Source organism: Hevea brasiliensis, chromosome 16 (assembly GCF_030052815.1).
Source record: "Hevea brasiliensis isolate MT/VB/25A 57/8 chromosome 16, ASM3005281v1, whole genome shotgun sequence".
Classification (NCBI taxonomy): Eukaryota; Viridiplantae; Streptophyta; class Magnoliopsida; order Malpighiales; family Euphorbiaceae; genus Hevea; species Hevea brasiliensis.
In genome coordinates this window covers 47,656,720-47,762,189 of record NC_079508.1, presented here as the reverse complement: position 1 = coordinate 47,762,189, position 105,470 = coordinate 47,656,720, and the positions used below count along the sequence as shown (strand labels likewise).

General features: G+C 32.2%; 8 protein-coding genes and 2 pseudogenes across 9 annotated transcripts; 2 read left to right on the top strand and 8 right to left on the bottom strand.

Annotated features, from left to right (window-relative positions):
* Positions 1-1,863: 1,863 nt before the first annotated feature.
* Positions 1,864-3,365, bottom strand: LOC110641924 (peroxidase 12-like; annotated as a pseudogene).
* A 4,953-nt stretch (positions 3,366-8,318) lies between these two features.
* LOC110641936 (peroxidase 12-like) lies at positions 8,319-9,558 on the bottom strand (annotated as a pseudogene).
* Positions 9,559-19,605: 10,047 nt separating this feature from the next.
* On the bottom strand, positions 19,606-20,874 carry LOC110641938 (peroxidase 12-like). Its single transcript, XM_021793835.2, has 3 exons — positions 20,605-20,874; positions 20,322-20,504; positions 19,606-20,236 (listed from the first exon to the last, which is right to left on the bottom strand). The coding sequence occupies exons 1-3, from the start codon at positions 20,872-20,874 to the stop codon at positions 19,610-19,612; spliced, it is 1,080 nt and encodes a 359-aa protein (XP_021649527.2). The 3' UTR covers positions 19,606-19,609.
* A 3,699-nt stretch (positions 20,875-24,573) lies between these two features.
* LOC110641935 (peroxidase 12-like) lies at positions 24,574-25,853 on the bottom strand. Its single transcript, XM_021793834.2, has 3 exons — positions 25,590-25,853; positions 25,308-25,490; positions 24,574-25,197 (listed from the first exon to the last, which is right to left on the bottom strand). Exons 1-3 carry the CDS (start codon positions 25,845-25,847, stop codon positions 24,574-24,576), a joined length of 1,065 nt encoding a protein of 354 aa, XP_021649526.2. The 5' UTR covers positions 25,848-25,853.
* Positions 25,854-34,576: 8,723 nt separating this feature from the next.
* LOC110641929 (uncharacterized) lies at positions 34,577-42,629 on the top strand. 2 transcript variants are annotated; one of them, XM_058138675.1, is made up of 4 exons: positions 34,577-34,694; positions 34,786-35,095; positions 35,293-35,451; positions 42,268-42,629. In XM_058138675.1, the coding sequence occupies exons 1-4, from the start codon at positions 34,638-34,640 to the stop codon at positions 42,540-42,542; spliced, it is 801 nt and encodes a 266-aa protein (XP_057994658.1). In that variant the 5' UTR covers positions 34,577-34,637; the 3' UTR covers positions 42,543-42,629. The 2 variants fall into 2 exon arrangements, with proteins under 2 accessions (XP_057994658.1, XP_057994657.1); XM_058138674.1 differs by having other exon boundaries at positions 35,290-35,451.
* Positions 42,630-43,630: 1,001 nt separating this feature from the next.
* On the bottom strand, positions 43,631-48,326 carry LOC110641917 (polyadenylate-binding protein 3). Its single transcript, XM_021793816.2, has 7 exons — positions 47,899-48,326; positions 46,284-47,062; positions 46,098-46,175; positions 45,914-46,003; positions 44,935-45,234; positions 44,285-44,494; positions 43,631-44,179 (listed from the first exon to the last, which is right to left on the bottom strand). Exons 1-7 carry the CDS (start codon positions 48,179-48,181, stop codon positions 43,958-43,960), a joined length of 1,962 nt encoding a protein of 653 aa, XP_021649508.2. The 5' UTR covers positions 48,182-48,326; the 3' UTR covers positions 43,631-43,957.
* An 8,113-nt stretch (positions 48,327-56,439) lies between these two features.
* On the bottom strand, positions 56,440-58,131 carry LOC110641939 (ubiquitin-NEDD8-like protein RUB2). The gene is made up of 3 exons (XM_021793836.2): positions 57,847-58,131; positions 57,194-57,453; positions 56,440-56,735 (listed from the first exon to the last, which is right to left on the bottom strand). The coding sequence occupies exons 1-3, from the start codon at positions 57,937-57,939 to the stop codon at positions 56,624-56,626; spliced, it is 465 nt and encodes a 154-aa protein (XP_021649528.1). The 5' UTR covers positions 57,940-58,131; the 3' UTR covers positions 56,440-56,623.
* Positions 58,132-69,166: 11,035 nt separating this feature from the next.
* Positions 69,167-71,060, top strand: LOC110641934 (GDSL esterase/lipase 1-like). Its single transcript, XM_021793833.2, has 5 exons — positions 69,167-69,723; positions 69,813-69,928; positions 70,020-70,244; positions 70,337-70,592; positions 70,702-71,060. The coding sequence occupies exons 1-5, from the start codon at positions 69,429-69,431 to the stop codon at positions 70,923-70,925; spliced, it is 1,116 nt and encodes a 371-aa protein (XP_021649525.2). The 5' UTR covers positions 69,167-69,428; the 3' UTR covers positions 70,926-71,060.
* Positions 71,061-71,937: 877 nt separating this feature from the next.
* LOC110641920 (uncharacterized) lies at positions 71,938-76,660 on the bottom strand. Its single transcript, XM_058138390.1, has 7 exons — positions 76,608-76,660; positions 75,717-75,776; positions 73,951-74,795; positions 73,451-73,576; positions 73,333-73,380; positions 72,832-73,250; positions 71,938-72,672 (listed from the first exon to the last, which is right to left on the bottom strand). Exons 1-7 carry the CDS (start codon positions 76,658-76,660, stop codon positions 72,034-72,036), a joined length of 2,190 nt encoding a protein of 729 aa, XP_057994373.1. The 3' UTR covers positions 71,938-72,033.
* A 2,406-nt stretch (positions 76,661-79,066) lies between these two features.
* On the bottom strand, positions 79,067-94,536 carry LOC110642904 (ras-related protein Rab7). Its single transcript, XM_021795097.2, has 7 exons — positions 94,250-94,536; positions 94,113-94,139; positions 93,609-93,708; positions 93,359-93,505; positions 81,561-81,641; positions 81,342-81,487; positions 79,067-79,475 (listed from the first exon to the last, which is right to left on the bottom strand). Exons 1-7 carry the CDS (start codon positions 94,300-94,302, stop codon positions 79,412-79,414), a joined length of 618 nt encoding a protein of 205 aa, XP_021650789.1. The 5' UTR covers positions 94,303-94,536; the 3' UTR covers positions 79,067-79,411.
* Between the last annotated feature and the right edge of the window lie 10,934 nt (positions 94,537-105,470).

Here is a 105,470-nt window from a genome sequence, read left to right as displayed (position 1 = left end):
CACCAGACATATTTCGTTATGTAGATGACATTCAAGCGGAAGAAAGTAGTTAAGAAAGTGGAGCACTTCAAATGAATGCATTACGTGATCAAATCGCTTGTAGTTTAATGTTGGCAAACAATGATTATTAATTTTTTTAAATAAATATTATTTACTATAGTTTCAAATATATTTTACTTTAAAATATTTAATTTTTATTTATATATTTCAATAATAATTAAATTTGTTGAAATAATAAATTAATAATATATATTTATTTTAATAATAAAATAATTAGCAATATATAAGAAATTAATAATTATATAATTATTTTAATAATAAAATAAATTACATGATACATACTCTTATGGGTCATTTTACATATGAACAGCAGCAGCCAACATAATTTTACCAAACACTTAACATCAATCAGTTACTATCAGCTATCAGCTATCAACTAACAGTAACAGCTATCAGCTACCAGTTATCAGCTGCATCCAACAGTTAAACCAAACAGGCCCTTAATATTAATTGTTGTTGGTGTTAATATATGCATAAGAGAGTGTAGAGAGGGAGAGGGCAAGAGTTGCAAAGAGGGGCAAAAGGAAGGAGTGTTTGCCATAGAGATAACAAAGACCGATAGACAATGGAGAGGAGGAATATGAAGAGAAAGAGGATAAAGAGAGAGAGAGGAAGAGAGAAATTTTTTTTACTATAATGTCTGTAAAGTCAGCAAGTTAATCTTCGATAATGTCAATTTACAAAAATTTTGGTATTACTCAAATCGACGATTATAAAGTTTTATGTTATAACTTAAAATTTATATATAACATTATGTGGGTTATAATTAAAAAGATAATAAGTAAAATTTACCTAATTATTATTTGGTGAATATTTATGTGTCTGAAAATTTTAAAAGAAAGTTTTCATATTATCAGAGATATTTAATTATTAAATTATTAATTCAATGAGAATAATTCATAATTAATTTATTTATAAAATTATTAACTAAATAACATGGCTGAACCAATATGGATAATTAGTGTTTTAATCTGGCAGCAAGGTGAAATAGAACTCCTTCTAGCGATCGGAATCTAAATTTTACTAGATTAAAATATTTCTTCCTATATATATATATTGGGGCAGCAAGTGGGCAGATCCTCTGCATGATCAATAGTCTAAGATAGTGCTATAAACAAACCAAGCTATCTTCGAGTTGCTTGAAGTTTAGTTTGATTCGACTCGTTTCAAAAATAATGAGTTCAGTTCGAGTTTGATTTTTAAGCTCATTTAATAAACAAGTTGAACTTGATTTAATAGTATTCAACTCGTAAAAATTCACGAGTCAAGTCATTTACGATCTAAAAATAATATATTGTTTAAAATTATAATAAATATAATTATTTATAATTTAAATTTAATTTTTTATAAAAAATAAGTTTTTTTTTTTATATAAGAGCTAATTAAAATAATGTAGTTTAAACTTCATAACCATAAACCTAAAACTCACTATGCAAATAAGTCGAGCTATTCGAGATTTAGTTCAACAAAAAACTTAGTTTAGTTAGGCTCATTTAGAAACAAGCTAAATTTGAACTTATAAATATTCAACTTAAGTTCAACACGGCTTGAGCTCGAATTTAGCTTGAATTCAAAACAAATTTTGACGAAGCAAACCTAAACTCTTTAAAGTTCGGTTCGACTCAATTCGTTTATGCTCCTAATTTAAGATATGATTTTTCTTATCTAAATTTGATCTATCATAAACATAAGATATATAATATATGATAAGATTTACATATTAAATACCTATAACTCATATATATGTTTGTATTTTAAGAACCAACACTAAAACTAAAACTCATTGGTAAATAAGCACTTATTTAATCAGCAGATCCAGCCACTTTATTAACAACAACCAACTCGGATGTAAGATCAACTAAAACCCACAAAAACCAAGTCACATACAACACCAACCCCACAAGCTAAAATGATTGTAACTAGTCGCTAGTAGCTAGTATTAGAATACTCTTCTTTTATCTCATTGTAGAGGATGAGATAAAAGATTCTCTTTCACCACAGACGACACATGTTGATTATCAGAATTCCTCCTTAAGCAATTGGCACGAATTTCCCCTTGTGTGCCTGTCAACACGTCCAGTTGCCCCATTTTGACCATGGAATCCACGAACATACGAAAGAAGAAAGTTTGATTAATAAAAAACCTAGTAACATAGCCCAGTGTTCTGGCATCGTGCCTTAAGTTTTGGTCTGAGTTAAATAGGCCCTGACGGCTGTAGAGATCAGCATAGTACAGATTGTCAAAAGTATTAGGAGATCGAACGTCTAACACAGTAGCACCAGTGGAGTCTAATGCAGGACAAATTTGCATGAGAAAAGCAGCAAAAGTTGGGTCCATTCTAGGATCTCGGGTTGGGTAAAGGCGATTAGTGAAAGAGCTGCAACTGCTGATGCCAATGGTGTGGGCACCGGACAGGGCGACCACATCAGTGACATTCAGGTTTTTTCTTGCAAACTGGGAAAGAATTGTGCTAACGTTAGCAGTGGGTGGCACCAGATCTACGAGTGTTTGATTTACTGGTGCGAATGTTACTCCGTCTCGCCTTCCCAGGGGAACCTCATAGTCAGGGCCGCCAGTCTGCAATCCATGAAAAAATTAAGGACAAATGATGTTAAAAATTCAGACCCACGATTGGAGCTTAATCAACAACAATGAAAAAGAAATTAGTTTATATATACAATCTGAATATTATTCAATGGCAGTATGTAGAAGAAGAAGAGGAGGAGGAGGAGGAGGAGGAGCGGTAGAATTTGTATGGTTACAAGGAAAACAGCGTCGCGGGCAGCGATGGTGAGAATATCAGAGCAAGAGACGACACGGTCACACTTCCCGTGAACAATCTGCCGGAGGTTCTCGAGGATCTGAAATGATTCTGGTCTCAAGGTCCGGTTGGGAATTTCGGTCCTCTCGCTTGCTCTTTCGAGCAGTATCGATCCATCGCATCCTGATTTATTCATGCGCGTAGATCCAAATTCCGAACAATATTATAAGCTAATCCCTCATTTTCAGAAATAACAACGTACAGAAGTATATATAAATTATAAATAGGGAGATAAGTCACCTTGGACAAAGCAGTCATGGAATTGGAGGCGAAGCAACCCAGCAGCTTGGCCAACGTCCCTAGTGAAAACTTTATGGAGCTCTCTTCTGATAATGGATTCAAGTTGAGGACAAGTATTTTGGTAGAATGTCCAGGAAAGGCGATTCACTATGGGAGGTCTGTTTTGTGCCTGGATGCCACTAAAGCAAAAGCCCAGCAAGACGAGATTAAAAGAAGACAAGTGAAACAAGTAGCAGTAGCCATTGTTGGTCGGCTTGTGCGTCCTTCACACATAGGGGAAGCATTATTTGTAACCATGTAATTGTTATTATTATTATTATATAGAAAATAAAAAAATAAAAGATTTTCGGATTACAAGTGATGCATGTGATAGTGATGATGAGAGTTTCATCTAGTGATAAAATTAATTAAAAAATTAAGGGGTTTCCAGTTTAAATTTTATAATATTAAATTAGTAACAATTTTTTATATTATTTTATGTATTTTGATAATTGTTTTACATTACAAATAGGCTTTAATTTTTGTTAATTTGATAATAACTATGATGTATATACATTTAGTATTTCTATTCGTAATAAAAAAATAATTAAGGACAAAATACAAAAAGGAAGTAGTTGAGCTACAATATTTAATCAGTAATTCTCTTCTGGCCTTTCTGATATATATATATATATAGAGAGAGAGAGTATAAATAAATTTAAATTATTTTTTAGTTATTTATATTCAATTCAAAAAAATGGTTGTTTTGTCTGATATAGCAAGTTGAATCAATTAAATGAGCCACTGATAATTTTCTCTAATATATATATCTCACTCATATAAATTAAAAAATATAAAATTTAATGTGGTATGGTATAAGTATATTCGACCAATAAATTTACTAACAAAAGAAAAATAATTATAATAATTAATTATTTTCTCATTCTCACAAATTACTCAAGCAAAAACTCATAGAATTCAATACATTTCTCTACTTCGTGGGCTTTCTATAATACAGTGGCCAACCAACTATATATATATATATAAAATTTAGTCTTTTTAGAACTCTAATTATTGAATTTTTTAATTTAAATTATACTAAGTTTCCTAAACTAATTATACTTCCTAATTCTAATTAAACTTGGACTCTAAAAATCTCTACCTTTAAGCTAAATGGAATTAGTTTTCACAATTTTTACAAAAATCAATTTTCTCATAGGTATTTCATTACATTCTTGATTGTTGATGTTGCCTCTTGCCTTAGCTTGCAATCTTCCAATCATTATGCTTCCTTCTAATTTATAGAGATTATTTACACCAATCTTCTCACCCTTCATAATTACAATGGTATTGAATGTGGCCATTCTCATGACAGTAGTAACATTCTCTATCTTCAAGGTCTACTTGTAGTTTCCAGTTTAATTTATTATTCCTTTTCTAATTGTTTCCATGTAAATTGCTTCTACCATGACTAGAGCCATCAACAAAAGCTCCATTGTCGTTGCTCCTACCTGTTTTTTTAAACTTTTCATCATTCAAGATAACTACGGTAACTTTTTCCATCTTCAAAGTCTCATTCCCAACTGTTAAGGCTGTTACCAAATTTTTATAAGATTGTATGAGAAATGTTAGAAGCAAGAGGGCTTTATTTTCACCATTTACTTTCTCACCATACTAGTCAATTGGGTAATTAATTTATTAAAGATATTAAGATGATTTTTCACATCATTACTTTTATCCATTCTGAGTTGGTATAACTTTTTATTCAAGTATAAGTAATTTGAAAGTGATTTTAACATGTACAATCTTTCCAATTTCTTCCACAGAATAACTAGCGAAATATCCTCTAGAACATTGTACTTCACATCTAAGGCTAACATCAATCTAATTGTACTCACAACCTTTTATTGAAGTTCTTCTCAATTATCATCTTTTATAGTCGTTGACTGTTTCTTGTTCAATACTTTAATTAATCCTTGTTGTATAAGGATATCTTTCACAATGCTTTACCACAGATTAAAATTATTTTTCTCATCGAATGGCTCCACCTCAAATTTTGCACTCACCACTTTGACATCTTAAATCATAGCTCTACTATCACTTGTTGTGAATATCTCACACTCATAAATTAAAAAATATAAAATTTAATGTGGTTCAGCGTAAACCTATTTCATCAATAAATTTACTAACATAAGAAAAATAATTATAACCACTAATTATTTTTCTCATCCTCACAAATATCTCAAATAAAAACTCATAGAATTCAATACACTTATCTAATTCATGAGCTCTTTACAATACAATGACCAACCAACTAATTATATATATAGACAACTAAAATCTAATCTTTTGAAACTTTAATTATTAAACTTCTTAATTTAAATTTTACTAAACCTTTTAATGATAATTAAATATATAAACATGATTTAAAATGGTAAACAAAAATGCTATAGCGCAAACTAAAAAAAAAAAAGCAGGAGCTTCTACGGATGGATTTTTCAACAGACTTAATTCCGTCAAAAAAATTTTTAAACATCGACGTGTTTTCTGATGAATTAGCGACGACCTATAATTTAAGTATAAAACAAGCCTTTTTAGATGAACTTTCGACGGATTTATGACGAATGGGTAAATGAGTTAGCGATAGATCACGTGTCGTCACTAATCTGTCAGAAGCTTGAAATTTAAAATGTAAATCCCTAAATTTCTCAGGCATGTGTTTACCCAAAATTTCCCCCCAAATTTCTGCTCTTCCCCTCTCAACGTTCTCTCCCATCGTTCGTGAACCGTCTACTGTTCAACTCATACATTATTGAATGTAAGAGAATTGCCTATCTTAAGTTTGTACACACATATTTGTCATAGTATAAGCATGTCGATCATTAACCCTATTCCAAGCAAGGAGGGGCGAGAAAAGATGAATCTACTGATACGGTGTGTCCGCAAGTGCACGGGTCACAGTAGTATAGTTTTAGAAAAAAATGATATCGATCCCACAGGGAATTGTGCTTAAATTGGAAATAAAAGTATAAGCTAATTAGAATGACAAAAATTAAAGATGTAAAATGAAATTTGGAATTAAAATTGGTATTTGAGGAATTAAAACTAAATCAATCAATTAACTAAAATTAATTAAACTAGATTACCAAAAATTAATTTGAAATTTTTATTTATGAAATTTGAGAGGAATTAAATCTAAATTCAATAAAAATAAAAACAAAGTGATTCTAGAGATTGGATTTAAATTGGATTTAAATTTAAATTGCTATTTAAATGATTTGGAGGATTTAAATCTAAATTCAATGAAAATTAAATTGATTCTAGAGATTGAATTTTCAATATTGTTTGCATGTGGTTTATCCCTAATTTAGCCAAACACATGAGAATTGCAATTTTGAGGGAAATCAATTCTTAAATTTTTGAAACCTTTTTCAAGCATCTCAAAATTGGTTTTCATTAAATCAAACCCTGTTTTCACGGTATTTCAAACCTAACAAAAACCCAATTAATGCTCCAATTGATTTTTGAAAAGTTCTCCTTAATCTTCTTAGCTTATTTCTAACACCAAGAAAATAAAGTTTATTGCAAGATTATCCATCCCCAATATTCACTTTTCAGTCCATCTATTAAGGATTAAAACTTAACTTAATGAGGGCCCATTCATCAAGCAAGGCAATAAGCACACAAGCAATAAAACAAAATATAACAATTTTCATTTAAATGGCCAAATCAGTTCAAAACCACAAAACAAATCAATATTTACAAACTCATCTCTAGAATCTCAATAAACTACTAAAAAATCATTGTTTAAAGACAAACCCAAATGAAGAAATAAAGAAATAATGGAAATGTAAGCTAAAGGGGTAGAAAAACCCAGCAAATTGCAGAAGGATCTGCTGCAGAAAAGTGCAGAAACGTGATCCTTGCTGCTGCTGGAAGAAAATGCAGAAGGTGCTCCTCCTTCTCTCTTTCTAACTTTTCCGAAATTGCCTCCCTTGCTCTCTATGGAAAGAAAATGATAAAATGAGGCTTTATATAGGCTAAGGGTCTGCCCTAGAATGGGTAAAAGGGGGAAGGTTCTAGAGAAAGTGAGGTAAAAAGCTGGAGTAACGGAAATGCCACGTCAATTATTTCCAGTAAAAATGACATAAGCCGAGTCAGTTGTGTCGTGGGTTGTGTTGCGGGTTGTGTCGCTCTCGGCGTGAATATCTGACGATCGACACAACCTGCGACATAAGCTAATTCGGTTGTGCTGCAGGTTGTGTCGCTCTCGACCATTTTTACTCAACTTCAAAATTTTTGCAATTCGACTTTAATCTCCTCCAAATGGCTACTCTGATCAAAATACATCAAATTTCTCCAAATTTAGCCTACAAAACAAATAAATTCCAAAAATTAAACTAAGAAGTGTGAAAATTGTAAAGTTGACTAAATATATGCTAATATTTATAATAATAGTTATGAACAAGGGTAGATTATGTGCAAAAATTACTCCTAAATGATGATCTAAAATGCATGCATCATCTACTAATACTAACCATCCACCAGTGACCAAACCTGTAGTCAAACCGAAAAAATAAAAAAGGAAAAAAGAAAATAAGGGGTGTAGGAGAGGCAATGAATCCTTTCAAATTAACTAGAACTAGAGGGTACATTAGATGTGGCAAATGCAAGCAACAAGGATATAATACAAGAGGATGCAACGCTAGCATCACTAGAGAGTCAGCCTACCAAAGGGGGATGAGAAAGAGCACATGCATGGCTGAACCAATATGGGTAATTAGTATTTTAATCTAACAGTAAAGTGAAATGAAAACTGTTAAGCGATCGGAATCCAAATTTCATTAGATTATATATATATATATATATATTTTCATAAACTGCATTAAAATATTTCTTCCTGAGTAAAAAAAGATAAAACAATATGGGGCAGCAAGTGGGCAGACCCTCAGCAGGATCAACAAGTTAAGGCAAACATAAACACTTTTTTCTTTTTAATAATTGACCTAGGACTCTAACTTAGAACTCGCAGTTCTGAAGATGGCTCTATAACACATAAGCTCATATGTGATATAAACACTTGTTTAATCAGCTGAGCCAGCCACTTTATTAACGATAACCAACTCTTTATCAGAAAACCAAGTCACAAACTACCAGAAAAACCAAGCCACAAACTACACCAACCCCACAAGCTAGTAATATTAGAATACTCTTCTTTTATCTCATTGTAGAGGATGACCCAAAATTCTCTTTCACCACAAACAACAAATGTTGGTTATCAGAATTCCTCCTGGAGCAATTGGCACGAATTGCCCCTTGTGTGCCTGTCAACACGTCCAATTGCCCCATTTTGACCATGGAATCCATGAACATACGAAAGAAGAAAGTTTGATTAGTAAAAAACCTAGTAACATAGCCCATGTTCTGGCATCTCGCCTTTAGTTTTGGTCTGAATTAAATAGACCTTGACGGTTGAAGAGATCAGCATAGTATAGGTTGTCAAAAGTATTAGGAGATCGAACATCTAATACAGTAACACCAGTGGAGTTTAGTTCAGGACAAATTTGTATGAGAGAAGCAGTGAAAGCAGGGTCCATTGTAGGATCTTGGGTTGGATAAAGGCAATTAGTGAAAGAGCTGCAAGTGCTGATGCCAATGGTGTCGGCACCTGACAAGGCTACCGCATCAGTAACATTGAGGTTTTTTCTTGCAAACCGGGAAAGAATTGTGCTAACGTTAGCAGTGGGTGACACCAGATCTACTAGTGTTTGATTTACTGGTGCAAATGTTACTCCGTCTGCAATCCAGGAAAAAATAGAAGACAAATCAGGTTAAAAATTTACACCAACGAGTGAAGCTTAATCAACAACAAAGAAAAAAGAAAAGAAGACGGAAGGATCGGTGGAAGTGGTATGGCTACAAGGAAGACGGAATCACGGGCAGCGATTGTGAGAATGTCAGAGCAAGAGACGACACGGCCACAGTGCCCGTGAACAATCTGCCGGAGGTTCTTGAGGATCTGAAATGACTCTGATCTCAAGGTCAGGTTGGGAATTTCGGTCCTGTCGCTTGCTCTTTCAAGCAGTATCGATCCATCGCATCCTGTTTTATTCATGTACGTAGATCCAAATTCCAAGCAATTATACGCTAATTCCCCATTTTCAGAAATATAAATACACAGAAGGATGTGTACAATATATATGGAGAGTCACCTTGGACAGCAGTCATGGAATTGGAGACGAAGCAACCCAGCGGCTTGTCCAATGTCCCAGGTGAAAACTTGATTGAGCTTTCTTCTGATAATGGTTTCAAGTTGAGGACAGGTATTTTGGTAGAATGTCCAGGAGAGACCATTCATTATGGGAGGTCTGCTTTGTTCCTGGATGACACTACGGCAAAATGCCAAAAAGGCAGAAGAGATCAAAAGGAGACAAGTGAAACAAGTAGCAGTAGCCATTGTTGGTTGGCTTGTGCGTCCTGCATACTAGATGAGGCATTATTTATAACCGAAAACTAAAATATTTTCATATTACAAGTAATGAATGTGATAGGGATCATGAGAGTTTCATCTAGAGGTAAAATTAATTAAAAAAATTAAGAGTTTTACGTGTTATTTGGATAGGTGGAAAAGGGAGAGGAAGAAAAATAATAAGAGAAAAATAAAGTTGAAAATACATTTTTTCTTGTTTGGATAGAAGAAGGAAAATAAGGAGAGAGAGAAAAATTTATTCTATTTTTCTCTAGTTATTTTCTCTCTAATTTGGAGAGAAAGTAAGAAATCAAAGAATCAAAAGAGCTAATTCTTTATCTTTTTTTATTTTACATTCTTTATTTTTTACTTATACCAATACAAGGAGAGAAAATAAGTGATGGAAAATAAGAAAAATTTTCTTTCTTTTATTTTCTTTTCTCTTCAATAATTTATACAAATAGAGTGTTAATTTCCAGTTTAAATATTATAATATTAAATTAATAATATTTTTATTATTTTTGTTATTTAATTTTTTTATAATTATTTTACATTACAAATATAATTTAATCTATATTAATTTAATTTATAACTATGATGTATGTAGTGTTTCTATTTTGTAATAAAAAATAATTAAAGACAAAAATACAATCAAGAAGTAGTTGATCTACTATGTATAATAAATAATTTATTTTCTCGGTATAAATAAGTTGATTTTTTTTTAGTTATTTATATTCAATTTAAAAAATGGTTATTTTGTCTATTTTTTTGTGGGAAGATTAATTGGGGCTGCCAAACAAGTAATATGTCTTTAACTTAGGGATGGTAACGGGTAATGTACTCTCAAAAATTACCCAACTCAAATTCAAACTCGATTAATATTTTTAAAACTCGAATTCATCTCAAATCATATTAAAATTTATTATCAACCAAACTCATTCAAATTCGATTATTATTATCCAAATAATACCTAAACCATTTAATTTTATATATTTTAGTTAATAATTTATATAGAAATTTATTTTTTATTAATAATTTATATTTTAAAAATCAATAATTTCATAAAATATTTAAATTCTATTTTATTTAAAATAAAAATATAAAATTTATAAATATTATTATAAAAAACATATATTTTATATTTAATTAAATATTTATATAAATGAGTTCGAGTAATAAATATCTAATATGTAAAACCTTTATTCGAACTCGTTATAAATAATATTTTTTAAACTCAAACCCAATTATATACTATTAAAATTCGTCGTATTAGAGTTTAATCATTTGGATACCCAAAAAAACTTTATCTATTGCCATTCTTACTTTAGCCATCCAATCAATTGTTTAATATAGTAAGTTGAATCATAAAAAGGAATAACATTAATATAACTATAAAATTATTTTATTTATGACTTAGAAGTCATAAATTTAGTCAAGAAATAATCTTTTTATAAAACAATATAAGATTGCAAATGAAGATCTAGATGGATAAAGCCAAACAATATTTGAAAAATTCTGTCCGATAATTAATGGACAAAAGAACAAAATATTATATATATATAAAAACAACGAGAAAACAGAAATCATTTTGTGAGATTCCATTTGCATTTTGCTCGACTTTTGGAATCAAACGATTTTTATAATTTTAAGTTTTATGACCAATAAATTTATAACTTTACGTTCAAGTGTAAACATGCCAAATTTTTACTAAAAAAACAAATTATTATTTTTTAGAAATAAAAATTTTAAGTTTCTTTTTAAAAAAATTATTTTTTTTTCCGGAAATCGAACTTACCTACTAATTAACCGAATCGTTTTAAAATGAAATCAAAACCATTCATGAACCGGATTGAACCCAGAATTAGACCACCTAGAACCCAAATCGGTTGGAACTGCCTTCACCCAATCTAGTGCTAATTTGATTCCCTTTCCAACCATGAATCACCGATTCCAACCTAGACTGATCCGATGGCTAAGATTAGGTGCATGTTTGGCATTGTGTTTAGAAAGTTGAAACTGCATTTCTGAATAAAAGCATTATTTTATATGCTTTTGAAAAAAATAGTTCGAGAAAATTTGTTTTATTATTTTAATGTTTTTATTACTGAAACTTATCAAATATTTTAAATTATTTTTTAATATTATCTAACTGGTATGTTTAAAAAAGTAATTTTCTTAACAACGTTTCAACAGCAATACTAAATGTATTAATTGAAATCATTAAAAATTATTTTTAAGTTAAAAATAACATATTTTAATTATAAAAAATAAAAAAAAAAGATTAAATAGTTTCCAAATTTTTTTTTTACAGTATTTGAAAGAATTATTTAAAAAAAAAAAAAATTAAAGCGCAATTCAAAACAGGCTTTATGTGAGAATGGATCAAAATAAGAGAAGGGAAAGATGTAGCAATAACCATTGTTGGTTGGCTTTGTGCTTCCAAGATGAAGGAGCTTATTTATAGTCATATAATTTAGATATGGCAACTGATAGATTACTAGCAAAACTTATCATATTTGAAAGTAATTAATAATTTTAATATCTGAATACATACTAAATCTGATTAAAATTTATTTTAGAATACACATACTCATCTTAAACTTGATTAACATTATTCGGATACAACTCGTATCCTTTTAGTTTTATATATGTTTTAATTATAATAATATATAAAAATAAATTTTTATTAATAATTTATATTTTAAAATGTTAAAAATCTTATAAAATATTTAAATTATTTTTATTTAAATAATATTTTAAAATTTTACAAACATTATTATAATATATTTTTATATTTAATTAATTATTTATATAAATAAATTTAGATAATTGATGTTGCCCCTAGATATTGGATTTGACTAAGTTGAGGGTCTCTTGAAAATCAAAGAACGGGTGAGGGCAGGTAGTGGTTGGCAATCACTCTGACGCTCAAGTCAGTAACCAGATTATGGATTGGTTATTTTGTATATTATGAGTGAAAAGTATTGCTTGCATACCTATTTCTGAAGCTTTACTTTGTTTTTATAGTGATTGGAATGAAATCTTGACTAGATCTTCGCCGATTCTCTATTTAAGTTGTAATGGTATTCATCCTTAGATTATGCTGGGAATTAGGTATGATTAGCAGTGTGGTCGGTGGTGCAGTTTTTGTTTGGTCTAAGCTTGAGGAGAATACCAATCTTTTCGATCCTTTCCGATCTCTTCGAATGGTTTGGAACACCCTTTGGGCTCTTCTCAGAGCTTGGTTTCTTTGGCTATCGGTCTTTGAGGTTGGTCAGGGGAACTCTATCAAGTTCCAAGCTTCGAAAGGGCAGGCTGTCCGGTTCTGAGCTCAAATGGGTGAGCTCTAGCTGAGTTGGTTCACTAGCCTTTTATATCAATAATAGATAATCAATATATATAATCTGAATATTTCATAAATGTGAATCTATTTCATATCTAATTATATATTATATATATTTATTTCAATAAATTTAATAAAATGGAATAAATAAAAATATCCATCCATGGTCATCTAATAAAGTTTGAATTTAAAACTTGCTTTTGAAGTCCTGTGCTCGGATTTTTTATTGTGCAATTGCTCTAACAGTGCTCTGATTATTCTAGTATATATGGCAGACTTGAAAACAGGAATATGTTATTATATATTAAAGTCAATATCTAGATGGATCAATTGAGTGCAAATACACTTCTTTTAAGATTATTCATTTTGGTGGGACAGAGGGAAAAGGTTACATTTCGTTATGGCTGTGTACGGTTCTTGAATGAATTAAATCGAATCGATAGATATAGTATCGAATTAAAATTATTTTGATATTTTAATTTTTTTTATTCGGTTTTGATTTTTCACTAAAAATCAAACCAGAATCATATAGAAATCAAACTGAAAGCTGAATTTATACATTTTTTTAGATGTATTATATACTTTTAATATAATTATATATATAAGATAATAATATATTTATAATTAATAATTATAAAAATAATTTAATGTATTTATGACTAAAATTATTAAGAAAGTATAAAAAAATTATAAAATATAAAATAATTAATATATTTAATTCATAATTTTATATATTTAATTCATAATTATATATATATATTCTTAATTATATTTGTATGTTATAGTAAAATATTATATGATTAATAAATAGTTAAAATATATATTATTTGATATATTTATACTATTATATTATATAATATATTTAATTCTAAATTATATATGCACCTTATAGTTAAAGATTATATAATTTAAAAATAGCTAAAAGATATATTATATAATACATTATGTATTAATAACCCAATTTAAAATTTAAATGCTAATTCAAGTATGACTTTTTAAATAAATAATTACATAAAATTATTTTAAAAACTGATAATCGAACCGGAATAATACCGAACCAAACCGAAACTGAAGAATCGAGAATCGTACCGAACTGAAACCAAAACAATGAAGAATTGAACTAGAATCGTATCGAAATTTAGGCTCAGTTTCTGTTCCTAGACAAATTCTGAACTGAACCGGAATAGAACACCTCTACCTCTCGTTATAGCTTACCGAATATAATCGATATATTATATCTCCATTAAATCCAAAAGTTAAATCATAAAATATTTTGATAAAAAAATTAAGATTTTGTTTGCTTCACGGAATTTTTTTTTTTTTTAAATTTTCTCATTTTCTGGCGTTTAAAGTAGTCAGAAAAATTGATTAACAGAAAATATTTTTCTAGTCCAAGGAAAACTAAGACATTTAAAAAAAATGACTTAATTTTTAAAAGAAAAAGTCATTTTCGTTTTTTAAACTTTAATAATCTTATTAAAATGTGACCACACTTATATATGTATAAAATAAATATATATTATTAATTTAACATTGCAACCAAATAACAAAAAATATTTTCATGAAAATTATTTTTAAAAAAAAATATTTTTTATTTTTCATATATAAGTCATTTTCCGTGAAATAAATGGAGTCTAAGTCATAAAATGGGGTAACATTTTTTCTATCAATATCCTCTATTTAAAAATTGTCACGACTCGAACCTATGGGCCGGATCAGCACTAGGACCTGGGTCGGCATAAAACCCCCGAGACCCATGGTAAGCCTTACTAATCCCAAATCCATAATCAGGGCCAAAAACTGAAGCCCATCATGCAAATAAAATAAAATAAAATAAAATAAAATATTATATTATATTTTTATTCGGGTCAACTCAACCCGATGACTATTAAAATCTAAAGTCATGAGAGCCCAGCTCAATCTTGAATCAATCAAATATAAACTATATAATTATCACAGAAATTTTTATTTATTGATATCAAAAACTTAAATTAACATAGTCTCCAACAAAACCCATGCTACTGCTAATACATGTGAAATTCTAGATTTCGAGTTTAGAAATAATAAAACAAATAAATAACTGTTAATAAACCTGCGAGGAAGAGAGCAGGCTACTCTGAAAAGGAACTCCTCTTGTATCCTAGAAAAAATATGGTGAACAGGAGTGATTCTTCGACTCATAGAGTAAGATATTGATTTTACATACAATTTCCATAACTATTTAATTCTAATGCATCTTTAAAAATGAAATGCAATCTTTATACAAGCCATACAGATCAGGTTAAATCATATCAAAAATAATCTAGAGCACCCACACACCCGTATCAAATCCATACTCTCATATACATATATAGGAAGCTAATCCCCTACATAACTCTCTTAATTCCAACCTCTACCAGCGAGACCAACTCAAAGCCAGTCTTTCTCTTATTATCAAAATGTGAGGACCAACGAGATCAACTCAAAGCCGTGCCTATCCCGACTTATCCATAATAAGGATCGGGTCCAAGCGAGTTAAGCTCCAGCCGCGTCTACCCGTCCTACCCATATCCTTATACACCACATACATACCAACACACCCACACACAGCTCAAGATTGTCATAACACAACAACCAAGGCAATATCATCAAGTATAAATGCAAAATAGGGCATGCCTAATATTTAACTACATACATATATGTATAAGTGATTCATGAGCATGTCTGAAATATAATAATATTGAAATTATAAATAAAATCAATATTCACTCACTTATTGACTAGAAATTGCTGCGCTGGCTAAGGAAAGAAGGATGGATGACCCTGATCACCTAGATAATTATGTTATAAATTTATTAGTGCTAACCCAAATAAAAAATTTTAAAGAAATAAGGACACCCTAATTTATGCCAGAAATTCGGCAGAATCTCCTCTGTACCTAAGACTACCCAACCTGCAAAGTGTTCAAATCACATTTCTAAAATCAACCCATATCTCATCAATAACACATGGCCCCTCTTGAGCCCTCCAGTCAAATCAAAACCCACAAAATCAGATAATTCAGCTATAAGTCTTAAAACTAACATTCTGCAAAAATATCTAAATTAGCTCTAAAAATTCTAAAATTATGCCCTGAGCCCTTTATCAATATTACCAAGCTAATACAGAAGGAATTATAATTTGTTAACTATCCACAAATATTTTATAGATTTTTAATCTAAACCCAACACTAAAAAAATGAAGAAACTTAAGGTTCAAGTTTACCTACGTCAATTCTGACGCTTGGAACGCTTACGGGACGTCTGAAAATGGTGGGATAGCCTATAACTTTGACTCGGTTCCAAAGCAGTTCCGGTAGCTTATCTGCTCGGCTCAAAATTGCAAATCCGGGCGACGGTCAAATTTCTTTGAAACGAAGATACCTACGTAAAGCTCACAATACCAAGAGTTAGAATAAAATTATTATAAAATGAAATAAACTTATTTGAAGCTCAAAAAAATACTAAGAAACCCATGGGACCCACTGAAATTTTAATGTCCAAAAAATTTCAAATTAATGTCGATGCGAAGCCCTCGACGAGTAGAGCATGCTGGTGGTCTCAGATTTTTGGTAAGATTTATGGTTTGAAAGAGATTTAGTCCAAAAATTAAAATGGGCTAAAACTTTTGAAACTTGATTTGTACAAACCAGGAAACGATATCACTTAAACGTGGCATCTATACGATGCCCATGAAGAGAGGAACATTTTGATACTAAGAACACTAAAAACGGTGATCGAAGGAGAAAGTTATGGCTAGAAAAGAAAAAGAAAAAAAATGAAGAGAGAGCGACAGAGAGAGAAAGTGTGTTGGGGGGGGGGGCACGCAAACAGCTTTTTAAAGCTTTTTTTTCACTTAAAAAGTAAAATTGCAAATAGATCCTTCAACTATAATGGATTTTTCAACTAAATCTTTTTTTTTTTGCATAATAATAATAATAATAATAATAATAATAATAATAATAATAATAATAATAATAATAATAATAATAATAATTTAATATACAATAAATAATTTTTAAAAAATATTTAAATACCAAGGAAAAATTATAAAAGTTATATTTTAAAAGTTTAGGTTATTACAAAAATCAAAATTAATAAATTTAAATTAATTTATTTTTATTAATCTTTATACTTGAAGTAAAAGAATTTAATTTTTTAATTTAAAAAATTTATTTTAAAAAAATTAAATATAATTATATAAAAATTTAATTAAATTTTTTTATTTTAAATAATTTATTCCAAAGAAAATTATAAAATTTAATTTTAAAATTTGCTTTTAAATTTCACTCGGACCTTTTTTTTTCAATTGCTCCAAACAATGTCCCATTTTTTTAGTATATATGGGACACTAGAAACAGGAATATGATATTAAATTACAAAGTCAAGTCTTGATGGATCAATTAAGTCATAAAATGGCGACAATTGATAATGGTAAACACACAAAAAACTTATTCATTATAAAGTCAAAGACACGTTATGTATAATAAAATACATATATTAAATAGATGGAATCTATATATATGTACTTTGAGTTCATAATAGACTAAATTTATGTAAGTTTTTCTCAATAAACGCAGGAGCGGACGAATATATAGGTCCCCATTTTATTTTCTTAAAAAATAGATATATATGTACTAGTTATTTTTAGGGATGACAACGGATCGAATATTTACGGATACCTAATTTGACCGAACCTTAATATGATAAGTTTATGTAGTACATAATTGGTTTTAGAATATATTTGACTTTTAGATATAATACTCATGACGAGTTCAGGTTTTATGTGCTGCTATTCGATATCAGGATCCGTTTATATAAATAATTAATTAAATATAAAATATATATTTTTTATAATAATATTTATAAATTTTTATATATTATATTTTAAATAAATAGAATTTAAATATTTTATAGAATATTAAGTTTTTAAAATATAAATTATTAATAAAAATATTTTTATTTAGATTATTAATTAAAATATATAAAATTAAAAAGGTTCGAATAATGACAATCGGATTTATGATAGGTTCAGATAATTAAGAATAAATTTTAATCATATTTAACATAAATTCGGGTAGCGATATTATTAATTGGATTTGTATTTAAATAGAGTGATTTTTACGGGTTCTGATCTTGCTTCCTTGCAGCTAGAAGGTCCTTATAGCCCACTCATGCAAGAGGGTTTTTTTTTTTTTTTAATCGAAGAACATGACCTTTTGCCTCCATGAAATAGTTTTAGTGCAGAGTAGATTAAATTCTTGCTTAAATCGGATATAACCACGTTGACTCAAAATATAAATATAAAGAATTTACATATTTAATAAGTGAGTTTCACAATATATCTTATATTTTAAATTCATGATAAATAGAATTTAGACAATAAAAATTCACCACAAAATAATCCCAATATACATAATTCCTTAATTAGGGCAAAGCAAACCATCAAAATTCAAAAGTCAAAAACTTTTCCAGAGGAGCCTCTAAATTTTTTATATTCTATCTTGTATTCTTATATATTTATACTAGATTTTCTACTAAATATTTTAAATTTTAGATAGAGGATATGAGATATCTACTGATTTGGGTGTAGTGTGAATTTTTTTTTATTAAAATTTTCTAATTATTTAAAATTAGTAAATATATAATTTATTAAAAATAATAAATATTAATTACTGTTTGAAAAAACTGTAATTTATAACTTTTATTAATTGTATAACCACTGAAATTTTAGCCCCTTCAAATATATTATCTTACGTCGGTCCATGGGTAAACATCAAGGATGAGGGATTTTTTTAAATCGGTTTTCTATAAAATCAAAACATTAGTATATAAGATTTATATATTTAATAAATTATATATATATTAATGTATTAATTAAATTTTTAAGTCTTTTCACTTTTGTGTGGTATGAAATGTAAATAAATCAAATTCTACATAAGTTATATCAATTTAATTTATAAAATTTTTAAATTTTATTTAATATATCTTTAGTCCAGTCGAGTTTTTAACATTACTACTGAAACTTTTATTAAGAAATTTATTTTTTTAAATATTATTTAAAGAGTATTAAAAAATAATTTAAATTAAATTTAATAAATTTTAATTATAATAACATTAACGTAACAAAACAGTTTTTTTTTCAAATAATTTTTTTTCAACAGTATTTAAAATAATACTTTTATTTCAAAAAATAGTTTTAGTTTCTGAAACTCAATACAAAAAAACCCTTATTTTATACAAACTTTTTATTGTAAACACTCAAATAGATTTAGTCAAGTCGAGTTAAAATTTCAAATTTATTTATTTTATAAAGGCCGCCCCAATTCGAGGTAAGGACATATGCATATCATCAAGTGATTACAATAGAGTTTATAAATCGTTTACTTAGTAAGGCTGGAATTCTCAACCTAATGGAGCATTGATTAAGCCTTATAGAGCAAGTAGGATATTTAACAATTTTTTTTTTTACAGAGACTCACACTGCTAAACAACAAAGGGTATGTATCTCCAGACTTCCAATATTAGTTATTCAACACTTCATTAGTAGATGCAACCATTTTATTAACTAGAAACAAAGCAACTGTTACAATTGATAAATCGAGTAAGAGCCACGGAAGTTGCAAAACAAGTTGAAACGATTTCAGCATCCCTAGCTAGCAATTAAAAAGCACTTGTTTTATCTCATTGCAAAGGATGAACCCATAAGATCCTTTTCCACTACGGACACCAAATCGTTAATGTTATCAGAATTCCTCATGTTGCACCTGGAGCGAATTTCCCCTTGTGCGCCTGTCAACACCTCCACACTCCCCATTTTGGTCATGGCAACAGCGAAGCTCTGGAAGAACAATAGTTGGTTAGCAGCAAAACTAATAACAACACCCCTTGTCCTAAGATCTTCAAACAAATCTTGGTCTGAGGTAAACACGCCCTGGCGGTTCATGAGATCAACGAAGTACAAATTGTCAAATCTGAAAGGGGATCGAATATCCAACGAAGTTGCAGCGTTGAAGGTTGGAGCAGGACAAACTTGCCTAAGAATGTTGAAGAATGAAATTTCCATAGTAGGATCTCTATTAGGAAAAAGACGTTCACTGAAAGAGCTGCAATGGGCGATGCCAATGGTGTGGGCACCTGAGAGGGCTACAGCGTCAATTGCATTCATGCCTTTTCGAGCAAACTTGGTAATTATTTCAGTTGTTCTAGCAAAAGGAGCCACCAGGTCTTCAAATGTTTGATTTGGTCTTGGGAACGTTACTCCATCTCGCCTTCCCAAAGGGACTGCATAATCAGGCCCACCTGTCTGTAATAAGAATATTAGTGAGCAATAGTAAAAATATATATAGCGGTGAGCAATAAAAGAAAGAAGAAAAGGAGTCGTGAGTTACATAGAAGACGGAATCACGAGCAGCGAGTGTGAGAATATCAGAACAAGAGACGACTGGGCCACACTGCGAGTGGACAATCTGGCGGAGAGTTTCCATGATCTGAAATGACTCTGGTCTCAAGCTCAAGTTGGGAAGTTCAGTTCTCTCGATTGATTTATCTAGCAATACCGATCCATCGCATCCCTGTTTAAATTTAATTTAATTTATTCAAAAACATCCAATATTAATATCCCATTTCAGAAACAGCAAGAATCACAGAGAATCAAGACTGAGAGAGAGTCACCTGAACAAAGCAGTCGTGAGCGTGGAGACGAAGCAAACCAGCTGCTTGCCCCACGTCCCTGCTGAAAACTTGCAGCAGATAACTTCTCACAAGAACTTCAACTTGAGGACATATATATCTGTAGAATCTATAAGCGAGACCATTCGCTATAGTAACATTAGCTTTGATTTTTGCCCCACTGGCACTAGTGAGGCAAGAAGCCAGTAAGAGAAATGAAATGAAAAGGAGGGGAGTGAAAGATTTAGCAGTAGCCATGGCTGGTTTTTGCATGCATTAGCAGAACCTAGGGTGGCTTATTTATAGCCATTAATGGATTAATTGTTTGGGAGATTATATAACATTTCAAGTCAAGATCTAGAAAGTATCTAGATGGATAATGCCTAAATTGTAAAATGTTTGCTAATGGACAACGTATTTATTCACAAGAAAACAGGAAGAAATTGGCAATTAATACCGAAGGATATATTTATATAATCTAAGCCTACGATTTTTTTTTTTCATCAAATTTATGGAGATCTACGAATCCATCTCCTCCAAGTGGATTTATAATAATTATTAATTTTATAATATTTATTTGAGAAAAGAAATGAGAGATGTGAGGATCTTATTAAAAGTAAACTAATCTCAATTTGGATCGGATCCCACTAATCACCAATCCCGTTATATTTATCCATTAGTCCATAATTAAGAATGATTTTCTGCTTTGATTTTCTGCTTTCACCACCTGGAGTAAAATTCCCTTAAAAAATATACGTACCAAATTATAAAATTGCAATATTTAACTATATTAAGTGATTTTTTTTTCTAAAAATTTTTCTCTTTATAAAATTTCTCTCTACTCACAGTCAAATCTGAGGGAGGGATTGCTTCTTGTTGGTGATAGCCCTTCCCTCCCTCCTTCCCTCCTCTGTGTCTTTTTTCTTTCTTTCTTTATCTTATTTTTGTATTTTAGTTTTTCTGTGTTTTTTTAATAATTCTTAGATATATATCCTTTTAAAAAAATTCTAAAAATGTATTCTCAAGATCTATTCTTATTAATAGATTTTGAGTTTATTAAATTTATCTCATCTTTAGTGGGAGTGTAGAAAAGAGGAAAAAGCTATTGTCTAGGTTTTCTTTTCAACTCTCTAGGAGGTTGCTTAAGGTCCTCAGTGGCTCTCTCCTGCCCTTTAGAGTCTCTTTTCCCTGCCAGTAATGGTGGGTCTTTACGCTCACCACTGTTGGATGTAGTGTACATATTGTTTGGTTGTTATTTGTTTGATGCAAGTCTTGAGGAAAACGAGGAGGGTTCTATTGCTGGAAGACCTCTGTTTAGGTTTGCTGTTGTTGTTTATGTTGGTTTATGTTTGAGGCTATATGCCCATATCCTATGTATGTCCCAAACCAGTATAATTGATCGAAATTAAGACAGCAAGAAACTGGATATTCAACTACTTAAAGCCACTGAAGCTATATATTGATTAAGTTAGTAGCAACCATAACCCATATCGATTAATCAAACAAGATTTACACTAAGGATATGTGGTTCTTTTTTTTTTTTTTTTTTAAGAATAAGAATCAAATTTTTCTTTTTTTTTTTTTTAACTAAAATCAGAATTAAATTTTGATTTTGTTCTAGGTGCCTTTGGTTCGAGTTCGATTCTAATTTTAGTTATAATTTTTATTATGATTTGGTTCGATTCGTGATTAAGACTTAAAATTATAGCATTATTCTGTTTCTTTTAAAATAATAAAAATAATTATATATTTCTAACATCAAAATATCAATAAAAATAGGAGTAACAATATTAAATAACAATGCTAATATTAAAATAAAAATATCAATAAAGTAATATAAATATAATGACTTATTCAATAGAAATACTAAAATTATACCATTAATTATCACATAAAAATATAAGACAATGCCAAATATCCATAATAAATTATATAATATTTCCAATCAAATTATAAAATAATAGTAAATCAACAAGCATAATATAAAATAAAGCTTTACTCACATAATTTAATCCTGTGAAATAACATATTCATAAATTAAATAACTTCATAATATATATCTTAATAAGCATATTTTACTATTTTATGCATATATTTCAATTATATAATTTTTAAGTAGAAGGAATATACTATATGACTAAAAGCTGATGATTTAATTATATAATTAACGACTATAAAGTGATTTAATATATTTGTGATTAAAAATAATAAAAGTTAATATTACTTATAATTAAAGACAAATTAGGTAATATATATATATATATATATATATATATATATATATATATATATATATATATATATATATATATATAAGACAAAAGACTTATTTAGGCCTTTGAAGTTATGCTAAGTAGTCACATAAATTTTTAAACTGTTTCGAGATTCAATTAAACCCTTTAACTTTTAAAAAAGATCAAATAAATTTTTAAAATTTTAAAAAATGTATCAAATAAGTCCTTTAGAACAAATAAACACTTCAACTTTTAAAGTAGATAAAAAAAAAAAAAACTAAACTATCATTTGCCTTTAACATAAATTTATCTAAGGCCGTATACAAAAATCTTCTAGTGCACAGAATCCTTACCAGTAATATTGCATTTCTAATTTATAACATCCTAATAAGTATATGCTGCATCTTAGAGCATATTGATAAGTTGTTTTGTATGAAACGATTGAAAAAGGTTTTCTACATAAACTTTGACGAAAATAATAAATTCATTTTGCTTCTTAAATCATTCGACAACAAACAACTTGTTAATCTACTCTAGGATACAACAGATATATACTAGGATGTTGCAAATCAAATATGTAAATTACTGATGAAAACTCTATACACTAAAAAATTTTCAAGTGGGACTTTGGCTGGATTTATATTAGAGGCAAGTTCAATCTTCTTTTTTTTTATCTAATTTTAAAAGATAAAAGACTTATTTGTTCTCAAAATAGTAAAAGTGCTTAAAACTTGAAGGACTTATTTGACATTTTCAAAAATTTGAAGGGCTTGTTCGGATCTTAAAACACTTTAAAAATTTATATAACTATTTAGCATAACTTTAAGTACCAAAATAGGCCTTTTACCTATATATAATCTTATTAAAACTATATAATATATCTAAAAAATATATAAAACAAACATATGTGTAAAATCAATTCTTTGGTTCAATTTAGTTTTGGTTTGATTTTCGTTCTTTATCAAGAACCAAACCAAAACCATAAAACAAGTTCTGTTTGATCCGGTTCAGTTCAAGACGCCTAGGATCCGTGCACATTCCTAATTTACATAACCAAGATCAATGATATACTCATTTTACGTAAATATTTTAGAGTAGTTTTGCATCTATTTTGCTTTTTAAAAAATTAATTTTATTAAAATACAGAAATTAAATAATAATTTTTCCTTTTTTTCTTAAGCTCTATTGCTTAAAAATGAATTTTTAAATTTGTTTCAAAATTTTAGAGCTTTTACAAGCTTCACACTTTAAAAATAGATTCTAAAATCATTAGAAACAAATTGAATCCATTTATATTTTATCTTTTTAAATTTTAAAGTAAATTTTTTGACACCAAAACGAAAAAAGGAATGGTTTCTGCTTATAAATTGTGAAGCAAATTTTTTGGCACTGAAAATAAAAAGGGATTGTTTTTTGTTTCCATTCGTTTTTAGACTTTGTACGAATTTTTAATATTGAAATTAGCAACTCGTTTTTAAAATCCATTGTTAAATTGAATATACAAATTTAGTTTTTGTTACGTTGCAACCACTTTGCAAATTAAAAATTGAGTTTGTTGCTGTTTGGGCAAAGCGTGATCACCACTTGATTAGTAGATCCAACCACTTTATTAATTAACAAGAAGCAAAGCTATTGTTACAATTGAGAAATCAAGCAAGAACCAAAAGAGTAAGTTGCAAAACAAAAAGTTGAAACGATTTCAGCATCCCTAGCTAGCTAGCAGTTAAATGGAGTTGTTTTATATCATTGCAGAGGATGAACCCATATCCTTTTCCACTACAGACTCCAAATCGTTAATGTTATCAGAATTCCTCACGTTGCACCTGGCACGAATTTCCCCTTGTGCGTCTGTCAACACATCCACTATCCCCATTTTGGTCATGGCAACAGCGAAGTTCTTGAAGAACAAACGCTGTCTAGATGCAAAACTAACAACAATGCCCCTCGTTCTAGGATCTTCAAACAAATCTTGGTCTGAGGTAAACACGCCCTGGCGGTTCATGAGATCAACGAAGTACAAGTTGTCGAATCTGTTAGGGGATCGAATATCCAACCAAGTTGCAGCGTCCGTTTCTGGTGCAGGACAAACTTGCCTGAGTCTATTGAAGAAAGAAATTTCCATGGTAGGATCTCTATTAGGAAAAATTCGTTCTTTGAAAGAATCGCAATGGCCGATGCCAATAGTGTGGGCACCTGAGAGGGCTACAGAGTCAACAGCATTCAAGTTTTTCCTAGCAAACTTGGTAAGTATTTCAGTTGTTTTAGCAAAAGGAGCCACCAGGTCTTCAAATGTTTGATTTGGTCTTGGGAACGTTACTCCGTCTCGCCTTCCTAAAGGGACTGCATAGTCAGGCCCACCTGTCTGTAATAATTGTATCAGTGAAGATTGGTGTTAGTCTCTGGATCGTGAATTCTCGAGTTTGAGTGTAACAGTGACCAACTATATAAGGAAAAAAAGGAATAGTGAGTTACAAAGAAGACAGAATCACGAGCAGCGAGTGTGAGAATATCAGAACAAGAGACGACACGGCCGCACCGTGAGTGGATAATCTGGCGGAGAGCTTCAATGATCTGAAATGATTGTGGTCTCAAGCTCAAGTTGGGTAGTTCAGTCCTCTCGATTGATCTATCAAGCAATACTGATCCATCGCATCCCTGTTTAATTTAATTAAATTAATGTGAGCTTATATATCCCATTTCAGAAACAGCAATGTACAGCCAGAGATCACAGAGAATTAAGAGAGTGTCGATCACCTGAACAAAGCAGTCATGGGCATGGAGACGAAGCAAGCCAGCTGCTTGCCCCACGTCCCTGCTGAAAACTTGCCTCAGATAACTTCTCACAAGAACTTCAACCTGAGGACATATATATCTGTAGAATCCATACGCCAGACCGTTTGCTATAGTAACATTAGCTTTGATTTTTGTCTCACTAGCACTGCTAAGGCAAGAAGCCAGCAAGAGAAAAGAGATGAAAAGGATAGGAGTACTGAAAGATTTAGCAGTAGCCATGGTTGGTCTTTTGCATGTATTGGCAGAACCTGAGGTAGCTTATTTATAGCCATGCAATGGATTAATTGTTTGCAATGTGAAAAACTTAGAAGAATATTATATCATATTATATAATATTTCAAATCAAGATCTAGCTAGAATCTAGATGTTTAATGCCTAAATCGTAAAACGTTCGCTAATGGACAGCATATTTATTCACAAGAAAACAGGAATGGCAAGCCCAATTAATGGTGCTCCTATCGTTATACATATTGTTTTTTTTTTTTAACAGTTAAATTGGCAATTAAATACCCAAAAATATATATAATAATAATTATTAATCCATCTCCTCCCAAGTGGGTTTATAATAATTATTAACTTTATAATATTCATATGAGAAAAGAAATGTGAGCTGTGAGAATCATGAGCTTTAACAAATAAAAAATAAAAATTAGTGCTGCTTGTGCTGTGATTAGTCTTTTCTTTCAACTCTTTGTACCATAGAGTATGAATCATGTATCATTCACATGCCCCTTTGCATTACAATATTCATGATGTTTTTTTTATTTGAAAATTTATTATTTAATCTCCCAGAAATTAGAATAATATATTTATAGTAGACCCTATCATATGAATTCATTATAATTTTAAATAATGTGTCAATTTTAAATTAATTAAATATATACACCCGAATTTATATAAGAATTTTCATTTATTTTTCTTTATATTTCCTTTATTTAGAATATAGAATTTTATAAGAATTTAATTTAATTAAATTTTTTATTAATTCTCATGAAAAAATTTAATTTTTTTATTTTAAAAAAAATCAATTACAATTTTTTAAAAATTTATTTAATTTTTTTTTATAAATTAATTTATTTCAAATGAAGTCATTGAACTTCCTTTTAATCATAACTACTAACTAGAGTTCCATTTGAAACCATAACCAGTTGCCTCCCTGAGGTTTGGCCATCATCATTACCAGAAGATTTAAAAAATTAAAAAAAAAATAGAATTTTGGCCTACTATTCTCATTAAATAATGATTTATGTTAGTTTAATGTTTCATTTATTTCATAAAAAATATATTTTTATATTTTTTAATATTTAAATATTAATAAAATAAATTAATAGAAAATATTTTTTTACCAAAAAGAAAATGAGTCCACCCCCCAAATTGGATTTATAATATTTATATGAGAAATGAAACGTGAGCTTTGAGCATCTTAAATAATGGACTTACCAATCCTATAATATTTATCCATTAGAATATAATTAAGAATTAAATAATTGTTTTTTATTCACAACGTGAGTAGAATTCCCTTAAAAGAATATACTTACCAAATTAGAAAATTGCATTATTTAATTATGTTAAGTCTTTTTTTTATTTTATTATTTATAAATTTTTTTATTTTATAATTAATTTTTAATATTTTAAAAATAGTTTACCATAGACCACCCTTGGCAGGCGCATTGAGGCACTGGGAGGAAGCTTCGTTAGTAGCTATATAATAAGGTTGTGACTAGAGAAATTTTAAGTTGACATGAGATGAATTTAAATTTATATATTTTAATTAATTTTATAAATCTTGATATAAATATTTGATTTAATTATTATTAAACTTGTTATTGAATTTATATTAAATATATTTATATAATAATATTTTATTAAGTGTTTTTTTTTTTATTAAATGTTAGTGCTCTGTTTTTTTCTATTATATGTGGGAGACTTGAAAACTGGAATATATTATATTACAAGTCAAGATCTAGATGGATCAAGTCTTAAATTGGAAGGGTTAAGCATAATTAAGTTGTTGAGCCATTAATTAATGTGCAATTTTTAAAAAAAATTTTTTATAATTTAAATAAATTTTTAAATGTAATGTGAATTTAAATTCTTTTATAATTTAATAAACACTCATAAAAAATAATAATTGAAAAATTACATAAAATAGTGGATAGGATTCACTTTTAAAATACAACCATCAATTTTTAGGAAGATTTGCAGATGTTAAGAGTAAAAATAACGGAATAATAAGTCATCATGTATAAGAGCATATTTATAATTTCAATATGTGAACACACTTTCATTAACTTAAAAAAAAAAAAATCTTTCTAATTTGAACAAAGGAAAAAAAAAAAAAGGAATAGAAAGTATTTTTTGGATAATTTTTATAGCTTTTACATGAATTTTATTTTATATTTCATTTTTATTCTTTAACTTTAATTTGTTACTAAAAAAATTTCTGAATTTTAATTTTATTATATAAAAATCTCTCTAACCTACTATAATGGATTTTTGAAATTTCTTTTTACCACATTTTCTTATACATTTAAAAAGCATTAGCCATTTCAATCACTATCTTGACCTATCATAAAATATCAATATTATGATCTACTTACTAGAAAGGAGGATGATTTATATTTTACGGAAAAGTATAAAGATTTATTTTTTTTTGTAATAACTTGAATTTTAAAAATATAAATTTTATATTTTTATACATTATTCAAATATCATTTTAATATTATCTAACTAAATTATAATTTTGGTAATACGTTAATTTATATATATTTCTAATGTCATTCTTAAACATATTTTGTAAAAATTATTTTAAAAGTTTCAATCTTAAATTTAAATGATTTGTTTTAAAGTTTAATACTGTACTAAGTATTAAAGTATTAATATTATCATGCTTTTATTTATACCTAGATTTTTTTATTATTTATACTTAGTTAAATGAAATATTTAAATATTTAGTAGTAGTATTTAAATTATTAATTGGTTAGATTTTAAGGAAATTTAATTAAAAATTTACTTAATTGTTTTATTGGAATTAGTAATAATAATAATAATAATTATAATAATTATTATTATTAAAAAAAAGAAAAATCACAATTTGGGACGTGAACAGACCACCCCCCCCCCCCTGCTTTTTCTTTCTTTTCTCTTCTTGTTCCCCCATTTTTCTCTTCCCTTTTTTACTTCGGCGAACCACCATCACCATCGGCGAGGTACCGGTCGTCTTCCCTCATGTCAAGGCAACCACCAGGCAGCAACACCACCCAGCAGTAGGCGGTAGAGAGAGAGAGAGAGAGAGAGAGAGAGAGAAAAGAGAGGAGAGGGAGAGAAATCGCATAACAGGGATCCAACTACCCAACACCATTCCGACTGTTTCCAGCAGCCATTTATGGTGATTCCAAGTGCCATGGACTCCTGGGATGACAGACTTTCAGATGGAATCAGTGGCACTCCGTTTGGTGGCCGGAGGAAGGAGAATCGGCAAGGGAAAGTTCAAAAAAACACATATGGATTTTAAGCTTTCCGGCCACTTTTCCATCGATCCAACCGTTGGACTCAGGGCGACGAAATCTTCGAAATGGGACTGGCCCCCTCCGATCAGATACCGTTTGAAAAAGGCGATCATTGGACGGTCCTGATCGCTTGGTGAGATTTTTTGGCATTTTCAATTCTCAAAAATTAAAAATAATTTCATGATAATTATTAACAATTTTTTTGTTTAATTTAAGTGCGATCGGATAAATAATAGCTCACCAATGTCGGGATTGCATTTTCGGTCAGATCCGGCAGTCCATCCTAGAACGTGGCCAATATTATAGTTGATTCTAGCATTTTTAGATGCCTCAGACTCATTTAAAGTATCGGAATCGGCATAGGTAAACTCGAACCCTAAGTATCGAATTTAGAATAAAAATTTATAAAATATTCATGGGTGATTATAAAATTATAATTCTTTTTGTAATAGTCTTATAACCTTATTAAAGACAGCGGGACAAAATTTTAGAATTTTTAGAACTTGTTTGAATGATTTTTGCAGAATATCAATTTTAGGGGCAAAAATATAATTTTTTGATTTTGTGAGATTTGCTTGGATTGGAGGGCCTAGGAGGGGCTATGTGATGTTGATGAGATTTTGACGTGAGATTTGTAATTTTAGAAGTGTTATTTGAACTACCTAGGTACAGGAGAAACTCTATCGGATTTCCGACATGAATTAAGGCGCCTTTTGCCTCTTAAAATTTTTTTTTTTGAACAAGCACTGATAAATTTATAATATAATTATTTAGGTGATCAGGGTCAGCCATCATTCTCATCCAGCCACCGTAGTAGTCGTCGATTAACTAGTGAGCAGATATTCATTTTATTTATAATTTTAATATTATTATATGTTCAAGGTATGCTCATACATTACATATAAATATATGTATGTAGCTAAATACTAGGCATGTTTTATGCTGTATTTTCTTATTTGTAAAAATGGATATGGATGTCACCTTAGAGTAATTTGGAGCTGTGTCCATGTGCCGGCGTGCGTGTGGCATGGTGTAATGGATATGAGTAGGATGGGGCAAATCAGCTTGAGCTAGTCTCGCTTGGGACCCGATCTTTTTTGTGGAAGTCGAGATGAGTATGGCTTTGAGTTGATCTCGCTGACCCCCACATTTAGATTTTTAAGAGAAAGTTCGGCTCGAGTTGATCTCTCTGGCAGATGTTGAAATTAAGAGAGCTGTGTAGGGGATCAACTCCCATATATATATATATGATTGATGTAACACACAGATGTGTGAATGCTCCAAATTATTCTTTGTACAAATATTGATTGAACTTGATTGAATGTGATAATATATGCTGCATTTCATCCTTAGGGATGTATTAACTTTAGATAGTTATAGAAATTATATTTAAAATTAATATCTTACTCTATGAGTTGAACGTTCACTTCTGTTCACCCTATTTTTTCAAGCTATAGAATGAATTCTTTTTCAGAATAACCTGTTTCCTTTTTTACACGTTTATTAGCAGTTATTTATTTAAATTATTATTTTCTGAAATTGTAATCTAGAACTCTGCATGTATGTATTGACAATTGCATTACATTTGTCAGGTACTATGTTAATTTAAGTTTTGGATATTAATAAATGAAAAATTTTATAATAGTTAAATAGTTTGTAAATAATGGCATCAGGGTTGAGATAGGCCCCCTAGTTTTAATTTCTTATAGTTATTGGGTTGGGTTGGCCTGATTAAAGATATAATATTTTATTTTATTTTATTTTATTTGCATGTTGGGCCTCAAATTTTGACCCTGGTAATAGATTTGGGAACAGTAAGTCTTACTACAGGTTTCAGGGGCTTTATGCTAATACAGTTCCTAATACCGATCCGGCTCGTGAGATTTGGTCGTGACATTTTTACTAAAAAGTGTTAAAACTATATTTGTAAACTTCATACTATAACTTAGAGGGATTTCTCAGTCTAAAAATCTCCTATTACAAGTTAAAAAGATTTTTTTTGAAATGAAATTAAAGTTTTAAAATTTTTTAATAACAAATTAAAGTTAAAAAATATAACTGAAACATGACACAAAATTTAGGAACAAATTATAAAAATTACCCCTTATTTTTCTTTCTCTTTTTTCTTGTTTGGATATCTAAAATTTTATAAAAATTTAAATTAATAAATTCTCACAATTAAAATAAAATAATTTTATTAGTTTTAATTTAAAAATGTTCATTTTTAAAATAATAAAAATTAAGTATGATTATGAAAAAAATTTAATTAAATAATTTATTTTAAACAAAGCTATTATGTTTTTAAACAGGGGAATGTGGCTAGCAATTTACTCCGTGGTTGCCAAATCTGTACTGGATTGATGGATGAGACTGATTTAATAAAAAAAAAATTTATACAATTCATCATGGATTGAATTGAATTAGTTGAATAATTAACGAATTTATAAATTTTATTTTATTTTTTTTATTGATTACAGTGGATCAAACACGTGAATTACTAATGCTATCCTCTAAAACAACGCAAAAGTGCAAAGCGCACAATTATTATAAGCTGGACTTCCTACGAGAATAATTTATTAATTATTAAATTAAATATTTATATATAAATTTATATCTTTTTATAAATATTTCTATATAAATATTTAATGTTATAATTATTAAATTAATTTTTATATAAACTCAAATATATATTAAATATTATTTATGTTTTCATAAATTATAGACTAAAAATTTTATTTGTACTTGAACTTGAGCAAAGTAACACATATTCCAAGCATATTTTATAATTTGAATGCTGTATTTTAGTGTAATTTGCTTGATTATATTGTAAACGAGTAAAGGGTGTTATAATTAATATCCAAATTGATTAAAATTTTGATTAAAATTTATTTTTAATTATCTAAACTTGTTCTACGTCCAATTATTATTACCTAGTAAATATTCGAACTCATTTTAATTTTATATATTTTAATTAATAATTTATATAAAAAAATTTTTATTAATAATTTATATTTTAAAAAATTAATAATTTTTACTAATATTTATAAATGAATTTTGTTAAAATCTATAAATTTTAAATATATTTATTGTGAAATCAATTGAATTTGTGGATTCCATTGTTTGATTGGAAATAAAGTATATATATGAATTGATGTTTCAATTTTTCGAGCATATGTTTGGTTGTGTAACTCCATAATTCAAAATGATTATTAAGCTGGTATCATATATTAGTAGACTCATTAATCTAATATAATTTGGAAATTATATATGTAGGAAAAAATTTATAAAAGAGGAAGTTTTATGTAAATTAGAAAATTAAATTGCTCTAGAAAACTAATTTGTAAAATTCATAAATTTTTTTTATATTTTTTTTTCTAATCAAACGATGCATTTAGCTTAAATCCAAACATAGCCTAAAGCCATTAACAAAATCTGTTAATTTTATAGCAATCGTTAAGTAAAATGTTCTCTTTTTCTTTTTTAATAAATATGATTTTTCTAATTCATAAATAACAACAAAAAAACCATTAATTATAAGATGAAATAAAGATATATAAATTTAAATCTATATTTTTTATTTATATGTATAAATATTTATTTATATTTTTATTAATTATTCATGAATGAACAAGACAAATCATGTTTATTGATTATAAAAAAAAAATTATAATAGTTCAAAAATATAAATACAAGTATATAATAGTCATACTTAACTAAGGAAATTTACTTAAGTGGCACTGAAATCATCTCTAACAGTGTTAGATTTTGAAGTCAGCTCCCCAATCAAAGCCATAAAAATGTCCAACTCAACCTGGAAATTGCATGCGCATTGTTAATAATAGATAAATATCACACCAATCATTTAATTTTATGAGTAATTTTTTTTTATAAAAAATTTTAAAATTTTAATTTTTTTAATAAAATTTATAAAATTTTAATTTAATTTTATAAAAATTACTATAATGAAAAATTAAAATTTTCCAAGTTAACTTATGATTTGTCAATTATTTTACAAATAAAATTATTTTATTTTATTAGTTCATTAAAAAAATAGATAGATACATAAAATACATTCAACTATCTCTTTCACTGTGAAAACTAGTGAAACAATATAGTACTTTTTCATTATTCTCATTTTTTTTATTCAACTCTCTTCCATGTTACGTCAGTATCTTTTAACGGAGAGAGGATAAAAAGTTATCATTTACTAACGGTATAAACTTTAAGCTATTATTTTATCACAAAGTAAATTATAGATCTTAACATAAAAAATAGTGAAACAACGTGGTATTTTTTTTATAATTCCTTCTTAAAATAACATGGTACTCGGTGAATGATTATTGTAATGTTGTTTCACGGGAGAAAATAAAAGAGAGTATATATAATATTAAAAAAAATATTGCGGTTGATTAACAGTTCTAATTAAAGAGTTGATAGACAAGCTATCAGCTATCTTTCTAATGGGGTGTTTGGTTTACCTGTTAGGTGCAGTTGATAGCTGATAGACACCCAAACAGGTAAATTGTGGTGTTTGACAAGCTTTAAATAATAGAGCTAATAGCTGATGGGCAACTGATATGATACCCATCAGCTGCAGTTTGTATCAGCTCTATTTTTAGAGCTGTTTCTCATCAGCTGATAGCTGATCTGATTTTATTTTTTATTTTGACCATATTATCCTTTTTTATTTAACTTAAAAATTAATATTATTAATATTTTTATTTTTTTATTTGTAATTTTAACATTTTAATTAATGTATTTCAACTTTGTTAAAATATTTTTTATTAATAACATAAAATATAAAATATTTATTTATATCCAAAAACTTAAAATTAATTATAAATTTTTCTATTAACAATAATAATTATTTTATTATTTTATCTATATTTTTAAAATTATTTAATTATCTTAAAAAATAATTATTTTCTTATTTCAATAATAAAATAAATGATATAATATAAAAGATTAATAATTATATATTTATTTAATAATAAAATAAATAATATAATATAATAAATTTATAATTTTATATTTATTTAAATAATAAAATAAATTATATGATATATACCCTTATTAGTCATTTCACATATTAACAGCAACAGCTAAATATAATTTTACCAAACACTTAATATAAAACAGCTATCATCAGCTATCAGTTATCAGCTAACAGTAACAGCTATCAGCTAACAGCTATCAGTTGTATTCAACAGTTAATCCAAACAGGCCCTAAAGATTTTATCAAACAGCTAGATTTATTGTGAGAGTGAACAAGCCTCACAACTGTCAGTGGAAGGCCCGAGAACAAGCCCAGGACGATTGGGCTGTAGCCTGTGAGAGCTCACTTGGGATCTGGGCTCTCTACCCAAGTATCCATTGCCCAAAACATTCCAAATTTATGGCGCCAAAACACCCAAAATTAATTAATTAAATCGCCAGAAAACAAAATTGCATACCAGAACAGCCATTTAAATCCCTCTCCAATCCATCCGTAAAGTGCAAAATGTCTTCTTCCACCATCTTCATCGCTGTTCAATGCTGCCAGTGCTCCACCATGCAGGTATTCTCTCTCTCTCTCTCTCTCTCTCTCTCATTTTTTGATTCCATTAGATTAATTGAAAGGGATTTTAACGTTGTGTGGATATGTGCAGGTGAAGCAGCAGAAGAAGAGCAGCAACAAGTGGACATGTGCGGTGTGCAACCAGAAGCAATCTGTACGGAAACTTTTTGCCCATGGTTACATGGCTAAAGACCTCCGCAAGTTCGTCCAATCCTTTAACATGTCCCGCAAGTTCGCCGACGACGGTCAACAACACGAATCCCTAACTTCAGTTACTTCACCTTGTGATGCCGGCCTTTTAGAGGATCAACAGAGGAAGAGACGCTCCAATTGGAGTGAGTACCTTGATCCCGAGGAGAATGGAAGCAAGGAGAAAATAAAACCAGAAGAAGAAGAAGAAGGTAATAATTGGATGAATCCTCTTAAATATGATCAATTCAGTAAATGGGTGATTCTAATTTGGGATTTAGATTCAATTCTTAGCAAAAAATTTTCAACTTTGAAGTAGACGTTTATTTAATTGATTATTTGTTTGTTTTTCTGCAATTATGGTTTCCTACGCATGTAAAAGGGGGAAATGGAAATTTTGGTTTAGGAGACGATTTTGGGTCAAAGATTGTAACAGAGTGGCCAAGAGATATGTTTAAGAAACCCAAATTGAGGGACCAAGCTTCTGGATCTGACAATGGAGATGGTGATAGGAACTCCTACAAACCGGTTTTCTCAACGAAAACGAACCAAGAAATTGTCTCTCAAGGTATTTGGCCTTCTGTACTGTATTCTAATAGCTGAAACAGACTATTTCATTTCCTCCCTTTAAGATGGTTAAGAGACATAATGAAAGGGAACACAGAGAATGCAAGTTTGATTTTTTATATTAATATATTACAATTTTAATTTTTAATTTTTGAAAATACAAGTATAATGAATTAAAATAAAAGATCAGAGGTTTTTTTTTTTCAAATAATTCAAGGCTAATGTACTAGAATTTTATTTTGGTCCCTTATACTTAGGAGTGATTTTGACATGTGCTTTAAATCATCACAATTTCAACTTGAATTTTACAAATTTTACCAATTGAAGACCTCACTGATCTTTTCCTTTAAGCATTTGTTTAATCCTTTTTTTTTTCTTGACAAACTGATTGAAAGTTTCCTTTAAGTCTTCTTTTTATCGATTTGGAGAAGTCTTATGATAGTGTTCTAAAAGATGTCATATGGAGAGTATTCGAACAAAAGATGGTATCTATTAGGTACATACAAGTGTTGAAAGATATGTATGAAGGAGTAACTATTATTGTGCGGATAATGGGAGGGGATATAAGAAATTTTCCTATCTCAGTTGAATTACACCAAGGTTTAGCTGTAAACTCTTATATTTTTATATTAATTTGTTACCAAACCCCTGCAAGTATATTCCCGTTATACCCATGGTCCTAAATCCAAGTCATCAGTAATTGAGTGGCTGAATTAGTCAGCAGTAGTTGTTCTCTTTCTGTTTTGATTCTGTTTCAACATTCTTGCATTGTAGGAGGGTATTCCTCCATTTTCCTATTTTTTTGTTGTTAGTGGGAAGTTATTCCTCCATATAGAAGTAGTGCTCCTTGTATGTAGAGAGTAGTTATTTCTGCACTTGTATATATTCAGCAAATCTGATGGAATAAAACAGATTATTAAAACCCAATTTAAGTCTTCTTGATTGAGGTTTCAGGCTCCCTTTAACGAGTCTAGCTTTTTCTTGTCTTCCACCATAGGTCGCTCAAGGAAACACCCTAACCCAAACACCCAAACACCAACCCCTCCTACTACCCATCGACCCATAACTAGATCCGTTAGCCGGGACCATAACAGTTTGGTATCGAGCTGCAGCTATGGGAGATTGCATTCAAGACCGGTGGCTAAGCTCTTTAACTTGTTATTAGCCGAGCAACAATCCAACAAGGAATTGCACGCCAAATTCGATGCTCTAACTCAGGAATGGGAATCCACTAAAAGGATTTCCAAACCAAGAAGATCGAAGTCCAAAGAAGCTTACGGAGAGATAAAGGAATTTTGGGTACTGCGAATTCTGAAAAATCTGGAGGAAGCTCGTTTGTACCGAAATTCACAAAACTGGATTTTCCTCGCTATGATGGGAAAGATGACCCTTTGGGATGGCTAAACCATTGCAAACACTTCTTTCAGCACCAACAAACTCCGGAAGAAGAGATGGTCAGTTTAGCTTCATACCATCTCGAAGGAATTGCCCAACATTGGTACATGCGATTCTTTGGATGACATTAGAATCCCTCTTGGTGAGTTTTCTCACCAATGTAACCTCTTTTGGGCCTCCAATCCGCAGCAACAAACTTGGTGAATTAGCTAAACCAAGCAAATGGGGTCATCGCGGATTATCGTAATCGCTTTGAGGCTCTTGTATCTCGGGCTGGAACTCTCACTCAACACCAGAAGGTCCAATTATACCTCAGTGGTTTACAAGACTCCATTGCGGTTGAAGTGGAGCTTCACCATCCCACCGACTTGGTTAATGCTATGAGCATTTCTCGGCTGTATGAACGCAAACTGTTTCCACGTTCTTCAGCTGCGAGGGATACTCGTCGCGCTGCAATTCCACCTGACAACCGCGCCAATCGGATAGTGAGGCGGCTGTCCCCTGATGAAATGGAGGAGAGGCGGAAGAAAGGACTCTGTTTTAATTGTGATGAGCAGTTTGTTCGAGGCCATCAATGTAAGAAATTGTTCTGGATTGATTTGGAAGAGACGGAAGATGTAGAGGATTTCACAGCTGATCCAGAAATTTCTTTGAATGCCATTACTGGGATTCGAAATCCCCAGTCCATGAGGTTGATAGGCAGTTGGATGCTTGGGCAAGTCTTGATTCTCATCGACTCCGGCAGCACTCACAGTTTTGTTTCTGCCGTAAAAGTTGAGGAACTGAATGCTGTGGTAAACAAACAGAATGGTTTAAAGGTACACGTTGCCAATGGCGAGCAACTTACTAGCCCAGGTATTTGTAAGGGAATTCCGGTCCTTCTGAAGTCTAATTCTTTCATGGTTGATTTGTTTGTTTTACCCTTAACCAATTTCGATATGGTTTTGGGGGTTGGCTTCGAACCTTGGGACACATTCTGTGGGATTTCACCGTTATGAGCATGAGCTTTTATCAACAGGGCCACTTAGTGACATTGCAGGGTATTACTTCTTCAAGCTCTTCCCACGGTTCAGATCTGAACAACATGCAGATTTCATTTGACCCAGACATCTAACTCCAGAAATTATTGGCGGAATTTACTTCTTTATTCAATGCTCCTACTGGGCTGCCCCCTAGCAGATTTTGTGATCATCGTATTCCCCTAATCCCCGGAGCTGGTCCTGTGGTAGTTCGACCATACCGTTACCCTCATGGTCAGAAGGACGAAATTGAAAAGCAATGTGCTGCAATGTTACAGCAGGGTATAATCCGTCCCAGCCGTTCCCCATTCTCGTCGCCGGTGATTCTGGTTCCCAAAGCTGATGGTTCCTAGCGCCTTTGTGTTGATTACAGAGAATTAAATGCCAAAACCATCAAAGACAAATTCCCTATTCCGGTTATTGACGAATTATTGGAGGAATTGGGTAGAGCTAAGTTCTTCTCAAAGTTAGATCTGCTTTCGGGTTACTTTCAGGTGGCGATGCATCCTGCTGATATAGAGAAAACTGCCTTCCGCACTCACCACGAACACTTTGAATTCCTGGTGATGCCGTTTGGATTATCCAACGCTCCCTCAACTTTTCAGGCCCTAATGAACGAGGTATTCCAACTTTACTTACGAAAATTTGTACTCGTCTTTTTTGACGATATTTTGGTTTTCAGTCAATCCTGGGCAGAACACATCCACCATTTGCGGCTGGTTTTCCAATTCTTTATTCTGAGAACCAGTTGGTCCTCAAACGGTCGAAGTGTGTCTTCGGTCAATCTTAGATTTCCTATTTGGGTCATATTATTTCTTCCCAAGGAGTGCAGGTGGATCAGTCCAAAGTTGCTGTTGTATTAGAATGGCCAAAGCCCAACACCATTCGTGGGTTACGTGGATTCCTAGGGCTCACAGGTTATTATCGCAAGTTTGTGCAGAATTACGGCATCATTGTCGCCCCCTCGCTATGTGCTATCTTTGCGTAAAAACAACTTCCAATGGGTGATCACGCTATCGATGCATTCCGAAGTTAAAGCGACCTTGACATCTACTCCAATCCTGCTTCTACGAATTTTGATCTAACTTTTGTTATAGAATGTGACGCTCGTATAGGGATTGGAGCAGTCTTGTTACAACACAACCGGCCAGTCGCATATTTCAGCCGTTCCTTGGCAGCTCGTCATCAAAATCTTCCGGCTTACGAGCGAGAATTGATTGGCTTAGTGAAGGCACTAAAGCATTGGCATTCCTATCTGTGGGGACGTGAATTTATTGTTCGGACAGATCATTATACATTGAAATATCTGCTTGAGCAGCGCCATCTCTCAGCAACTCAACAACATTGGATTAGCAAGCTCCTGAGTTTTTCTTTTCTTGAATACTGTATCGGCAAATCTAATGTGGTGGCGGACGCTCTTTCTCGACGGAATGCCGATGATTCAATCCTTATGGCTGTTTCCATGCCTCAACTCAGTTTGTTTGATGAAATTTGGAAGGAACATAGTGATTCACCAAAGAATTCAAAGAACAAATCTGCAATTACCAATGGAACAGTCGCTTCAAAATGGGTTTTTCGGGATGGGTTACTCTTCTACAATAACAGAGTTTACCTGCCTCCCAATTCCCCATCAATTCAGCTGGTTGTTAGTGCTCTTCACAACCAAAGTCATGAAGGTTACCAGAAGACATTATACAGAATCATTAGAGATTTCTATTGGCAAGGGATGAAAAATTTCGTAAGGGATTTTGTGCGTTCTTGTGATGTATGTCAGCGACATAAAACTGACACACTACAACCGGCGGGACTCCTTCAACCTTTGCCCGTTCCCACTCAAATTTGGGCTGATATCTCCATTGACTTCATAGAAGGCATTCCCACTTCACGCGGAAAGAATGTTTTAATGGTTGTCGTTGATCGGTTCTCAAAGTACGGACATTTTTTGGCTCTCACTCACCCGTACACCGCTGTAAGTGTTGCTCACACCTTCTTTGACAACATTTTTAAATTACATGGGTTGCCAGAAACTATGGTCAGTGACAGGGATGTGACTTTCACAAGTTCTTTTTGGAAAGAACTATTCCGTTTATGTGGGACCAAGTCGTGTTTGATTCCTCTTACCATCCACAACTGACGGATGCAGAGGTTGTGAACCGTACTGTTGAAATGTATCTCCGCTATTTCACTAGTTCATCGCCATCAAAGTGGATTGATTGGTTGTCTTGGGCTGAATACTGCTACAACACCAGCTACCATACCTCACTTAAATCCACACCTTTTGAGATCGCTTATGGTCGACCACCTCCTCGACTATTATCTTACTTGCATGGCGCTTCTTCAATTGAAGCGGTTGATACTGCTCGCGCTAACGGATGACATGCTACACCTACTTCGCCAAAATCATACAAGCCCAAAATAAGATGAAAGCCACTTATGATCACCCCACCGCCATTGGAATTTAAAGTTGGTGACATGGTCTGCTGCGTTTAAAGGCGTATAGACAACGATTAGTTGCAAAAGAACTAATCACAAGTCTGTCCGCTGAGTTTTACGGACCTTTCGGTTCGGAATGCATTGGCACCATGGCCTATAAACTAGACCTTCCAGCAGAGTCCAAGATCCACCACGCTTTCCATGTTTCCTATCTCAAGCCCTATCATGCCTGGCCACTGTCACTCCAACATTACCATCTACCATTCTTTTGGAGGATCTGTCCATCCTTTAGCTGCTCGGATCATCGTATCAAAGGAGGAATTCCAGAGGTGTTAAATCATTGGAGTCATTCTTAACCATCGATGCTTCGTGGGAAAGGGTCCGATATATGCACAAGTTTCGGACTTCAAGCTTGCGGACAAGCTTCCATTGGGGGCGGGAAGTAATGTTACCAAACCCCTGCAAGTATATTCCCGTTATACCCATGGTCCTAAATCCAAGTCACCAGTAATTGAGTGGCTGAATTAGTCAGCAGTAGTTGTTCTCTTTCTGTTTTGATTCTATTTCAACATTCCTGCATTGTAGGAGGGTATTCCTCCATTTTCCTATTTTCTTGTTGTTAGTGGGAGGTTATTCCTCCATATAGAAGTAGTGCTCCTTGTATGTAAGGAGTAGTTATTTCTGCACTTATATATATTCAGCAAATCTGATGGAATAAAACAGACTGTTAAAACCCAATTTAAGTCTTCTTGACTGAGGTTTCAGGCTCCCTTTAACGAGTCTGGCTTTTTCTTGTCTTCCACCATAGGTCGCTCAAGGAAACACCCTAACCCAAACACCCAAACACCAACCCCTCCTACTATCCATCGACCCATAACTAGATCCGTTAGCTGGGACCATAACATAATTCTAGATGAATTGACGAAACATATACAAGAGAGTATCCCTTGGTGTATGATGTTTGCGGATGATATAGTTTTGATAGATGAGACGCGAGAAGAAGTGAATAGAAAGCTAGAGTTTTGGAAAAGTGTTCTGGAGTCAAAGAGCTTTAAGTTAAGTAGAACGAAGACACAATACATACATTGCAAGTTCAGTGAAGGCCGAACTGGTTATAGGGAAGGAGTTAGTTTGGATGGAGTGTTGTTGCTCCAAAGTAATCATTTTAAATATCTCGGCTCAATCCTTCAAGTAGATGGGGGATGTGAGGAGGATCTTAGTCATAGAATTAAAGCCAGATGGTTAAAGTGGAGATTTGCCACGGGAGTTTTATGTGATCACAAGATTCTCAATAAGTTGAAAGGAAAACTTTACTGTACAGCTATACGACCAGCCATGTTAAAGGCTATTGAGTGTTGGGCAATGAATGAGTTTTATGTGTCTAAGATAAAAATTGTGGAGATGAAAATGTTAAGGTAGATGAGTGGCCATTTTAAACTAGATAAAGTCCGTAATGAAAGTATTAAAGAAAAGGTAGGAGTGGTGTCAATTGAGGATAAGTTGAGAGCAGGGAGATTGAGGTAGTTGATCACATGAAGCGTAGACATACGAATGCTTTAATTAGACAAATAGAGCACATTGGGTTAGATAATAGAAAGAAAAGAAAGAGTAGACTTAAACTATATATGTCTTTTATAAAATGCTTAATTTTTTGGGATAAGGCTTAGTTGAATTGTATGTCTTTTATAAAATGCTTAAGTATCATATAATAAATTTAAGAAGAAACTATAATTTAAAGCCAAATCTTTTTACCTATAATTCACAAAAGAATTGCTGTTAGTTAATTATGAAAATTGATAGGAGCCTTCTTTTGATATCTCATTTGCAATACTATTTCATCAAGAAATGAGTGAGAATGTACTGTTTTTAAATGGCCAATTTCCACCTATCCCAATTTGTAAAATTAAGAAGAGTCTTGCTTTAGGGAATCCATACTTTTACATATGATTAGTTCATGTCTTGAATTGCAGGAAAGGAAAAGATATATCAGCCTGCAAAGATCATTAGTGCTTCTAAATGGAGTGATTACATGACAGAAGACTACAAGGAGCAAAGAACAGCTCAACCAACAATGGCAACAAAGGCTTCCAAATGGAATGCTTATGTAACCCATGATCACAGCAGCTTGAAAGTGGGAAATAGGAGAAATTTTGCAGATGATATGGGTCAATATAGCCATGATATTTGGGAGACTATATTGGATGATCAGAAGGTAGAAGATGATATCCACCCAGATTTCATGTAAATCTCTCATAAGACGGAACAAATATGAGAAATGTCTCTTAAAATTTATTAAATTTTCGTTTTTTTTTTCAACCGATGGAACAAATGGAACATATATATATATATATATATATATATATATATATATATATATCTTTTCACTAATTTATTTTTTATAAAAGTCAATTTATTAATTTTAAAGTTAATAACCCGATGAAATTAAAGTATTTGATCTAACTTATAAAAATTAACTTATAAACTAATTAGAATTTACAAGCATTTAAAATTTTAAATGGTTACATGTTTAGTTAAAGTGTTTAAAATACTTTTAAGCTGACATATTTAGTAAAAAATAATTTATAAGTACATTTATTATTAAAATAATTAAAAAGATACTAAATTATTTAAAAGAAAAAGGTATCAAATTATTTTCTCTAATAATAAATTGTATTAACTTAAGATTAGGGCTTATAAACTAGTTTGATGAACTTATAAGGCCAAACACCCTCTAATTCCAACCAAGAGAAAAAGCATGATACATGCAGAATTGATTCACTTGAGAACTATTCTGAATAGATGTTGAAGCAGAAAATTAATCATTGTAGGACTTAAAGAGAAAATGAATGAAATAGATTAATAGCAAGTTAGCAACGTGTGTCGTAATTAGGAAAGAAAATTTGCTTGCCAAGATCAGTAAGCCAACATGACTAAATTCATAAGAGTAGAAAAGTAAATGTAAATTACCACTAAAAATATTTTAATTCTCTCTATTCAAGATCAAATTCCCTCACTTAAAAAATAAAAATAAAATTCTTAAAATACATAGCTATATTACCTTTGCCAAACAAAATGAATAAAACTAGTTTAGTATAATACCACCAAAATTGAATTTTGATTATTATTGTCCAACATTAAGGTTAGACTGGTTTATATTAATCTTTGATATCTCATATCTATCCCATATCTATCGTATATACATATGCCTATCTTGTATAAGCAGTGTTAAGCATTCAACTATTGATTTTTAATTTTTTTTAATCCTGCATAAATTGATTTATATTAACTGAGATCATAATTACCCCTTTATTTATCACTTGTGTGCTAAAAATATACAAGAATCATAATAAATAAAATTATCCAAGTCACATCAACTAATATTTAGTACATTAAATGGAAACGTCATAACAATAACCTAAAGAAACAGAAAAAAGACCAATAAAAAGCCTAAAAAATCTTTTGAAATCTCTCTAATTCCAGATCAAAAGCCTAAAATATTTCAGCAATATAACCTTGCTGGACAAAATTGATCCTAGAAAAATAGTTTAAGTTGATACCACCAAAATAATGACTGAGCTAGCTAGCCCTATTAAAAATATGGACTCAAAAACACCAACAAAATAAAATACCTTGTAACCATGAATAAGGCTACGACACAGTTCATTCAGTCAGTCCTAATGAGCCAAGTTGATCACCAACAACAGAAGCACTAGCTTCTCGGAGGACTTGCATTGCTTCAGCCACTTTCTTTTTCAGAGCATCCGGGGACTCAATGAGATGTAGTACCTCCGTTTGATCCATCTCCAATAACATCCCAGTCACCTTCGCCACATGATCTGGCTGAAGACGCTTCACGAGCGGATAAAGATGGTCACCAAGCATCTGAATAGAACACAATTAACAGCAATCAAACAGGCGATTCATGCATGCTTCACTAACCTGCAAGATGTGCATGTCATTAAGTAGGTGAGGATTATTGTTACATACCTCATTACGTGTGTCTGGGGAAGCAGAAGCCAAAGCAGAAGCAAGAGTTGAGATGGTAACAGGTTGCTGAATATCAATAGGATTTCCTGAAACCTCAATGGGCAATGGCATCACTGGACCCACTAAACCTTGTGGAACAGAAGATGAGTCTATGCCATTTCTTGCATTGCCCATGTATCTTAAGCCTTGATTGTTGTTACGGTGCAATAGCTGAAATTGTCAAGTAAAGAAAAAATATCAGACACGGACGAATAAAGGCTTTTATCAGAATCTAGTATTATTAATCCAATCAGTCTTTAATCCCCATATTAAGGTTAGATCTAACCTTGCATTTTATACAAAAGTAATAATGAGAAAAAGAACACTGACTACAAACTTCCCCTGACATACTTCCAATATGTCCATCACATGAGCAATAAGCACAGAAAGAGTGGGTGAAACATCTCCAAGAAATTTAAATTCAAAAGCATTTTATTATTTAATCAGAAATCAGTGCAAGCCTAATCATAGGTAATGGCAGCTAAAAAAATATTGTAAAGTGAGATTTTTGAGCATGTGAAATTACCTACAAATAATAAAACTAATAAGAAAATATCCTTATGAGATAGATAAAGAGGAAAAATTTTTAAACATATTTCAGAATAATGTACCTGCTGCTGTTGCATCTGATGAGGATTTCCCCCACGCCGCACTCCCATCCGCTGCCCCGGTTGTCCCTGTCTTTGAAGGTGATACGGCATCATAAAATTTGGAGTGACACCAGGGCGAACTCCAGGCATGAGTTGCTGCTGGAAGCCATATCCTGCATGCTGAGGGGGTATCATACCAGGAGTCCCTTGACCAAAGTAAAGCTGCTGTGGTGCAAGCCTTGGTGCCCCTGGATGGTATCCAGGAATTCCAGAAGGCAATGATGATATTCCGCCAGGAGCTCGAAGTTGAGCAAAATGTGCCTGCAAATAAACATGATGTTAATTAACCCATCAGATTTCATGCATAGATTGAAAAGGGACTTGCTACCCAGCATACAAAAGCAACTTCCTTATGAGTGGAAATTCAATCCCATTACTGTAAAAATAAGAAATGAAAAATATCACATAGAGTGACATGTTGGAAATTAGAAAGACAAGTCAAACTTTCATTCAGAACATCCATATTACAGAAAACATTGAACAATATCTCAGGTTCAGTTTAGCTTAAAGCAACCAGTGTTAAAAGTTATATTAGGCGTCTAGACCTAGGTTTATAGAGTCTACCAATACAAGCTCAATCCTAAGACCTCTTTGGATATTTGTCAGTCAAAAAACAAAAGCAGACATTTCTGCTGCATAGCAAGAGGAATGAAATTATAATGGCATAAAGGAATTCGTTAAATAGATCAAATTTCAGATCTACTTTATAGGTCCATATTGTTCTTTGAAGCTGACAAAAATCAAGTGCAAATAACATGAAAAATAAATAAATAAATAAAATAATAGGCTACTTGCCGCCCAGCTAAGTAAAATGCTTTATTCCAACAACTTACATTTCTTCCAACAAACATGTGGCAAATATTAATTCCAAAATGAGGGGGGAAAGACAGTGCGAATATATTTCATAAGACCAGAAAAACATGCAATCGCAAAATACCACCTGTAGTCGAGCCTTCCTTTCTTCTTTGCGTTGGGCAACAGCAACATAAAGAGGTTTCCTTTCAATCATCTTTCCGTTGAATTCGTTCAACTAAACACCAGTTGATAATGTAAAATTAATACACAGTACACAATAAAGGGAACACAAAAGCAAAGAGATCTAGAATTTTTTTTAAAGAACTTACAGCTTTTGAAGCTTCCTCAGGTGTAGAAAAGGCAACAAAACCAGAGCCCTTACTCTGCCCTTGGTGATCAAGCATGACCTGAAAAAATTATTTAGGCACAAGAAAAAACAAAATGAACCACTCAAACACAACAGAATAATGGTAATGGTAATCACATCATAATTTCACTTAAAAAGTAAAAAATACCTTGCATGATGTTATAGACCCAAACTCAGCAAATAATTCTTTCAGCTTTTCATCATTAATACTTTCATCAAGATTTTTCAGATACAAATTTGCACCTTTTAGTTTTTCATATCTACGAATTCTTTCCTGCTCAAACTTGGCTTTCAACTCTGACTCCCTCTCTGCTTTCCTTTGGGCCCTCCCAACATACCAAACTTTGTCATCATTGATGGTGGCCCCATTCAGCTTCTCAGCAGCTGCAGCAGCAGAATCTGGGTTCTGAAAGTTCACAAAACCAAAACACCTGGATTTCCCATTTTGGTCCTTCATAACAACTGCACTGGTGATGGTACCATAAGCGCCAAAAATTTTCTTAAGGTCCTCATCAGTTGTTGTCTCAGACAAGTTCTTAACATAAACATTAGTAAACTTTGGTGATCCATTAGCCCGAATTCTTTCTTGACGTCGAACAAAAAGTCCAACATAAACTTGTTTATCATTTATCAACATACCATTCAACCGTTTGATTGCACTTTGTGCAGCATCCTCATTTTCAAACTGTACAAAACCATACCCTTTTGATTGACCGTTGCTATCAAAAGCTACCTTGCAAGAAAGGACTCTCCCAAAGACAGCAAAAGTGTCATGCAATGCCTTGTTATCAAGTGACGTGTCCAGGTTCTTGATGAAAACATTGGCATATCCACTTTTTCTAATGCTAGGATCTCGATGAGAAAACATAATCCTGATAGTTTTGCCATTCAAAGGAGTGAAATTCAGAGCCTCCATAGCATTTGCAGCTGCAGTTTAAAAATTACAATATGGGTCAGCACTATAGTTTACCAAGGAACTTGTTATTTCCCCTCTCTCAGAGAGCATGAAAAAGGTTATTGCTTTTTCAGATGGGGATCTGTGAAAAAGGTTAAGTTTGTAGAACTTCTGAAAGAATGAGACCATGTGTTATCATGAACCAAAAAAAAAAGGAGAGAGAGAGAGAGAGAGAGAGAGAGAGAGAGAGAGAGAAAGAGATTTGTATCATAAATATTCAATTCAACATAAAGTTTTCTCATAATCTGCATGTCCTTCGCACGTCTTAGCACCATAGAGATGTATAATCATTCAAAAGTATAACTTACAGAGTTTCATTATACTATTACAAAGAGAACACTCCATCTTCCAATCACACAAGAGACCACACAATATTTATTATATGGACCCCAAATTTCAAAACAATGATTTCTTTTTTAAACAAATCCACCAATGGAATAACACCAGTTGCAACTAACCAGATTAAATTTCAACATTCAAGCTAAAAAAAAGCTGATGGATTGATTCATATCAACAACAATAAAAGTAGAATAATAAAAATTGCCAAAATTAACCCAAAATCACTCTGGCAGATTGACACTCATAACAAGTCACGAGTAACAACAACACTAGGACTAGATTATATGATCGAATAACACAGCCCATCACAGATCAACTATTAAACAGCAAAAACATTAAAGATGATTCCAAATTCAAATCATAATAACACAGAAATTAAATAAATCAATAATTAACTCATCGATCGCCGAATTAAACAAAATCAATAAACGATCTCACAGTTATACAAAACCAACATTGAATCAATTACCGTCTTGGGGATTACTGAAATTAACATAAGCATAACCGAGTGAGGATCGCTTCGCCTGATCCCTACAAACTCTAACAGACACGACCTGGGCCACCTGGCTAAACAGGTCATACAATTGGCCCTCATTCACATTATGCTCCAGATCTCCCACGTAGAGTGACGCATTCACAAACGGCCCAACACCGCCTGTCACAGCAGCAACAGCCGGAGTAGGCGTAAAAGGCACTGAAGATGCGTTTACTGTAGCCGAAGCCGAAGCCGCAACCGCTGCCGCCACCGCCATCACTCTCCTTTCAAAGAAAACTAGAGAATATAGGTAGGATTAGGGATAAAAAATATACCTAGGGTAAGTATTTTCGATCTTCTATTTTTTTTTTGGGTTTTTGGGTTTTTGGTTTTTCGTTACTTGCTGCGGAGGGAGAGGAGCGAGCGAAGAAAAAAGCGCAAAGGAACGGTATTTATATGTGAGGGAAAGAAAGGGACAGCAATTGGTTCCGTTTTTCTACAACTGTAGATCATAGCGATTCGGGAAAGCAAACCGCACGTGTGTTGAGATTGATGACGTGGCATTCTAGATACTGTTTGCGTTCCTTCCTTTCCTTTGTCGTTTTGGTGTTTTCGCTTTTTATTTTTTTTTTAGATTAATTTAATTTCTAAACGTTTTTTAATTCCTTTAGGGATCTCGTATCCCGCGTCTATAGCGCACCTTCCAAACGTGTCAAACCTTTATGTTAAGAGTAAATTATTTTTTTCCCTTAAATATATCAAAATTAATATATAATCCTCTAAAATTTAGAAATTTAATAATTTAGTTTTTATATTTTTACTTATCCCAAATGGAGATAAAAAGGGTATTCTCACTTACACTTTGGAGCAGTAAGATTTATCCTCAGTCTACATGAAAGATGTGAACTCCTAGTAACTGTTAGAGTGTCACTCATTGACACTAGATTCCTCCAGTATGAACATGCGGTCATTGGAACGTGTCTTACCACTCTCCATACTGGAAGTGTGGTATTAACATTTTTCCCCAATTATAATCGGTCCCTGTGAGATTCTCATCTTAGCACCGCTCTAAAGGTACAAGTCCAGCTCACGGCAGCAGAACAAGTAACGTCATCAATGATGGCCATTTTGTATCACCAAATTATTTACAGGCTACAAGATTATGCAGTAGATCTATCACAGCCCTCTGTTTCGAATGATGCCTTACTGGTACTGGCAGACACTGAGACTACTCCAATAATAGTTCAAATACCTAGGCAACTACCTAGAGGTGAGCTTAAGCTCATTCCAAAGACCTGGCTAACCAACTATGAAAAGTTCCATGCAACCTCTTAGCCGATCTAAATCACTGAGTCTTCCTTCAGAAGAAATACTGATGGAACGATACAAACTACCTTCCAGCCACCCAGGCACTCCACAGGTTCCTTACTTGTGTTTCAGACCATGATGGTCCAGCCATTAAAGAAGGAGCAAAAACATTATCCTATCAAGGCAGTAACACCCGACAACCACTACGTTTATCCCATGAGGATAGATGGGCACTGTCCCTGGGATCTCCCAGGATCTAGCATGTGCGACCCAGATTGTGACTGTTGTGATAATTATTGAAAAAATGAGTATGACCATCCTCTGTCAGACAAAAATTGCAAGCTTCAAATTCTCAGAGAAGATTATCCTGACAATGGTCCATGGATAGGTATCCATGAAGAAACTAAGCAAAAGAAGCCTCTTCCAATTTATGAACTTGCCCTGGAAATCATCAGGAAAGAAGGATGACCTTGTCCTCCTCCTGCTTTTCTAACTCCACCTCCTACATTGCCTTTGGTGCAGCCATGCATGATGTTTTCTCGTGTCTCCTATGAAGCAGAGTTTCCCCCGCTAGCCCAACAAACGGATCAGCAGACCAAAATCTCTACAAGACCCTTCATCCACTTGACCAAAGTTGACGCTGAAGGACAGGCAACCCTGATCACCCAAGCTGAGGAAGTTCTAAATTGGCAAATAAAGAACGCAACGGTTCAGAACAAAATACTGCAACGAATTGATTCTAAAATTGATCAAGTTCTTACGAGAACTCAGCATATTGATCAAAAAGTTAATTTCTTTACTGCATTTGCCCAGAATATGTACAAGGAATTACAAGGGAAAATTGTACAGCTTGACAAGGATCTTAAGTCCTTGATACAACAAAGGAGATTTGGTATGGAGTTTACCCAAAAGGAAACTGAGATTAGAAAACTAAAGAAGCAATTGGCTCAGGTTGAAGCAGACCTTCACAGACCAACCGAAGCACCTTCTTCTTACAGTCCTTTCTCTGCCCCAAGATCACAAAATCCTTTCCTTGCAACACCTGAACCTACTTACTCTCCTTTTGGTCCTTTCAACTACCCTTATGATCATACTCTTGTAACTTATAACCCATCTCCCTTGTTCCATAGATCAATACCTCCTCCAGTACCCTCCAAATATGAGCCTAGTAGTTTATCCTCTTCTGATGAATCCCAAGCCACCAAAAGAAAAATTGACAAGGGCAAAGAAAAGATGCATCCTGAACCACCACCTCAGCACATGATATCTGTTCCTTCTGACTCAGAAGATGATTCTTCCCATAATGAAGATGATTTTTCCAGTGATGATAGTGAATATAGAAAAATGAATGTTACAACTCTACTCATGGCTGATCCTCTACAGCAACCAACCTCATCTCAAACTGGTCCTTCTCCGACCACGGATTCTACCAGCGGCCCAACAGGGCCTCCCCAGGTCCAAGACCCACATGTAGAAATACTTGAGGATGATCCAATATTAGATTTTAGTCTCCCAAATGCCCAGTAGCAGTCTAAGCCCAGCTCAGGCCCACGGTTCACATTGGATGAGATACCTCTATCCAAGTGGAGAGACTGCCTTACAGAATTCAAAGCCTGGCTAGACATTCAGATGCTTCGAGAATGCGCTGATTCCCATGTTGTTCTCAAGGAATTTATTTTTCGGGCCATTGGTACTCTTCAAGATTGGTTTGGCTCCCTTGGAGAATATCACAAAGCTCAATTCAGCCATTTAACTATCCTGCAAGCAATCAATGTCATTTTCGCTGAATTTCTTGGAGATGCCTCTTTATACAACAAGCAACTACGTTAAGAATTCTTTGACATGCGTTATTGTTCCTTGAAGAAAACAGACATAGAAAAGCATTACCAGCGTATGGTCCAGCGCTACTATCTACTGAATGGTTACAATGATATAAACCTGCGGCATACTTATATTGCTTCTCTCCCAAAAGCATTATAACCAAAGCTACATCGTAGCATTACTGCCACCCGCAGGGCTATGAATGCCAAAACCATTGGAGAAATACGCCAAATGACACTGGCTTATTTGGAAAAGATGTGCGAGCAATAGAAATTGTTCAAAGACATTGTTGACAATAGTAAGACACTAAAGAATGTTTGCCAGAAGTCCACCTTGCCATCAAATGCAAAGAAAAGAACTGTGAACGTAAGCCTAAGAAGAAGGGTCATTATAGAAGGTATTTCGGTTCTTCAGGATCCAAACATCCCTTCAAACATCGAAAGGGGAAGAAGCTGGTTCGATATTTCAGGAAAAGAATAATGGGCATAAAGAAATCTGATCACTATTATATTTGTGGAAATCGTGGGCACTATGCAAAAAATTATCCCAAGAATCCAAACAAAGTTGTTAAGCTTCTACAGCACATTCAACAATTTTCTCATATCTCTTTGGAGCATGATGACATTGAATCCTTGTTTTCAGAACAAGATGAACCTGATACAGAAACTATCTTCGCCCTTGGGGAAGATGATACTGATTTTGACCAAAACCAATCTCCATCCTCAGAGAGCTCAGAATTTGACTCTGAAGCCCATTACCTATTTTACCTAACCCAAAACATCCAGTCCTCTCGCTCTACCTACAGCCCAAATACTATCCCTGTCCCTCTTGTCCCATTGCATATCCTGCCCAGTAAATATGAGCAGCCCATAAATGTTATTGAATTTCTTGACACTGGAGCCCATAAGAGTATGATGAATCCAGTTATACTCCCTTCAGAATATTGGGTCCCACACACAGAGTATTTCAAGGCAGTTGATGAAAATATTTTCAAAACTAGCCTGATTACCACGCAACCCAATTGTTATTCAGTTCTTTCTCACTTGCATCCTTTGGACCAAGATCATTAGATCACACCTCCCTGATAAAGACTTGCTGATTGGTCTTGATTTATACCAACAAGCGAAATATTTGAAGATTCTGCCAAAGGGGTTGAAATACAAAAGACACTTCTAACCTTTCACATCTGTTCCTAAACTGTATTCCTTAGCAGATGCCTCAATGGAATTTCAAGAACACAAAGAACTTCTCTTGAAGTCTTGTGCAGATTCTCATGCACAGTTCCATCATCATCACCCCTTATGGAGAAACCCGGAGTTCTTTGTCCATCTACCATTTAAGTTGAATGAAGACATAAATCCCACCAAAGCATCACACCTAGGAATGAATCCAGCAAATCTGGCTTTGGATCAAGAGGAATGTAAACAGTTGCTTCAACAAGGCCTAATAGAACCCACATCCTCTCCATGGGCTTGCCAAGCCTTTTATGTGGAAAAACGATCAGAAAAACTAAGGGGTAAGAAGAGGCTCGTAATTGACTATAAGCCTCTTAACCATTTCTTACAAGATGACAAATTTCCACTACCCAAGCCTGAAGCCTTATTTACCCAACTTCATGAAGCCCACATCTTTTCAAAGTTTGATATCAAGGCTGGTTTTTGGCAACTGGGTATTGAACCCATGGACAGGCCCAAAACTGCATTCTGCATTCACACAGCCCAATACCAATGGACTGTTCTCCATTTTGGCCTAAAGGCAGCACCTTCTGTTTTTCAAAAAGCCATGACAAAAATATTTGAGCCCATACTCTACAATGCCCTCATCTACATTGATAACATCCTACTATTCTCAAAAAATGTCATGGCTCATAAAGCACTTTTGACCACTTTCCAATCCATAGTGGACTCTTATGGCATAATGTTGTCAGAAAAGAAAAGTTCTTTGGCACAATCTGATATTGATTTCCTAGGAATGCGATTCAAAGATGGAAAGTATCAACTAGGCCACACATTGCAGAAGAATTGCTAAAGTTCCCTGACAAAGACTTGTCGATGAAACAGATACAGCAATTCCTAGGCATTGTCAATTATATCAGAAAGTTTATTCCTCATGTTGCCACTCACACCTGCAAGCTTTCAAAGATGCTTAGGAAGACTGCACCTCCTTGGGGAAAAGAACAAACAGAGGTAGTCAAGGCTCTTAAAGCAGTGGCCTCAAAACTGCCACCACTTAAGATTCCCAGTACAGGATATCACACTCTCCAAATTGATGCTAGCGACACCTACTGGGGTGCTGTCCTTATTGAAGAAATTAAAGGAGAAAAATACATCTGTGGACATGCTAGTGGTGAGTTCTCATATTCCCAAAAGAATTATCACTCGGTGTATAAAGAAATCATGGCTGTCAAGAATGGTATCAAAAAGTTTGAGTTTCATCTCATTGGACACCATTTCACGGTGATTATGGACAACTCATCTTTCCCAAAGATTCTGGACTTCAAGAATAAGTCACTTATAGAACCACAACTGTTAAGGCTAAAGGACCGGTTCGCCAAGTATAAATTCACAGTCTAGCACATAAAAGGAAAGCACAATTTAATCCCAGACCTCTTGTCTAGACCCAGAGAACTTCATCTCATCAAATCACATTTTACATTCCCCTTTATCTTAATGGCTTCTTCATCCTCTCCAGATACCCCTGGTTTCCTCATCTCCACACCAGACAATTTCTCTCCAGGTTGCTCTCCCAATCAACCTATTCCAAAGATAGCCCAATTTGCAAAAGACCACTTGTTCCATTACTTGAGTGCTAGAAATACCTTGAAAGGATTGCTCCCCTCTTCCTCCCTCTTCATCCCTGACAACCCTTTTTTAACCTGCTTCAGCATTCACCCTGACAGGGACCTTATTCTCGAGGAACTATGGCTCCTATGGTGTATGGTTACTCTGTACTCTACGAGTATAGAATTTCCTCTGTTGGCACTTCATCAATACACGCTCAATAACACAAACATGACTCTCCTGTTTAGGTTCTTTGAATGGTTTAAGCCCATCTCTACATGGTAATACAGCCTTAAACGACTCATAGAGATCCATGAAATTGGAGAAAGGCCCATCAGGACTCAGTTCACTATCAAGACCATGTTTATCATGCATAGGCCCTTTTTTATAGAAGGCCTGATGGACTCCTTTGGTCTCAAAATTCTAAATATGAGTGGAGAACGTATGATGACTCAATTCTAGAGAAAAGTACTATGGGACCACTAAGAAAACAGCTGGCTGAGCATCTCTGTGAGATAAATAATTACCAGCTCCTGGCTCTTCCTCATGTGAACTGTATGTCCCTTGGACCCATCCGAGCCCTTGAAGATGAACCCATAGATTAGTCTAATCCAATCTGGCAAGATTCCTAAAACCCAATGGACATTGAAGCCCGTGAAGCCATTGAGAATGCTGACCCACCTTCTCCACCAGAACATGGATAATGGCCTAAGGACTTTTTTGGAATTGATGACTCATATGACTTTGACTACCAGACCCTCAATCTGTCAACAACTCCATAAATAAAAGTTAAAGCTTGTCGGCCATATTATGTAATAAGTATCTTTTACTTTGAGTGTGTATCTTTTACTTTTAAGTGTCGGTAGTAGGTTGCTATCCGGTTGCCTGTAAAAGCTAGAGTTTCCAAGTCTATATAAGGAGACTCTCAGTTCAGTTGTAATCAAGTTTTCCAAGCTCTCTGAAATAATATCTCTCAGTTTACATCTATGGCCTTCTAATTTTCTTTCTTTCTCTTGAAAACCTTAGAATGTGTATTATACTTATGTAATCAGAGATATGTATGCTCTACACTTGCCTCATTAGAGGATCCTGTGTATCAGAAATATCTTTGTTGTGATATTTGATGTGACGGTCCCGTTATCATACATATAATGTTACAAAATGGCACAGCCAGGAAGTACCTATGGAAGGGAAAAGGCATAGCATGAGTAAGTTATATGCATGGTAAGGGCTCTCGGCCTATCTTGGTATCATGTTTTTGCTCCTTCTTTAATGGCTGGACCATCATGGTCTGAAACACAGGTAAGGAAACTGTGGAGTACCTGGGTGGTTGGAAGGTAGTTTGTATGTCCAAGCTTCCATACGCTGGTAATGCTTTTCTATGTCTGTTCTCTTCAAGGAACAACAACGCATGTCAAAAAATTCTTGACGTAGTTGCTTGTTGTATAAAGAGGCATCTCCAAGAAATTCAGCGAATGACATTGATTGCTTACAAGATAGTTAAATGGTAGAATTGAGTTTTGTGATATTCTCCATGAAAACTTCAAGTAAATTTACTTGTTTAATTAAGAGTAAATGTCTATTTTATTAAAAAGTGAAAATAATTTTTACTTTAATTTTTAAAAAATAAATTATTTATTCTAAATTAGATAATTTACTTTTAAAAAAATATAATTTTCAGAAAATGATTCGTTTGAATCAAATAAAGTCTAAAAGTCTGTTCATTTAATTTTTTATTAATTGGTTAATTTTTTTTAATTATTTGATGCACTATTTTAATAAATCGAGTGTATTATATAATTTATTCATATTTTTATTGTATTTAATTAAGTTTTTTTGTACTTTTTTTTAACTTATTAACCTATTTTTTAATAAACATAATAAGAAAAGTTATTAAATTAATTAATAGTGTTAAAAATATTAATATAGAAATTATTATGAGATAACAAAACAAAAGGACTCGAACGCCGTGAGAAGGCAAACACAATGAGAGTAGTTTACCCTTAACTCTAGCATCAAATGGACTTCCACACATGAGGTTCTGAGCTTGGAATATGGGCTCCAATTTCAGCCCAATCATGGGTGGACCTTGACCCTTATGTCATCCTCAACAAAACACATACTCCATGTCATGCATGATCTTCTACAAATTTTATCACTTCTTAATTTAAGAAGAAATTAAAAAATATTATATTATTTAGAAAGTAGAATTTAATTTGAAGTTGGTATAACATTCCTAATTTGATTTTGGTAATCTTAGTGCTAATACTATTATTGATTATATTATTAAAATTTGCCCTCTATTTAAAAAAAAAGAGTATTTTAAGATTTATTTAATATTATTGTTGAAACTATTATCGATAAGAACAGTTCGTCATAAGAATTCAAAATAATTAAACAAAATTTTTTTAAATAATATTTAAAATGATACTTTTTTGACCTTGCAATCTCAAATGAGGCTTTAGTAGAGTTTATTATTATTGAATTAATAGAAAATTTAAGAATTGCTTCTCATTCCTTTTGAGTGTTTTTTGTGGTTCTACATCAACATGCATCTCTATTAGCCAAATAAAAAAAAGGAGGGTACAGCAATTAAAGTAGGCACTGATGTATACCAGAAGAAAAGTTGGCAAAAGAAGATATTTTAGTTAAATGCAAATGCACAATTTGTGTATAAAAATTGATCAGAACATATTCTCTGTCATATGAGTCTATCCACACATCACAAGTTGTTCCCAACAAATGTGTTGATAGTACTAATTTGCAACAAAATCTCAACAAGTGGATTTTCCTGATACTGTAAGCAATATCTAAATACTGCCACCCCTCAGGGCAAGCACAAGATGCAGCACAGAGCCACCCTCAATATTGTAGTCACGAGCTGTTTTGTCATCTCCAAGCTGTTTACCAGCATAAATAAGCCTGCAACAAGTAGTATGTGTCAACAAATCTTGATTCAATCCAGATGAAAGTAAAAAATAGCATCGCAGTGCAAGGAAAGAAACTAATGTAAAAATAATACTGTTAAAAATTTACAGGGCTCCAAATTAATGATTAACTAACCATGCAGGAATTGATGATCTATAGAAAAAAAAAAAAAAAAAAAAACACCATGGTTACTAAAAATTGATTCTAACATTATGTGGAAACATAGTGTTGTTAATGGTTCAGATGGTTTACAAGAACAACTTGAAGCATAAGTGAGAAGTGATATGGGGGGAATAATAGAACCCTTTGGCACCTACAAGATTGATAGTCAGAATTACAGTAAATGCAGCTAGGACACTACCTCCAAAGAATTATACATTAGCAGTTAAAACTTGGGATATTGCTGATGCAGAAGACTTAAATATAGAAATTGAATAAGATCAAATTGTTACCTTTGCTGTACTGGAGGAATTCCTTCCTTCTCCTCAACTCGTTCCTTGATCCGATCAATGGTATCAGTTGGTTCGATATCAATTTCAATCTCTTTCCCAGTGAGGGTCTTCACTTTGATCATAGTTCCTCCCCTTAGCCTCAAAACCAGGTGAAGAGTTGACTCCTTCTGGATGTTGTAATCAGCCAGGGTTCTACCATCTTCCAATTGTTTACCAGCAAAAATCAATCTCTGCTGATCAGGAGGAATGCCTTCCTTGTCCTAAAAAGTCAAATCCACAAATAGATATCCCTGATTTCCTCAACTCACAACAAAAGACTAACAAGAGAGCAGCCCCAAGAGAAATAAAAGAAAGTGAGCCAACAGCTCATTAGAATATCAAACAGGTAAACAAAACAATTATGTAAAACGGCTACTAGAAACTTTTACTAGAAAAAAAAAAATTCAATGATTATTTCCCAGCAACAAAACACAAACCAAATCATCATAACAAACAAAATTAGATCCATGGGATATTAAGTAATTAGAATCGGTAAAGATAATTACAATATGCAAACCTCAAAGAAACAATTTTTCATCAACAGAAACAGACCCAGAGAGAAAAATAGAAGGATAAAGAGGAAAAAGAAAAAAAAAATTGGAGAAAAAGGGTACTTGAATCTTGGCTTTGACGTTGTCGATAGTATCGCTGCTCTCGACCTCGAGAGTGATGGTCTTACCGGTGAGGGTCTTGACGAAGATCTGCATTCTTAGCTTTGGTTGCTTGTGGCTCTCTGGTCTTCTGGGTTCTAGGCAGAGAGAGAGAGAGAGAGAGAGAGAGAGATTTAATTTAAGAATGGACAACTTGGTGTGGGGCTGTGGGCTTATTTATTGAGGAAAGTTTTCCTTGTCCATGCTGGACAGGTAAAGAATCGCCTAATCGAGAATCCCATCGCCTTATTCGAGATAGAAAGGAGATAGACCGTGCGTGTGATTTTATACATTTGGGACCCTCAAATATTCTTTATATATTGCTTTTGGATTGGAAATTGGGATGCTTATCATTATTATTATTATTATTATTATTATTATTATTATTATTTTAAATTCATGTAAAATTTTTTTAAAACAAAATACATATATATTCTGAGAAAATTTTATAACTTTTTGATTTTATATAAAGTGTAATTATTTTGTTATGAAAAATAAAATAGTTTCATATAAATTTATCACTCAATTTTATTAAGTTTTCGTAAAATAATTTTTTTATCATAAATTAATAAATTATCAAAATTTTATTAACTTAAAAAAATAAAATTTCCTTAAATAAAAAACCACATGTAATGTTTTTTAAAAAAGTCAAAGACTTAAATTATATATGATAAATTTCTTAAAAAAATAAAATTTCCTTAAATAAAAAACCGCATATAATATTTTTTAAAAAAATCAAAGAGTTAAATTATTTATGATAAATTTTGTTAAAAAAATTATAACAATAAATTTAAGTTTATTAAATATTATTTATTAGATTTTTAAAAAATATTATATGTATTTTTTTATATGAAGAAATTTTTATTTTTGTTAAGTTAATAAAATTTTCATAATTCATTATTTTATGAAAAAAATAATCATTTTATAAAAAAATTATGAGATAAGTTGTGAATTGATGTGAAATTATTTTATTTTCTATAATAAAATAATTATATTTTGTATTGAACAAAGTAACTATAAAAGGTACCTATATTCATATATAAGAATAACTTTAATATTAAATATTTATATAAAGTTAATTAAAATATATATAATTAAAATAAATAATTTTTTATTTGTAAACTTGACAAAGAAAGTTTTATCTTCGTTCCTATCGATGCCACCATTTGATAATTTGAGATTTGGGACCATTGGATGGGTGCTACATGAAGTATGATATGTGGACGTGCTGATATAATCACTTACACGATCTCTTATGACAACTATACGACCACTAGAGCACTCAGATTATCACTCTTCGTTTGGGAGGTCTTTATGAACACGATTAGGCAATATATAAGAGAGAGAAGGGATCTGTCAGGACCTTCTTCTCCAGGCCGAATCAATATTAGGATCTAGATCGATGTAAAACCTCGAGATTTATAATAAGTCTTACTATTTCTAAATTTATAATCAGACTCAAAATTTAAGAGTCAACATATAGAACAAAATAAAATATAATATTATAAATTAATTTTGACCAACTAAATCCGATAATTATCAGAAATTCATAACTAGTGAAATCCAGCTCAATCTTAATACTCAGCATATATATAAATAATTTAATACCATTAATTTTTATTAATTAATACAATATATTTATACATTAATGTCACGGCAGAGCTCTAATATTTAAATCAATAGATAAATAAATAAATAAGCACAATAAAAACCACTAACTAAGAAGCACCATAATCTGCAGAGAAAAATGCAGGTTAGACTCAAAAATAAATTTGCTCCTCTTACATCATAGAAAAAAAATATTGAAACAGGAATGAGTATTTGACTCAAGAGTTTAGATATTGATTATAGGTCCAATTTCTATAATTACCTAAAACTAGTGTAATTCTACCATGAAATGTACATTCAACCTATATAGCAAACAATTTACCCAATATTCGCATGAGAAGATAATTAAGAGTCGCTCACTCACCTAGCGTATCACATCAATAACTAAATATGGAAGTTAATCCCCTATATAGCTCTTTCAATCCAAAACTCGCTAGCGAGCTCAACTCAAGTTAGACTTTCGTTTAAATCTAGACGCAGGAGGCTAACGAGATCAACTCAAAGTCATGCCTCACCTCCACTTTTCATAACCATAAGGATCGGGTTCTAATGAGACTAGCTCAAGCTGCAACTACCCTTAAATCCATATCCATCATATATTATGTATATATAACACACACAACTCTAAATTATCTTCAGAGTAGCAATCATAATTAAATAATAATAATAATTAAATATGCAGCAATCAAAATGCCCTTAATATATATATATATATATATATATATATATATATATATATATTACTATTTATACATATAATTAAATATTTATAAAATGCATGAGCATGCTCAATATATAAACAATATTGAAATTACAAAAATAATCAATATCAGCTCACAAAATGGTTAACTCGACTATAGCTGATCCAGCTAGAAGGAGAAGACGGCTAGCCCAATCACCTATACAGACACACTAACCTCTATTAAAAGACTGATAGAATTAACCAATTAATTTAATCTATAAAAGCAAGAATTAATCCTAAGTTTTTGCCAAAATTTTGGTAGAGTCTTCACTATAATTGGATTTAACTCCCTATAAGAAAACTCAGCAAAAAACAACACATAGGGCCTTAAGCCCACAACAACACATCACATGCTCATTCAAGGCCTACAAGAACCTAATCTAAGTCCAAAACTCTAATCTTCAGCTCGAGTCCTTAATTCCTGTACAGTCCAAATAATTATTTTCAGCACTTTAAAAATTTTAAAAATATTCCTGGAGATCATTTACATCATCCTTGTATTAATTAGATTTATTTTACTTAATTTTTCTAAACTAGAAATATTTTACAGGCTAAACAGCTAGTTTAAAATAAGGTAAAAATTACACAAGTTAAATTAGGAATTACCTTTACAAATTTTGCTATCTGAAATGCATATGGAATGTCTGAAACCTTAAGATTGATTGTAAGCACCACCTCTTTCTGGGACAGCTCGACAGACACTCGGACCGGGCCGAAAACTCAATCCTGATTCTGGTGAGCCATTACTAATTCGATTACACCTAAAAGAAGTCTATAAATTATTAATAATTATCATATAATTATTTTTAATTTACATGAATAAAAAACGCTTAAAAATCTCACAATACAATTTGAACTATCCAATAATCGCCTTTTCCAAACAATGTCTGATTGGAGCGGGGTTAGTCTCATCTCGAAGGCTTCGATGGCTAAGTTCAATGGTGGTCTTGGTTCACCAGTCTGAAGGTTGAATCGTCGAGAAAAGGCTAGAAAGCCGCTGCCAAACCCATTTTCTCTCTCCTCTTTCATATAGTATCACTCTACGGTACTAACCTATTATTCATATTATGGAACATAGGTAAATCACCATGGATGATTCTTCCTATATTGCCTTTCCCCAACATGACTATCAAAACATTATCGTTCCCTGCTATCAATTGTGGGAAATTGCTCATCATGGTTAGATAGATGTCCTTGAAACTATCAGTTCCACCATCATGTTGTAATGTACTATCCATCTTCCACATTATCATCATTTGTCTTATGCTCCTTATTTCATACCATATTCTGGAAGATACCTCTCACAAATAGATTCTCCCAGAACTAACTCCAGTCTTATCAATAAACATTTCTCTGATCCTTGTACTTCCTAGTAACTTTTGAGTAACATCCATACCTATCATGTCCTCTACAATTGTTTGTTACCTATGATCATGCTGTAACTCATGTTTCCTTATAGAGTTACCCTATTGGTCACACTGAAAAATGCCTGCCTAACCCTCAAATACAGATTCTATGACTACTATCTCGACTACTGACTTCTCTTATCCGTTTGATAAGAAAGTTCAGGTTACCAGTGCACACCCTCTAGCTACTATCTACTATGGTTACATACCTCACCTAACTTTTCTTCTACTATCAACAAGCTAAAGGTTTCTTGTCCCATTGTCCCTTATTCCACCTTGGGGATAGAAAACTAACAAAGACTAATCCAAATCCTACAACTCTGAGCTCCATGTTCTAGCTCTTAATACTGCACCAACTATGACTTACTCTGAGTTATGCACTTTTGGGTTCTATACTTGACAAACGTTCTCACTAATGTGGTCCCATTATGGTTCTAAATCCTTATCGTTTACCTTGCCTAGAACAACACCTAGCCTACTCTATATCTTAACTTCGTTCTTCCTATTCTAGGCCTTTCAAGTTGTCCTTTAATCTATTTATTTTATCTTACCTAGAATAGAACTCTGACTACTCTATTCTTAGCTCCATTCTTCCTCCTAATCTGATAGCTATACTAGATAACTATACTTTTCAGTGTCTCTACTAGGTCATCACACCTTTGTGCTACTCGGACTTTATCTATACTACTCGAACTTTATCTTCTAACCACTCTGGCTAGCAAAAACGTTAAAACATAAAATTATAATCAAAATTCAATAGATTAAATCCAAGACTTCAAAATAATCTTATAAAATATATTAAAATGACTAAATAATCTTCAAGCAATTAAATATCATAAATTATTTATTTCTTAACTAATAATAAGATTAAGCACAATTTAATATTATGTAATACAATTGATAAGTTGTTTAATGAATTGTTTAAATCAATAAAATAATATTAGAATAATATAAAAATTAAATGTTTGTTAAAAAAAATTTTGAGTTGTTACAGGATCAAAGGGACAAGTGGGGCTTTTCTACTTGCCTTTATGATGATTAAGTTAGTAAGAGAATATGGAATAGTAATGATGCTAAGAAAGTGAAAGTAAATAAAATTAAGACAGAGTAAAAGTAATGGTAAATGAATCTTAGAACGTTTTATAACTAGAATACCCGCAAGGGTTGTATAACATTATTTGAGTAAAATGAGAGGGTTAAGTGTCATGCCACAACAAGTTGAGTATTAATGAAATGGTGCAAGCTCTTAAGGAAGGTTTTGTTTGTCATACTCGTGCATGGTAGTAGTCGTTATCATACTCGAAGTTCCAATGGCAGTTACATTGCGATTATATCTCCTTTGGTTGTTTTGTCAAATTATAGGTTTATAGGGCTCTACAACATTAAAAGTGCTTGATCGGTTATTTAATGCCACCAATTGGTTTGAGGTGACGTAGATGCAAGGCACTCATCCTAAGGGCTCTACGGTACCTACATTACTCAAGCTATTATTAGGACCAAACCATATGGTCATGGTTGTGGAGGGTGATTCGTGAGCACCTGGAACCCATTTGCTAGGCTCTAGGTTTAAGCAGACCTCTCTAGTCGTGTACGAACTATATTTCGCGACTTGTATGACTAGTAGGTCATAGTTGTGGACATATTGTGTAATAAGAAGAGGTCTGCTTCTTCTTCCTATATCACTTGACACTCTAAAGTGTGTGAACAAGTGATTTATAAAAGCAACATAGAGACTACAAATGAAATTAAAACAAAATTTGACTTTACAATCAATATATCAATAAGATTCAAAATAAGAAGTCAAAAAGAACAAAGTTTCAATCAACGCAACTTAAGTTTATTTGACACAACTTAATTTATCCATAAAGTATACATAAAACCTTCTCAAATAATCAAGCAAATATTAATCAAGCAACATCACCACAAATTAAAGTGCTAAAGAAAAAAAAGAAAGAGATGAGACTATCAAATGGAGACTTTCTCTCCACTAATGGCTCTTTTCGAGGGCAAGAGACAAGTCTTTTACATTAACAAGCTTCCCAATCATGTTGCTTGTCCAACCATTCACAAGTGTTTTTACACCGTCATTTCTCAAAGTTTAGCAAGAATACTTGAAAATCTTTATATAGGTTAGCTTTTGGATTTAAAGTCATTCTCAACTGACAATTACATAACTGAAGATCTATAAAAGATGAGAGAGATGATTTGTCGAGAAGGAGCAAGATGGAAATCAAGAACAAGGGTGAAAGTTCTTAAATATTGACCAACAATTCTTTTGAAATGGATGACTTTCACAATAGTACCAAAAACCTTTTTCAAGAAGAAAAAAAAAAAACACTAAAAAGCCAAAGCAAGAGTAACTTGCTAATTTTAGAAGTAGCTAGCTACATTTGTTGCTACTAGCACAAATTTAGCCTTTTGAAATGCTTTGCTAAAATTCATTTTGATCTTCTAAAAAATTTAAAATCATATCTTGAATTATTTGTAAAAAGTTGAAAAGAGATATAAAATAAATAAAGCTCTTTAGATGGTAAAACCTCTGTTTTTTTTATATTAATCCTATGAATAAAAAATCTAAGAACCTGTTTGAGATATATAGGGCCTGTTCACTTGTAAAAAAACTGGAACAATTTTCTAGAAAAATTTTGTAAGAAAATTGAAAAATAAAGTTCGTATTCATATGTGCCAGTTTTCTAAATAGAGTACTGAAAAATAGTTTTACAGTTCTCAAAAATTTAACTAAAAAAACAAGGTTTTTTCCTCTATTTTCTTTTGTAATAAAAATTTTGTTTTCCAATTTTTTTCCATTTAGAAAACAATGATTTTTGATATAATTAAAATTAAATTATAACTTTTTATATTTAAAATTGAATAATTATATAGAAAATATTTATTTACCATGATAAAAAATAATCACATTATTATAAAAATAAATGAATAACACATATTAAAAAATTAAAAATAAAATAAGTTTTTAATTATATTTTACAATAATTTATTTTTTTTAATTATGAAAAATATGAATAACTTTTTTTTTAAATTAAAAAATCATTTCTATTATTTATAGGTGAACACAATTTTTATATTTTTACTTGTTTTCTATAAAAAATAAAAATTAGAATTTTCTTAAAAATAAATAAATGGAAAACAAATTTTTTTTTCTGCAAGTAAACAGGCCCATATCTTCTTCGATCAATATTCAAGGGTTTTTTTTTGACATGTGCAAGGACATGTTTACGGTATTTTTGGTTTATTCCATTTTGTTCATTGAGTATTTGAGCCGGGGCAGTCCCACGTTGGTGCCCCCTAGAATTGCTAAAAAATAAATCTTATACTTTTTAAATTTTTATAATTTTATTCTATTTTTATAAAAATTTGACAATTAAATCACGTAATTTTTAATTTTTATCATGTTATGACAATTGATGTGACGTCTCCATGACATTTAACATGGTCATTTCATTAGTGAGATGATAGTGAAGTAAAATTGATAAAAATTAAAAAATTTAAAATTTAATTAATAATTTTTATAATATAACGTGAGATTATAAAAATTTTAAAAATATAAAAATTATTATTATTATTATTTTTTTTTTACAATTATCTTTTCATTATTTGAATAGCCCCTCTAAAATTTCTTTCTCAGCCCTTCAAAGGATGGACTCTTTCAAAATAATGAGATGACCCTTTAAGAATGGGCTCGGTAAATTTAAAATCATTAGCCGATTATTTAATATAACAAGTTAAGCCCCTCCAAGGATAAGCTTTCTTTTTTTTTTTTTTTCAGCAAATGTTCCATTTCTACCCTTAAACTAATACCTGAAAGTCATATTAGTCCCTAAACAAAATTTAGGATCAAATAGGCACCCTTACATTCTAATTTTAGTCAAATAAGTCTAAAATTGACGGTATTAGTTAACACCGTTAAAAAAAATTAGTAAAATTGATTTTAATGAATAAAATGATATTTTTATATCTTAAATTATTAAAAAGTTAAAAACCTAAAACCTTCTTAATTATTTATAAAAATATTCTTAATTTCAAACTAAAACCTTCTTAATTATTTATAAAAATTTTCTTAATTTCTAACGATATTTTCCCCTCTTCAGCCTTTGCATACATGTCCAATTCCTTTTTTGATCTCCTCTCCCCGTCTCACCGTCGCTAGATCGCCGCCACAGGTGTAACTAAGCTGGTGAATTTACGACTATAAATCCATAGCAGTAAGCCCATAAATTCTCCAAAATCTTTCTCAGACCCAAACTTACTTACTAAATCTCCCTATTGTTACTACACAACCCACTACTAGATTACTGTTAATCTTTTTCTACATTTTATTGCCTCTTGCTTCATTTTCCATTTGATCTGGAGAAAATTTTCCTGGATTGATGTGTAAGAGATGTCTCCAATTGCGGAGCACAAAAAGAAAGAAATTTGCTGCTACATAAGATGGTTGCCAGGTTGTCTCGCTCGATTGAATTGGACCTTTCTCAATCAAATTTTAGGTTTTTTTTTTTTTAATTTTTTTTTTTTATTCTTGACGTTACTGACTCTGATTTTATGATAGTTGCTAATGCGTTTATGTGCTTGAGGGTCCTCAATTTTTGAGAAGTTTAGGTTCACACTCTTGTTTGTTCTATTTTCAATTGGAATATGGAGGGACAGGTTCTTGATTTTTTAAGTTTTAAAATAATATTTTATTAAGTTGATGGATGGAAATATTTAACAGAAATACTAGAACGTGATGCACATGATCGTTTTTGTACTTAATTAGAGTAAAACTATAATATGCAAGATTTATTTGATTGAAATTAAAATGTGAGGGTCTATTTGACTCTAAGTTTTGTTTAAGGGCTAATATGACTATCCAATATTAGTTGAAGGGTTAAAATGAGCTATTTACCTTTCTTTTCAAATGGGATAATTTTTATATACCCACTAGAAAAAATAGTAAGTATTTCATGGGTATCTTTTGTATTTATTTATATTATAATATAATTGATATTTTTGTTGCTTAATAATATTTAGCAATATATATATATGTATATATATTTACAAATTTGTATTATCATATTTCGGCAAGTTAAGTTCCATGTTCTAATTCTGCCCTCGTATTGGCCTATCATAGGCAACCTAAAATGTTTCAAAAAATTCTTTTATTTAAAATAGATCAAATATATTATTTCATCCTTAAACTTCACAAAAAAAAAAAAAAATTTGTGGCAAATTTTAAAACTTCTCATGACACATTTAACTCTGTAAAATTGAAATTATGATTTATTTGAACGAGTATAATGGAGAGTTAAATAAAGGTAGAAAAAGGCAAATAATTATTTTATTTCTTTTTGGTAATGGGTGAGTTAATAAAGAGTAAAAGTCAGTAAATGTAAGCTTTACCATCTCTTACCTTTTAAATCTCAATTTTTCTTACACCCTAAGTATAAGGAGAGTAAAGAGGGAGATATGATGGTTATGAAAATTTTCATTTATACACCCTTTAAATTTATTCTTCCTTTAACTCTTTTTAAACATAAAAAATATAAATTATTTCTCTATCTTTCTATTAATTCAACTTTTCCTAATCATGAGATTTTTTTATTATAATTATCTTTACTCTTTCACTTTCTTATTCTTTTTATTCTTTCATTATTTATACTTTTCTCGCTCTATCTAAATAGACTTCAAAGAGCATGAACTTAAATTACGATTTTGTATAAATTTTTTTAAGCAAAAGTCATGGATAAGAAATTTCAATGGCAAAATTGTGGCATTTTACAAAACGAAAGACAATTTACAAGCTGCCTTCTCCTGCTCCTTCTTCCCCTTCTGCAATCCCTTCATTTAAGACAAAGCATACTGGTCAGCCCTAACTAAGACTTGAGACTCACCTAATGCCAAGCAATAGCCACCTGTAAAGTTAAATTCAATTGTATAAATACATGTTGTACAAAAAAAAAAAGAAAAATCTAATTTCAATATTTACCAATTTAATATCTTCAACACTCAGTAAACTTTGAAAAAGTCTCACAGCATAAAATTGCTAAATAATAAGCAGATTGTTTCCAAGTCAAATTGACCCACTTGAATTCTCAATCTTTTGGCTAATATATGTTTTTTTGTTTTATGCAGAAACAAAACCAATTGCACTAATCTTTCGGCTAATCATTGAATCATAAACTCACAAAACTTAACAGATGAAAGCCATCACCGATATTAACAGTGTAAATCAAATTTCATGGCTATATGGGCTTTTGCAGACTCAACAAACCCACTAATGGTAAAATGCTTTTGTGAAAATTCACGGAGCATTGGGAACAAATCGGAAATTAGAACAAGAAGAAAAGTACTCCTTAAATTTCATAAAAAAAAATAGATGAAAAAATTGCAAATTTGCTTTTCCAGCAAAGAAATTGTTTAATCTTTGACCTTGATTTCATCATTCAACCTCTTCATCTCCACCTTAAACATAAAAAGGACCACAATTTGAATTTTTTAGGCCAAAAGTGGCTAATGATAAAGTGAATTTAGAAACTGTATTGTACATGAATCTATTTCTTTTGGGGATTACTTGGAGTCTCCTCAGACAATTGTTTCAAAGCACTTGAATGGGTGCCAATTCTCCAGACAAAATGTTCTGCTGCTTCCTTCGAAGAAGACAATGCTATAGAGAGAGAGAAGGGAACTACAGATGAAGGATTCTTTGGAACCGATGGGAGCTACACCTTACACTTTTGCTTTTGTTTTTCTGTTTCTTCTTCAATTTCTTTGAAGTCTTTTTGCTTTTCTTTGATTTCTTAAGGGAGCTTTGCACTGATCTGTTCATGGGAAAATAAAAAAGAGCAAAGTCTGTATGAAAAAGAAAAGAAAAAGAATGCAGATTTTCCTAGAAAATAGTTCTGCACGGAAAGAGAAGGAAAACAAAGGGTATTAGAAATTTATTATTTTTTTTAATTTTCCATGGCAGCTTTTTTTTTTAAAAAATTATTATTGATTATAAAATTACAAAAAAATTCTCATAATTATGCATCATATTAACTTATTATTGATACAAAAATAATATTAATATTTTTTTAAAAATTATTAATATTAACTAATGAGATCCTTAAGAACCCATTTTCTCTGGTAGGCTAGCACCAGCCCCTAGGAAGATTAAAAACATTGTCTAAAAGATAAACATAAATAATTGCCCATCTTTTGTCCATATATCATTAGAAAAAAGCAACAAAAAAATAAAATTATTCAGACGGGAGAGATGAAATTAATATGGTATGCAAAATATGATTTATATAACACGGTTCCTGCAAAAATTAAGGAAAAAAAACATTTAAAAATTATATGCTTATGAATTGTCATATATGATACTGATGGACAAACGTAACACTGACTCAGACCGTAGGCTACCCATTGTTCTTGGATTGGATCTTATTAAACTTGCAGCTGGCACCGTTTCTGACTTCCATTCATTGGTTTTTGGTTTTTTTAAGGTTTCCCAGTTCCATGAGTAACTTTCCGCACTATGCAGGAACTATCATGATCTGCTCTTCAGAATTTTAGTTTTGTTTGCGCATCCTCGTCTGTTTATCTTTTCCAAGAACCATCTTATTTTGGATAGGTATCCCACCATTGAGTCCACCTTGGATTTCTATATGATCTTATCAAAACAAAGATTAAATATTATTTTAATGAATCTCGTGTTAAAATTGTACTCTACAAACCCACAGATCGGAGAACAAGAACATGTATTTTTCTTGGCAAGTTCCGGCACACACTGGAACTATTACAAATAGGGAATGCAAAGAACCGATCAGAGCAAGAAATCACGCATGGCAAACCTGATAAGCAACATTTTCTACGCTGTAATTTCATGCTTAACACTTCCCAATTCAGCTACCTTGTACGCTGCTCGAGCCAAGAGTAATCACAAGCTATTGTTTGTTTTTGGAGACTCACTCTTTGATCCTGGAAATAATATATACCTGGATCCTACCGAACACATCCCTTCTTATTTCTACCCTTATGGAATGAGCTTGAAAAATCATTCCACTGGGAGATTTTCTGATGGCCTTGTTGTTCCTGATTATATAGGTATATTTCTACAGAACTCCTCTTCTTTCCCTCTTCTTTCATATTTTCTTCTCCTTTAGTAACATAACATGTTCTTGATTTTTTTGCAGCTTTATCTGCAAAGTTGCACATAATTCCACCATTCCTTAAACCGAATTCAAATTTTGTTGATGGAGCGAGTTTTGCTTCAGCTGGGGCAGGTGCTCTTGAAATTCATGCTAATGCGGTATGCAAAAATTTTCTTTTTCTCTCTGTTTTCTTTCTCTGGCAAAGCAAAATTAACAAGTATATAAGCTTAACGTGAATTTGCTTTTCAGATGAACCTCAAAATGCAGATAACAAACTTGATGAGAGTTCTTAAATCAATGACAGAGAATCTGGGTCACAGAGAGGCCAGGAACCTGATAAAGGGGTCCGTTTACTTGTTTAGCTTAGGAGGAGATGATTATTTTAACTTTGCTACAAATTATCCCAATGCTACAGATGTTGAGATGGAAAATTTTGTTAGTCTGGTAATTGGGAATTTGACAAAGGGGCTAAAGGTACAAGGTTTTTTTTTTAATCATCTTATCCCCCAAAAAAAGTTATTTTATATATTTAATCTCATTCCTTTATCTGCTACTGTGCTCTGAAGGATATATATGCAGCAGGAGGAAGGAAATTTGCATTTCAGAATGTAGCACCCATTGGTTGTCTTCCTATGATGAAGCAAACTTACAACCTTAAACCTAGTCAATGTGCTCAAAAACCCCTGCAATTGGCAAGAGAACACAACAATGCCTTGTCTAATGCCTTGGAAAAACTTGAAAGCAACCTCAAAGGTTTTAAATACTCTATTTTTGATTACTTCACTGAGATTGGCAACATGATAGATAACCCTTCTAAGTATGGTAAGTCATATATAATTTTGGATTTAATTACCCATTTATAACATTTTTTAGAACTTTTTTTAAATACCCATTATTTTAATAATCTCTTTGTGACATGAATTTCTTTAAGGCTTCAAGGTGGGGAAAGTAGCATGTTGTGGAAGTGGGGCATACAGGGGATCTGATTGTGGAACAGAACCTTATGAGCTATGCAATAATCCAAATGAGTACGTGTTCTTTGATGGTGGCCATACTACTCAACATACAAATTTCAGATTATCTCAGTTGATGTGGAATGGAAAAGCTAATGTCACCTGGCCTTATAATGTACACCAACTATTTCAACTTCCATAACTGGAAATCTTGTGACCCATCAACATTTCCTTGATGATCATGTGATTATTTCCACTTAATAAACCAAGGGTTCCAAGCTCTTGGAACTGATGTTGTACCATGTTTTACCCTCAAATAAAGGAATAATAGCTCTAATCTATTTGAAACTAAAAAAAAAATAATTAAAATTTAGCTTAAAAACTTGAAGATCAAATGTCTGATTAGTTATAACTTCTCAACTTGAAGATCAAGCTTATTATGGTATAAATTGAAGAAGAAGAAAAGGAAAGAGTCCCACACGTGTCAAAAACCCTCTCAAATTACTCTTCATATTTATCATTTTTTTTCCTCTAACTCTTGCATTCCATTATTCCTTTATTCATTATTTTCTTTTAGATTAATCTTTAATTTTCGCTCTAAGAGTAATTGAGGGTTTGGTGAACTGCTTTTCCACCTATTCCTCCCCTGTTTTCTAGAATTTTCTAAGGGTCTGTTTGGTTTAACTATTGAATATAGCTGATAACTGTTAGCTGATAACTGCTACTGTTAACTAGTAGCTGATAGCTGATTTATGTTAAGTATTTAGTAAAATTATAAAAATATATTATAATTAAGTGTTGCATTCAACAGGTGAACTAAATACCTCATAAGATTATAAAGCCTAATTTATCCCTCCATAAATCATTCATTTTTGAAATCCAAAACTATACCACACTCAACTTGAACTTAAAGGGTTAACTGTATAAATTCGAAACTAACAGATTTATGTTTGTCCTGAAAATTAGAAAAACAAAATTATTTTTCATGAAAAAAAAATTGAACACTTTAATCCGAAACACAACACACAAATTCAATAGAATTTTTTTTCATAAGAACCTAATGAGTAAGATGAATCAACTGGTAATTGGAAATATGACCATTTTCATAACTTATTTGTTAATGGTGGCATGATTTTTTTTTTCCTTAAAAAATAACTTATTTCTAACACCAAAATAATTGGATTCTAGCATTCATGTGATCCAAATGTAAAAAATTGACAAAATAAAATTTAATTTAATTGGATTCTAAAATTTTCAGATTTCAAATTTACGACAATATTATTTAACCAAAAGAAAAATAAATCTCAATGCTACTTTCTCTTGCTAGATTTAGAGAGGAAGCCTAGCCCAGAAAATAGCCTCCTTATTGCATGAAAAAGTTCTATCATCAGTACCCAATACAAACGGGCTTGCAAGAGTACAAATAGTGAGACAGGAAAGAAAACAAGAACATAAATGAGAATTGTCGTCCATTGTTTATCCGTACGAATGATTAGTAATATGGTGGCTCCGAATGCAAGCATGGTTGAAATCATCGATAGCGTGAGCAAAGTGAAACCAAGAACAAGCTTGTGAGGGATGGAGTGACGGAAATCATCGAATTCAAGCGGATAAGTGTGAATAGAGAGGAAAGCCAAAATCGTGCTCAAAGAGAAAACCAAGGAAATAACATCCATGATAGTGAAGAGCAAGAAATAAGGAGAATCGCGGAAAACGGGAGACCCCTTATCATTCAAACCTCCTGGTATGGTGAAGACAGCAGCAAAAACCACAGCGACAACTAGAGCAGCAACAGTAAAGCACGCCTGAGAGGTTTCTTTTATCCATTCCCGCGCCTCTTTGAGTTGTGCTTCGTGCGTTCTTTTAAACATCTCTTTTGCAGTCAACTGTTCTTCTCCATAAGTTACTCGTTGCATGACATAATGAGAGGGAACTATCCTCTTCACGCGCTACATGGAGAGAATAAGATCGAATTTCTCAAAATAGATATATAATTACAAGTGTATGCTGCAAAGATTAGTAGTGACAAGCTATAATTATGCTTGTTTTATTTTCTTAAATTTTAGTTAATAATTAATTAAGGATAATGGTACCAATGAGAAGCTTACCTCAAACCACATTAACTCTTCTTGCAATTGAAGTGCAGGACCAGGCCTCGTGCCTCCGGTGTAGAATTCAGTGGACGCAACTTGGTGCAACAAGGTATAAAAATAACCGGCAAATGCTTCAGTCATCCTCTTCCACTGTATTTCGCCCATATATCCTCTTAACTTGTCGAAAATTTCTTTGCGTCGGTGCAATACGGCCACATGCAATATGTTCTGTAGCTTGCCATTTAGCTGATCAATAACCTGAGGATATTCCTCGATTGTTGCACGAACGATCTCCACTATTCCCATCTCAGTAGCAGTAAATAAAAGCGTTTGACAACGCTTTGGATCAGTTAATTTAATTAGCGATCTGGCAAGTTTCAAAGCAAATGTGTGCTTTCTCTTTTCTTTCCAGATTTTTCCCACCATCGGCCAGCCTATTTATATATTTATGCTGTAGAATTAGATTGAAACAGAGCCAGAAAATTGAAAGATATACAGAGACGTGGATGTTTATACCTTTCATGAATTTCCAGATTGATTGATTGTGATTGTTTTCTTTTAGAACTCCAAATAATAATTATTATTATCATTAGATTTTCCATTAGAGGGTAAGATAATTTCAATTTTCTCATACCTTTATGTTCAATTGCTATTTCAGTAGTCACGGCGCTCCCCTCCATCTCCAAATCCTGCTCCCGCATTGAAGACTGTCCAAGTATGTCACTAACTTCGGTCTCAGTCTCGTCATGAACAGGAAGGCCTGCATTAATTAACTTGCAATATTTGTAAATTAAAATCTTCTGAGATTTGATTACATAATTATTCGCATTTGTTACAGTTCCCATGTAAATCTTGATACCCAAATGTGAATGGTTTAATTGACTCAAATTTCTAATACATCATGATTCAAATCGGTATTATGTATTTTTTTAATATATATAAATTTCAAATAACTTGTTATGGGGTTAGTTGTAAGGGCTCTTAGTTCTAATGTCGTGTAAATTCTAAAACATCATCTATTCATCTTATGAACTCCCACGCTGGATCTGTGCATTCAACTTTCATTTTGAAAGTTGGCATCAGGAGTTGAATCCTGGTAAAAAAAGGTGGGAAAAAGATGGAAATTAAACTTACATTTGTATAATAAGGTTTCAAAAACGCCCATGGTGTGTCCACTCTTGAAAGCGGACGGCATATTAGCGAGAGCGTCAAGAGTAGTCCTGCCATATGTGTCCTTCAACAGCCAAGGTCGTTCATCATTCTCCAACCGCCAAAGTGATTCATTATCCTCCAACCGCCAAAGTGATTCATAAAGTTTCAGCAACAGCAAAGCGGTGTCTGCATGCATTGGAAGGTAAAATAAATTATAATCAAATTGTGAATCGAACATCTGATTCATGTATCCATTATTTAAGAGAAAAAGATGGAGATAGAGCGCAAAACCAAGGTGTTCTCCTTCAATGGCAACTTGAAGAATAGATTTTTCATCATCAAATCTTATTATAGATTGTGCTAAAATCATTCCATTGTCGGCATTTTCTCCATAATTAAATTTAGTTAACAACTTGACTATTTCTTTCTGGCCAAATGCAGCTGCTGTAAATATTGGGTTCTCGCCCAAAATATTTTTTATCTCAATTAGCTTGATTGGCTCGGAATGGTCATTCAATATGATTTCCATTACTTCAGTGTTTCCAGTGGCTGCTGCCTCATGAAGAATTGTGTTTCCATTTCGATTCCTCTTAAAGAATAAATCATTGCCCATTGAGCAAGACTGGGCAATTTCTTTTAGATCTACAAATCGTTTCTTCGTCTTGCTGTGCATTGCTATATGAAATACTGTATCTCCGCCGGTATTTAGTGTGTCCAGCAGGCAATCAGGGTATTTTTTGTAGAATTCTTTCACACTTTCCCATTCTTCTTTTGCGATATCTTGCAAGTTCCTCCGCCGTTCTGTAATCGTAGGCATTTTGATTTTCCTGTACAATTTAAAAATTAAATAATAATAATAATTCACCTTTGTACCCACAAGTTTATTGATTATAAATGCACTTATCAATTTATACAGAACTCAATTTCAAATTCCCCTTCCTCTTCCTCCTCATTTGTTGAAAAAGAAACAAAGAAAAAAAATTTCATCTGAGAGTCTAATTGCTCATTTATAAAGAAAAGTGACACAAATTTCTTTTGAGGGGCTCAAGGGATAATATTGGACCGAATATTTTTCAATATCCGATTCAACCGAACGCTATCGGATTAGCGTGGGTTTCAGTTGAGTAAATAATACTCATATCTTATTTGAGTTTTATATAAATAATTAATTAAATATAAAAAAATATATATATTTTTTATGATAATATTTATAAAATGTTTGATACATTATATTTTAAATAATAAAATCTAAATATTTTATAGAATTATTAAATTTTAATATATAAATTAATAATAATATATTTTATATAGATTATTCATTAAAATATATAAAATTAATTTAATTTGGGTATTATTTTGATAATAATAAATTAATAATTGTGTTCAAGATAAGTTTTTTGATATTAAAAAATATCAATTTAATTCAAGTTTGGATATGATGACTTGATAACACTATTAAAATTTATTAAATATAATTTAATAAATATTAAAATATTATTAAATAATTAAAATTTAACTAATTATATTATATTTATTTATTTATATTAATAGTGTTTTATTTAATTAATTTTTAATTATTCACTGATTGAGCCATTGACCTGAGTTTAATAATATTGCTATTGATAGATGAAAATATTAAGATGTTAAAAGATTAATTAATGGCATTTAACAGAAACTAATAAAGGTATATATAGGTCCCATTTGGAGCTGAAATATATCTAATTAAGAAATGAATATCTAGCTGTTACCTTTCAGTATCCTGGTTCTCCTGTGCCGGTGGAGGCTTCCGTTGTATTGACTCAGCAAAACTACAAATTAAGAAGAAAAATGTAATTGATTCAATTAGCTTGGGTCCTTGCATCAAAATTTATAGGTAAAATGTGGTATCTGCACTTTGCTTGTTTAATTTATAAAGTTAGAAGCTAATATCATGAAGATACCATATAGAAAAATGAGACAAAATGCTTTACTTCAAGAACATAAATGGATGTTAATAGTAATGTTAATTATATTAATTAATGGATGATTCAATATATAAATTGATAATAATGTTGCAGAATGAGAGAGTATTAGAGAAAAGATATGAGTGGTGCTAATTGAGAATAAGTTGAGAGAATGGAGAACGAGGTGGTTTGGTCATATGAAGCGTAAACATACGGAGACTCCAGTTAGACAAGTAGAGCACATTAGGTTAGAGAATAGAAAGAAAAAAAAGGGTAGACCTACATTGACTTGGAGGAGAGTAGTACAACATGACTTAGAAGTATTACAAATTTCTGAAGATTTAACACAAAATCATTTAGAGTGGAGAAAGTGAATTCATATAGCCGACTCCAAATTTTTGGGATAAATGCTTAATTGAGTTGAGTTGCAGAATAATAATATCATTTTTACTTATTTGAGAACTAAGAGATAATTAGAAGCGGTCAATCAGTTAAACATATTTATTTTTATATGATTTTTCAAACTTGTTGATATATATAACGATGTTAAAAAGATTAATTAATTAATAGCATTTAACAGAACTTATAAAAAAAATAGCATTTAACAGAAACTAATACGGGTATATATAGGTCCTATTTGGAGCTCAAGTATATGATGAAATTACGAGGTGGATATCTAGCGTTAGATGCTGTTACCTTTCAATATCCTGGAGGGCCTGTTGTGATGGTGGAGGCTCCGGATTGCTCATTTGCAGACTCAAAAAAACTAAAAATTCAGAAGAAAAAAGTAATTGTTTGAATTAGTTTGGGTGCTTGCATCAATATTTATAGGTAAAATATGGTGGATGGTATCAGCACTTTGCTTGTTTAATTTATAAAGTTAGAAGCTTATATCATATAAAAGTTAAAGCTTAGAATTTCTTTTGCAATGAAGATATATGCATGGCAAAGTTACAAACTTACCATTGATGGATGATTTTTAGTTTACTTTTCTAACTTAAAAAAAAAAAAAAAAAAAAAAAAAAACTGATCCAACTTTCACATGTTGCGTCGTTCTGAACTGTTATGTATGTCATTGAGACCACGAGGCCGAGCAATGAGAGCCGATAATTATGACTGTCTGTGAGAGAACCGGCCCCTGAAAAATGAGGGAATTTAGGTTAGGCATTTTAATTTTGAGAGGAAGGTTGGATACATATAAAACAGTACCTAATAACAGCGGAAACATTTTTTAAGGACAAAACTTCAGTCGGCTCAATTAGTTTAATTTTTTTTATAAAATTAATCAAATTAAATTGAAATATTTAAATACTACGTAACTGACTAAATTTAAGAGACCAAAAAAATTGAATCATAGCACTAAATTAAATTCATTTGATTTAATTTTTTAACTATAATCATTTATTGCTTAAGTCTACTTAAAATCTGCTCGAAATTGTTGTTAGAATTATTATTATTAAGAAAAATATGCTTTTAAATATATTAATCAGATAATTTTAAAAATAACTTAAAATTAAATTTAATAAATTTTAATTATTAAAATCCTAAATAATATTTGAAAAAAAAGGGAAAAGAAACAGTTTTAGCTTTCAACCGTGGTATTGCACTTACATATTTATTGATACATTTATCTATTAATTAGAGTCATTTATGCATTGTGATAATTAAGTTATCATTTTTCAACCTTTCACTTTTTAATTTTTACTTCCTAAAATTGCTATTTTTTTTAAGTTAAAATTCCTATTTATATATATATATTTTTAAAAAAAAGTAAAACTATAGTTTCTTTTTTACCTGTTTGGCCTTCTTTCACTAGTGGTGTCTAATCACGTGAAGGCTATGTGATCTCGATTTCCAAACTGCTTGCCTTTAAATGATTTATTGATTTAAAATGTCAGTTGGAAATAGCCACCAGGTTGTCCCATCAACCAAAGCTGATTATGCTTTGCTTTGTCTGAAGATAAATATGTTCTAATTACTTTTTTTTTCCCTTGAGAGAGAAAATTAATTGGAAAGGAAAATTTTAAGCATTATCATCTTTAATGGTGTGATTAATCACGTTGAGTTCTCATAGAAGGATAGAATCTTCAAATTAAAGTTTAATATTGATATGCTGATAAGTTAGGCTAACATGTACTACGATATTACTTTTCTCTTTACGTTTATGCATATGCATGGATAGATTAGATTTAGTTGGTTCAAAACAAAAATTCAATTTAATGGCTAAGATTAAAAATTGAAGAGTTTAGTGGTTTTTTTTTTTTTATTTGCAAGTGGAAATTGCGTTATGGCCCATTGGGCAATGCAGTACAAAGGCTTGATTATGGAAAGAAAGGCTCAAGGACTTAAACCAAGATCAAACCCCTGCCCGTAGAACTAGCCCAGAAAGCTAACCTAGCCCATTACCAACTACCTAAGCTGAAGCAACTAAGCTACCTAGAAGCTTCCATCATCACGGCACCATCGGCCATCTGGACGAGGCAGAAGCAGGCCACCGGAAGCCATGCAGGGATCTTCTATCCTCCACAGACCAGCAAGACTAGCAACACTAACTTAAGCAAGAAAGAAGCGCCCATCACCAGCACAAGCAAACGCGCTCAACCAAATAGAGACAAACAAGGGCTATTGCCGACGCCACGGGAGAAGAAAAGGCGGGGCTCTGCTGCTGTGTGGTTTGCCTTAGTTTGGGAGAGGTTTCTCAAAGGACTGATTGGGGACTGTCGAGCCGGCGTTAACGACTGGGTGCCGCTTCCCACGGTTAGATGAGACTGAGACTGCAATACTTTTCTAATTTTGCTGAAATGATCCTTGCATTTCAATTACGCCATAATTTCGTCCTATGTTCTTACACTAATTATTTTCTCAAAGTATTGATAGGCAGTAATTCTTCAAGGTACATGTTTTTTTTATTTTTCAAAGTTCAACGTTGAATGCAATTTATTTGGTTATAAATACGTAGACTGATTTTTCAGAAAACAAAATAAAAATTAAATCAGATGATCCTCTTTCATGCGTGTCATTGAAAGGACTTGCTACCACAAATATTATTTACATCAAATCCTCTGTCCATTAATGCGCTGCAGTCGTTCTGTTACGGTAGCATTCATGGCCTTTGTTAAAATAGGCTGAAGATTCTGAAAAGACGAAGCCAGGAATTAAAAATATAAATAAATAACCCAAGTAGCGGTTAGTTTCCAAAGCATCCAATTCCTTAAAACAACAGCTAAGGGTGAATCAATCCAACATGAGATTCTACTACTTTGAACTTCGAACTCACAATTCATCTCACCAAAAATAATACTACCTTCTCAAAATGGCAATTTAATTAACGTCGAGCAATTTTTCAATTGGGGAGCTTAGCATACAGTCTGTAATCAGAAAATAAAATTAAAAAATAATAATAAAAGGAAGATCACAAGGGTCCACCCAAAAAAAAAAAGGGGATGAATTAGGCCAACACAGGTACCAAAGCCCAGTCTGCCAAATCAGTTGGTCCCAATTCAACATGCACAGCCACCTCTTTGCTCGCTCTCGGAGACGGCCTCGGGGATGCCTTGGAAGTATCTGCAATCAAAATCAAAACAATAAGGCTCAACCAGCTTGTTAACAAATTCCATGGGCTGGTCCAAGATTATTCAAATTTCAGAACACGACATACTAGTAAAAAATATAAACATACTTGCAAGAAAGATAAGGAACAAGTGGACGGTGAAGTTTGTCATATTAGAACTCCATAACTAGCAGGATAATACCAAGAAAAATAACATAACTATCAAGTGAAAATATATAGTTTAAACTTGCAGTTTATATCAGTGAAAACAAGGTCTACAAACTCATCAATATGCTTACCAAAATAAACAAACATAATTGTCAACCTTCCCAAACAGGTGCTTCACATTAATAGCAAAGAACTAATAAGAATATGATTGAAAGCATACATCCAATAAATACTAACACTTTGAACTGTAGATATTAAGTGCTAAATAATATTACAAATTCCTCATTCCAAAACTTCAAGTTGTACATTGACAGCCAAAATGAATCATTTCAATAGAAGGATATCTTATGTTAAAGATAAACAGTATACCACAGCTTAGGAAGAAGATGACCAACAAATCCCACCTTATTGACAATTTTTCTAAGATAAATAAATCACTGTAAACACCAGAATCGAAAAAGAAAACACTAATAACATCAGTAAAAAAAAAAAAAAGAAACAAAACAGCGATGCACTTGGGAAAAGAAAATTGACTTTATACAACAAGGTCCACACGATTCTGAATTATCTTTTTTTTTCAAATATTCATATTTTCATATATTAAACTTAGTAAAGTAAACAAGAGAGAATAATTCACACATTAGTACAAACATAAAAGGCATACAAGTTCTCTTTTTACCACCTAATGGGGCAAAAGTAGAAAGGATTGAGAAGAGCCGAGCAGTATAACCATGCATATACAAGAGAAGCACTAAAAAAGAAAAGAATCTAACAAAAAAGGAAAATGAACAAAGACTGAGACTTACAGTGAAATTGACCAAAACATCTTGAATAGAAGCATAAAATGGAAGGAGAGTAAAAGCAAGGAAAATAATGTACAGAACTCCTGATTTTAACCCAATAAGAATTCTTCCCTCTTCAAATTCACTCTTGTTTCACTCCAACTACAATCCCTACATTATGCTACGCTAGCCTTTTCATGCTATATTAAGATGCTCCTTCCAACAATTCCACAATGAAAGTCCAGAACTTGTACCACAGAAAAATAGAGGCGCAATTACATTTTTTCAAAGCATATGATACCAGAATGGATAAACAAAAATGGAAATCCTAAATTTGATGAGCAGTACTCCTCTGTATTGTTCTTTTATTACCCTTTTGAGAGAGAGAGAGAGAGGGAATGGTGATCAACAAGACCTATATGTGCTACTGAGAAAAAAAAAATTAAACAAAGAATTTTCCACAGCTATGAAAACTTGAGCAAGATTTAGGCATTGTCCATGGCTATGAAAACTTAAGCAAGATTAGGGGTTTATTAAAAGACAAGCTTCTGATAATTTGTTTTCCAGAAAACATATGAACTGAGTTCTATCTCATACTAAATAAGACTTTGTTTAACAAAGCTAAAAGTTTTACAAGACTATTCACACTGTCCCAGAGTGATTCTCTGTGAAGGTTATTGAATGGTTAATGTGATTCATTATTTTAACTTCTCATAATCATTTCAGCATAAATTGTTTATAGGTCATAATTCATAAATGTGTGTGGAAACAATATGCTTATGCATAAAAAAAATAAATTAAGAAAGGATAATTATGGGCATTTAAATCTGGAGGGCCTGATTGCTATTTTTTCTTTTAAACCTAAAACTGTAGTTGTCATTAATAATCACCAATAATTATACCATCTGAAAATTTAAAGTTTAAACTTACATGTCTTGTTCATGCTCATTGGCTAGAGCAGTTTTCGCAATACACAGGAATGCAGGATCAACATTATAATCCTCTTTTGCTGATGTCTCAAAGTAAGGTATGTTTCCTTTCGAAGCACACCACTCCTTTGCTTTCTTCTCAGAAACCTGTATAGCCAAAAATTAGACCAGGATTTGAGAAACAAAGAGATTTAGCTTGCACTAAATTGTATTTCCTTACCACTCGACTGTTTCCCCCATCAATGTCAATCTTGTTTCCCAGCAATATAAATGGAAACGTCTTGGGATCAGGTGGGTTTGCCTGGAAGCAACGGGAATGAAAACCATGTTAAAATTATTCCCAAATAAAAAAGGCAGTTTCTGCAAAAATTAGCAACCCAAGAATCCGCAAACAATCAACCTAGAAAGAGCAGGCAACTATTAGATCCGCAAACAACATGCTGAACCTAAATCCTATTCAGTATACAGAATAAGATGCATCGTTAAATACAGGAAGAAATCAATAAATGGAAAAGGCAGAAAATGGGGGATTATATTGCACTGGGTTAATGATTTAAACTGACATTAAAAATATGATCCAGGTGTTAAGTTTTTGGCCCATATTCTCAAAGAAAATACTACTCAGCTCTTGCAAAGGGGCTGTGCAATTGTTACAGACAAGGGACATGGGGCTCAACCAGATCAGCAGGCAGCAATTTTATTATTTCCAGAATTTTATTACTTTCCAATTACTTGTTATTTCCCATTTAATTACAGTCCCTATTAGTTTAGGACTTCTAATTCTAGTAAGATTCCAATATATCTTGTGTAAACTTTTTTTACAAAAAGGGTCACTTGAATTAATAAAATTAAGCAAAACTATTTTTATTTAATTTGATATTTGAACTGTAATGGGGGATGTGAGGAGAATGTTAGTCATAAAATTAAAGCCGGATGGTTAAAGTGGAGACGTGCCACGGGAGTTTTATGTGATCGCAAGATTCCCAATAAGTTGAAAGGAAAATTTTACTGCACAGCTATACGACCGACGATGTCATACAGTAATGAGCGTTGGGCACTAAAAGAGTCGTATGTGTCTAAGATAAAAGTTGCAGAAATGAGAATGTTAAGGTGAATGAGTGGCCATACTAGACTAAATAAAGTCCGTAATGAGAGTATTAAAGAAAAGGTAGGAGTGGTGCCAATTGAGGATAAGTTGAGAGAAGGGAGATTGAGGTGGTTTGGTCATGTGAAGCGTAGACATACGGAGGCTCCAGTTAGATAAGTAAAGCACATTAGGTTAGAGGATAGAAAGAAAAGAAGGGGTAGACCTAAACTGACTTGGAGGAGAGTAATTCAACATGACCTAGAAGCATTACACATTTCCGAGGATTTAACTCAAAATCGTTTAGAGTGGAGAAAGAGAATCCATATAGTTAACCCCAAATTTTTTGGATAAAAGTTTAGTTGAATTGAGTTGAGTTGAGTTGAGATTTGAAGAAAGTTTTGCCAAATTCCAACAGTAAAGTGACCAATGGAACAGTGCAACCTTAGACACCAAAACTGAAAATTTATCAAATTTGCCTAAGAGACTTAGAATTTGAATAAACAACCAAAATCAACAAATTTAGTTACCAAAATGTGGTATGTGGGTGAAGTTGGAATTCCCATACCTATTAAGCCTTAGAAAGTCAACAATTTGACTTGAATAGTGTAGTGAATAGTAACCCCGAAACACAAAATTTCAAGAACGTCGAGTTTAGCACGTTAAAACTAGGTAAAAGTGAAGTTAAATTTATTTTTGGATTTATGCTAAGTTATGGTACTGAAACACTGCGAAATTGTGTGTTTCAGTTGAAAATAGTACTGGGAAAGAACCCGAGGAACCGAATCAAGGCCAAGAGAGACTCGCTTGAGGTTTGTGCACAACATTATTATGCTTTAAAATTCATTGATAAAGTGAATGAAATATGTATTTTACTTTTGCTTTGAATTGTGAAAGTTTATTTGTGATATTATTTATGAAGTTTTAATTTAAATTGTTGAAAGTTATTGTGTATATTTGAAATGACAATGTTTAGCAAATTGTTAAGATAAGTTTTGAAACCACAGTGTCATGACCATATATTTGAACACCTCACTAGCATGATTAGTGGGGGTAATTAGTTTCGAATTTTGATTCCTTATCTGGAAAAGTGTTGAGGTGTGCCAGTAGAAGAGGATTTGAATGGATATCCATATATTTGAGCTAACTAGACTTGTGATGTGATTTCTCTTTAGCCTCTGGCTATTGAGATTCTATTTGTTTCGAATGGCATGATCTAACTGTGGGTTTTATGAAATGTGATTTGATACTTCAATAGAAATTGTTTGGGATTAAAATCTCAAAATGCATGATTTGTATTTAATTCTCATGTTCAGTCAAATTTTTGAATAAATGTGATTTAAGTTCTGCATAAAGATTATTTTAGTATGTTGTGCACCACTGAGTCCTAGTACTCAGCGATAACTTTTATTGCTGTCGCAAATATAGAGACTAGAGGAGCAGCAGACTAAGCTGCTGAGGTGTGAGGATCCATCAGCTTGAAGTTATAGGGTATAATTTATACCCTGACTGTAAATATTTCTTTTGATGTATGTATTGCACATAAATGTATGGACATGTAAATCGATCTTGAGCAGTTTGTACAAAGTTTGTATAAAGTTGTAATAAAATTTAGTTTGAATTTTCATACTGTAGATTTTGGTATGATGTATATATATAGATTGTTGTCTTTAATGAATGGAAATGTTTTATTTTAATTTGAATGAGATTGATAGATATTATTTTACTGATGATTGAATTTTGAAAATTGAGAAATATTGACCGTTGAATTTTGAGATTTGAGAAATTGTTGAAATTGAAGTAGTGGTTGAGAAAATTTTTGGAAGTGCTTTTTTTCAGGTATTTGAAGAACTGTTTTCTCAAAATACAGACGGAACTCTGGCAAAATTTTTATAAAATTTGAAGAGAAATAAAATGGACTTAAAAAAATTTCAACTAGCTTCCAACTTAAATTAAATGTTTGATACCAACTAACAAATGCTCACCACTTAACAAAAGTAAGAAAATTGCTTTAAAATCCCTTGTAGGGTACTTAATGAGTTATCGGTAGGTGAAGTTCGGTAGTTCATTAGGTATTCTACGGGATCATGTTATGCCTAACAAAGGGATAAGGTGTGACAGAGTGAGACTAGAAAGAAAGTGAATCCAGTGCAAAAGGAGAGCAAAGAGAGAAAAATGAGTTTATTTGCAAAAGAAAGAGATGTTAAGAGTGCATTGTTAAGAGTGCATTTTTTGCTAGAAAGCCAATGATTGTACTTATGTACAAGGAGACTTATTTGAATCTTGCTGACCTTAACAATTCTTTGCCTAGTTCTGCTGTTTCTCTTTTACAGGAGTTTGAAGATATCTTTCCTAAGGATATGCCTAAGCAGTTGCCACATAATAGAGGGATCAAATATCAGATTGATTTTGTTCCTGGAGCAGTAATTCCTAATCGACCAACTTACAGAAGTAATCCTGAGGAGATAAAGGAACTTCAGAGGCAAATTGAGGAATTATTGGGAAAAGGATATGTGAGAGAAAGCATGAGTCCATGTGCAGTTCCAGTACTATTGGTGCCTAAGAAGGATGGTTTTTGGAGTATGCGTGTTGACTGTCGAGCTGTCAACAAGATTACGGTAAAGTATAAATATCTCATTCCTAGGCTAGATGACATGTCAGATGAATTGCATGGTGCTTGTGTCTTTTTCAAAAATTGATTTGAAAAGTGGATACCACCATATTAAGATGAAAGTAGGAGATGAGTGAAAAACTGCTTTCAAAACAAAATATGGTTTATATGAGTTGTTAGTTATACCTTTTAGATTGACTAATGCACTTAGTATATTCATGATGGTTTATATGAGTGGTTAGTTATACCTTTTAGATTGACTAATGCACTTAGTATATTCATGAGATTAATGAACCATATTTTGCGTGCATTCATTGGTAAGTTTATAGTGGTATACTTTAATGATTTATTAGTGCACAGTAAAAACATGAAAGAACATATGCATCATTTGAAGTGTGTGTTTGAAGTGCTTAGAAAAGAGAAATTACATGCTAATCTTAAAAAGTGTACTTTTTGCATAGAAAGAGTTGTGTTTTTAGGTTATGTGATTAGTGCAAAAGGTATTGAGGTGGATGAAGAAAAGGTGAAAGCTATCCATGACTAGTCGATTCCTACATCTGCTACCGAGGTACGTAATTTTCATGGTTTTGCTAGTTTTTATAGAAGGTTTGTTAAGGATTTAGTACTTTAGCTGCACCCTTGATGAAGATTGTTAAAAAGAATGTTGGCTTTACATGGGGTAAGGAATAAAACTGTGCTTTTAACTTAATTATAGATAAGTTATGTTTTGCCACATTACTGAGTCTTCCTAATTTCACTAAAATATTTAAAATAGAATGTGATGCTTCTGGGATTGGTATAGGTGCTGTTTTGATGCAGGAGAGATGTCCTATTGCATATTTTAGAGAAAAGTTGAATGGTGCAGCATTGAACTACTCAACGTATGACAAGGAGCTTTATGCCTTGGTGCGAGCATTGGAGACATGGCAGCATTATTTGTGACCAAAGGAGTTCGTGATTCATTCTGACCATGAGTCATTGAAACACTTGAAGGGGCAAAACAAGCTCAACCGTAGGCATGCCAAGTAGGTGGAATTTATTGACACTTTTCCTTATGTTATCCAGTATAAGCAAGGTAAGGAAAATGTAGTTGCTGATGCATTGTCACGCAAGTATGCTCTTATCTCTACTCTTAATACTAAATTATTAGGTTTTGAGTATGTAAAGGAGTTGTATGCTAAGTGTTATGAAAAGTCAATCACTATATTATTTCTCTGTATATTCTGTATTCTGTATTCCTATTTAGGATTTCTTATTTAGGATTTCTTCCTAATTAGTAGAACACAATTATAGGAATCAATTGTATATATATATCCATGTACAGATTAATTGAAATCAATGAGAATCATCTCTTTCTACATGGTATCAGAGCAGGTCATCAATCTAGGGTGACTATTTGTTCTCACTACCCAGCTCAGGAGAGACCTTGGCACGACCACTGCTTTCGACCCGATCAATATCGCGGCGTCGCCTCAACCCCCTCATTCCACCACTGTGTCGTTGTTCGATCCAGTACACCATTAAAGGACTTCTGAGGTTTGGCTCTCAGATCCTATTTCGGTATTTGCTTGATTTGTGATTTTGGGTTATTTTGCTACTATAAGCACTTTGGATTAGCGTTTCAGTTAGTTTTCTTTGTCTCAACAAATGGCAGACAATAAGAATGTTATTTCTGATGTGATTCCGGTGATGACTAAGATCACGGAACACAAACTTAATGATTCAAATTACCTAGAGTGGAGTAAGACTGTTAGGGTCTATTTGCGTAGCATTGATAAGGATGATCACCTTACTAAAGATCCACCCACTGATGATACACGACAAACTTGGCTAAGGGAGGATGCTCGGTTGTTTTTGCAGCTTCGGAACTCGATTCATAGTGAGGTAATTAGTTTAATTAATCACTGTGAATTTGTTAAGGAATTGATGGATTACTTAGATTTTCTGTATTCTGGTAAAGCGAATATCTCCCGTATTTATGATGTTTGTAAGGCATTCTACCGTGCTGAGAAAGAGGATAAATCTCTCACGACTTATTTTATGGATTTTAAACGGGTATATGAGGAACTTAATGTATTATTGCCTTTTAGTCCTGATGTGAAAGTTCAATAGGCCCAACGAGCAATCGATCATTATGAGTTTTCTTGCAGCCTTCCTTCAAAGTATGAGATCGCTAAATCTCGATTCTCTCGATTCGAGATTTCCTCTTTGCATGAAACGTTCACACGGATCCTTCGCATGCAGAGTACTCAATCTTCACATTTGCAAGAGTGCTCTTATTAGCCGTAATCCAAATGGACAACAGGTAATAGAAGAGGAAGTAGAGGAGGAATTACGGACAAATGTAGTAATCGTAATGGAGAGGCTAGTTCTAATCAGGACTCAAGAGGAGTCATTTGTTATTATTGCCATGAGCCTGGCCATACAAAATATAATTGTCCGCAACTTCAGAAGAAAAATCAGCGATCACAGATGGCAAATATGGCAGCAGAGAATTCTACAGTAACTTCCTCTGAGAAAACTATTTTGGTATCTGCAGAGGATTTTGCACAATTTTCCCAGTATCAGGCATCTCTAAAGCCTACGAGTTTCCTCACATCGCGATCACGAGTCGAGTAAATCCACTACATGTCTTGTGTCTTCCTCACCCAAATGGGTTATTGATTCAGTGCGATGCATCACATGATGTAATTCTAGTCTTCTATCCGCTTAGTCTAATCTCACTTCCTCTCATTACTTTAGCTGATGGTTCTACTTCTTGTGTCATGGGTTCTGGAACTGCGAACCCAACTTCGTCAATTTCTTTGTCTTCTGTTTTGTGTCTACCAAAATTCTCTTTTAATCTACTTTCTGTGAGTAAACTTACTCATACCTTAAATTGTTCTGTTTCCTTTTTTCCTGACCAGTGTTTGTTTCAGGATCTTACGACGAAGCAGATTATTGGTAGAGGACGCGAGTCAGGTGGTCTCTACATTCTGGAAAATCATGTACCACGGTCGCTTGTTTGCTCCAGTACCTTAACACCTCTTGAAGCTCATTGTAGATTGGGTCATCCTTCTTTGTCTACCATGAAGAAGCTGTGTCCTCAATCTCAGTCTTTATCAGTACTAGAATGTGAGTCGTGTCAATTTGCAAAACATCATCGTTTGCCTTCTGTGTCTAGAGTCAATAAACGGGCTTCATCCCCTTTTGAGTTAGTTCATTCTGATGTTTGGGGTCCTTGTTCTGTTACTTCTAAAACTGGATTTCGTTATTTTGTTACTTTTGTTGATGATTACTCTCGTGTTACCCGTTATATTTAATGAAGAATCGCTCGAGTTGTTTTCTATCTTTTGTGCCTTTTGTAATGAAATCAAAACTCAATTTAATATTTCATGCGCATATTAAGAAGTGACAATGCCAAAGAATACTTTTCAAAGACAATTTCTCTTATATGACACAAAATGGCATTCTTCACGATCTTCTGTGTGGATACCCCATCCCAAAATGGCGTGGCGAAAGAAAAATCGCATCTTCTTGAGGTAACTCGTGCTCTTCTTTTTCAGATGAAAGTACCTAAACACTTTTGGGCGGATGCAGTTTCTACGGCATGTTTTTTGATCAATCGTATGCCGTCTTCTGTCCTTAATGGGGATATTTCTTATACTGCTTTGTTTCCTACAAAATCTTTGTTCCCTATTGAACCCCGTATTTTTGGTTGTACCTGTTTTGTGCGTGATGTTAGTCCACAGGTTACTAAATTAGATCCAAAATCTCTCAAATGTGTCTTCCTTGGGTACTCCGGGCTCCAAAAAGGGTACCGTTGTTTCTCTCCTACTCTTAATCGTTATCTTGTTTCTGCAGATGTCACATTTTTTGAGTCCACTCCATTTTTTCCTCCATCATCTATGTATGAGAGTCAGGGGGAGGAGGATGATCTCTTAATATATACTGTCCAACCAATGTCTAGTCCTCTCCCACAGCCTGTTCCTTCTGTCTCTGGACCTACTCGACCTCCCGTTGTTCATGTTTATTCCAGGAGATTGGAGATTCCTGACTCAGATCCTCCACCAGCTACTTCGTTGGGAGATCCTGCACTCATCCGATCATGATTCTGATCTAGCCTTACCCATTGCTCTTCGTAAAGGTAAACGTTCATGGACTTACCCTATCTCTGAATTTGTTTCTTATAATCAATTATCTTCTTGTTCTCGGTGTTTTGTTAATTCTTTAGACTCGCTCCTATCCCTAATCTCGTTGGTGAGGCACTGTCTCATCCTGGCTGGTGTGATGCTATGAAAGAGGAAATGGAGGCTTTAGATGCTAATGGTACATGGGAACTATTGCCTTTGCCCACTTGTAAGAAAGCTATTGGTTGCAAATGGGTATTTACAGTAAAGGTAAATCCTGATGGTTCTGTGGCTAGGTTAAAAGCACGCCTTGTAGCAAAAGGATATGCTCAGACATATGGGGTTGATTACTCTGATACTTTTTCTCCTGTAGCTAAACTTGCTTCTATTCGCTTGTTTATCTCTTTAGCAGCTACATATGATTGGCCCCTGCATCAATTGGATATCAAGAATGCTTTCCTTCATGGTGATCTTCAGGAGGAGGTGTATATGGAGCAACCACCTGGGTTTGTTGCTCAGGGGGAGTTGGGTAAAGTTTGTAGGCTTCGGAAATCTCTTTATGGCTTGAAACAAAGTCCTAGGGCATGGTTTGAGAGATTAAGTGAAGCAGTACAGGAATTTAGTATGCAAAAGAGTAAGTGTGATCACTCAGTATTTTATAGGCAATCTGAGGCTGGTATAATTCTCTTGGTAGTCTATGTGGATGACATTGTCATCACTGGGAGTGACTCTGCAGGTATTTCATCTCTTAAAACCTTCCTCCAAAATCAGTTTCAGACCAAAGACTTGGGATTGTTAAAGTATTTCTTGGGTATCGAAGTTATGAGAAGTAAGAAGGGTATTTTCTTATCTCAAAGAAAATATGTCCTCGATCTATTGACAGAGACAGGAAAATTAGGTGCTAATCCTTGTAGCGCACCAATGACTCCAACTTTACAAATCAAGTAGCGTGGGATAGTGAGTTGTTTGAAGATCCAGAGCGATACAGGAGATTGGTAGGAAAATTGAACTACCTTACAGTCACTCGTCCTGACATTGCTTATGCCGTTAGTGTGGTAAGTCAATTTATGTCTTCCCCAACTGTTGCTCATTGGGAAGCCTTGGAACAAATCTTGTGTTATCCAAGGGCGCCCAGAAGAGGTTTGCTATATGGTAATCATGGGCATTTGAATATTGAATGTTTTTCGATGCCGACTGGCTGGATCTAAGGTTGACAGGAGGTCAACCATCGGATATTGCTTTTTATTGGAGGAAATTTGGTGTCTTGGAGAAGCAAGAAGCGAGTGTAGTTTCTCGATCTAGTGCTGAATCGAATACAGAGCCATGGCACAATCGGTATGTGAGGTAATGTGGATACTTCAATTACTAGATGAGACAGTTTTAAGACCGCTCACTGCGAAATTGTGGTGTGATAATCAAGTCGCTCTTCATATTGCTTCTAATCCGTGTTTCATGAGCGGACCAAACATATTGAGATTGATTGTCACTTTATTCGTGAAAAGATTCAACAAAGATCATCTCAACGGACACATCAAACCGGAGAGCGATTAGGAGATATTTTCACAAAAGCTCGAATGGAGCTAGGATTGACTACATTTGTAACAAGTTGGGCATGATTAACATCTATGCTCCAACTTGAGGGGAGTGTTATGGAAAGTCAATCACTATATTATTTCTCTCAGATATTCTCAGATTCTGTATTCCTATTTAGGATTTCTTATTTAGGATTTCTTCCTAATTAGTAGAACACAATTATAGGAATCAATTGTATATATATATCCATGTACAGATTAATTGAAATCAATGAGAATCATCTCTTTCTACACTAAGGATTCTGATTTTGTTGTTGTTTATGATGCATGTGAGAAAACTGTTTTTCAAAAGTTTTATAGGCATGATGGATTTTTATTTCATGAGAATAAATTATGTTGAGGATAAGTTAGGAGTAGTGTCAATTGAGGATAAGTTGAGAGAAGGGAGATTAAGGTAGTTTGGTCATGTAACGCGTTGACATACGGAAGCTCTAGTTAGACAAGTAGAGCACATTAGGTTAGAGGATAAAAAGAAAATAAGGGGTAGACCTAAACTAACTTGGAGGAGAGTAGTACAACATGGTTCACTGTGTTTAGAGTGGAAAAAGCGAATCCATATAGCCGACCTCAAATTTTTGGGATAAAAGCTTTGATGAGTTGAGTTGAGTTGAGTTGAGAATAAATTATGCGTGCCTAATTGCTCTATGAAGGAGTTACTTGTGCGTGAGTCACATGGTGGTGGTCTCATGGGACATTTTGGGGTTAGTAAGACTTTGGATACATTGAGGGAACACTTCTTTTGGCCTCATATGAAGAGAGATGTGGAGAAAGTCTGTTCTAAGTGTATCACATGTAAGAAAACGAAGTCCAAGGTCTTGCCTCAAGGCTTATATACACCTTTGTCTATACCTAGTGAACCATGGGTTGATTTGTCTATGGACTTTATTTTAGGGTTGCCTAGGTCTAGGGAAGGTAAAGATTCTATATTTGTGATAGTGGACAGATTTTCCAAGATGGCACATTTTATTCCTTGCCATAAAACTGATGATGCCACAAATATTGCTGATTTATTCTTTAGATAAGTTGTGAGATTGCATGGCATCCCTAGGAGCATTGTTAGTGATAGAGATGTTAAGTTCCTAAGTTACTTTTGAAAAGTATTGTGGGGTAAGTTGAGTACTGAACTGCTATTTTCTACTACATGTCACCCACATACTGATAGGCAAACTAAAGTAGTTAATAGAACTTTAACAACTCTTTTATGTGCTGTTGTTAAGAAGAATTTGAAATCATGGGAAGGATGTATACCATTTGTTGAATTTGCATATAACCGAAGTGTGCATTCTTCTACTAGTTTTTCACCTTTGAGATTGTTTATGGGTTTAATCATTTAACTCCATTAGATTTGATTCATTTGCCTATGCATGAGATTTCAAGTTTAGATAGAAAGAAGAAGGCTGAATTGGTTAAAAGGATCTATGAACATGCTAAACAGCACATTGAAAAGAAGAATAAGAGATATGCAATTTAAGCTAATAAAGGAAGAAAGCGAGTTACTTTCCAACCAGGAAATTGGGTTTGAGTGCATATGAGGAAGGAAAGATTTTCAATTCAAAGGAAGTCTAAGCTTCATCCTGAAGAAGATGGTCCATTTCAAGTGGTGACCAAGATTAATGACAATGCTTATAAGTTGAATCTCCCCAATGAATACAATGTGAGTGCTACATTTAATGTTGCTAATCTTTAACCTTTTGATGTAGGTGAAGATTCGAGGACGAATCCTTTTGAAAAGGGACGGGATGCTGAAAATCAACAAGAACAACAAGATCCTAGGAATGTTCATGAGAGGATTCAAGATTCAATTGCACAAGAAGATCCAATCACAAGGACTAAGGTTAAAAAGATGCAAGAATTGATTGAGGAAGCGGTTGCACAAGAAGATAAATATGAAGATACAATCAATAAATTGGGATTCTAAGAAGATAAAAAGTGGCTTAATTTGATCCAAGTTTGCGTGGGAGATGATCAAGAAATATTTGAATAGCATTGATGGATTTTTATGCAAATTTAGTGTGTTTTTTTTTTAATTTAGGACAAGTCTAAATGATTTTATTTAATTATTTTTAGTCAAATATGTATTTTAGGCCTTATTCATATATTTTTGTACCTTAGGTAGGACTTAGGAGTGCAACCCACTCCAGTCTTTTTATTAGTTTTTAGGGTTTTATGTTATTTTTTTTAGCCTAGAGAATTAGGGTTTCAACCGTATATATAAGTTTAACTTAATACTTTTTGAGGGGAATATTACTTTTGATTAAATTAATATAAGAGAGGGATTTTACCTAAGTTCTTTCTTGAACTAAAATAAATTCTTTAAGAGTGATTAATCTTATAGGGTTTAACAATCTTGATATTCTTGTTTATTGTTTAATTATAAACTTCGGGTCAATAATTTTTAATTCTACCTTTGAATTATCTTGATTTTCAATTCTATATAATTGATAGGTCAAGGTATTCTTTGGTGTTTGAACTTGATTTTTGGCTTTCTTGGGATTATAAACCAAACCTATTCGTGGGTTTCAAGGCATTGTTCTTGAGGTTCGCATCATAAACCATCAAGGAAATATTGTAGATAATGAACCTCTAAAAATAAATAAAATAAGTGACAAGGATACAAAGAACCTGTTTAAGAAATTCTTCGTGCCAGTTATCAAGAGTGTCAAAAGATCTCATCACATTAACATCATAAACCAGAACGCAGCAATCTGCCCCTCTATAGAACGCAACTCCAAGACTCTGAAATCTCTCTTGCCCAGCTGTGTCCCATATCTACACAGGTAACATTTCAGCGCAACAGCAAAACAGTTTTTACAAACACTCCAAAATTGAAAAATATGAAGCATAAAAGTACCATTTGAACTAGAAAACCTACTTGCAGGGTGACGAGCCTGTCATCAATTTGGAGTTCTTTGGTCACAAAATCAGCACCAATTGTAGCTTTATACTGCTGACTAAACTTCTTATGCACATATCTAGGTAAGAAATTAAGGGAAAAAAATGACAATCCAAAAAATAAAATAAAGCATAATGTTTTATTCTGTAGTTGTTTATTAAAAAAAAAAAAAGTGAAATTGGTTACCACAAGAAGAACCAAATTCTAATCTGTGACTAAATTTGCTTCAAATTAATTGTTATCTCCACTATATCATTCACTCTAGCACATTGATCACAAAATTCAATAATAAATATAAATTAAATTCAAGAAAATCCAAAAACACGCAAAGCATAGAGATGACAAAAACTAGAAAACACAAATTCCAAATTAACAACAAATCATCCTCAAAATTGCAAACAAATAAAGATTTTCAAAGCAATGCACAGAGCAAATCAAGAACAAAAATACACAACATTCTACTCATAGGTCAAAAGAGGATACTGATTCATCAAAGACGTCTTGCCAACCCTGACATTAACGAAAAAACAAATTAGATTTTTCTTTACCTCTCCCGTACACAAATATGCAAAAATCAAAGAAGAGAAACAGAATGCAGAAGAAAACCCTAGAAATCGTACCCGCTGTCGCCGAGAACGATCACCTTGAGCAAGGTACGCCTCCGCATTGACATGGCGCGCTAAATTAGTATAAATTAAAAGAAATAACCGATTACAGAGCAATTCAAAACAGGAAAATATTTAAAAGAAGAAAGGCAGAAGGCTTTCTTTTTCAATTTTCCTCCCTGTTTATAACTTTTCATGAAGAAAGCCAGAGCGAGAGAGAGAAGGGAAGAACGGAGGAGGAAGAGAGAGAAAGAGGAGAAGAAGAAAAAAGGGGCGCCAATTTCGATCCGCCTTTTTTGTTTTCTTCCTTTTTCTATTTAAAAAAAAATTATTTCATGTGTTTGCCGGCAAAATTAATTAATTTAATTAATTAAATATGTAATCACGTAATTAAGCTTATTTTTGAGCTCGTGCGTCTTGAAATGTTTTATGAACTTTTTTTGGGTAGGGACCACGGTCCACAGATTGTGATTTCTGATATGTGATAGGAATTTGGAAACCAGTGGGCCCTGGGGATGCCTCGGATTTTTCTTCTCTAATCCCATATAAAAATATATATATATACATATAAGATTTATTAAATATATTTTTTTAATAATTTTATATAAAAATTATTAAATTATAAAAATATTATAATATTACATTGAAAATAGTAATATATCAGATGTTGTGATATCAAATTAAATATTAAGCTAAATATTAAATACATATTAGTCCAACAATCAGAAAGAGAGAATTTTTCTCTCGAGATTTACTTTTAGTAACCTCTTCGAGCCTCATTGTTTCGGTATCCCTCCTTTGTCCTTCGAGATAAAAGAGTGCGTGTTTTCTTTTCAGTTGGGTTTGGGTTCCCGTTCCCTCCTCACCCTGATTTGAATTGTATAGTTTTGATTTTTATAGGATGAATTTGCAGATTTGGATTCTAGCTTGGTGAGGGTGCTCTAGAGACAATCTGCTAGGAGGAAGTTGTAGTTGAATCGTTTGTTTGGTTGTTTGCTTATAGAGTTTGATTTCTTTCCTTGTCTGGTATTTGGCTGTCAGTCTTAGGAAAAAGCCGTAGAAAAGCTTCCATGGGATTTGCAGAACCGGCGTTTACTAGAGGTTGCTGGCTTCCCATGGCTAATATGAGACTAGACCCATGGCTTTGCCTTTCTTTCTCCCATGGTGTTGGCTTTAACCATGCGTATATCTCTTGAAGAGATTGGCTTGCTTGTTTTGGCTGTGGGGCGATTCACTCTTAGCTTTGCTAGCTTTACTTTGTCTTGCCAATCCTTGCATGAGTTTGTCCTTGTTTGGTTTCAACAGCGGCGAGTCTCTTTTGTTCAGTTCCATTAGCAATGCTACAAGAGGAAGACGCTTCAACAGCCTTGGCAGTGAGTTTCAAAAGTTGAAAAATAAAAATATTATTTTAAATATTATTAAAAAAATAATTTTAAAAAAATTTATTTTATTATTTAATATTTTTATAATTAAAATTATTAAATCTAATTAGTAATGCCAAACGAGCCTTAAATTTCTTCATGTGTGGTTGAAGGGTTTATTTTGTTAGGCCTGGGTCTGTTGTTGGATTTATTCATTAAGTAGGAGACTTGTATTTGGTTTTAGGCCTTGGGTGTCTAATGTTTGCCCTAAAGGCCTTTAATGCAATGATATGTGCCATTGAAAAAAAATATAAATAAATAATAATGACTAGTACAAATTTATTATTTTTATATATTTTCTCATATTTAATAATATTAGTCTTTAAATTATAAGTGTTGTACGTGAAATATATATATATATATATGATTCTTAATTAATAAAGAATTAAAATTATATCAAAATAATAAAATAAAAAAAATGTATCATCTATTATAAGCATGGCCGCGCAAAAATTTTTAAGTATAGAAATAAATATTTAAATAATATGACTAATTGATAAATTTTTTTCTTCAAACAATGGCTATTTAGCAATTTAGGAAATATTACATATTAAGTCAGAGGCTATCTTGTTTGAGACATTTGTCTTACTGAAAATCAAACATTAAAAAAAAAATCATATTTTTTAAATAATTAATCGATGAATATAAAATATTATCATAATAAAAAAATTAAAATTTGAAATTCAAGGATGCATAGATGAATGAGGAATAATGAATGAAAAAATTAATATTCAATGAAAAAACAATTATAGGTTAATAGAAATATTTTATTAGTATTACTAGTACTGCTTACAATTAAGTTATACATTAATTGTCATTCAATATTAATAATTGATGATGTTTAATATAATTTAAATTATAAATAATTTGAAAAAAATTGAATATTTATATTTTAATAATTATTGAATATTTGTAGATAATAATAAATTATAGGTGCATATGCAATGTGTTTATTATATATTATAGGACTTTTTACTTATTATATTATTTTAGTAGATGTTGTAATTGATTTCTATAAAATTTAATTTATGCACATTTATCCTTTTTATCAAATTTTTTTGGGCACAAAAATTTTTTATTTTTCCATGTTTGTGTCTGTCACGACCCAATCTAAGGGTCGGACCGGCACTAAGACCTCGATCGGCATAAAGCTCCAAAGGCCCGTTAGTAAGACTCACTGTTCCCAAACTCATTACCAGGCCCACAATTTAGGCCCAACATGCATATAAAATAATTTAAATTAAATTATTATAATTTTATTTCGGGCTAACTTAATCCAATAATTAGCAGAAATTCTGATTATGGGAGTTCAGCTCAACCCTGTTACATCATTTATAAACTATTTAAAAATCATAAAAAGTTTTTGTACAATTACACAAAAACTTAAATTCATACACTCCCTAATAAGATTAATGTTATTGTTAGTACATGCGGAGTTCTAAATTACAAATTTATAGAATAATAAATATAATTAAGTAATTATTGATAACCTGCGAAAAAAGAAGCATGTTATCCTAAAAAAAAAAATGTCTCATCTTGTAACCTGGAAAAATAGGGTGAACAAGAGTGAGCGTTAGACCCAGATAGTAAAATACAAATTTTAAGTACAATTTCTATAGCTATCTAAAACTAATACATTCTAAAGAGTGAAATGCAACACTATCATAATTTCATACAATCACATCATAACAGCAAAAAGGTAATTTGGAGTACTCACACACCCAATTATATTCAAACAGTGCATATACGGGACATGATCCCCTGTACAACTCTCTTAATCTAACCTCTGCCAACGAGTGTCTCTGAAGCCGGATTTTCGCTTAATAAATCAAATGCGGGGGCCAGCGAGATCATCTCGAGTCGTGCCTACCCTGACTTATCCATAAAAGACCGGGTCCCAGCGAATATCTCTCAAGCCGCGTCTACCTGTCCTATCTATATTCAATACCACACACCACACGCACACCAGTGCACGCACACTGCTCTAAATTACCATAAATAACATCCATGGCACTTCATCAATTAAGAATGCAATATAAAACGGGCCTAGTATTTAATTACATAGATACATAGTTATAAGTTATGCATGGGCATGCCTGAACATATAATAATATTAAAATTATAATTAAAATTAATATTTTACTCACAGTACACCAGAGACGACTATAGAGGTTGGGTGAAGGAAGATGATTGACTCTAATCACTTACATAATTTTATTGTGGATTTATTAGTTATAATTCAAATAAAAATAAATTTTAAAAGGCAAACACATCATAATTTATGCCTAAAATTCGACAGAGTTTTCTTTGTATCTATGACCTATTTAACCTGCAAAAAGATTCAAAGAACACTTCTAAATCTCAATTTTCACAATAACATCTCATCAATGTCATATAGCCCCTCCTGGGCCCTCCAACACAGTAAATACTCACAATCTTGAAAATTACATTTTAACCCTTGAAAGTAACTTTTTTGCAAAAACTATTCAAACGAGCTCTAAAAATTCTAAAATTTTGTCCTGTAGTCCTTAGCAATATTACAAGGCTATTGCAAAAGGAATTTCAAGTTTCTAATAACCCCTAAATATTTTATGAATTTTTATTATAGACTATTACTCAATTCCATAAGTTTCCGACAGCTAACATGTTCCTAATTCAACCCAAATTAACATTCACATATTTAACTCTTCATTCTTTAGTTTCAACCAATCATATAAATTTAAATACCATAAATTCAGATGATTTCATATGCTCAAAACCTAAAAAATCTAACTAAAACCCATATATATTTTTCAAAAATATTCAACAATCACTTAAAAATTCAACAAATACCATAGAACATCTCCAAATAACTTAAAAATTCAACAAATACCATAGAACATCTCCAAATAATTTTACTTTCATCATATATTTTTTTTTATAATTTTTCTCTGATTTTTCCTGTTTAAGAAACCTTGTATTTATGCACCACAGACTGAGAAATAATGAAAATAATATTACCCAAAGCTTATATGTGTCTCAAAAATTTCAAAAATTTATGAGGAAGCCTCTGAAAGTTGAATCATTCCCAAAGTTCGCCGGAGCCACCGCCGGAACTACCGCACACGATGGCCGGTCTTGGTCGCCGGTGACATATGCCAGAACTAGTCACACCAAAATATTCCCCTCCTCCTCCTGAGTCTATAGGTGGTATTGGATCGTCGATCCAACGGTCTGATTGTCAGAAATCTCGTCGGAAAGTAAAAAAAAATCGATTTTCTCTCTCATCGCCAGCATAAAAAACGGTTACCAAATTCGGCGAGACTGGTCTCATCTGAAAAAACTCTTTATTAGGAGTTCACAGCCGCTGGAATCACTCCGATCAGACGTTGGGATTGCCGGATATGAGTGTTCAAAGTTTAGGACCCTATTTCTCTCTCTCTCTCTCTCTCTCTCTCTCTCTCCACTGCTGGTCGGATTCTGGGCTGTTGCCGTCACTCGTGACGTCGCCGGTGAGTGTGGAGCCATCATGGAGGTCACTGGTCAGTCACCGGATAAAGGAAGAAGAAGAAGAGAGGGGAGGGGATGAGAGAGAAATTGTGGGCGGGGGGGGGGAGGGGGGAGGGGGGAGGGATGAGCTCCTCCCGATTTTCTAAAAAAAATTATTTTTTTTTTTCAGCTAACAATAGAAGTGACTTCCACTGTCACTCGCACTGCCACACGCAAAGTCACCTGAAATTTCTTTTTTTTTTTTTTTTTTACTTTTTGGATTATTACAATCTTCATCCCTTAAAAAAAAATTTGTCCCCGAATTTTCGAACAAATAATAGGGGATAAAGAAAAAGGGTTATTGGGATAGGTGCGAGTATTGACTCCTCCAGCTAAGCAAATATGGTTAAAACACTTTATTTTTCAAACTCTTCATATACTATAAATCACATTCCACTACTCTCTGATTTTATTATAGTGTCCTAACTGACAGTGGAAGTGATTTCCACTGTCACTCCCACTGCCACACGCAATTTTTTGAGTTATTACAGTGTCTTTTATTATTAATCAAATCTATTAATATTTAAATAATATTAAGAGCTTGAATTTTAATGAGTTCTTATATCTATTAAATAAAAAAAAAGTCCAAATTTTAATGATAATAGAACTTGAGATTTTTTTTTTCAAGAAAGGATAAAAAATGGCATGGTCGTTGATAAGCATGCAAAAATCATTTTGTAACATTATATTTTTATTTTATAATAATTGTACCTTATAAAATAGACTAATTAATCAACCTTATTTTTTTTTCCTTATTTTTTAAAGATAATACTGAAAAAAATTGTAAAAATTTTATTCAAAAAAAAAAAAACTCTTTTATAAGGTATTGTAGCTCTTGATCAAATTCAAATTAAAATAAGATTAAAATCAAATACCAAAAGAAAATATTAAAAATTAAAGAATGCTTATTAAATTTAAATTAATATAGTTTTTTTTTTCAACGTTTGTTAAATGAAGTTTAGCATGAATATTTATTCAGTAAATTAAGTATATATATATATATATATATATATATATATATATATATATATATATATATATATATATATATTTTAATTTTAAATAAGATCAATATAAAAAAAAATAAAAGAATTACATATACTTTATTTTGTTAGTAATTAACCATCTACTTTTTTAAAATTTATAAATGAAAAAAGAGTTAACTTTTTTTTTAATGTAAACATATTTATATAATCATAATTTTATTAAAATTCTAATCTTAATAGTACTCAACATTCTTTTTTTTTTTTAATTACTCAACTCTAAATTAAAATTATGGAAAGGAGATAATCTCCTTTAATTAAGTCGTTCATTCGAATTTTATTTTATTTTTATTATTATAGTTTTTAAATTTAAATTACAAAATATTGAAGAGAGTTAATAATGCTATATATTTTTACTAGTAGAATTACTTATGAATAAAAAATATGCATAAGTTCCCTCTTCATTTATATTTTTATATATTATATATTACATATTTTAAAGATAGATATATAAATTATAATATAACATTATAAATTAATTAAAGAAATAATATATTAATAAAAAGTTAAATTATAAATTAAGTAATTAATTTATTAATTTCAAAAATAATAAATAAATTATATATTATTTTATTTATTAATATAAATCCTTATCATTAATATATTTTCATTTATTATAAGAAAGTAATAAATTTTAATAATTAAGTAAAAAATGACCTTTAAAAAAAAGTCATAAGAAAATAATTAAAACACTTTGAGTTTCAAAAAGCATTGATCAAATTTTTTACAAGCTATGAACTCATTTTCTTTAAGTTGATTCTTTTTATGAAAGTCGAAAATTTCTTTCGAATATGGAAGTTACGATTTTTTTTTGAAAAAAAATAAGTTTTTTATTTAAATTAATTATTTTTTTAAACTATATTTTAAATTAAATAAAAATATTTTTCATATATTATAATAAATAATAAATTTTAATAATTAAAGAACGAAATGATATTAAAAAAATATAAAAAATAAAATTAAAACACTTTGAGCTTCAATTATTATTGATAATTTTTTAATAAGTTATGAACTCATGTTTTTTTTTGTTATTTATTTTTATGAAAATCAGTAATTTTTTTTTTTAAAGCAAGAGGTTATATTTTTTAAAAAATTAATTTAAATGATATTATTCACATAATATAATAAAATAATAAAATTTAATAATAAAATAAAATAAAAAACCTTAAAAAAGTATAAAATATAAAATTAAAAAACTTTGAGATTCAATTGGTATTCACCAATTTTTATAAAATGAACTATTTTTTTTTAGATAATTCTTTTTTATGAAATTCGATCATATTTTTTTAAAAAAAAAAAATAGAAGTTACGTTTTTTAAAAGATGATTTTCTAATTTTATATAATTCTTTTTAAAAAAATTTTTATTTAGATTACAATAAAAAAATATTTTTTATATATTATAATAGAATAATAAATTTTAATAATTAGGTGAAAAAAGAGCCTTTGAAAAAAAAAGACAAAAAAAATAAAATTAAAATATTTTGTGTCAATTGGTATTTATCAATTTTTTTTTCAGTTATGAACTCATTTTTTTAGTTAATTATTTTTATGAAAATTGGTAATTCTTTTGAAAGTTACAATTTAAAATTTTTTTTATTTTAATTAATTATTTTTATAAATTTTTATTTTAGATTATAATAAAAAAATATTTTTATATATTTTAATAAAATAATAAATTTTAATAATTAGGTAAAAAAAGGCCTTAAAAGAAAAAAAAAAACCATAAAAAAAAGTAAAATTAAAACGCTTTAAATTTAATTAATTATGATAATTTTTTTAAAGTTATGAACTCATGTTTTTCTTTTAGTAAATTCTTTTCATGAAAATGGGTAATTTTTTTTAAATCATGAAAGTTACGGCTTTTTTCGGAAAAAAAGATTTTCTAATTCTAATTAATTCTTTTTATAAATTTTATTTTAAATTACAATAAAATAATATTTTTCATATATTATAATAAAATAATAAATTTTAACAATTAGGTAAAAAATAGCCTTAGAAGATAAAAAAAGTAATAAAATAAAATAAAATAAAAAAGCTTTGGTATTGATAAAATTTTTTTAAAAGTTATGATTTGATGTTTTTTTAGTTAATCCTTTCTATAAAAATCAGTAATTTTTTTTTAAACATGGAAGTTATGATTTTTTAAAAATAATTTTCTGATTTTAATTAATCCTTTTTTTAAAGTTGAATAATTTAAATAATCTAATGAGTTAAGTTTAAGTACCATAATATTTAAGTCGAGAATCTCACGAATCTAATCAAATTTATTTAAAATTATATTTTTATTTTTATATATTAATATATAATTAAATAAATATTAATTAATGTAACACCTCAAAATTTTAAATTTTATGAGCATTTTTGGTATTTTAATTTTATTTAAATTTTAGGAATTTTTTTTTAGATTTTTCGGATTTTAAAAATCGGGTTCGATTTTTCGAAAATATAAACTTTGATGATTTTTAAAAATTAATTTAAAGACCATGTGGCAAAACTAAAAATATATTTGGAGTCTACGAATTTTTCTGAGTTTTCTAAAATTTTTTCAAAATTTTTGGACCTCGTTTTCGGTCCCGAGGCAAAGTAAAAATTTAAAATTTTGTATCTTGAATCGGACCGACCGAATCGAACCGGACCAGTCTAATCGGACCGGCCTTTTCTTTTTCTTCCTTCTTCCTCCCGCGCGCGTCGACCTCCTCCCCTTCTCTCTCTCTCTTTTCTCTCGTCCCTCCTCCCCTTGCCGCGCCGCCACCTCCCCTGCCTCCCCACCTCGCCGGCGCCCCACCTCGGCCCTCCCCCATGGCCGGCCGCCTCCTGGAATGCCAGAAAACGGCCTCAGAAAGGACGCGCAGCGCGCGCGCGACGCCTGGACTTCCAGGCTAAAATCCGGCCGATCCGGCAGCCAATCGGACCGGGTCTTGTGTCTAAAATCATCTACTCGGCGAGAGCTTTCCATGGACAACAAGAACACCGAAATCCATCGAGCGGTTTGTCCAATTTTTGTCCGGGAAGTTTTAGCTCATTTCGACTTTTGGGCTAGATTTCTCACAAACCGTGAACCCCACGAGAAAACCGAGAGTACCAGCGGTCTCCACTCGTTGAGAGCTTCGCGGCGACATAAATTTCTAATTTTTCCGACGTCGTTTTTCGGTGGGTCCCACGGAACTTCGCAGTGTTTTTCCGAGCATTAAATGAGCTTAGAAAATTCTGAAAAATTTATGTGCTAACCCCCGTGTTATGGGCTTCGTGTAGGTATCCTCAATTCGCGGAAATTCGACAGTTGTCCGGGTCTCTAAATTTCCGGCCAGACAGACCCGTTACCGAAAAAGTCTCCGAATTGGATCGAGGCTTTAGCTACCCTATAATTGTCAGACATCCCGAGCGCGTTCCCGAAGTCAGAATCGGCAAAGGTAAACCCGAACCTTACTTTTTCGTAATTTTCTAGTACTTAAATAGGATTAAAAATCCATAAAATATTCTTGGTAGCTCGAAAAATTATGATTCTTTTTGCAATAGCCTAGTAATATGGTTAAGGACCGCGGGGCAAAGTTTTAGAATTTTTAGAGCTTATTTGGGCAGTTTTTGCAAAAATGATCAATTATAAGGACTAAATTGAAATTTTACATATTGTGATGGATGACTGATTTGATGGGCCCAAGAGGGGCTGTGTGATGTGATTGAGTTGCGGATATATGGGTTGTGAATATAGAAGTGTGTTTTGAGCCCTTTTACAGGTTGGGTAGGTCCTAGGTATAGGGGAGACTCTGCCGGATTTTCTGCACGACTTAGGACGTATTTGGTCTTTTCTTGATTTATATTGAGTTATTTGTATTAAATGAATGTAATGTAATTGTCAGGTGAGCCGGGACAGCCTTCTTCCTCCGCCCAGCCGCCACAGTGACCGTTGTCAAGTCTGTGAGTAAAATATTAATTTTAATTGTAATTTCGATATTATTATATGTTCAAGCATGCCCATGCATCACTTATATGCATATATTTATGTAGTTAAACTCTAGGCACGATTTATGTTGCATTCATAACTGTGAAAGTGCCATGTATGTTGTTGTGGTAATTTGGAGCAGTGTGCGTGCGTTGGCGTGCGTGTGATGAGGTGTGGACTATGGATAGGATGGGTAGACACGGCTTGAGATCTTCGCTGGGACCCGGTCCTTCGAGGTAGACACGGCTTGAGTTCTTCGCTGCGACCCCGATTTGGTTATTAAGTGGAAGTCCGAGCTGAGTTCTTCACGCATGATTGGAATTAAGAGATTGTCAGATAGGGGATCGGCTCCATATATATATGATTGATATTGCTGGGTGCGTGAGTGCTCCAAATTACCTTTTGATGTTATGATGTGAATATGTTGTTGATGTTGCATTTCACTCTACAGGGTGCATTAGTTTTAGATAGTTATAGAGATTATGGTTAAAATTGATATTTTACTCTCTGAGTCGAACGCTCACTCCTGTTCAATATTTTTCCAGGCCACAGGAGGATATTTTTGAGGTTAACCTGCTTTCTTCCTCGCAGGTCGATTATTAATGTTTGTATAACTTGTTAAATCTTAGAATTTCCGCATGTGTTAGAAATATTCAAATGATTCGGGTCTGTAATATAAATTGTCATGTGGACCTGTAAAATTATTATATGCATGTTTGATGGATTGGATGAGGGAGCTGAGCTCCCATTTATTTTTATGCTGATGAGTATGTGGAGGGTGAGCTGAGCTCCCAAATTGAGTATTTACTGTGTTTACAGGTCGGGTGAGTCAAAAACTCCCCGTTGGTAGGTCCATTCTTTGGCCGGACTCTGTCCGGTTGATTTCTTGAAATTGGGCCCAAATGGGCCTTAGAGTTGGGTTAATGAACAGTTAGGCTTACTACGGGCCTCGGGGGCTTTAGGCTGGCCCAGGTCCTAGTGCCGGTCTGGCCCATAGGTTGGGTCGTGACAATTAATTTTTAATTCTAAATCAATCAAGCTTATTTAGATTTATATTTGAAAATTTAAAATTTTAATTTTAATGATCTAGCTAGTTGAGTTTAATGCAAATATTTGTTAGTATTTTATTGTAAGTATTTTATTGTATAAGTTTGAGCTTTAAAATCAAATTCAATTGAGTTAAATCAAATTAAATTTTAAATTTTAAATTCAAGGTGATTTTTTAATTGCACTTCTATGTACATCTCTAATATTAGTGCAATTAAATTTGACTTGACTTAGCGAAAGAACTAAGTGAATAAAC

Coding starts and splice junctions, on each gene's coding strand:
- LOC110641938 (XM_021793835.2), bottom strand. CDS start 20,874: ATGCAAAAACCAGCCATGGCTACTGCTAAATCTTTCACTCCCCTCCTT. Junction 20,505..20,604: donor CTCACGACTGCTTTGTTCAG/GTGACTCTCTCT, acceptor AAATTTAAACAG/GGATGCGATGGATCGGTATT. Junction 20,237..20,321: donor CTCGTGATTCCGTCTTCTAT/GTAACTCACGAC, acceptor TTCTTATTACAG/ACAGGTGGGCCTGATTATGC.
- LOC110642904 (XM_021795097.2), bottom strand. CDS start 94,302: ATGTCAATGCGGAGGCGTACCTTGCTCAAGGTGATCGTTCTCGGCGAC. Junction 94,140..94,249: donor ATCGTTCTCGGCGACAGCGG/GTACGATTTCTA, acceptor CGTTAATGTCAG/GGTTGGCAAGACGTCTTTGA. Junction 93,506..93,608: donor ACAGGCTCGTCACCCTGCAA/GTAGGTTTTCTA, acceptor TTACCTGTGTAG/ATATGGGACACAGCTGGGCA.
- LOC110641935 (XM_021793834.2), bottom strand. CDS start 25,847: ATGGCTACTGCTAAATCTTTCAGTACTCCTATCCTTTTCATCTCTTTT. Junction 25,491..25,589: donor CCCATGACTGCTTTGTTCAG/GTGATCGACACT, acceptor TAAATTAAACAG/GGATGCGATGGATCAGTATT. Junction 25,198..25,307: donor CTCGTGATTCTGTCTTCTTT/GTAACTCACTAT, acceptor CAATTATTACAG/ACAGGTGGGCCTGACTATGC.
- LOC110641939 (XM_021793836.2), bottom strand. CDS start 57,939: ATGCAGATCTTCGTCAAGACCCTCACCGGTAAGACCATCACTCTCGAG. Junction 57,454..57,846: donor ACGTCAAAGCCAAGATTCAA/GTACCCTTTTTC, acceptor TTGACTTTTTAG/GACAAGGAAGGCATTCCTCC. Junction 56,736..57,193: donor ATTCCTCCAGTACAGCAAAG/GTAACAATTTGA, acceptor TACTTGTTGCAG/GCTTATTTATGCTGGTAAAC.
- LOC110641929 (XM_058138674.1), top strand. CDS start 34,638: ATGTCTTCTTCCACCATCTTCATCGCTGTTCAATGCTGCCAGTGCTCC. Junction 35,096..35,289: donor ACCAGAAGAAGAAGAAGAAG/GTAATAATTGGA, acceptor ATTTTGGTTTAG/GAGACGATTTTGGGTCAAAG. Junction 35,452..42,267: donor CCAAGAAATTGTCTCTCAAG/GTATTTGGCCTT, acceptor CTTGAATTGCAG/GAAAGGAAAAGATATATCAG.
- LOC110641920 (XM_058138390.1), bottom strand. CDS start 76,660: ATGAGCAATCCGGAGCCTCCACCATCACAACAGGCCCTCCAGGATATT. Junction 73,577..73,950: donor TGAAACCTTATTATACAAAT/GTAAGTTTAATT, acceptor TAATTAATGCAG/GCCTTCCTGTTCATGACGAG. Junction 73,381..73,450: donor AATAGCAATTGAACATAAAG/GTATGAGAAAAT, acceptor TATTATTTGGAG/TTCTAAAAGAAAACAATCAC.
- LOC110641917 (XM_021793816.2), bottom strand. CDS start 48,181: ATGGCGGTGGCGGCAGCGGTTGCGGCTTCGGCTTCGGCTACAGTAAAC. Junction 45,235..45,913: donor AAAGGAAGGCTCGACTACAG/GTGGTATTTTGC, acceptor GTTTATTTGCAG/GCACATTTTGCTCAACTTCG. Junction 44,495..44,934: donor ATCAGATGCAACAGCAGCAG/GTACATTATTCT, acceptor TGACAATTTCAG/CTATTGCACCGTAACAACAA.
- LOC110641934 (XM_021793833.2), top strand. CDS start 69,429: ATGCAAAGAACCGATCAGAGCAAGAAATCACGCATGGCAAACCTGATA. Junction 69,724..69,812: donor TGTTGTTCCTGATTATATAG/GTATATTTCTAC, acceptor ATTTTTTTGCAG/CTTTATCTGCAAAGTTGCAC. Junction 70,593..70,701: donor AGATAACCCTTCTAAGTATG/GTAAGTCATATA, acceptor AATTTCTTTAAG/GCTTCAAGGTGGGGAAAGTA.